General features: G+C 42.6%; 1 protein-coding gene and 1 long non-coding RNA gene across 3 annotated transcripts in view; one reads left to right on the top strand and one right to left on the bottom strand.

Moving 5' to 3' along the window:
- Positions 1–1627: 1627 nt before the first annotated feature.
- On the bottom strand, positions 1628–61961 carry LOC135509529 (uncharacterized). Its single transcript, XR_010450943.1, has 7 exons — positions 61563–61961; positions 53350–53405; positions 52909–53095; positions 33255–33275; positions 23644–23746; positions 8941–9030; positions 1628–2922 (listed from the first exon to the last, which is right to left on the bottom strand). It is a non-coding gene; the product is annotated as an uncharacterized LOC135509529 (long non-coding RNA).
- Positions 61962–114411: 52450 nt separating this feature from the next.
- LOC135509530 (protein Wnt-7b-like) overlaps positions 114412–144179 on the top strand; it is a 34734-nt gene continuing 4966 nt past the window's right edge. The window contains exons 1-3 of one of the 2 annotated variants that reach the window (XM_064930266.1): positions 114412–115049; positions 123376–123602; positions 140469–140740. In XM_064930266.1, coding sequence (XP_064786338.1) covers positions 114976–115049; positions 123376–123602; positions 140469–140740 — 573 coding nt within the window. In that variant the 5' untranslated portion in view covers positions 114412–114975. Of the gene's footprint in view, positions 115050–117120; positions 117470–123375; positions 123603–140468; positions 140741–144179 lie in introns of those variants that run through there. The other variant, XM_064930265.1, reaches the window with a different exon arrangement.

Genomic DNA, 144179 nt, shown 5'->3' on the forward strand with positions numbered 1-144179 from the left:
TTTTTTTAAGGCTCTGCAGAGTGAAATGGCCCTCTACCCCCACCTGCTGCTGAAATGCACACAGTGCATCAACATTCAATCAACTGAAATGTGTCAAACGTGTCGTATTTAACTGCAAAATAGAGTTCTGAGAACATCGCTTCTTAGCAGCTAGGGACAGCAGCAGCAGTGTAGATATGTTATTGCTTGATTGTTAAGTGGCTCTGGTCTTGTGCACAAGCAGGCACTAGATGGCGATCTAATCACCTTTATGAATTCGAAGTAGTCATATCACTAAAGTGGAGTAGATCTTCATACCAGTAAATTGTGTTTCAAGTATTAAAGTGGAATACAACTCATCCAAATCATGCACATTATGTGACTACCTAATAGTATGTTCATTATAGGGGATGGTAATATTTCAGATGGAGGTGTCTAGAGGACACTCATTTAAGTGAATGCCTTGAAAAGGACGCAAATGAAGACACAGTCACTGTAGGATTGATATGACCTCACCCCACAGGCAGTCACCACTTGAAATAAAAAATGTAGTCTAGATGCTAGGTAGAACAGGCTGGTGAGTGTCTCCCTGAGACAGAGTGAACAGAGCCATTGTGTCATGTGTCTTAGTATTCAGCTCACTCTCCTTTGTCACCAGGGCCAAGACTCACATCAATTCAATATGGTGGCCGGTCAGAGGACTGGTAAGAGGCGCAGGATCCATACTAACATAAGCTGCACTGAGGGTCTGAGAAACTACACACGCATACCAGTTGAAGACGGAGTACTGTATACACGGGTATTTATAATCAATATAAATGGAAAATGTGGCTGATGTACATGTACCCAGGGCCAAATTCTTGGCGTGAGAGATTTTAAAAATCTGTATTGAGTGCAGTTGCATTGTCCTATGTGTTGAGGTAAATTATACTTAACTCGTATGCTTTTTTTCAGACACTGTATCAAGGAGCTGTGATGAGCTTTGCTGAAGCGGGCACCCAGTTCCAAACTTTTTACTGCACTGGGCAAAATCAGGGTCACAGTGACTCTTAGTAGTCTTAAACAAATCTACTTTGAAACACCAGACACACGTGGTTATGAGCTTAGTAAAAGAAGGCACCTATACCATGTCAGACATAGACTTGATATTTATTTAATTTTGAGTTCGCATCCCTATATATATATATATCACACAAGACTGAAATGGAACAAAACTGTTTGACATAGAAACACCAGATTTTTAGATGTTTAAAAAAGGTATAATCTTTATTAATAATGAAATAGATGAATAACATTCCACCCATCAGACCAAAGAAAGAGTTACAGCTATCTGCCTGTGAGCTGCTCAAGGCCAGGCACTAAGGTAAAGGTCCCAGTGTGAACCTGAACCAGGCCTGGACCAGCCAGGGCAATAAATCTATCTGTCCTTGCTATGAGATACAGTAGACAGACTGCAGTCCTAGACAGTAAGGCACGTCTGAAACCCATATTGGCCCGATACTGACTGGCAAACACACTCCATCTTCTCTCTATCTCTCTGCGTTGTTGGCTAGGACTAGGGAGCTAGAGTACTGTCTATCATCTGCTGAAGAGTTTCATATGATTCTTAAATCCAAACAGAGCAAAATGAAAGACGAAGTACAGACAGTTGACATTTATAAAATAATAATTTTTTATTGCTTATTTGAATAAATACTATTTCAAAGTGATCAAATAACATGGTAGCTACATCGTAATACTAGATTGTCAGTAGACTTTACCTGAAACGCTGCAGTCACCTCTGTAGCTGATCAAAAGCTAGATGACCTCGTACCAATGCTAGATTATCACGTGGTGCCAACAGCGCCCTCTGGAGTTTTCTGGTGTAGTGTTGCTGCCCTTCAGGGAAGGCAGTAAGTTGTATAGTTATCTCCTGATGGGGCAAAATCACTACCCTGAAACCACACAACCTACTACCTCACCCCGTGCGAACATCAGAGAGGCAGATCACTTTCATGGCAAAATAATAAATACATCATACAAACAAAAGTATTGAAATGAACAAAGAGCCATACCAAAACAGAACCAAATGATGCATAGATGCCATATGAATGACATTACAAGCATGTTATCATCTTGAATTGGTTCATAGTACATATTCCCATCGAGGTCCAGGTGGCGGGCGCGCTGCAGAGATGATGGATGATATTACAGCCACTTCAGGAAAGACAGTAAGTTGTATAGTTATCTGACAGGAAGGGTATGACCCTAAAACTATACAACCTACTACCTCACCCCAAAGGACCATCACAGACCCGGTGGCCTACACTGGTACTCCAGTACCTTAGTCCCAGTCAACCAGGTCAGGAAGACAACTTTTTTTCATTTTTTTGAAAAGGAGATGAGAGTTTGGATCCACTATTGTAATTTCTCGATTTATTTTCATACCTCAGCTGATATCTCAAAGTGCTGCACAGAAACCCAGCCTAAAACCCCAAACAGCAAGCAATGCAGGTGTAGAAGCACGGTGGCTAGGAAAAACTCCCTAGAAAGGCCAGAACCTAGGAAGAAACCTAGAGATGAACCAGGCTATGAGGGGTGGCCAGTCCTCTTCTGGCTGTGCCGGGTGGAGATTATAACAGAACATGGCCAAGATGTTCAAATGTTCATAAATGACCAGCATGGTCAAATAATAATCATCACAGGCAGAACAGTTAACTGGAGCAACAGCACGGCCAGGTGGACTGGGGACAGCAAGGAGTCATCATGCCAGGTAGTCCTGAGGCATGGTCCTAGGTCTCAGGTCCTCCGAGAGAGAGAGAGAAAGAGAGAATTAGAGAGAGCATACTTAAATTCACACAGGACACCGGATAAGACAGGAGAAATACTCCAGATATAACAAACTCACACATAAACTACTGCAGCATAAATACTGGAGGCGAAGACAGGAGGGGCCAGGAGACACTGTGGAGAGACAGACAGAGATGGTTACTGAAAGTAGTTTGGGGCAAAGGCAGTCGGTCACCAAGGGGGCATGTGTGGTCCTGTACCAGAAGCAGACAGCTTCAACACACCTCAGAAGACACAGAACAATCGTTAGGATTGAAGCATAAACACACAATCACAGAGAGAGAGAGAGAGAGAGAGAGCGAGAGAGAGACAGACAGAGACAGAGAGTAGGAGAGAGAGAGAGAGAGAGAGAGAGAGAGACAGAGACAGAAAGAGAGACAGAGACAGAGTAGGAGTGAGAGAGAGAGAGAGAGAGAGAGAGAGAGAGAGAGAGAGAAAGAGAAAGAGACAGAGACACAGAGAGAGAGACAGAGACAGAGAGTAGGAGTGAGAGAGAGAGAGAGAGAGAGAGAGAGAGAGAGATTGAGAGAGCCAGAGCGAGAGAGCGAGAGAGAGAGAGAGAGAGGGGGGGACATTGGCCTTATCGCCCCCTCCCTCCCTTCTCCTCTCTCCGTCAGGCTCTAAGCAGCTTGTCAGGTAGCAGCATCTGAAAGGACCTAAGAGGAAAAATCTATTACTTGTAGAAAGGGGAAAACTTAAACTTGATATTTGGCTTCTTGCAACCAAATGTAAGAACAAGGTAATTGTAAATGAGTTTTTCCCTCAATCAAGTGCCCGGTGAAATGAAAATAAAATGAAATTGATGTGTTGATGCAGAAGCATGCACCCAAGTACGCACATACATTCTCTCATTCACTTCACAGGGCCTGCTGTCAAGTCATTCAATCACATTGGATAGTCCTCCTCTGCTACTATATCCCCTAGGAGCAGGAGAGGACAGTACAGAGAGTCTTGAGTGGCCCATTGTGTCGACTCAGTAATAAGGAGGATTCCGTTGCCTTCATTATTAAACATAGCTTTGCTTACTGTTCTGGTAAGTGGATCACTGGAGGCTTGGCTTCTAGGTACAAACACACACATGGACACACATGGACACAAAGACACATGGACACACAGACTTTAATACATGTTTACTGGAAAGGAGCGGTTTGGGTTCACAAGGTGAAAACACTTGACCTTAGCTTGCTGATTGGACACTATCTTCCAATATGGCAGACGGCTGTAGAGTTATGATCCATAGTTGACACTATGCTGGCAAAGGAATTCCTTTGAACATGGACCAGCTGACAACATCCAGTGAGACGCAAACACACACATACCCACACACACGCATGCCCGCACTAGGGTTCAGATTTTCATACCATCATACCGTTTCTGTACCATACTGGTACAGAATATATATACCATATATACAGTATATATATACTATATATATAAGCTATTACCTAATGTGCAAACAAGGGGCGCTTTTTTGTTAAAAAAAAAAATAAAACTGCACAAAACTATTAAGGCAACAGGGATCTTGATCCAGGAGAGGATTGAATGTCTCTGCTGTAACCAAGAAGCTTGATCCGGACATCTAACCACTTAGCAAGTTAGCAAACCAAATGCATAGCTCGAGGCCTGAGCTGGATATCATTTATTTGACACATCTTAGATTTCTTATAGTTATACTTAACCAAAGCAGTGGCTGTCTACAGACAGAGGCTCACAGACCTTCCTGCCCTCCATACTGTACACAGTACCTCCCTACACGCCTGCACACATGGACATCTATTCATACAGGTTTAGAGAGGAGATGCACACCCTCTTACACTGGGGGTTCACAACTATGACCTCCCTATAACCTCTGGTACTGATATGAGCCTCTGTCCTGGTGTGTATGACTGCATTCCCCTATGGAGTGATATTCAGCTGTCAGATGCTTCTGTGAGACCGGTGTGTGTGTGCATGTGACTATGGAGTGATATTCAGCCAGCTGTGCATGTTGACTGTCTATGCCTGGTGCAGACAGGAGGAATCCATATTCAGCTGACAGACAGCGTCAGATGCTGTTTAAAATATTCAGCTGATGTTGAGCATGGCTGTGATATTCAGCTGTAGCCCCTGTGCATGGACTGTTAATATTCGGAGTTGACTGATGGAGTGATATTCAGGCATGTGACATCTATTCATACCAGGTTTAGCTGTGCATGTTGATTCAGCTGTGCATGTTGACTGTCTATGGAGTGATATTCAGCTGTGAGCTGGAGTTGACATGGTTATTCAGCTGTGATGTTGATTCAGCTGCTGCATGTTGACCTATGGTGATATTCAGCAGTGATATTCACATGTTGACTGTCTATGGAGTTCAGCTGCATGTTGACTGTCTATGGAGTGATATTCAGCTGTGATATTCAGCTGTGCATGTTGACTGTCTATGGAGTGATATTCAGCTGTGATATGGAGTGATATTCAGCTGTGCATGTTGACTGTCTATGGAGTGATATTCAGCTGTGCATGTTGACTGTCTATGGAGTGATATTCAGCTGTGCATGTTGACTGTCTATGGAGTGATATTCAGCTGTGATATTCAGCTGTGCATGTTGACTGTCTATGGAGTGATATTCAGCTGTGATATTCATGTGCATGTTGACTGTCTATGGAGTGATATTCAGCTGATATTCAGCTGTGATATTCTATGGAGTGATATTCAGCTGTGATATTCAGCTGTGCATGTTGACTGTCTATGGAGTGATATTCAGCTGTGATATTCAGCTGTGCATGTTGACTGTCTATGGAGTGATATTCAGCTGTGATATTCAGCTGTGCATGTTGACTGTCTATGGAGTGATATTCACCTGTGCATGTGTGTCTGTCTGATTAGAAAATATATTGTGATAATCTAGCACATAGCAAATCCTCATTAACATGGCCTGTATGGAAGCAGCATTAACCAACATTAGCTGACCTAGCACCAACCTCATCTTTAGAGAAGAAAAATGGCCTCAGTCATCGCAGTGACAAGGCATGCAGCATGGATCACCCGGAGCAGGGAGCTTTACCCACCAGCTGTTTCTCATCACACAGACAGACACGCACGCACACACACACACACACACACACACACACACACACACACACACACACACACACACACACACACACACACACACACACACACACACACACAACCCTAACCCTTATCCCAACCCTAAACCTAATGACAAACCCTAAACCTAACCCCTAAAATAGCTTTTTTTTTTGCAAGTGAGGACAGGCTAAATGTCCCCACTTCTCTGAATTTTATAGTAAACCACACACACACACACACACACACACACACACACACACACACACACACACACACACACACACACACACACACACACACACACACACACACACACACACACACAAACAAACACTAACGTGATAGAAATGTGATTTTCCCAATTCTACACAGAGAAACATGGCATTTTGTCTCAAAAAGAATCCAGAAAGGCCAGCCATAACTGTAGCCTCCAGGCTCACTATTGTACAGGACTGTGTGATCAGCAATATGACCCAAAATACTCTTCTGCCCACCTGCTTTATGGCACCTGTTCTAATCACTCCTCGGGTCTTATCGCCCCTTTGTCCTTCGCCTCAGTAATGGCCATAGTCCCACTAATAACCACGAGCCACCATGCTAACAGAAGCACTGATGGAGCCATGTACCTTCCTGGTGACCCGGAGGGCCCCCCGTCCATTAAGACAAATCAACAGTTCTGACACGTCCAACCCTCCACTCTGGCTCCCCCCTGCACCCCTCGATCTGACGGTACCCCAGCGCCTGGCCATCTGACGAGACTTGCGCCTGCCGCGGAGCACCCTGCCTACACAGAGCTCCATCTGTCCTAGGGTCTATTAATAGAGGGTGGGACACATACCTCTCCTCTCCTCGCTCTCCCTGCCTCTGAACTGGCTGAGAGAGTAGGAGGACAGGGGGCTAATGTATATACAGCAACTTTGATGAACAGGTTAGCAGCTAGGATGGTTAGCTACTGTACATTTAGCTATGATACAGCTAGCTACTACTGTACAGTTATCTATTGTACTGTTAGCTACAAATAGCTAATGTTAACTATAGCCGACATACAGTTAGCTTACATACAGTTAGCTACAGTTAGCTGCTGTATTTTACCATTTGAGCCCTTGGCAGGATCAGGTCTGCCATGTAAACCACTGTTGTCAATGCTGGCTAGCTACTCAGGTAAAGTATCCTCATGAGTAACATGGGACAATCATAAAACCCATTGATAACGGGAGAATAGAAAGAGAGATCAGAGATCAAATAAATAGCTCACGAGTCCAACTCGATTGTTCCTCTTGCATGTGAGTGTGCGAGAGTGTGAGTGTGTGCGTGGGTGAGTGTGTGTGTGCTTGTGGCAGTGTCAGTGAGTGTTAGTGTGAGATATGCGCCCATGTTGCGCGGCCATCTGCTTTGTGTGTAACCATAAACAAACGCAGGCCCACCAGAGGCCAGGCAACTTCACAGTATCATTTCCACAAGGTCCGGTCTAGACTGCAAGCACGGGGAAATGTATCCATGCTTGCATGTCTCTGGGTAGATGATTCACAGATAAGGTTATAACGGGAACGGTTATGCAATATCATTTATAATTCATCACCACAAATACAATATGTAGGCTGCTCTGTGCCATACTGGAGCACATGGCAGATTAGAGGAAGGATATTAAAGAGAGAGAGAGAGAGAGAGAGAGAGAGAGAGAAAAAGGACGAAAGAACTGAGCTATGGGGGTGTTGACTGTCAGAACAGTGTTCTACAGCCTAACGTAGGCTTCTGTTGAGTCTATGTGGGTCTACTGGTAGCCTATAGGCTATAGGCTAAAAGGGGGCAATATTTGAGTTTGCTAACATTGCTAATAAAGGAATGATGCACAGTTAGCTTAGCATAGCTAAACACCATGGGTCTTTGAAGCCTTGTCCCTTGTCCATATAGCTGTGATAGTATGGCCAGGCAGCATGGGATCTATACACTATTATGTCTGTCTAATCGAATGCCCGGCATGCGCAGAATTCCAGAGCCGCGGGCAGTACTGGCTAAGGATTGGAGGTTTGGGGCTTAGCGTGGGTCTGAGGTTGGGGTCAGGGTTGGAGCTGGGGCTGGGGGCTTGGCTGAGAATGGGGCATGGGGCTGGAACTGGGGCTGAGGTTGGAGCTAGGGTTGGGGAAACGGTAGGGCTATTGGATACAGCTCGGGCGGCCCCGGCTCTTCTGCACCATAAGCAGGCCAGGCAGGTTGTGTTACGGGTCAGGCCAGGCACAGACTTGCTGGGGGAGTCGAGCCAGGGTGGGGCACGGAGGGGGCTGGGGTGGGGGGACGGGGTTTGTGCAGCTGCAGGCCTTGCCAGCATCACATTTTGGGCCAATGGAAAAACACAGTTTATGGCGTCTGCCCAATGTCAGCTCTTTGAGAAGAGGAGCTGGGAAGGGTCCAGCGGTGCTGTCCTCAAGGCTGTTTCTGTATGCAGTCAGTCAGTCAGTCAGTCAGTCAGTCAGTCAGTCAGTCAGTCGGCAACAATTAAACCTCTAAATAAGAAAAGAGCAGATTCTGTATTCCTTCCTATCACTGTACATTAACATACCTCTCTCCCCCCAATATCCTCTGGACTAGTGCCCTCTTCTCTCCTCTTGCCCCATCTAGCCTACCCCATCCCTTCACTTTTACTCTCTCTCTCTCTCTCTCTCTCTCTCTCTCTCTCTCTCTCTCTCTCTCTCCTCTCATCCTGCTACCTGACTACTTTGGCAGAGACACACAACATGGATGGGAGAGCTGCAGGGGGCTGGGGGGAGCTGAAGGCAGAGAGCGGACACCATTTTGTAATGGTTTCAGGCACAGCAGAGAGATAGCGGTGGTTGGCTAGACATAGAACTTTTTTTGCCCCAATGGATTCTGCAGATTAGGTACGGTGTGGTGTGTGTGTGTGTGTGTGTGTGGGTGTGTGTGTGTGTGTTTTAGCCACCTGCACTTGATAATTGCTATTTCAAATTAAGATGAGGCAGTCATAAATACTAAACAAATCCAAATCTATACAATGTGATATATTACAAATTGTACTATAAAATAGCTTACAATAAGTTACTTACTGCTAGGGCTGTCCGTCTGTCTGACCATGGGGTTCTCTGATTGGCCAAAAGTCCCGTGCCATCGGCCAAGGTCTGAGTCAGTCATGCAGCCTAGAGGGAGAGAGAGAGAGAGAGAGAGAGAGAGAGAGAGAGAGAGCAAGAGCAAGAGGGAGAGAAACAGCGAGAGTGAGGAAGAAGAGAGAGATAGATAGATCCAGTCTCTGTAGTCTGCTGACTAATGAGCTCACCCCATATTCTCCCCATAGTCTGACTTGGGCAAGGAAACTCATTAGTGTAGGATGTACCACACCACAATCTCTCTGCTCCCTCTGCTGAACACTGAACACACACACCAAAACATTCATCGGCACCAACAAAAATCCTAGCAACCACAACACCAACAACACAACAACATTTTGCTCAACAAATGACCTATATCAAATGCCTTATAAGGCCTGGTGAAATAGCTCAGAGTGTAAGGTGGCTGCAAGGGTTGGAATCACAGATGATATATATTTTTTTGTTTGAAATGTAGAAGTTATACTGATTGTGGTAGTGTGTTAAGATGGGAAGGGCAGCCAACATCGTTTAAATAAAGATTCAATAATAAGTAAGTGCTTCTTTCTTTACCTAGACACACCGCTAATAATATTCCATATTACATAGACATGTACATTTAAATGCACAATGTTTTATATACTTTATTTATTATCATCTACTTCATCACATATTCGTTATTTGACTCAAAGACTAGCAGTAGGATTTTTAACAATTTAGTGGGACTCGGACCCACACGGTATACAAAGGTTTCCAGGCTTGCCGGCGTAATGGAGACAGTTCTAACCATGAAGGTAAATTACCTGACAAAATCATGGACCTCTTTTATTTTGCAGAGCGAAAGAAGAATTTAAACGTATGTACATTTTGTATTATTGTGCTACATCTTTTCCCGTAAAAGTACAAGGATGTGTGTGATAGGCAAAAACGCTGAACGTTGTCAAGAATGCAAAAAACGTGCCATTTGAATTTTGTCAAGTCAAGGACGCATGAAAATATATTGTCCTTTGGTCTAAGACCTTGTGGAACAGCTAGACTTTGAACAAGGAGGATTTGCTATCTCTCTCTGTAGCACAAGTTGACCTATGTTAAAGGGAGTTTATGGAATGTTATGGAAAAACTGTTGACTTGTCTTAATGGAAGGGGGGGCCCTTTTGTGTGTGTGTGTGTGTGTGTGTGTGTGTGTGTGTGTGTGTGTGTGTGTGTGTGTGTGTGTGTGTGTGTGTGTGTGTGTGTGTGTGTGTGTGTGTGCGTGCGTGCGTGTGTGTGCCTACAGATCTCCCATGTGACGGCGAGTGTGTGGAGGTGAAAAGGACGGAGGACGGCGGTAGTTAGTTATCATCATTAGTCAACGCTCAACAAAGCACAGAGAGAAGGAGAGAAGTAAAGGGCTGTTCCTATTGGACTGGAGGAGAGGACCACCAATTACCAGCCTCCACTTAGCCGTGCTACTGAAGGGTGATAATTCTGCACAAGGACATTAATTGCAGCTGCAGTATGTAGCCTTGCAGAGGCAGCCAGGGGTCTTTTATATATTGTTTCTAATGTTTGTAATTACAGTAGGGCAAGATGGCCCTATGCCCGTGCATGTTGATTGGCCCTGCTGTGAGTAACCCGACCCCTGTGACCAAGGAGCAGAGGCAGTGGAACTGTACTGTGTTGACAAGTCAAAAGGCTTGAAGAAGAAGGTGCAGACTGCAGAGGGCAGGGGACATACAGTATCTGTGATGTGTGGCTGAACCAAGACACACTGTAGGATGGCATAGTAAAACGCAACCATTTGAGCTATAAAAGCTTTACAAAGATGCCCAACGGTTAACAGCAAGCAACACTTTAATTGTATTCTCCAAGCTCCATGTAAGAGCATACTGTAGGTCCAAATATTCATTTTCTTCGCCTTGACATTGTGAGGGTATTCACTTGTTCTACGACTACATGCATTTCCTTCACTTCACTTTTCATGTTTTGTTGTTGTTGCAATTCATGACGTAAATGTAACAATATCACCATCCAACAAATTACAAGACCTAGAAATGGTTACAACCATGTAATCAAGATATAACATTTTCAGATACATTCACTGACTAACGGTACTAAATCTAACACACCACATGTTCAGATACATTCACTGACTAATGGTACTAAATCTAACACACCACATGTTCAGATACATTCACTGACTAACGGTACTAAATCTAACACACCACATGTTCAGATACATTCACTGACTAACAGTACTAAATCTAACACACCACATGTTCAGATACATTCACTGACTAACGGTACTAAATCTAACACACCACATGTTCAGATACATTCACTGACTAACGGTACTAAATCTAACACACCACATGTTCAGATACATTCACTGACTAACGGTACTAAATCTAACGCACCACATGTTCAGATACATTCACTGACTAACGGTACTAAATCTAACACACCACATGTTCAGATACATTCACTGACTAACGGTACTAAATCTAACGCACCACATGTTCAGATACATTCACTGACTAACGGTACTAAATCTAACACACCACATGTTCAGATACATTCACTGACTAACGGTACTAAATCTAACACACCACATGTTCAGATACATTCACTGACTAACGGTACTAAATCTAACACACCACATGTTCAGATACATTCACTGACTAACGGTACTAAATCTAACACACCACATGTTCAGATGCATTCACTGACTAACGGTACTAAATCTAACACACCACATGTTCAGATACATTCACTGACTAACGGTACTAAATCTAACACACCACATGTTCAGATACATTCACTGACTAACAGTACTAAATCTAACACACCACATGTTCAGATGCATTCACTGACTAACGGTACTAAATCTAACACACCACATGTTCAGATACATTCACTGACTAACGGTACTAAATCTAACACACCACATGTTCAGATACATTCACTGACTAACGGTACTAAATCTAACACCACATGTTCAGATGTTCACTGACTAACGACTAAATCTAACGCACCACATGTTCAGATACATTCACTGACTAACGGTACTAAATCTAAACCACATGTTCAGATACATTCACTGACTAACGGTACTAAATCTAACGCACCACATGTTCAGATACATTCACTGACTAACGGTACTAAATCTAACACACCACATGTTCAGATACATTCACTGACTAACGGTACTAAATCTAACACACCACATGTTCAGATACATTCACTGACTAACGGTACTAAATCTAACACACCACATGTTCAGATACATTCACTGACTAACGGTACTAAATCTAACACACCACATGTTCAGATACATTCACTGACTAACGGTACTAAATCTAACACACCACATGTTCAGATACATTCACTGACTAACGGTACTAAATCTAACGCACCACATGTTCAGATACATTCACTGACTAACAGTACTAAATCTAACACACAACTAAAAGCTTAACACTCTCCTCCTACTGGCAGTCTTTAGTTTGAGAAAATGTTGGCGAGGAGAGGAGGGATTGGAGTGGATAAAATAGCAAGTGGGAGATTTCTGGATAAACCCTCTGACACTCTGCTCCAGTAGCCTACCTCTAACTTTACACTTCTGCAGTCTGCAATTTTTCTAGGACAAAATCGCCATGGCGACGACTGAGGCCAAAAAAGGGAGGGAATATATGAGTGCTGGAAGAAAAACTAGTAGAGGCTCTCAGCCCAAATGCTATCTGGAATATCACTCTGCCTGGCAGGTACATAAAACAAGTATCCTTCCAAATGATGCATACTCTACTAAGGGGCCCTTTGGACGTGGTACACTACCCATTACAAACTATCTCAAACTTGACTAACTAGTGCCTGGAACTAGCCCAAATGCAAGTTTATTTTGCTGGTGATTTGAGTCGCTCATTTGGTCTGCTGAGGTAAACTGATTGAGTGCAGGTCAAAGTTGAGACAAAAGGGCCTACATTGGGGACTTCTAGCGTTAGAGGAGGAAAATCATCATCATCCCCCAAACTCTCCCCCAGTCCAATATTATGTCATTATTACTATGCTCAGCGTCTCGGCGGAGCTCGTGTGGTTTCATGGATAAATCTCATGTGACGTGCCTGATGACATCCTGATAAACGCAGAGAGAATAAAATGGCCCCCAATCCTCAGTGGTCAGCGGCGTAATGGGCTAATGGCTTCCATGTGTGAGGAGAGGAGAGGAGAGGACAGGAGAGGAGAGGACAGGAGAGGAGAGGAGAGGACAGGACAGGAGAGGAGAGGAGAGGAGAGGAGAGGAGAGGAGAGGAGAGAGGACAGGAGAGGAGAGGAGAGGAGGAGAAGAGAGGAGAGGAGAGGAGAGGAGAGGAGGGAGAGGACAGGAGAGGAGAGGACAGGAGAGGAGGGACAGGACAGGAGAGGAGAGGAGAGGAGAGGAGAGGAGAGGAGAGGAGAGGAGAGGAGAGGAGAGGAGAGGAGAGGAGAGGAGAGGAGAGGACAGGAGAGGAGAGGAGAGGAGAGGAGAGGAGAGGAGAGGAGAGGACAGGACAGGAGAGGACAGGAGAGGACAGGAGAGGAGAGGACAGGAGAGGAGACGAGAGGAGAGGAGAGGAGAGGACAGGACAGGAGAGGACAGGAGAGGACAGGAGAGGAGAGGACAGGAGAGGAGAGGAGAGGAGAGGACAGGAGAGGAGAGGACAGGAGAGGAGAGGACAGGACAGGAGAGGACAGGAGAGGACAGGAGAGGAGAGGACAGGAGAGGAGAGGAGAGGAGAGGACAGGAGAGGAGAGGACAGGACAGGAGAGGACAGGAGAGGACAGGAGAGGAGAGGACAGGAGAGGAGAGGAGAGGGAGAGGACAGGAGAGGAGAGGAGAGGAGAGGAGAGGAGAGGAGAGGAGAGGAGAGGAGAGGAGAGGAGAGGAGAGGGAGGAGAAGAGAAGAGAGAGAGGAGAGGAGAGGACAGGAGAGGGGGGGAGAGGACAGGAGAGGACAGGACAGGAGAGGACAGGAGAGGAGACGAGAGGAGAGGAGAGGAGAGGAGAGGAGAGGAGAGGAGAGGAGAAGAGAAGAGAAGAGAAGAGAGGAGAGGAGAGGAGAGGAGAGGAGAGGAGAAGAGAGGAGAGGAAGGCATGACTAGGGGGTCTGAGGGGAAACCTACACAGTATTTCTGCTTCTGCCCTCTCTGGCCCCATTGTATTGCATATAATCCTGCTTTACACAGAGACTAGAGGACCTGTAGTGTCCACTGTTACCCACTCTAGTCTTCTTTAGCCTCAGTGCTGTGAACCTGGAAAGCTAGACAACACAATCTATTACTGAGGCCAGCCTTAAACATGCCAAATTTAAGTTTATTTAATTAATTTACAAGGGAGAGTATAATTGAACTCTAGAATTGTATGACAAATAAAATATAAAGGGTTCTGTAAACAAACAAACAAACAAACAGCATTAGTTGTTTTTACATCTACACATACATTTCTGAGCTCTATCCCTGAAAAAAATAATATTGGTCGACCGAATGTCGTCTGTTTTTTAACATGTATTTCTCCATATATAGACACACCCTATGTGTTTTAATAAAATCAACTAATTCCAATTTGTCTGATGCTTTAAGCTTACGGTTTGATGCCTGAAGAGGGCACCAGAGATCTAGATAACCTGAAGGAAAAAAAAACACTTAACCTGACCCAACTTTTCTCCTCCCATTCCTGCTGACTTTCCCATATTCTGCCATTACTCTCCTGAAGTTGCCAGTTATAGGCTACAGTAGGAGTCAGCAACCTTTCTCATGTGGAATTCCAATTTATCTGACTATTTCTACTGATCTGTGTGCCAGTTATGGTTTTCATATGCAAATTTTCATTTTAAAACATGTTTTATAATAAAGTCTTCATATCTCAAAATCAACATCATGTGGTTAATCATAATTCTATCTAAATGAAAATGATACAAACCTAAAAAGTAACTTCTATTACCATTGCCAATATGTAAAAAAAATAGCCTAAATAAAGCCAACAAATAAAAACATTGCAGCCTGCAGATAGAAAATATCCCGATAAAAATAAATATCCTATGAATCACATTGGCTACACATGGCCAGTCTGCAAGGAACTTGAAACATTGTGTCAACTATTAACTAAATGGGTCCGTCTGAAGCTTGCGCTAGCGAACTTGCAACATTGTATAAAATATTCTGGGCCCTCAGAGTTTCCCGCATCGGGACATTCACAGTTGTAGGCTACTTGCGCTTGGATAACAAGCAGTGGTTGACTTGGGCAGGAGCTCACCGGAGCTGAGTAAAGGCACCTCAACTGATCTACTGCTCGAGCTCCTGTTCCCCTTATAGAATATTAGCTCAGAAGTATTGTGGAGCTCCTGCACCTAAATATAAACAGTACCAGCACCCAAAATGAGTACCGGAACCTCTTTCAGTTCAAGTCAAGCACTGATAAGAAGCCTATTTTACGACATTTCAGAGCATGACATTTTACCCTTTCACTCTGAGTAGTTATCGAAAAGATGTTTTAAATACACTGAGAAACTATTGTAATTCTCAATGCATGTGAAAACAGACTTTGTTTGCTTGCTGTTTGAGGTGAAGAAAACGTTACTTTGAGAAGCTCCACAGGTCATTAGTGGTGGTGCGTTAAGCCAACCAGAAGTTCTACTAGATCCCCAAATGGGCACGTTTCTATCCCTACATTTGCTCGTAGCCCAGGTAGTCTATAGGAATACTTCTATGCGTGCGTGTCCTTACTCAACATTGACAGGAGCGCTCCAAACAAAAGACTCAATTGTCAAAACTTGTAAATTCAATTAAATAATCCAAAACTTGTTTCTCACAAGTGTAGCATAGCTTGTGGGCTCTGAAAACAATGTGTCCACACCGACAAGGAGAACAGGAATAAGAGAACATGAATAATAATATTGAATGCATTAACAGAAATGGCTGTAACCAAAATAACAAACATTGTAGATAATAAATGATAGGAATTAACAGTAAATGTACTACTGGTGATATATGTAATGGGGAATTGATATACAATAACAATCAAACGCAAACAGTTCACACAATTAAGTTATGAAACAATGAATGTGCATATATTGGGAAAGAGCACATTCTGGAGAGAGAAGTGCATTGTGCATCTGGGCGCATGGTCAATCAGACTCCTGCATTGGACATGCAGCATTTAAGGTGATACTGCCTCTGCAGAAGTCAGGTCATTCATACTTCTTGCTCTTTGCTGAGCAGTGCAGAGCAGTTGTCAAGGAAGTGAGTTTGTGTTGATACAGGATGTACTACCCCCCACCTACCGTTTTTTTATCCATCTACACACAATACCCAATAATGAAAACACACCTGAGTCAATACTTTGTAGAAGCACCTTTGGCAGCGATTACAGCTATGAGTCTTTCTAGGCAAGTCTCTATGAGTTTTCCACACCTGGATTGTGCAACATTTCACAATGATTATTTTCAAAATTCTTCAAGCTCTGTCAAATTGGATGTTGATCATTGCTAAAAAATATATTTTCAGATCTTGCCATAGATTTCCAAGTAGATATAAGTCAAAACTGTAACTTGGCCACTCAGGAACATTCAATGTCTTCTTGGTAAGCAACTTCAGTGTAGATTTGGCCTTGTGTTTTAGGTCATTGTCCTGCTGAAAGGTGGATTCCCAGGTTCTGGTGGAAAGCAGACTGAACCAGGTTTTCCTCTAGGATTTGGCCTGTGCTTCGCTCCATTCTGTATCTTTTTATCCTTAATGGTGACAAGCATACGCATAACATGATGCAGCCACCACTATGCTTGAAAATATGGAGAGTAGTTCTCAGTGATGTGTTGTATTGGATTTGCCCCAAAACGTAACACTTTGAATTCAGGACATAAAGTTAATTTCTTTGCCACATCTTTAGCAGTATTACTTTAGTGCCTTGTGGCAAACAGGATACATGTTTTGGAATATTTTCATTCTGTACAGGCTTCCTTCTTTCACTCTGTCAATTTGGTTAGTATTGTGGAGTAACTACAACTGTTTTAAAATCACCATTGGCCTCATGGTGAAATCCCTAAGCGGTTTCCTTCCTCTCCGGCAACTGAGTTAGGAAGGACGCCTGTATCTTTGTAGTGACTGGGTGTATTGATACACCATCCAAAGTGTAACTAATAACTTCAAAGGGATATTCAATGTCTGTTAAAAAATTATTATTATTATTTTTTTTTACCCATATCCCAATAGGTGCCCTTCTTTGTGAGGCATTGGAAAACAATTCCTGGTCTTTGTGGTTGAATCTGTGTTTGAAATTCACTGCATCGACTACCTTACAGATAATTGTATGTGTGGAGTACAGCGATGAGGTAGTCTTTCAAAAATAATTTGAAACCCTATTATTGCACACAGTCCACGCAACTAATTATGTGACTTGTTAAGATCATATTTACTCCTGAACTTATTTAGGCTTGCCATAACAAAGGGGCTGAACACTTATTGACTCAGGACATTTCAGCTTTCCATTTGTAATTAATTCGTTTAAAAAAAAAAAGGTGTTAATATATTTAGACTTTGACATTATGGGGTATTGTCTTTAGGCCAGTGACAAAACAATATCTCAATTGAATATATTTTAAATTCAGGCTGTAAAACAACACAATGTGGAAAAAAGTCAGTGGGTGTGAATACCTTCTGAAGGCCCTGTACATATAGCTAAATACTGTCGTTCCCTTGTGACTTACGGGTCAGTACATGCAGGTCTAAGTACCAAGGTTGGTGCTCCTACCAACTAACTGTCATAATAGTAAGAGTTGAAAATTGGAATCCATTTAGCTAGTTGGGGCTTGTTGGAGCTGATCATGAACGAACAACAGTGTTGACTTATGCAATCTGTCAGCAATATAGAATCTGGCTAGCTGAAACTACAAGCTCAACATATTCCTATGCAGATGGGCATATAGGCTTGTATGTACAGTATAGGACTATCTCTTCTCAAGATAAATACAGTCTTAATACCTAGGCCTAACTATCGTCACAAAACCTGCAAAGTAAAATACTGTAAACCTGCATCTCAAATTCAGTTGAGCAACTAGTCACATGGATGCAAAGGACTTTGCCAATGTTTTAAAATGTTTACAACAGCCAAAACCTAAATAGGGCTCTATCCAGCTCAGCATGTCTAACGTTTTATTTTATTTTACTAGCTCTGACTTTGTTGATAGGAAGAATGTACATTGAGGGAGAATGTACTTTCTATGACTGTGATATGTGGTTGTCCCCCTTAGCTATCTTAAGATAAATAAGATTAGAGCGTCTGCTAAATGACTGAAAGAAATTAAATGTAATGGTCAATGTAATACATTGTTTCATATACTTAACTCAGAATGGAGGGGGGCTAACCTAATAGATACAGTGGATTACATAAGATAATATCACAGAAATAATTCAAGGCAATATTGAAAATGACACAACCTGACCTGTATTTAGGCCTACCGATCCGCTGATCAACCAGATGCAGGAAAACATGATTTAAAAAAACACACCGTGCACTAAATGTCATTAGGAATAACGGCTGGCCGAACCAGTTAAATCATTTCTAGCTTCCTAACTGGAGAAATTGAATTTCCGGTGGGCATTTTGGTTGTGATGATATGCCACCATCCTCAGATCTGTGAGATCAGAGCAGAAAAATATTGGACGCAAATCACAACAATACTACATCTCTAATGAATATAAATCTAATTATTCTACATGACAATTTCTCCATTTAACACATGAAACAAAGCACCGGTTGTTCATGGTTATGTGGTGCTGGTGGGTGATTCATTTTCAGTATGAGTGGTGGTAAGAGGACATAGAACATTGTGCCACATGAATCAAACCACACAGAGCCTCAAAAGACCATTTGGGTAAAAAATACACATCATATGCTGAAACCTAGTTACTGTAGAGAAAATGTAGGCCTATTGTAAGAACAGGGTTAAATCTATTTTCACTTTTTTTTTCTCCCGTCAACCATGGATCATCAATCCAATTTGTTCACGACAAACCTACTTTTCCGATAATACATATTTCTCAATCATCAAAAAGTGATGTGCTGAAATGAATTATGTTTCCCTTCGTCGTATGACATATGGATCACAATTGTACAGTAGGCCTATTCATTACATGAAGTATCGATGTACACATTGCACTACGCTTGCAATGCCAAACAAGATGCTAATCTCATTCCTCCACTAAAATCTATTGAATGAACTGAGAATGAATGGTTTTATGCTGACAACTAAATTGAGTATGAATTACAGACTATAGGCAACAAGGAACTGGCTGAAATGTGCGAGCCAATATGCAGTAGGCTCTCTTCCAAGCCCTGAGTTACTGCTAGAAATCTTTCTTAAACAGAGACATATACACATTTGATGATAGACCAGATGAATTGTGATGACTATTAAGTATGAACATTATATTTGTCTAGAATTTACCGTGCGATGTGAATTGTGATGTGAATTGCGATTTGAATTGCGCTGATCATACTCCTTCTAACTATTCAGAAGAGAAACTCTGTCCAGATTAGTTTCATTCCAGTCCAAACTCATGAGATGATCTAATATAGTAAAACTAAGTCTCTAAACTGCTAACACACTGTAATTATCAAAGATATTTATTACTGTAATAACCATGAATAAAGTAATATCACGCGCGCGCGTACACACGCACACACACACACACACACACACACAAACGCACGCACGCACGCACACACACACACACACACACACACACACACACACACACACACACACACACACACACACACACACACACACACACACACACACACACACACACACACACACACACACACACACACAATGACTCTATGGAACCTAGGACTCCCTGGAAAACAGTGGCAAGTGTTACTGAGTGAACTATCCTGGTTAAATAAATAAAATTAAATGAATGACACACACACACACACACACACACAGACACAGACACAGACACACACACACCTAATTTATATCTCAAAATTCTGCGAAACAGCATTGACCTATTTAATTCCCCCAAATGTATAAAAATTATACACACAATATATTAACAAAAGGGGATAAGAATATACTGTACGTTTTACGGGATCAAATAGTCTTTGATGGTCATTGCACTCAGTACAGTCATTCATAAAAAATATATATATATGTGTGTGCATTGTGTCATTATTAAGGTCGTTAACCACATTTAAAAAAAAAACAAGTTAATGCAGGATTTGGTGCAATTATTTCCAAATTCAGAATTTCTTCAGAAATCATTACACGAATATTGACATCTTGATTTTGTCCAAAGTAACGGTAAGCAAAATCAGTTGAATTGATAAACACACGTTAACCTGAGAGTCAACTTGTTTGGACATCGCATTGTTGCTTTTCGCTGTATAGATCATGTATTTTGGATGTGTTCAGTGTATTCTGAACGCTTACAGACAATGCAATTAACCGCGATAAAGAAAATAGTGCACTGAAATGGCAAAAAGTCATTTAAAAAAAAAAACTTGAGTTAACCGATTTTACTCTGACAAGCCCTTGTAATTACGCAATTACATACACACATTGACAAAATGTCGCATTTCCAACGAGGATCACCTCTACCGCCATTGTCTGTATAAAAGTCAATTAGTTATTACATTTAAGCACCGCCCGTGTACAGAGGTGCTCTCACTTTGCATTCGAGCAGCATACGTTTCTGCTGCATTGGACGTGCCTATTTACCTTGGACGGGCCAATGTGTTTGAATGACGGTAGACGACATGTTGCAGCATCAAATTGAACTTTACAGGACAGTGTATAAGTGTATATACAACTCTTCTTTCAGAAGAGAAGAAGGAAATGGCTGCAAAGCACCTTGCAACCAACCGTCAATCAGTAATCCCATTTATATACAAGTTTGGAGAAAACAACTGTTTGCAAAGAAAATAGAACAGAGCGAGACCTATTACCTGTGTGATAATAATCGAAACCAACTATCGAAGTTGGGGCCTTTGAAAAGAATTGGTCATATAGAATCCTATTACCTGATTTTCCAGACTGTTTTACAACCCACAAAAAAACCCCGCAAACTACATCTACGCTTGGTTTCACTGCCAATACAGATATTATGTTGAAATGCTATGTCATCTATAGGACCAACCTCAATGGACAGGAAATGTCAGTCACAAAGGGAACCCAGAGTAAATGCAAGGTCAAGTTCAAGTACAAATTGACTTTTGAGTTCAAACGCTCAAGTTCAAATTCACAGGCTTGCAGACTTGCCTATTTTAAACCTGCAGTTTCCTATTTGCAACACAATGAGTGGTGTGCTTACACACAGTTCACAGCTTACACACACAGTAATAAAATAAGGAACGATACAGTAATTTAACAACATTTATTGAATGACTAATTATTAGAAATGGACAGAAAATAATCATTTTGACATTTTCACTCATAGGATTGCGGCTTTCCACATTTTAAAGATGTGTGTGTGTATATGTGTGTGCATGAGCGTTTGTGTGTGTGTGTGTGTGTGTTTGTTGTGTACAAGGGCACATTCGTATGCTGAGTCCACCGAAATAATTGTCTGTATTCGTGTGTACCTACTGTACAGTATAATGGACTTCAATCCACAGTATGTGAAGGGCTGTCCAGGAGCTATGCTTGGGCAGGTATAATGTTACAGAGAGAGAGAGAGAGAGAGAGAGAGAGAGAGAGAGAGAGAGAGAGAGAGAGAGAGAGAGAGAGAGAGAGAGAGAGAGAGAAAATACTGCAATTGCTTATGACCCTGTCATCTGCCCCTCCACATGCAACGGAGCTAACTACCCCTGGTAGACAGCCACCCCCTCCAAAAAGGCCTTAGGGGTGAGGTGGCAGGCGAACTCATGTACTTTTGAAGATAAGCAAGTGGGCACATACAGTATATCCATGGCTAAATTAGGCCTACCTTTGTGACCATGAATTCCCCATGTATGTAATGGACTGAATGTAAACTACTAACATGCAGCCTCTCAGTAAAGGCCTCCTCGCCCATCCTTTGTAAAAGCGTGAAGTCGGTAATAATTAGGCCTATGCTTTTTAGAATGCAGAGTCTTAAGCAGGCATGTGTTAAACTGGCATTTGCGAGATGAGTTTATATCAATCGACACACAAAATGACAGAGCAAGTTCAACATCCGATGTAACCCAACTCCCCGTGTTCATGAAAAGCGTGACAAATTGCTCGGGAACCTCACAGATAGGCATTTCACGTAATTGAGTGAAAAGCTTGTATACTCAGGCTGATTGTCCATGAGACAATTAAGTGAAATATTCAATAGCATTATAGTGATACAATTTAAGGGTATTGAGGAAAAGATGGTGATTGAGTGGTGATCTGCTGAAATAACATTTTGTGCCAGCAACACATAATATCTAGTCTGAATTATTATTATTAGATAATTAGATTCTAATTTATTTTGTAGCAGCCAAATGAATAACAAAATCATAGCAGCCATATTATAATGAGAAGACACACTGAATATATTTCTATAAGTGTGAGTGTGTAAATTAGAAGTCTGATTTACTTATTTGCTTCAATATGAGTTTTTGTTGAGAAAAAGGAGCAGAGTATAATTTATCAGACAGAAATATCTGTGCATTGCAGGGACTTGACTTCTACTAATTGTATTAAATTTGCAATCATATACTGAAAATGTAGGTACGTATTAAAAAATGCTGTACTATGCTGCCGTATATATAAGGGGTATAATAGAGGAACAGGAGCCACACACACACACACACACACACACACACACACACACACACACACACACACACACACACACACACACACACACACACACACACACACACACACACACACACACACACACACACACGCGCCTTCTCCTGTTGTTCCAAATAACCCGTGCAAAAGGTTAAAGAATTGTTTCAATATAAATCAAGACTTTGACGAACAACAAATACACCTGTAAATAAATCATAATTCCAACCCAGATGAGTCATTGGGAAAGATATCACTCCACACACATTGTCACCTAACCCAAAACCGCATCACTCACATGAAATATCTCTTCAAACGTGACCCCGCGATTACCACGAAATCTGATTAACTTGGCAGTAATCAATGGACTAAAACACCTCTGGTATTAAGAAAAACACATTTGCAATATTATTAAATAACGGTGTTGTGTAGAGGTCAAAGTATAATACTTTTTGAGTTTGAGTACTAATACATGGTAATTTGCCATGAAAAAAAAAAACGCTTTCATAACCGACATAAAGTAGTACCTTTGTGCAATGCACGACTATATGCAATGGATTCCGATTGCGGTTTTTGGTTCAGCACTTGCATCAAAATAAAAAATGTACTAAAGTGTATGAAGTCCATTATTTTGTACAATGAGTTTTATAAACAAAGATGATACTAGACACAATTTAACACATGTACGCAATGAATACACTCACTCACTCGCTCGCTCGCTCGCATGCAGGCACGCACGCACACACACACACACACACACACACACACACACACACACACACACACACACACACACACACACACACACACACACACACACACACACACACACACACACACACACACACACACACACACACACACACACACACACACACACACACATAAAGAAACAGGTATTACTTACAAATATTCTGCAGTAGAGGCGATTCCGAAACGTTCCGAATCCAGGGGTGAAATTCTGAGCAGCTTCTCTCTTCCTCTCTTTTTCCCCCGCTGGATCGACATCTCTGTTGAGGAGAACAGAAATCCATCAGCCTCTGTGTCCCATGCAGCTCTGGCAGAGCAGCAAGCTAGCCTGGCAGGCAGAGAGGCACGCAGGCCCCCATGACTCCCCAGGCAGTCCCCCTCGTAGCCCAGCCCAGCCTCCGCCCAGAGCCCCAGGCTGGGCTGCTGCTACCTCGCCTGGTTGCCGTAGGCTGGGCCCAGGCTTGGCGGGCCCTTCAACAAAAGGAGGCCATGAGGCTGTCTGGAAGGCTCCAGCTAAAACCCTCTGCTAGTTAACAAGTCTTTGAATGAGGAATGTTAGCAAACAGACAAACAGCATGTCCGATGCATGCAAATAGCACAACCAGTCCAGTCACAGCCTTGGCTGCCTACATGAATAATTCATCAGTCTGGAAAAAAGGAACACCCCCCTCCTCTCCTCTCTTCCCTCTCTCCGTATTCCCAACTCGAATGCCTTCGCTACCCGACAAAGTGTATTCAGACCTCCGTTTCCCCAAGCTTTCTCAGCCCCTGAAATCAGTTTGAACACTTAACACAAGCATGCATCGGCGGCACGAAACGACATGAACGGTCACTTCTTATGTGTTCGCTGCAACATTTTTCCAAATTCAATCGCTGCATTTTTCTGTCATTGCCTTTTCCTGTCTTTTGTTTGGAATTGGCTCCTGTCCCAGAAAGAGCTCCAGCCCAGCACAGCACTCACTCCCCTGTTAGGAAAAAGAGCCAGCGAGAGAGAGAGAGAGAGAGAGAGAGAGAGAACGAGAGAACGAGAGAACGAGGGAGGGAGGGAGAGAGAGGGAGCAAGAGGGAGAGAAACAGCGAGAGTGAGGAAGAAGAGGGAGGTGCAGTATTTCCAGGCGAGAGAACTGATGGCGCTCACGAAGGGCACGTCTGTGAACAGGCAGACGTACCACACGCTCAGAGACCGGACACGTTCTCCTGCTTGTCATCCACAGACAGTCACTAGAAGGAAGAGCGTGAAAAAGAGAGAGGGCCTTACCCAGTAGGAATGACGCCCGTACGGACACAGCTACAGGAGGAAGAAGGCTCATCACGTGGCGAGATTACAAACACGACCAAACGGCGACAAAAAAAAGAAGACATCGAAAATAAACACCGCCAAAACTCTTTCGAATACAAATATAAAACTCGGGGTATCAATGCAGATGAAAAAAATAACACCCCAAAAGAAGAAATAACACCAAGGTCCAAAGTGATGCAAAAATTGCCGCACAAAACTACGGAAAGGCCCCCCAAAAAGCTACTTGTTGCCAGTTTTTGCAGAGCCGTTGTGTAGATATTTGGAGGCAGAGGGTTAAAATCCAGCAAGTAGTAAAAAAAATAAAAAAATCTCCTCTATGGAAGGGCGGGCTGTGGGGAGGCCCTGACTGTAGAAATAGCAGCAAACCTTTGTTCTTTTTTTCTCCCCACAGAGCTCGAGTCTCCCCCCCCCCCTGCGTGCGGCTGGAGCTGAGAACAGGGGAGCGAGCGATAGAAGAGACGAGGCAGCAAGCGCAGAGTGAAGGAGAGAAAAGCTCGACTGATGATGAAATAGGAGGTGCGGCGGAGAACGAGAGCCAGCCACTTTTTCATCACACGTCCAACACGGCAAGGAACTGTATATGCACTTGAGAGAGGGAGGGTGGGAGACGGAGACCAAGAGGGAAAGAGAGAGAGAGAGAGAGAGAGAGAGAGAGAGAGAGAGAGAGAGAGAGAGAGAGAGAAGAGAGAGAGAGACGGGGGAGAGAGAGACGGGAGAGAGAGAGAAGGGGGAGAGTGGGAGGGCGGAAAGCAGTCGAGGGTGGGAGGGGGTAGAGGAGGAAGAATGACACAGAAATGCACTCCTCTGGCAGTGCGCAGACGCAGTGTACACAGTCACGCCATACTAGCACTCTCTGCACCCCGGCAATCAGCTACAGAAAAGAGCATTAAAAATAAGGAAACGAAAAAAAGAGAACGTACTAACACTCAGAGTGGACTGCCCTGCATAAGGACATTTGAAATATGCAACAGTTCTGAGAGCAGGTTAAATGATTAACCTTATCTGGTACAGTACAGTACAGTACTGCAGCTCTCCCTCTTGTCAAGCTGCAACAGTCTGTCTGGATCACATGCTACAGCCAGCCACGGCTCACGGACAGAAAGTATGAACTCTAGCATGCCACAGCAGCTAGCGTGAAAGCAGCATTGAGAAGACAAAGAGCAGATATGGAAAAATGGGAGCTACTTGAGTATAATACTGTAGTGTAGCACGTGGCAGGGTAGAGAGCGGGGTTAGTAGAGTTACAGCACAGTAAGACGGTCCTCTTCCTGCCCAGGCTCTGCTTCTCCGAGGGGCTAAACATCGCACGACCCTTACAGCGATGTTGGCAAGGAGTCAAACGCCTGATAAGCGTTTTGGGTGAGACCTCACTGCTTTTCTGGAAGAAAAACAGCTGCTGTGATTACAACGTGATTGAGAATTCACAGAAAACACGAGGGGTTCTGATTTGTCCTGGCTAAAAAGGCACAGGATAGCTTGTCCAAATAGGAAAAGATTGTTGAGTATATTTGCTTCTAAACTATCCCTTACCCTGGAATCATCTAGAATCCTTCATTGTGGGGCGCTCCACCCACCCTACACCCTGCCGTTTACGCGTGCGCACACACACACACACACACACACACACACACACACACACACACACACACACACACACACACACACACACACACTACAAAACAGCACGGCGGACCAGTCCTCCACCATCTTAGTACATACCGATTATCATTTTGATTTTCGTTTTTTTTTTTCTATCTCTGTCTTTTTCATACTTCCTCTTTCCCTCCCTCTCTCTGTCCCACCACCTTCTCCACCGTGCGACCAGCGTTGGGCTTTTCCCATTTGTGGCAGATTACTATAACACTATTGTAAAACAACTTCCTGCCTCTTTTGGCTCTGGTTCCAAATAACGGCAAAGGCTGGGCTCACACGCTTGAACTTTTTCCCCCCTCTCTGTCCCGAAGTATCAGGAGCTCGAAATAGGAAAGACAGAAAAGGGAAAAACGGTCAAATCTCTGCAAGTCTCCTGTTCTGGACTTATTTTGATGCCTTGTGTCTTTAACGCCAGATGAAAAGTATAGCAGGGGATTGCATGCCTAGCAGAGAAAAAGGTGGGGGAAACGATTCTTCTGCTTCGTTTACTGTGTGTAGCTTTCTGTTGGTTTGTGGATGACATTGTGCTGTTCGGTTAGCTCAGACGGGACGAGCCAATATGGCTGCTCCTGTTTTGGGCTCTCATCTCATCTGCAGAGTGGGTCTTTGAGGAGCACTTTCCTAACGCCACCACCCGTTCGTTCCTCGCTGGCTCCCTCACTAGAACGGCACGGCAACAGACGACCGGTTCCTCCGCTCGCTTACTCCGAGGACTCTCCCCTCTCCTCTCCTGCCTCTCTTCACAACAAGGTTCAATAAGACACAGGTGGCTACATTCAATGGACCTGCCGCTAGCAGGGACAAAACAAAAATAACACTCTTTGTGTTTACTTACTGAAGAAATGGTCCAGCTGAGTTAGGGCGTTATTAGCAGTCTTTATAGTCTTCTTTTTAAAAACGAGATACACCGGGTTGGATGTGTCTGCCTGAGCTACAGTAGATCCCTAGAACCCCATCCAAAGCAGTGTAGCCTCACGTCACATCTCGCCATGTGTTTTAGCCAATTGAAAAATCCACGTCTTTGGTTTTAAGCTTATGCATTGACACATACAGTCTGTGGCTACGGTAGATGTATGTTGAGATTGTGTATTTGATTGTATGCCCTGTTCAGGTTCTGTAGAGGATGTAGGAGAGAAATGGACATGTAACTATGAATCTGTTTGAGATGTGGTTGGTTTGGAACTGTCTGCAGTTATCATTTAGCTTAGCGTGCACTTAAAGTGTTTGCAACGAGTTCACTTGAGGATAAGGTTTTGGTTTTGGGTGGCCTGCCAATTTTCTACCACTGTGTGCCTCTACCTCACTCCCCTCTTCTCTACTTGGGTTGCATTTGTCTGTAATTAATCACATGCCGTTTTATTTCATCTATACCTTGTGTTTTACATTTGTAAATGACCCCAACCATGCTTTCTTTAAACACTTTTCAAATAATAAATGAAGCAATGTTAACATGGCAGGTTTTCATGAAGTTATTTTTCAACTAAGATATTATTTAAGGAACGCAATCGTACACAGGTGTGTATAAGAACTTTGGCAAACAACATGGCTATTAAAGAAATGATGTTCTAGTACAACAGAAAAAAAGCTTGGAGGAAGAACAGGGAGGTAAAATGTAACTATTCCGTCTGTAGTATTTGAAGGGATTGTTGAACCGTATTGTTAATAAATATGATATGCTATAATAATGATATGCTATGCATCTTACTCAGTATTAACTTTAGATAATATCAACTTGGATTAAAATGGTTGATGAAGTGAATATCAAACCTGTAAGTTGAAGCTATGTTCCTGGTTATGCTTTGCAATGCTACAAATCCACACAGTGAGAGGAGGGTGAAGGAGAACATGATCAGAGTAGAACACTAACTAACATGTCTGTTATTGTGGCTTGGCAATCAACGCGAGAATACAGATTCAGTCCCTCAGTCCCATCCAAGGAAATGTTCAACAAAATGGCGGAGCCGCCATGTCATTTGCAGGCTTCATACAGAATTGTAAAGCATTGTGATACATTCAAAACGTAACTTTGCTTGATAAAATGTATCCAAAATACTACACATTTGCAAAAAGCTAACCATAGCAACTCCAGGAAAAATCATCAAACATTTTGTCTCTGTCTAGTCTTTTAACTCTTAGTTGACAAGCTGGTTATATACATTTGGAATGAAGTATTTGGAATACAAACTCATAATTCAACATAAAATATTAAAGGTCCAATGCAGTAATTTTTATCTTAATATCAAATTATTTCTGGGTAACAATTAAGTACCTTACTGTGATTGTTTTCAATTAAAATAGTCAAAAAAGAAATAAACATAGCAAAGGTAAATCTCTCAAGCAAGAATTTTGCTAGGACCTTCTGGGAGTGGTCTGAGAAGGCGAGCTTTTTGGAAATGTCTTTCTTATTGGTCTATTAACTAATTTACCACATGGTGATGTCACCATGGAGGGCCAAAACACCATCCCACCAAAACAAGATTACATTTCAAGCGGTCTTTTCAAACAGCTTTTACACTAAAGGGCATTATCATAATTTTCACAATTTCACAGTATTATTCCAACCTCATTTTGACTGCACTGGGCCTTTAAGCACAATCAATATGAGAACTGCTTTGTGGTCTTTGGTAATTTCAATCTATCACAAAACAATGAAAATAATATCCAATAACCGTATATGAAGATCCTGTACAGATAACTGCATTCGACAGATTTTAACCCAGTAGTATTTCACTAGTATATATGGTAAAAAGCTCTTGCAATATTTTTTCTAACTGGCCCTACAGAAGTATAACTTTAGATAGTACACGTGTTTGATCTTATCATTACAAACTAACGTGTAAGAAATCACATGTTATTTTGCCGTAAAATTAATTCCCGATTGTGCCAAATCTAGAGATTCCATAATCGAGATCTCACTTCGAACCTTTCTCTTGAGTATGGGTAATTGTCAAATGCACACTGCTGAACACACAGGAAAGAACATCTCAAATGAAAGTGTTGGCCAAGGGAAGTTCAAACTAAATGCAATAAAGAATCTATGCAAAAGTTATAATCATGGCATTCTCTGATTTATCTCATTGAAATGTTTTTTTTTTCTCTCTCACTCGTAAACTTTTTATGCTCCATCATTTTATACATAAGAGGAGTCACAGAGTAACAGTCACTGTACACCCATTTTTTCAAAACTGTCACACTTAACACTTGATATTCCATGTAGGTCAGATGAGGGGAGTCAAGAAATAATTAGGAGCCCGTTTGTTTTTCTTTAGTGTCTAGAAACACAGGAAATGGAAAGGAAAGGAAGTCTGATGAATATGAAATTGCAGTGGGCAGTAGCTCCCCATAGACAGACATGATCTACACTCCTTTACCCATCAGTCACCAACAGGAGTAAAAACCCAGATTTCTGACTGTGCAGGATCAGGAACCCCCAATGCCTCAGGATACCAGACGCACACAGTGACACATAACACAGAAACAATTGATATTTTAAAGGAAGCCATTTAGGAGGATAACACCAAACCACAATGCCGGCTGGCCCTACGTACGCAGGGATGAAAGACTTGGTCTCCCTCTCTAGGAACAGGGGCCCGAGTGAGTCTATGAGGTGGTCTTGCTCCAGCCTCGCACGTGTCTAAACAACTTCTCTATTACACCAGAGACCTCTGAGGGCACTCCCCATAGAGCAGGGAACAAAGGCCATGACCCTGGGGTCAAAAGCGTTACACGGGAGGCCAGGCAGACCCATTGAGGGCCTAGTGCTGTTTGCTTTAAGAAGGTAAAGATTACTAACACATTAACTAATGCCGATTAGGGGGTTATCCCCTGAGGGACGTCACTCACAGGGTCTACACATCACGTGTTATTAACACCCCATGACCTCTGACCTCTGGCCTGTCACTTCAGGCAGCAGAGTGTGACCGCCACTCTCCCTTTCTGTCTATGTGTTTGGATAACACACAAAACGGACACACTAGAAGAGAGTGGAAGGGGTGGGTGCAACATTGCCTGGAAAAAATGAGCAATACGTGTTCTTATCTATACAAACTTGAAAAAACAATCACTGCAATTACTGAGTATTCATTCTGAATTACAAATAGTTGTAATCATTTTTTTGTAGTATTGCCATGAGAATTAAAATATGGGAAACTTTTGAACTTGAAATCGGGCATGTCCTTTCAAAAGTATTTATGATTATCTAATGTGTGTCTGTGTGTGACGTGTCATTTCACAATGTTCATGAATCATTATACCCTATACAACAATAGATTCAATAGAAGTGGTCCCTCAAAATGACCGGCCATATTACTGCGCTGCAAGTGTGACACAGCACATAAAATGGGGGCATTTAGATAAAGTTCTGATCACAAAATGGTGGACAGAAGACTTCCAGTGTTGATACCCTGGATAAAACTACCACGATATGATACACTCCTTCAACAGCCCATGCTTTTTTTTCACACATTCTGTCTTCAATTAACACGTATGTATTGAGTGGGTGACAAATGAATTGTGTCTATGTGCACAAGTGAAAGTTGACTTAACCCTACATGTCCTGACAGAGTAAACCGACATATTCATTACAGATGTACAAGATACTAGACCGGGTCTCAGGGATGGCTAATTCTAAAGATCCCTTCCATCTTCACTGAATTAACTAAATCTAATTGTAGTTTTTTATTTTTTTTGCAATTTGATTGTAGGAATATCATCTCCAAGGCCTCTCAAAAGGCTGATTTGAGGATCTTTTTTACTGAATAATGTTTGTTTTCTATGATTTTGTTTTGCTTTCATGTATTGATATGAATATTGATGTGTATACAGGGCTCATCTGTAAAATATACTTTGGTCTCAGCATTACTATATGTCAAAATGAAGGCTTAAATAAAAATGATTGAAACTAAACATTGTTTCATTTCATTGGATGTCCTTACTATGCAATCACTCATAATGTCATGATAACATTTTCTGCTGAAAAACAAATACAACATGTGAATATTATGGGACTGAGAAAAATATGGTGATGGTGATGTTTAAAAATTAGACGGGTATGTGCTTTACATGTTTACACTTGAATATTATACAACGTTAAAGAAAAGTGCAACTGTGAAATATTTCCCTTCACCGACACCCCTCAAGTGTAACTTTAAAAAATATATATTTTCACAACTAATTCAATGACTTCTGGATTATTATTATTTTTTACAAACGAGGCATGAAGAACACTGTTACTAAATCATTTGATTTTGTATCACTAACAAGAATGTGGTATTATCATTTCGGGTTAACTTTTAGTCACATATATTTTTGTATATTTTAAATGGGTTCACAGTTCACAATAACATTATAAAAGTATAGTATCCATATATTTGAATTGACAATTAGTGATAATGTCTTTCTAATGACAATACAATTTCGAATACATTTATAATGAAGGGCCAGAGGTAATTGGAAAAAATATCAATACAGTAATAATAAAATATGTTGTACTGACTCAAAATCAAAATGCGTCACTTTTTACCACAAATAGCTTAGATTTACTATATGATTAATACGGAATGAATACATAATTGTACATATATTGATTAGATAGTAATTGATATCACAAAATAGGAGTGCATATCAATCGGGTAAGAAGAAATTACTCCTAACTTAAATTGGGCTATACAAAATAAACTGTTTCAATTTGCCAAGCACATGAACAATTCAAATCCGCTTCATCATTGTGTAATAATAACACATTGTGGTTTATATATATATTTTTTAAAGCTAAATTGTAAGTCATTATTTATTTGCCTGCCAACAAAAAGGCTGAGAATATTCCCATGATTGGAATTGCAAAAAGAATGAGAACAAATTATTTACACTTATTATATTGAACAGGGATTTTGAAAAACACATTTTCAAAATAGCATATTTTCCAATAAAACATTTATTCAAAGGAAAGAAGCTCCTTGCGCACCCTTCAGGCAAAGTAGGACTCTATTTTCATGCCAACCTGTTTCACATTTCCAATGCGCCTGAAAAGCAATGAGTAATAATCCTTTTTATTGAAATACAATATTTACAAGTACAAATAATCATTGGATTTATGAAACTGAACTGCACAGTATCATCACTGCAAATTATACCTATTCACTTACTACTGCAAAATGTATTAACATTTTATCAAAAACATTTAACACTTTCACATCTACATCTTTATATCTGAATGTATTGATCTGTGAAATTCCAGCAAACCAATATGCTGGCAGTCATTAAGTAATGAGCTATGTGATAATCAAACCATGTATTGATGCTTTCTTTAGACAGAGATGCTTTTCATAAACTTGAAGTTTCCAATGAAAGGTCAAGGTCAAGGTATTTTGGATTAAAGTACAAGATTCAAGATTCATGATTCAATATGAGCTTATAAATTGCTTTCATGCATAGAGTACTTCAGAGTTCAGTCATTCAAATACTTTAAACTATTTTACCATTGGTTTGCAGGGGAATATTCAAGATAAGTCATTTTTTGTTACATCTATAGCATATGTAAGTACTTACACTATTACACAAATAAATTATTGTCCTTTTATCATCCAACTTCTGTTGCATTTGGCTGGTTCTCGCTGTGTTTAGTCACCTCTGTACGCAAAAACTTTCATCAAAAGCTAATAGGGAGGGACTCTAATACATAACTTCACAACTTACATACATATTATGTGAAATGAAACATAATAAACACAAATAAACAGTGACCCGAATGTACAGTATATGGCCTTCAACAAGAGCAAAGACAAATAGATATGATATTCCATCAGAGCTAAACTCACCTTGCTGTGCCTCACCGGATTCTGAGAAGACAATGAAAGAGAAAGGGAGAAAGAGGGAGAGAGGGAGGGAGGGAGGGAGAGAGAGAGAGAGAGAGAGAGAGAGAGAGAGAGAGAGAGAGAAAGATTCTGCTTGAGAGCTTGCAAAACAAAATGGATCCCATCCGATATCAGATCTCAAAATGGACAACCTTCAGAAGCGGGAAACACCCAGATTGTAGGGATGACTCCTTATGCGTTTTGTCCAGAAGAGATAAAGCTTTTGTCAAAATGGATTTTTCGTAGCAGGTTAGGAGAACTTACGCAGCAGGTCGGGAGAATTAAGGTAGCAGGTTAGGAGAATTAGGTTAAGGTTAGGAAAGGGGTTAGCTAAAATGACAAAAGTTGTATACCATCTAGACATGACCCTCCTCATGGCCCTTCGGGAAGCCGATATTGTGTGGACAGTACAGTCTAAGTATAGCAACAACACCACTATAGCAAAGGTCAGAGCTCCTCAACATAAAAAAGGCTATAACATATCAGGGGGTAGGTTCAAAGTGAATTTATCTTGACCTTGAGCAGAAAGGTTGACAGGAAATTCAAATTGAAAAATTACCTATGCAGCCTTTTCTAAATTAAGTTGCATGTTAAATTCTACATTATTACACTGAAATGGATGAGTAAGGTTTTCACAATGAAGATTACATTGTTATTTTATCTGATTAAACACGAATGATTTAAGCTCATATGATTTGAAATATGCCTTTTGAATAACATCAAGGGACCATTATATTGGGCCTTGTTGCCCATTCTCAGCTAAATCTAAACATTTATCAGTGATCATCGTTGACATGACGCAACAACACATATAAAAATGCATTATTCAAAAGACAATGCACACTCTTACAAAGAAAAATCAACTAACCTTAACTTACGGTAAAATACATAGATTCGAAGAACAAACACCAACAGAAAAGCAAAAAGAGAAATTCTCCTGATCTGTTGAAGCATAACAATAAAAAGTAAATTCTCCTTTCCCTCCATGCTTGACCACCACTACAACCAGCCGGTATGTGTCTGGAACCATGGTCTCCTTTCCCTCCATGCTTGACCACCACTACAACCAGCCGGTATGTGTCTGGAACCATGGTCTCCTTTCCCTCCATGCTTGACCACCACTACAACCAGCCGGTATGTGTCTGGAACCATGGTCTCCTTTCCCTCCATGCTTGACCACCACTACAACCAGCTGGTATGTGTCTGGAACCATGGTCTCCTTTCCCTCCATGTTTGACCACCACTACAACCAGCTGGTATGTGTCTGGAACCATGGTCTCCTTTCCCTCCATGCTTGACCACCACTACAACCAGCCGGTATGTGTCTGGAACCATGGTCTCCTTTCCCTCCATGTTTGACCACCACTACAACCAGCCGGTATGTGTCTGGAACCATGGTCTCCTTTCCCTCCATGCTTGACTACAACCAGCCGGTATGTGTCTGGAACCATGGTCTCCTTTCCCTCCATGTTTGACCACCACTACAACCAGCTGGTATGTGTCTGGAACCATGGTCTCCTTTCCCTCCATGCTTGACCACCACTACAACCAGCCGGTATGTGTCTGGAACCATGGTCTCCTTTCCTCCATGCTTGACCACCACTACAACCAGCCGGTATGTGTCTGGAACCATGGTCTCCTTTCCCTTTCCACCACTCCATGCTTGATGCCACCACTACAACCAGCCGGTATGTGTCTGGAACCATGGTCTCCTTTCCCTCCATGCTTGACCACCACTACAACCAGCCGGTATGTGTCTGGAACCATGGTCTCCTTTCCCTCCATGTTGACCACCACTACAACCAGCTGGTATGTGTCTGGAACCATGGTCTCCTTTCCCTCCATGCTTGAACCATGGTCTCCTTTCCCTCCATGCTTGACCACCACTACAACCAGCCGGTATGTGTCTGGAACCATGGTCTCCTTTCCCTCCATGCTTGACCACCACTACAACCAGCCGATATGTGTCTGGAACCATGGTCTCCTTTCCCTCCATGCCTGACCACCACTACAACCAGCTGGTATGTGTCTGGAACCATGGTCTCCTTTCCCTCCATGCTTGACCACCACTACATCCAGCCGGTATGTGTCTGGAACCATGGTCTCCTTTCCCTCCATGCTTGACCACCACTACAACCAGCCGGTATGTGTCTGGAACCATGGTCTCCTTTCCCTCCATGCTTGACCACCACTACAACCAGCCGGTATGTGTCTGGAACCATGGTCTCCTTTCCCTCCATGCTTGACCACCACTACATCCAGCCGATATGTGTCTGGAACCATGGTCTCCTTTCCCTCCATGCTTGACCACCACTACAACCAGCCGATATGTGTCTGGAACCATGGTCTCCTACATCCCTGAGCTCCCCCTCTGAGGAGAGGTCTGCTAGCTGCTAGTACACCCTTCACACAGGCTACAGCCTGGGCCAGTCGCTTTCATTATTCCCCTGTGCCAAGCTAAGAGCGGGCGAGCCTGGCATTAGAATGGTGCTGTGGGGGAAATTCTGCCCGCCACTACCGAGAACGAGGACCACTCTTTGCCATGTCACAGCACCTTTGTCGGGCATGTGGACAGGGCCGAGAGGACTCCGAGAGGATTTCCCGGCAACCAGCCGAACCTTAGGCGCCCAATGGCTGCTACTAGCACTCTCCTCCCACTTCTTTACACACTCTCCATGTGCTTTTTCTCGATTTCAGTCACACACACACTCCCTGTTTGCTGTCTCTGCTTCACAACACACACCTCTTAACACACATACACTCTGCATGCTCTTTCTCCATATCTTAACACACAGACTGTGCTTCCTGTCTACTTAGAACACTAACCAAACCTAAATCGCTCACTGTCTGGCAGATACATTGCCACTGTCTAAATCTGACGTGGCTTTATTACATGGGGGGGGTGGAACTATGACTGTGGAACTAACACAGTGGAACTAACACAGCATATGAAACTGTGTTGCAGCAGCAGGTCCAGTTAAGAGGTGCCGTTGCTGTTTCTGTCAGCTGCTGGTCTAACAGTAGTGGCGACTGTGGCAGTGGGATGAATTACAGCAGTAACACTCCTCCAGTGTTAACAGCACCTCCCGAATGAGCTCATTTCATTGAGGAGAAAATCACAGTTGAAATGGATCAGAATGAATTTGACATTTCATTTCTGTACCAGGCAAACACAGTAGATCCCGAAATGACTGTTGCAGGGCGGGTGCACAGACTTTTTGGGGGAGGCATGTGCTCAAACAAGAGGGCACACCCAAAAACGTTCCCGCAACCACTGTCACAGACTTGTTGAGCAATTGTTACTTTGAATATTTCATTGCATAAAATCAATAGGTTAAATACACTGAGTGTACAAAACATTAGGAACAATCTTCCTAATATTGAGCCTCAATTCGTCAGGGCATGGACCCTACAAGGTGTCGAAAGCATTCCACATGTTGACTCCAATGCTTGCCACAGTTGTGTCAAGTTGGTTGGATGTCCTTTGAGTGGTGGACCATTCTTGATACACACGGGACACTGTTGACGGTGAAAAACCCAGCAGTGTTGCAGTTCTTGGCCTGGCACCTATTACCATACCCTGTTCAAATTCACTTCAATGTTTTGTCTTGCACATTCAACCAGTGAATGTAGCCTACCATTCCTATTTCCAACTTAACTCCATTTGTTGCCACTATCATGTATTCTACCTGGGTGGTTTGAGCCCTGAATTCTGATTGGCTGAAAGCCATGGTATATCAGACCGTATACCATGGTATGACAAAACATTTATTTTTACTGCTCTAATTACATTTGTAACCAGTTTATAATAGCAATAATGCTCCTCTGGGGTTTGTGGTATATGGCCAATATACCACGGCTAAGGGCTGCATCCAGGCACTCCGTGTTGCGTCGTGCATAAGAACAGTCCTTAGTTGTGCTTAAATAAGCCACTAATGAGAGAAAATTGTGAGAAATGCTCGAGCCAAACAGACATCACCTGAGCGCGAAGTCTGTTTGTTGTTGACCGCTGTCAAACGAGAGACCTTGTTTGGTTTTTTTGTACCTTTATTTAACGAGGCAAGTCAGTTAAGAACATATTCTTATTTTCAATGACAGCCCAGGAACAGTGGGTTAACTGCCTGTTCAGGGGCAGAACTACAGATTTGTAACTTGTCAGCTCAGGGATATGAACTTACAACCTTTTGGTTACTAGTCCAACAATCTAACCACTAGGCTACCCTGCCGCCCTAAAAGCTGGCAGTGTTTTGATATACTTTTGTTTTATGTTGGATCCTGCTGCTCTGTTGGGCATAGTTGCTGTGAGCGCTGCTTTCTGTCCTGGGATCCCTCCAGATTCTGCAGAGAGGGAGAAACACGGAAGCCCAGCTAGCCTAGCTGGCTCGGCGGTCTCAAACGGAGGTCGCTATTTTCAACCTTTACTAACGACATGCCACTGGCTTTGAGTAAGGCCAGTGTGTCTGTGTATGCGGATGACTCAACACTATATACGTCAGCTACCACAGGGACTGAAATGACTGCAACACTTAACAAAGAACTGCAGTTAGTTTCGGAATGGGCAACAAGGCATAAGTTAGTCCTAAATATTTCCAAAACTAAAAGCATTGTATTTGGGACAAATCATTCACTAAACCATAAACCTCAACTACATCTCGTAATGAATAATGTGGAAATTGAGCAGGTTGAGGTGACTAAACTGCTTGGAGTAACCCTGGATTGTAAACTGTCGCCGTCAAAACATATTGATACAACAGTAGCTAAGATGGGGAGAAGTCTGTCTATAATAAAGCGCTACCCTGCCTTCTTAACAACACTATCAACAAGGCAGGTCCTACAGGCCCTAGTTTTGTCGCACCTAGACTACTGTTCAGTCGTGTGGTCAGGTGGCACGAAGAGGAACTTGGGAAAGTTGCAGTTGGCTCAGGACAGGGCAGCCCGGCTGGCCCTTAAAAGTACACTGTGAGCTAACATTAATGACATGCATGTCAATCTCTCATGGCTCAAAGTGGAAGAGAGATTGACTTCCTCATTACTTGTTTTTGTAAGAGGTGTTGACAAGCTGAAGGTACCGAGCTGTCTGTTTAAACTACTAGCACATAGCTCAGACACCCATGCATACCCCACAAGACAAGCCACCAGAGGTCTCTTCACAGTCCCCAAGTCCAGCACAGACTATGGGAGGCGCACAGTATTACATAGAGCCAGTACTACATTAAACTCTATTCCACATCAGGTAAATGATGCACGCAGTAGAATCAGATTTTATAAACAGATGAAAAAAACACTTTATGGAACAGCGGGGACTGTGAAGAGACACAAACATAGACACAGACACATGCATACACACACATGATAACACACGCACTATACACACACGTACACATTGATTTTGTGTTGTAGATAAGTGGTAGTGGAGTATGGGCCTGAGGGCACACACTTAGTGTGTTGTGGATTCTGTAATGAATGTATTGTAATGTTTTTAAAATTGCCAGTCCAGGTGCGACTGGCTTAAAAAAAAAAAATGTGTGTGTGTGTGTGTGTGTGTGTGGGGGTGGGGGGGCGGTTGGATGAGTGAGGAAACTTGACAACGTGGCAATGTTTTGGTGAGCAATTCAACGAACGGAGTGTTTGTTATTAACTACTTGCGTGACATCAAAGTACGTTTTTTAATTTTTTTCTTGTGAAATAATATAATGGTCAATTAAAAAAAGAGCATAACATTCAGCATTACGGTTCAGCGGTGTACAATTTCTGTGCGGCAATCTGCATGGGTGTCAGTTACCAACATAAAAAAAACTAAAACATCAAATTAAACTAAACAGCAAAAAAACATTTTAAGTCCCCATACCATATTTTACAGTATTGTCCCAAAAACTCTTAAGATAAACACGTCTGTAATTTTCAATCCCTGTAATTTGTCTCACACTATAAATTAACCCACTAGATATACACCCAGTGTGAACTAAACCACTCATACCCCGGCAGACCTGTCTGTCTGTATGTCTGCCATCTGTCTGTCTGCCATCTGTCTGTCTGTCTGTCTGTCTGTCTGTCTGTCTGTCTGTCTGTCTGTCTGTCTGTCTGTCTGTCTGTCTGTCTGTCTGCCTGCCTGCCTGTCTGTCTGTCTGCCTGCCTGCCTGTCTGTCTGTCTGCCTGTCTGCCTGCCTGTCTGTCTGTCTGTCTGTCTGTCTGTCTGTCTGTCTGTCTGCCTGCCTGCCTGCCTGCCTGCCCCTCTGACTGTCTGTGACGGAAAGGAGATGACTCCTTGGCCCTCCCATCAGGGTGTGGTAGAGGTGTGGACAGGCTATCCCAGTCGGCTACATGGCAGCCCCTGACCTCTCACACCACACAGGGGTCAGGGAGGGGGCATGGCACTGTTTGTACGGAAAACAGTTCCACTCCTGCATGGCACAGCTCCGGCACCAGCTGTGCAGTGACAGCAAGATGGGCTGGAGGAGCGTTCCAAAATCCACACTTATTTGGACAGAAAGCGAAGGCATCAGTGCAGTGTTTCGGGGGAACTGCTGAGGAAAGCATTTTTATGGCCCGTGCACTTAACAGTGTGCGTGTGTCCCCACGGTCTCCTTACTTACACTCTCTACCCCTCCCCAACTGACTCTGACTCTTCCCCAACGGAATATCTATCTGTCATCATTCACTGCCAAAATGGCAGATATCCATTGGATTCAATTCTTGAGAAATTCAGCTCATTGGACTCAGGAAACTGCAGGAAAGCACCTTTGCTGAATGGCCATGTTTACATCAAGTATAGGACCATATGAAATATGCAGTATTACATACATTCAATGTTTTTAAAACAGGTGCCGGAGATCATTACATATATGCTCAGTAAAATGTAGAGACTCCAATGCTCCGATGTACTTTGACGATTTGAATCCTTAGGTCTTTATCAGGTCAGATCCGCATCGAGACCTGTTCAATAAAGCACACCGGAGCATAGAGTGCAGACGGCAGAGGCTCATAGTGGCACTAACTCTCTTCCTTTCTGACAGGCTCATACCAATTTGCTGTTTCTTCAGCTCTCACAACTACAGGACAGGAGGGTGAAAAGACAGACGGCTCCACAATTGGCAGTGTGAAAACCAGCAGCTCTCAGACAGTCTGCAATCCCAAGTGTGCCTTTTGCCACAGTAATGGGGGTGATAACTGGGCATGGTACCAAACACTAATGCCCATTCAGTTCACTTAAATGTCAGAGACGGGAGAGGAGGAGAGACAAAAACTAGAGCGCATTCATATTTCAGGACAGCAGATGCTGTAGTTCACTGTGACTTACTGTGAGTGCTGCACACAACAAGGGCCAAGGAGAGAGCGAGAGAGTGTGAGATATAGAGAGATAAACTGAGAGATAGGGAGAGTGAGAGAGCAAGAGAGAAAGGGGGGGGGGCGAGAGAGCAAAACTCGAAATGTACATAGCGAGAAATTGAGACTTGACGAGCATCTCGAAAAATAAAAACTTGAAAATCACTTAACAGTAATAAGGGAGGTATAGCTCACTTATGCATCTCTTTATTTTTTTAAAGTGAGTGTTTAATCATTTCTGCTGCAGACGTAACTCTGGCAGGGAGGGAGTGGGGTTGGGGGGCTGGGGACGATTGGGGGTGGAGTTGGTTGACTGAGAGAGAGATTGGTATTTTTTTCCAGGGGGTGAAAGGCGGACGGTCATGTGTGCAGAGCCCATGACAAAAGGCTCTTTTATGTGCAGCGTATGCAGATAGAGGAGGCTCCTTTGTGTACAGATGGAGATCCCATGCCTGAGTCTGCCCGCGGCGAAGGGAGGGAGGAGGAGAACGAGAGTGAGAGAGGGAGGGGTGGGTCTGGCATCGAGTGCCATCATGTGCCGGCCAGGGGTAGGAAGGGAACGAGGTGGTGTAGTAAAGATGACCTGGGTTACCCTGTCCTCATGCCCCAGCCAAGTTCAGATAATGAGGAAGAACTGGGGTAAATACCTAAAGGCAGTGTTATATTCGAGACCACCTAAAGCCAGACCGATTCAAGACCAAGACCAGAGTGAATTGCATTATTCAGACATTTGGAATCACACAAATACATCATCATAACATTTAAAACTATATAAATATATATACACAAATAAGACTCATAAATATCAAAAAGAAGTAACTAAGACAAATATAAACAAATTGTAGTATATAAATACAAATAAAAGATATAATCAAATTATTACACTATTACCCTATTGCTAACAACAAACACACAAGTAAAACTAAATTGCACAAATCCCACTTCACACAAATACACAAATAGAATAACACAGTTATAAAGAAGAGAACCTGATTATTACTTCAAACAAGAAACACACAAACACTAATTGCATTAGTTCTGTACAAAGTTAGAGGTGCACTAGTTGATAGATTCCCCCACTCCCCCTACCTCGGGGTTCCAGTGGGGAGATCTGAGGTCAACCTACCTCCGCCCCCTCCCCATATTGTACTTCTGAGTGGGAAACCTTCCCAGGCAGTAGCCTGCCTAGCTCACAAACAAGAATCAGGGCGCCCACTCTGACAAGGCTAATTGACCCACAGTCCTACAAGGTGAAATTATATGACTGATGTGACGTGAAAATGAGCAATAGAAAACCGATCGCACAAATGTCACCATTTCGAATATACAGTGGGGCAAAAAAGTATTTAGTCAGCCACCAATTGTGCAAGTTCTCCCACTTAAAAATATGAGAGAGGCCTGTATGACAGACAAAATGAGAAAAATTCCAGAAAATCACATTGTAGGATTTTTAATGAATTTATTTGTAAATTATGGTGGAAAATAAGTATTTGGTCAATAACAAAAGTTTATCTCAATACTTTGTTATATACCCTTTGTTGGCAATGACAGAGGTCAAACGTTTTCTGTAAGTCTTCACAAGGTTTTCACACACTGTTGCTGGTATTTTGGCCCATTCCTCCATGCAGATCTCCTCTGGAGCAGTGATGTTTTGGGGCTGTTGCCGGGCAACACGGACTTTCAACTCCCTCCAAAGATTTTCTATGGGGTTGAGATCTGGAGACTGGCTAGGCCACTCCAGGACCTTGAAATGCTTCTTACGAAGCCACTCCTTTGTTGCCCGGGCAGTGTGTTTGGGATCATTGTCATGCTGAAAGACCCAGCCATGTTTCATCTTCAATGCCCTTGCTGATGGAAGGAGGTTTTCACTCAAAATCTCACGATACATGGCCCCATTAATTCTTTCCTTTACACGGATCAGTCGTCCTGGTCCCTTTGCAGAAAAACTACCCCAAAGCATGATGTTTCCACCCCCATGCTTCACAGTAGGTATGGTGTTCTTTGGATGCAACTCAGCATTCTTTGTCCTCCAAACACGACGGGTTGAGTTTTTACCAAAAAGTTATATTTTGGTTTCATCTGACCATATGACATTCTCCCAATATTCTTCTGGATCATCCAAATGCTCTCTAGCAAACTTCAGACGGGCCTGGACATGTACTGGCTTAAGCAGGGGGACACGTCTGGCACTGCAGGATTTGAGTCACTGGGGGCATAGTGTGTTATTGATGGTAGGCTTTGTTACTTTGGTCCCAGCTCCCTGCAGGTCATTCACTAGGTCCCCCGTGTGGTTCTGGGATTTTTGCTCACCGTTCTTGTGATCATTTTGACCCCACAGGGTGAGATCTTGCGTGGAGCCCCAGATCGAGGGAGATTATTTGTGGTCTTGTATGTCTTCCATTTCCTAATAATTGCTCCCACAGTTGATTTCTTCAAACCAAGCTGCTTACCTATTACAGATTCAGTCTTCCCAGCCTGGTGCAGGTCTACAATTCTGTTTCTGGTGTCCTTTGACAGCTCTTTGGTCTTGGCCAAAGTGGAGTTTGGAGTGTGACTGTTTGAGGTTGTGGACAGGTGTCTTTTATACTGATAACAAGTTCATACAGGTGCCATTAATACAGGTAACGAGTGGAGGACAGAGTAGCCTCTTAAAGAATAAGTTACAGGTCTGTGAGAGCCAGAAATCTTGCTTGTTTGTAGGTGACCAAATACTTATTTTCCACCATAATTTGCAAATAAATTCATTAAAAATCCTACAATGTGATTTTCTGGATTTTTTCTCTCTCATTTTGTCTGTCATAGTTGAAGTGTAGCTATGATGAAAATTACAGGCCTCTCTCATCTTTTTAAGTGGGAGAACTTGCGCAATTGGTGGCTGACTAAATACTTTTTTTTGCCCCACTGTAAGTGCTGACAACAAACTGGCTCCCTATTTAAAAAGAACATGGAGAACAAGCTATGAAGGAAAAATACCTATGATGAAAATTACAGGCCTCTCTCATCTTTTTAAGTGGGAGAACTTACACAATTGGTGGCTGACTAAATACCCTTTTGCCCCACTGTATATTTCCATGACTGATCAAAACACGTTTTCTCATGACTCTCTCTTGTTCGTCTGCAGCAGACATATGGTGAGTAATATGTTTGGAACATCAAATCGCAATAAAATCACAGTATTGTATCGCAATACCTATAATCGTGAGAATCGAGAGGACCCTGGTAATTCCCAGCCCTAGCTCCCACTGTCACACTGTCTGCTGAGAAGACGTCACATCGTCCTTGTCAGCATCATCCACCAACTGACGAACACACACACACACTGACGACGAACACGCTGCACAGCACAGTACAGCACAGTACAGCACAGTGCAGCGTACAGCACAGTGCTGGAGACAGACACACCCCTATCCTGTCAACACACCATGTGAAATAGAGCACACTGCTTCTTCACTATATGGGTTCTATCGGGCTGCACTGCAGCAGACAGAAGAAGTACAACACACCAGCACACCCAAACAAACATATCAACCCTTGTGTATGAGGTCCCGGCCACGCTCAAAAAAGTTCTCCGAGACTGGCATCCCCATGCGCACATGCGACACACACTTGCACGCACGCACACACACATGCATGCACATGCACTCACACACTAGCAACACACAATAGGGAGCCCATAGAGCTTGGCAAATTAAAGGGATTAGTTGTGTTTGTCTGAGTGCTGTCTTGGTTTGCTGGCCTGGCACCAGCCTCCCTCACCCACCATGTCCAGCCTGTCTGTGGTCTGTCTGTCTGTCTGTCTGTCAGCCAACAGGGCAGGAATGGAAGGCTGGCACACCGCACACCTCTCTCTCCACTAACTGATCCCCAGCTGGCACCCTGGATGCCAACAAAAGTATTTCAGACCCGTAGCTCTATATAATCAACAGAGCGAGAGAGAGACAGAGAGATGGAAGGTGGAGAGAGAGAGAGATGGAGGGAGAGAGATAGTGAGGGAGGGAGAGAGAGAGAGACAGAGAGAGGGAAGGAGGGAGAGAGATACAGAGAGAGAAGGAAGGTGGGAGAGAGAGAGAAATGGAGAGAAATATGGAGGGAGAAAAAGTGAGGGAGGGAGAGAGAGACAGAGAGAGAGGGAAGGAGGGAGAGAGAGACAGACTGAGAGAGAGGGAAGGAGGGAGAGAGAGAGATGGAGAGAAATATGGAGGGAGAAAGAGAGTGAGGGAGGGAGGCAGAGAGAGAGAGACAGAGAGAGAGGGAAGGAGGGAGAGAGAGAGAGAGAGAGGGAAGGAGGGAGAGAGAGAGAGATGGAGAGAAAGATGGAGGGAGAGAGAGAGAGGGAAGGAGGGAAAGAGAGATGGAGAGAAAGATGGAGGGAGAGAGAGTGAGGGAGGGAGAGAGAGAGAGAGAGGGAAGGAGGGAGAGAGAGAGATGGAGAGAAAGATGGAGGGAGAGAGAGTGAGGGAGGGAGAGAGAGACAGAGAGAGAGAGAGAGAGCGAAAGAGGGAGAGAAAGATGGAGGGAGAGAGAGGAGAAAAACACTCTCCTTGGCATGTGTGATTTTTCTAGCCTGCCTCAATTGACCTGTAAACCTTTGTGACAAATGCAAATAGCCCTGACTTGCTCACACAAAATACTGAAGGCTATTCAAATGAGCTTGCGCACACAATAGCAGTCTGCCTAGTCTCAGAACAGGGTGAATATACGGTCTCGGGCTGAATGGCACAATGTGTGAGAGCCAAACGAGGGGACGCTGAAGAGACTCAGAGAGAGAGAGAGCCTTACCAGGCTGCCACAGAGGTGCCAGTCTCTATATTCAGCCTCCTCTCTCTTCTGCTCCCATCATTACACACACAGCCTTTTAATGGACCAGCCACACCTCTATGACAGACAGATGAAGGTCCTTAAGAATGGCGAGACAGAACTATATAGCTACTGGGTAGCAAAACCTGTTGTGGGACTCTTTTAAAGATTTTAAAATACAAAACTGATTTAAAAATATAATACTGTGTAGTGAATTGTATGTGGAATCTGAAGATCTGTAGATTGTGTTTAAAATAACTTGTGTTTCATCACAACCTGTGTTGGAAGTTCCAACTTCCAGTGTTGATAGGATAAATTATTCAATTGAATTAGGACTATTATTACATTATTAATCTTTATTGTGCACATTTGAATAACGTGTGTAACAATTGAATACAATTATGTTACATAGTTTGCTGTTTGTGTATTTTTATACAAACATTAGATTTAAGAACAAATTCAAAACGAATTGTGATTTAAACCTTCCTCCTAGCTACATGCTACATCACTGCACAATGTAAATTACTCGTGCAAATCTTTCAACTTGTGCATCTTCAGGTATAAAAGTTGTCAGTCCTATGTAACAACATGCTACATTGCACCTTCCTCTGTCATTTTGATGGTGGGAAAGAATGTGTCAAATGTATTTAATTCAATTCGGGCTGTGGTAAAGGCAGAATAGTAAAAATGTCCCCATCAATAATATTCTCCATCAACAGAAGTAAACCACAGTTCTACATGTTGTTTCTTCTGGTGAGTACTGTACAGTCCCATGTCTCTCTCCATGCTTCAGCAATGCTTTTAGCCATCTTTCTCTCTCTTTCTCATTTGTTGCTCCTCTCATTTCCACTCTCACTTTCAGCCTTAAGCAAGAGTTTCGGCTGAAACTTTGCAAAGCAATTTGTCTGGCAGCCAAACTTCCCAGCATGCATTGCGCAGGCCTGGCTTTGTCCCTGTGTTAACTGTTAAACTGCTCGACTCGACTCAGCACGTGACGGAACCTTTGTTTTTACTCTCCAATACAGTTCTACAGTACCTACTAGACAGACACGCAATAATCACACAAAATAAATGTATTTGCTGGCACACATACTGTATCATCACTGTCTGATGAAAACCTGAATTTCTGCCATTTTTCTAATATTTTACATTTATTGAAAGCAGTAACTCATCTCAATGTACTTTCATGACTCTATCTATAAAAAGAAATCAAAATAGCTTCTGAAATATCATAATTGTATGTTAATTAATGGGAAAATACAGTATTTTTCTCAATTTCTGTATATAATAAATAATACAAATAGTCTACTGAGCCACAGCATATGGTATACTAACAAAATTAGGAAATAGTATGATTTATACTAATACATATGCTCAGAGAAAGAGATTTTGTTTAACAAGTAATAAAATAAAATCTCAAGATAAAGGTTCACACTTATTGGCACCCTTGTTTTCAATACTCTAGCACCCTCCCCCTGCGAGGATAACAACACTGAGCCTTTTCCTGAAATGTTTTCTGAGATTGGAGAACACATTGGGAGGGATCTTAGACCGTTCCTCCACATAGAATCGTTCCATATCTTTTGTCTGACCTTATGGACTGCCCTCTTCAATTCAAACCACGGTACTTCAATGGGGTTCAAGTCCAGAGACCGAGATGGCTATTGCAAAATGTTGATTTTGATGTAAATTAACAATTTATTTGTGGGCATAGCACAGGTTCCAATCCAAGTGCCAACTCTGTTTATCAAAACCTTGGCGGTGCTGTGGTCGGAATAAATGAAAATAGAGCTCTGTGAAAACCCAGGTGTGGAATGTAATTCACAATATTTTACTTTGAAAAGCATAATTGACCTTAATTCAATTAAAACAGTCATGGTCCCCTGGATGTTTTTGTCTAGTTGCGGTGACAAAACTGTACATCTACAAGTAGTTACTGTATTTTTATAGCTAGATTCAGTTGTTAAGGGACAGACGATAATTAGTTGGGACTGAACCTCCCTTGGGATTTGAACTCATAACCTCTGCACTTGACATAATGGAGATAGGCAAGAATACATTTCTGGACTTTGCCGTAAAGAATAAATAAATATAATGAACAAAAATATAAACACAACATGTAAAGTGTTGGTCCCATGTTCAATGTTTCATGAGCTGAAATAAAAGATCTCAGATATCATCCATCATCCACAAAAAAAACATATTTATCTCAAATTTTGTGCACAAATTCGTTTACATCCGTTAGTGAGCTTATCTCTTTGCCAAGATAATTCATCCACCTGATCAGTGTGGCATATCAAGAAGCTGTTTAAAAGGCATGATCATTACACAGGTGTGCTGGGGACAATAAAAGGCCACTCTGGAATTTGTTTTTTGTCACACAACACAATGCCAAAGATGTCTCACGTTTTGAGGAGGTGTGCCAATACCATGCTGGAGGGTGTTGAGGAGTATTTATGTCTGTAATAAAGCCCTTTTGTGGGGAAAATCTCATTCTGATTGGATGTACCAGGCCAATGGTTCTCGAACTCATAACCTCTTGGTCGCTAGCAAACTCAAATGTCTAGGTACTGTACAGTGCAGCTACACCACCAGATATGTGAGTGTGAAAAAGATATGGCCACAGACATATAGGCAATAATGCATTTCTGCATTTTGCTAAAAGCTGCCCAGAATCAAGTAGATAATTGTCATGAAGCTGGTTGAAAGAATGCCAAGAGTATGCAAAGCTGTCATCAAGGCAAAGGGTGGCTACTTTGAAGAAAATATATTTTGATTTGTTTAACACGTTTTGGTTTAAAAGTTTTTCCATATGTGTTATTTCATAGTTTTGATGTCTTTACTATTATTCTACAATGTAGAAAATAGTCAAACTTGAATGAGTACGTGTCTCCAAACTTTTGACTGGTACTGTACATGTTGTTTCTTTTGCTCAAGAACCCGATGGTCACTCTGACAGAGCTCCAGAGTTCCTCTGTGGAGATGGGAGAACCTTCCAGAAGCATAACCATCTGCAAAACTCCACCATTCAGGCCTTTATGGTAGAGTGGCCAGATGGAAGTCACTCCTCAGTAAAAAGCACATGACAGCCCACTTGGAGTTTGCCAAAAGGCACCTAAAGGACTCTGAGACCATGAGAAACAAGATTCTATGGTCTGATGAAACCAAGATTGAACTCTTCGACCTGAATGCCAAGTGTCGCCTCTAGAGGAAACCTTGCACCATCCCTACGAGGAAGCATGGTGGTGGCAGCATCATGCTTTGGGGTGTTTTCAGCGGCAGAGACTGGGAGACTAGTCAGGTTTGAGGGAAAGATGAACGGAGAAAAGTACAAGAGATCCTTGATGAAAACCTGCTCCAGAGCGCTCAGGACCTCAGACTGGGCGAAGGTTCACCTTCCAACCTGACAACAACCCTAAGCACACAGCCAAGACAACGCAGGAGTGGCTTTGGGACAAGTCTGAATGTCCTTGAGTGGCCCAGCCAGAGCCTGGACTGGAACCAGATCAAACATCTCTGGAGAGACCTGAAAATAGCTGTGCTCCCCATGCTCCCCATCCAACCTGGCATAGCTTGAGGGGATCTGCAGAGAAGAATGGGATAAACTCTGCCAAGCTTGTGGCGTCACACCCAAGAAGACTCAAGGCTGTAATCGCTGCCAAAGGTGCTTCAACAAAGTACAGAGGAAAGGGCCTGAGTACTTATTTAAATGTGATATTTACATTTTTTTTTTATTATAGATTTGCTAACTTTTTTAAAACCTGTTTTTGCTTTGTCAGTATGGGGTATTGTGTGTAGATTGATGAGGGGGAAAACCATTTTAGAATAAGGTTCTAATGTAACAAAATGTGGAAAAGGTCAAGGGGTTTGAATACTTTCCGAATGCACTGTATCTCCTAGATATAGGACATACACTTCAGAACCAACTTTCTTAAGATTATTTTCTGGGACTATCTGTTGTTCGACTGAGAGGGCTGTCTCGCTTCTAGTCCTTAGGAAAACTTTGCAGATCGATGTCAACTTACCAGCACTACGACCAGGAATACGACTTTCCCGAAGCGGATTCTTTGTCCGAATCACCCAGGGCATTTGAACTGATTCCAGAGGTTGACCCAAAACAACACACCACCAACCACAGTGGCTTGCACACCACCCACCACTTCCGAGTATATTACTCGCTAACGTCCAGTCTCTAGATAACAAGATAGATGAAATTAGGGCAAGGGTTGCTTTCCAGAGAGACATCAGGGATTGTAACATACATTGTTTATGGAAACATGGTTTTCTCGGGATATGCTGTCGGAGTCAGTACAGCCATCTGGATTCTTTGTGCGTCGCGCCGACAGGAATAAACATCTCTCCAGGAAGAAGAAGGGCGGGGTGTATGTTTCATGATTAACGTCTCATGGTGTAATTGTAACAACATACAGGAACTCAAGTCCTTTTGTTCACCTGACCTAGAATTCCTAACAATCAAACGCCGACCGAATTATCTCCCAAGGGAATGCTCCTCGGTTATTGTCACAGCCGTGTATATCCTCCCTCAAGCCGACACCACGACGGCCCTCAAGGAACTTCACTGGACTTTATGCAAACTGGAAACCATATATCCTGAGGCTGCATTTGTTGTAGCTGGGGATTTTAACAAAGCAAATTTGAGAACAAGGCTACCTAAATTCTATCAGCATATTGACTGCCGCACTCGCGCTGATTAAACACTGGACCAATGATACTCTAACTTCCGCAATGCATACAAGGCCCTCCCCTGGCATCCTTTCGGCAAATCTGACCACAGCTCCAATTTGCTCCTCCCTTCCTATAGGTAGAAACTCAAACAGGATGTACCAGTGCTAAGGGCTATTCAACGCTGGTCTGACCAATCAGAATCCACGCTTCAAGATTGTTCACATGGACTGGGAAATGTTCTGCGTAGGCTCAGAGAATAATATCGAAGCATACGCTGATTCGGTGACTTGAGTTTATAAGGAAGTGTATTGGAGATGTTGTACCTACTGTGACTATTAAAACCTACCCTAAACAGAAACTGTGGATAGATGGCAGCATTTGTACAAAACTGAAAGCGTGAACCACCGCATTTAACCATGAAAAGGTGACTGAGAATGTGGCCGAACACAAACAGTGTAGTAATTCCCGCCGCAAGACAATCAAACAAGCAAAATGTGGAGTGGAGTCGCAATTCTACAGCTCAGACACGAGACGTATGTGGCAGGGTCTACATACAATCACGGACTACAAAAGGAAAACCAGCCACGTCACGGACACCGACGTCTTGCTTCCAGACAAACTAAACACCTTCTTTGCCTGCTTTGAGGATAATACAGTGCCACCGAAGCGGCCCGCTACCAAGGACTGTGGGCTCTCCTTCTCTGTGGCCGACGTGAATAAGACATTTAAACGTGTTAACCCTCGCAAGGCTGCCGGCCCAGATGGCATCCCTAGCCACGTCCTCAGAGCATGTGCAGACCATCTCTCCCTATCCCAGTCTCGTGTCCCAATATGCTTCAAGATCAAATTAAATCAAATCAAATCAAAGTTTATTTGTCACATGCGCAGAATACTACAGGTGTAGACCTTACAGTGAAATGCTTACCTACAGGCTCTAACCAACAGTGGCATTGAAAAAAAAGAAGGTATTTGGTGAACAATAGGTAAGTAAAGAAATAAAGACAACAGTACAATGACTGTGAAAAATAACAGTAGTGAGGCTACATACAGGCACCAGTTTGTCGGGCTGATTGAGGCGGTATTTACATGAATGTATAGTTAAAGTAAGTGACTATGCATATATGATAAACAGAGACTAGCAGTACCGTAAAAGAGGGGTTGGCGGGTGGTGGGACACAATGCAGATAGTCCGGGGAGTCAATGTGTGGGGGCACCAGTTGGTCGGGCTAATTCAGGTAGTATGCACATTAACCTATAGTTAAAGTGACTATGCATATATGATAAACTGAGATGACCACCATTGTTCCTGTACCCAAGAAGGCAAAGGTAACTGAACTAATTGACAATCGCCCGGTTGCTCTCACTTCTGTCATCATGAAGTGCTTTGAGAGACTAGTCAAGGATCATATCACCTCCACCTTATATGTCACCCTAAAGCAGGGCTGGGCAATTCCAGTCCTCGAGGGCCTGATTGGTATCACAGTTTTTCCCCAGCCCCAGCTAACACACCTGACTCCAATAATCACCTAATCATGATCTTCAGTTTAGAATGCAATTTCATTAATCAGCTGTGTTTTCTAGGGATGGAGAAAAAGTGTGACACCAATCTGTCCCCTGAGGACTGGAGTTGTCCACCCCTGCCCTAGACCCACTTCAATTTGCTTATCGCTCCAATAGGTCCACAGACAATGCAACCGCCATCACACTAAACACTGCCTTATCCCATTTGGACAAGATGAATACCTTTGTAAGAATGCTGTTCATTGACTATAGCTCAGCATTCAACACCATAGTACCCTCCAAGCTCATCATTAAGCTTGAGGCTCTGGGTCTCAACCCCACCCTGTTCTATTGGGTCCTGGACTTCCTGACGGGCCGCCTACAGGCGGTGAATGTAGGAAACAACACCTCCATTTCGCTGATCCTCAACACTGGGGCCCCACAAGAGTGCATGCTCTGCCCCCTCCTGTACTCCCTGTTCACCCATAACTGCGTGGCCATGCATGACTCCAACTCAATCATCAAAATTGCAAAAAAACACAACAGTAGTGGGCTTTATTACCAACAACAGTGAGACAGCCTAGAGGGAGGAGGTGAAGGCACTTGGATTGCGGTGTCAGGAAAACAACCTCTCACTTAAAGTCAACAAAACAAAGGAGATTATTGTGGACTTCAGGAAACAGCAGAGGGATCCCCCCCCACCCTATCCACATTGACGGGACAGCAGTGGAGAAGGTGTTAAATGTGTTTGTCCAACTTGCCTGTTGTTTTTCTGTTTGCATTTGTATGGTCATTTATTTGACTTAATGGGATACTTTGGGATTTTGGAAATCTACTTCCCCAGAGTCAGATGAACTTGTGTATATTATTTGTATGTCTCTATGTCCAATATGAAGGAAGTTAGAGGTAGTTCTGATTGCGAGTCTATGGGTATCTGCTAGCATGCTAGTTAACAAGGTCCTTCAAACTGAACGCAGAGACATAAAAATGGTATCCACAAGTTCATCTGACTCAATTGCCAAAATTCCAAAGTATCTCTTTCAGGTTCATAGGTCAAATCAGTGGTCATGGTTGTAATGCAAAAAAAAAATACAGGTGAAATCAGTTACTGACACAGACATTGTGGCATTGCAGCAAGATCAGAATGCTGTGAACCAAGAGGTTGTGAGTTCAAATCTTAGGAAAGGTCATGGTTGAATAAAAATGACTGTATAAATAAACATATACAATGTATGTAAATTGAAAACTTTGTATATTAAAAGCACTGTGTGTGTGTATCATAATAATACATATATGTTTGCAGGGCATTTACCTGTGAAAATCCACATGTGAAATATCATCACGTCATGTGTTCCAAAAACACATGATTTCTCATGTGCAAAACATGTGGAAATGTCACGTGAAATCAGATGATTTTCCACATGTGAAATCATGTGGTTTTTCTGCAAAGGCTCTGTCTGCTTGCAGCATCTGGTGGACACCTGCAACAGTGCAAGTCACTGGAGAAAGAAAGAAAGAAAGAAAGAAAGAAAGAAAGAAAGAAAGAGAGGCTAATGTGTTTGGATATGGCTGGTTTTGATATGTGCATAGGAGGCAAGTTCAGTACTTCATTCAGAGGGAGCTGGTTTGGCCAGCTCAGTACTTCGTTCAGAGAGAGAGAAAAATGGTTCTAGAGCCATCTGATGTTTAATATGAGGGCACATTATGAGACAGCACTGAGAATCTGTGAACATTCTTCTTATTAATCTTTTACCTGTATTGCTTCATTCAAGTCCATTTCATCTGGACTTCTTGCCACCCTATGTAACACTGAAAAACAAAAACACACATCGTGAAATACAGTATCTAACCACAGCACAAAAGTCTTTGAACACAACAGTCAACGCTAACAATCTGCTGGACGTAATAGAACGGCACAAAGAGACAAGATATTTTCCCTTCACAACAAAGCACAATGCTCCATACTGCGGGTCAGTTCATTATGCAGTAGCAAACCAAAGAAGCGCTTTCAAATGGTATCAGATACTCACGCGCTCTTTCATTTAACAAGGCTAACAGCTCCAAGTGAACCCGATCACAAAGGGAGAGACGCTCACTGACACCACAGCAATTAGGCCGTACAGCTAATCTTACAGGGCACTTAGGACATCTTTAACGGCCGTCAGGGCACCAGGGTTGATGTGTCCTGGTCTCTCCTGGCCCGTGGGGCAGCAGGGTGGCTGTTTTATGGCCGTGAGGGTTCAGGGTTGATTGTTAACACAGGGAAAGTGATCCCTGGAGTCAGGCCACTAAATCTGCTCCGTCCCTGTAACCATGGCAGCAGACAGGTAGTGTCTGGGTCACAGGGCAAACATTGCCAGCCTGGAGCGGTCTGCCGTCAGTTAATAAAACTCTAGCTCAGTGTGAACGAGGGCGCAGAAGCATACACACGCACACACACACACACACACACACACACACACACACACACACACACACACACACACACACACACACACACACACACACACACACACACACAACAGGCACAGCATGTGCACACACACACACACACACACACACACACACACACACACACAAACCCACACACACACACACACACACACACACACACACACACACACACACACACACACACACACAAACAGACACAGCATGTGCACACACACACACACACACACACACACAAACAGACACAGCATGTGCACACACATGCACACACGCACACACGCACACCCGTCTCGGGTGACTGGTGCCAGCTGACCTGAGGACAAACATTAATATACAGGGGAACAGGCTTCCATTAATCAACGACAGCTGATTCATAAGGTTAGATGCCCATTTGAGGTCATAGACTCTATGTATTACTACGTGTATATTCCATGTTTTACAACATGTACATATCCAGCATGTGTTTGTCCCTGGTTCATTTGGGAAGATCATGACAAGAAATAAGTGAAACAGTGTAATGGAACGTTGGTGTACAACATGAGAGCTGTGATGCCAGACAATGACACAGCTACAGTTTTTTTTTTTTTTAAATGAAAGTGTTATCTGGAAGTAATAGATCACATTATACAAAGCAAATAGGTTTTCCTCCTCTTTGCATGCTAAGTATTCTTCAGTGTGCTGGACTGAGCCCTGGTCTGTCTGTCTGCCCCACGAGAGACAGACATACGCCCGTGATTGTCTCTGCCCTGCTCTCGCCTCGCCTCGCCACTCTGTCTTCAGTTGCTATGAGACAGGCCGGCTCAAGCCAAGGCCTCCGCAATTCATTATTAAAAGGAACAAAAGCCAAAGCAGTGGACAAAGCCGTCCCGACCAACCCAAACCAGCTCCCACTTAACACACACATCACACTTCACTGTGCTCTCTGACTGACTGACTGACTGACATATAAATGGACAGTTCAAGGCCTTTACTTGTCTCCTTTTGAAAATAAATATATGCCCAGTAATATACAGAGACACATCTCATAAATGACCACTACGAGAAGTCAATAGAGGGAGAATTCTGCACTTATTTCAATAACCTCTAACAGGCCTCCTATGGATATCACTTTGTCTCTTGCTGCTTAGAAGCCAGCACCTTTTCACCTCAGCTGGTTTTACTTCCTTATTACTTCTTTATAACACAGTAGAAATGACATGGCTGTTTTAGGAAAAAGTACACCATGCAAAACATCACCCAATTTCATTCATAATCCAGAGTCTGTTCCCTACGTGTTATTACTTTAAGAAAACTAACAAATGTAATATATTTTAGCTCTAACACAGCACAGTATGACTGAACAGCAAATCAACTATTTTTTTTTACAAAATCACCTGTATTTCTGGCTTCTAGCCTCCTCACACCAGTACTGTCTTGTGCCAAATGTCATTAAAAAAAAACACACACATCTGAATCTGCATCTGTTTCTGTCCAAAGAAAGTGAGGCAAGCTAATGAAAAGCCTCCCTCCTACTCCTCCAGGTCTCCAGACCTGCTCACTCACATGACAATCACTGTCTATGAAATGCCAGCAGAGAGGCAATCAGTCATTGTAATTAGTCTGCTTGCCATCCCTGTTGTGTCATAATTCAGACTGGGCTGGAAGGCTGCGGCTGGAGGCTGGGGCTGGGGCTAGAGGCTGGGGCTAGAGGCTGGGGCTGGAGGCTGGGGCTGGAGGCTGGGGCTAGAGGCTGGAGGCTGGGGCTGGAGGCTGGGGCTGGAGGCTGGGGCTAGAGGCTGGCTGGGAGACATAGTGAGACACTAAAGACCCAGCTGTTGCTGACTGGGTCCACCACTGCCTCATCTAAACCCCAACACAGGCCACTCCCTCTCTCCCCCTTTTCTCTCTCTCCTTTCTTCAGTCTTCTCCCTGGTCTCTTCTCCTCTCTCAGGGGGGGAGACAGCAAAATGATTTGTGTGGTGGGAGAGGGGACTGACTCCCCCTCCCTCCCTCCCTCCCCCTCCCTCCCTCCCATACCCTTCTTACACTTTCTTTTTCTTCTTCACTGCACTGCAGACATTTGTTTTCCAAACTGCTTGAGTGATAAGTGCATGAGCAGCCGATAAACTCGAGGTTCTTTCTGAAATCAACAGGCAACATCTTTAGTGTGGAAATTCACTTTCCAAAAATAAAGATCTGAACCAAAACCCACACCACGTATTAAACATGTAATGTCCATTTTACCAACATTTAAATCCTTTAAAAAAAGGGGTGTTCTTCAAACTGCCTCTTAAACGCCAACTGACTAATTCTCCCTGGGCGCTGGATGGATGCTGACTCGGAGAACCAGCTCAGTTCCCCTTGGAATTCAGAGATAAACAGGAAGCTATAGCAGCATTCTACTGAGATTTATTTTATTTGCTTAAAGGACGTGGTTTGCCTGCTGTATCTTTAAAGGACCTGAAGTTTTCTTGGCAGTAAAACGAAGATCTGTGAGTTCAGCCAAAATAGACAATAAAGTAGAATGGAGAAACATGCCAAATTGCTGGGGCAATTCAGTCCAGAGACTCATTTTTCCAAAATGATTCACACTGGAAAGAAAAGCATTTCCTTGTCCTCAGATGAACTTAGTGTGCTCTCACTACCCCCTCTCTCCCTTTCTCTCCCTCCCTCTCTCTCCCTCTCCCTCTCTCTGCCGGCTCATACAAGGAAACGTTGAGGGCGGGAGGGAGAGAAGGAGGGAGAGTGTATGCACACACACACACACACACACACACACACACACACACACACACACACACACACACACACAGACACAGAGGAAAGCCTTCACTGCAGATTATTTGCTCGCTGCAGAATTAGGTCATGCACATAAAGGCCTGAAACACAGACACACAGATAAACATGCACTACTTTGAAAGGCCATTTTCAAAGTCATCGGAAAATCACATGGAAACCCAGCAAGAAAAGCACACACAGTAAAAACCATGCCAACGTAACGCGAACGGCCATTTCTAAGCACCCAGTACTGTCAGTAAAGTAACTAGTCATACTGTATGTGCTGAGCTTTGACTTTTCACATGTATTTGACTTGGACATTACACAACACAGAGACAGATGACTTTAGGAGAGGAGAGTGGGCTACACAGAGGATGTGCCCCACCAGTCAGCTATGGTCAATAGTCTGAGTCTGGTCTACGGGTTAGTCTGGCAACGCACATCATTCACCAGCCCTGTCTGTCTGTCTGTCTGTCTGTCTGTCTGTCTGTCTGTCTGTCTGTCTGTCTGTCTGCTGCCTGCCTGTCTGTCTGTCTGTCTGTCTGTCTGTCTGTCTGTCTGTCTGTCCCTGTTCTCCACTGAAGGATGACAGTCAATAGTCAATTGTAGCAGGGTCAACGACCCCGAAAGCCGCATCACACTTGTCATTTCCTAGGTGAGCCAGGGCAGCAACAAGCAATGAAAATAGTTTGAATGTGACTTACTGGAAATGATGTGACAGTCATAGGAAGCAACCAAGCAATCTCAGCTCTGCACTGTTACATTTGGCAGTACATATTAGTCAGCTTTTGTGCTGACACACATTATCTAGGTGTGGCAGGCTCTCAGGCCACTGACATACTGCTAGTAAAAGTCATGTCAAATCTCAAGAACTATCAATTGAAAATAAGAATCTGCCAGAGCTTTTCCCAAAGCTAAATGAGGATCCTGAGAAGAGTGCATGTGTGTATGTGTATGTGTAAAATGTATGTGTATGTGTAAAATGTATGTGTAAAATGTATGTGTATGTGTAAGATGTATGTGTATGTGTAAAATGTATGTGTATGTGTAAGATGTATGTGTATGTGTAAAATGTATGTGTATGTGTAAGATGTATGTGTATGTGTAAAATGTATGTGTATGTGTAAGATGTATGTGTATGTGTAAAATGTATGTGTATGTGTAAAATGTATGTGTATGTGTAAAATGTATGTGTAAAATGTATGTGTATGTGTAAGATGTATGTGTATGTGTAAAATGTATGTGTATGTGTAAGATGTATGTGTGTGTGTAAAATGTATGTGTATGTGTAAGATGTATGTGTATGTGTAAAATGTATGTGTATGTGTAAGATGTATGTGTATGTGTAAAATGTATGTGTATGTGTAAGATGTATGTGTATGTGTAAAATGTATGTGTATGTGTAAGATGTATGTGTATGTGTAAAATGTATGTGTATGTGTAAGATGTATGTGTGTGTAAAATGTATGTGTATGTGTAAGATGTATGTGTATGTGTAAAATGTATGTGTAAAATGTATGTGTATGTGTAAGATGTATGTGTATGTGTAAAATGTATGTGTATGTGTAAGATGTATGTGTGTGTGTAAAATGTATGTGTATGTGTAAGATGTATGTGTATGTGTAAAATGTATGTGTATGTGTAAGATGTATGTGTATGTGTAAAATGTATGTGTATGTGTAAGATGTATGTGTATGTGTAAAATGTATGTGTATGTGTAAGATGTATGTGTATGTGTAAAATGTATGTGTATGTGTAAGATGTATGTGTGTGTGTAAAATGTATGTGTATGTGTAAGATGTATGTGTATGTGTAAAATGTATGTGTAAAATGTATGTGTATGTGTAAGATGTATGTGTATGTGTAAAATGTATGTGTATGTGTAAGATGTATGTGTGTGTGTAAAATGTATGTGTATGTGTAAGATGTATGTGTATGTGTAAAATGTATGTGTATGTGTAAGATGTATGTGTATGTGTAAAATGTATGTGTATGTGTAAGATGTATGTGTATGTGTAAAATGTATGTGTATGTGTAAGATGTATGTGTATGTGTAAAATGTATGTGTATGTGTAAGATGTATGTGTGTGTGTAAAATGTATGTGTATGTGTAAGATGTATGTGTATGTGTAAAATGTATGTGTAAAATGTATGTGTATGTGTAAGATGTATGTGTATGTGTAAAATGTATGTGTATGTGTAAGATGTATGTGTGTGTGTAAAATGTATGTGTATGTGTAAGATGTATGTGTATGTGTAAAATGTATGTGTATGTGTAAGATGTATGTGTATGTGTAAAATGTATGTGTATGTGTAAGATGTATGTGTAAAAATTGACAGTTTAGATTAGATTGTTTCCCTTTGCGATGTGTGTGTGTGTGTGTTTGTTAATATTGCTATTATTATGTCTTGGCGGCCAGCAATATTCTCTGGACAGAAAACCCAATGCAGCTTAAGTCCCCTTCCCAACCTCGCCACGGCCTTGCTGGAAGGAGGTAACAGGGGAGAACAAGTCATTCGTACACAGACCAGAAGTTTACTGTTACACTCCCCTATGTATTTCTTTGGACAGCGAAGCTACAACTCTGTACTCCAGCATTTTGGATTTGAGATCAAATGTTTTATATGAGGCGACAGTACAGAATGTTACCTTTTTTTTAAGGGTGTAGTGTTTTCGTACGTATGTGTTTTACCATTTATAACTAAATGCACTTTATATTTCTAGGCCCTCCATTTGAAGGTGTCATAAGTATTTGGACAAATTCACTAATAGTGTACACTTCTACAGTATTATGGATAATCATGAATGAATCGTGAATAATTATGAGTGAGAAAGTTGCAGAGGCATAAAAGTCCCCAAAACATGCTAATCTCTCACCATTCCCAAATAACACGGGAGGCTAGCATTTTGGGGGGGGATGTGACATTTATGTCTTCCTTCATTACTCTTGATTCATTCATGATTATCCGCAGTAATAGTAGCATCCACATTAATGTAGAAGTGTTACGAAACATATTCTATTCTTATTTAGTTTAAAAGTGACTCCAAAAAGACAATACATTATTTACCATTCATTTTTATTGGGCACAAAATAATCTGAAACACAACTGAAACAAATTTCAAATGCATCCAAAAGGTTTGTAGTCACAAGCTTGATGTGGTCATTGCGTGCTAGGAATATGGGACCAAATAGGTTCTATCGCGAGTGGCGCAACGATCTAAGGCACTGCATCTCAAAGCTAGAGGCATCACTACAGACCCTGGTTCGATTACAGCCTGTATCACAACCGGCCGTGATTGGGAGTCCCATAGGGCGGCGCACAATTGACCCAGCGTCATCCGGGTTTGGCCAGGGTAGGTCATCATGGTAAATAAGAATTTGTGCTTAACTGACTTGCCTAGTAAAATAAAGGTTAAATAAAAAAATACTAACCTTGTGACTAAATTTAATACACTATAAGTGAATTTGTCCCAATACTTATGACACCTTCAAATGGTAAATGGTAAAACAGATATTTGTGAAAATACCCTCAAATAAAAGGTGATCTTCTGTATTGTTGCCTCATATAAAACATCCAAAATGCTGGAGTATAGAGCCAAATGAAAGGTTTTAGCTTCACTGTTAGCTAAATAAATACATAGGGGAGTGTATGTGTTAAGGCTTTCTTAGAAAGAGGTCTGGCTGTGTGATTGTAGGAAACATGCCCTATATTTTAAGATTATTCCACATCTACCAATGCACACCTGGCCATATGTGACACTGTTATATGACACGTTTCTATCCCATCTTGAAGGCCCTCTCAAGTTTGACAAAGGTACACCATGTATACCTGTACTGTATATAAAACCTGTATACTGTACTTCAGTCAGAGGAATGGTCAAGGCCAAGTTGCAGGCTCTTCTGGCGTTCTAGTTTGTCATATGAGCTTCATTCAATGAACTACTAAGTACATGTAATAAACGCATAACTACAGTAGCCTTGGACATTCTAAATGCACGCCTCAGACTTTTGAGCACACAGCATACAGCTTCCTCAGGATATTGTGTTTGGTTACACAACATACACTATACTACTGACTGTTTACACCATGAACTACCAGAGAAAGAAGGAGCAGCATGAAGATTCCCAATGTTGCCATATTCTTTTCCTCTAGGCCTAATATACTAAGGAAATTAGTCAGGGAAACACAAAAATGTAAATGTAAACAATTATAAGCTACATTAACTGCATATTTTTATACAAATTATACAAATACAAATGGCTAAAATTGTAAACAGTCAGAATCGTGGACAGTCAGAATCATGGACACTAATAATTAAGCAAGGCATCAACAACTAAAGAATCACAGTCCAATGTATAATTTTTAAGTATAGGCTATTTTGAACAAGAGGCTATTCTCATAGTGCAATACATTATAATAGGCTGGCCTACATTACAATGTAACTGACTTGCCTAGTTAAATAAAGGTTAAATAAAAAATAAAAACATGATTTTAAATAAGGAGAGAAGGCAATTCCACCTCAATCATATTTAAACCTTTGGATTCAGCACCAAAGATCTAGGCCTATGTATTGCAACACTGTATTTCCTACATATTGCAACACTGTATATATATATATACACTGTATATATATATACATATATATATATATATATAAACATATACATAAAACAATGTATAAACCTTAGGCTATGTCAATAGCAAACATGCAAAAAGTATATCAGTGTCCAATGGCAAGGGAAACACAAAACTTACAATTTGTCCGTTGTTGTTTTCAGGTCTCCCATCTGACTTCCACGTGTAAAAAGACCTGAATTAAAACCCAATAAAACATTTCAAGCACACCATTTTACGTGTAGTTGTGCTTTGTGTGATTTTTCGCTGTAGAGAGCACTGTACAGAAAGGAAACCGACGCCGACTAACGACGACCGACGATATAGAACCTTTCAAGAGGACGGGGTTTTAATCCCGGGGAAAGCTTCTCATCTGTGTTTTTTCCCCCCCCATCCCGATTCGTGTTCACTAGCGTGATAGCCACGAGCTGTGCATCATGCACCGGCTGGCGAAACGGAACCTTAGGCTGAAACTGCGGTAGTCACTGCACACAGTCACACATAATAATACAAAAGTAACGTTTGAACATCACTAGGCGACCAATGGAGAGGTGTGATAGCCTATCTGAGCATGATCATGTCCGGCTCTCGGAATGATAAAGGACAGTTATGCATTACATATTTTGAGCCATAGAAATAGAGTAGGCTGACAGAAACCCCCAGCTGACAAACGTTGACGTCAGGTGCATTGTGTGTGCTGAATGAAAGGTGAAAAATGTTTTCTGTATGTCGAAAATACATGTCTATACGTCTTTTACGGAAGTCGAAAAGACATTGAGGACATAGAAATAAGGTGCATTTAAGGTGATGAGTGAAAGGTGAAAATACGTGTTTCCCCGGATGTTGAAAATACGTAATTTACAGACGTTGAAAATATGTATTTTTCAGGCATTGATTGTATGGCCAAATTTCAACCGCTATACATTCTTAATGACGTAAGCATTGTATCACACTCGTTGTTCCATCCTCTTAATATAGGAAAGAAGAGCTGTAGGTCACAGCGTACTATATAATTTATAACATGCACAGCCATCTTTATCAAAAGCTTAAAACTAGCAGCAATTATGTTTAAAGGAGGCCAACCAACCGCTTTAACCAACAGACCACATTAATCACAATAAAATTCTCAGAAATAGTTACAGATTTTTTTGCTTGCTATGACTGTGATAAATTGTTGTTTATCTACCTAAGCTGAATGCACTGACTCGGCATAGAGCGTCTGTTGAATGACCAAAATGTAAACGTTAAAACAAACACTTGTAAAGCATGCTGGGTATTAGTTTAATGAGCTCCACCCCCAAACAAGTACACATTTGGTGGTGAGGACTAGATCCAAAGCTCACAAGTTTGAACATCACAGCACGGCACGGTTTAATTCATTAGAGCACGATAGAGCACTCTATAGTAAAAGACAGTAGCGTTTTATTCATAAGAGTTCAGTAGAGTAAAGTACAGTATAGTTTATTTCAGTAGAGTACAGTACAGTTTAGTATAGTACAGTATAGTACATTTGAGTAAGGTAGGGGACAATACAGTACACTATACTTTATTTTCTTTACTTTACTATACTCTACTGTGCTCTACTATACTCTGCTCTACTGAATAAAATGCTACTGTCCTATATCATACCATACTGTACAGTATTCTACTGTACTCTACTCAGTGGTGTAAAGTACTTAAGTAAAAATACTTTAAAGTACTACTTAAGTCGTTTTTGGGGGGTATTTGTACTTTACTTTACTATTTATACTTTTGACTACTTTTACTTCACTACATTCCTGAAGAAAATAATGTACTCTTTACTCCACATATTTTCCCGAGCACCCAAAAGTACTTGTTACATTTTGAATGCTTAGCAGGACAGGAAAATTATCCAAATCACACACTAATCAAGAGAACATCCCAGTCATCCCTACTGCCTCTGATCTGGGGGACTCACTAAACACATGTTTAATTAGTAAATGATGTCTGAGTGTTGGAGCATACCCCTAGCTATCCGTAAATAAATCAAAACAAGAAAAAGGATGCTGTCTGGTTTGCATAATATAAGGAATTTTTTTATGATTTTATACAGGTATGAAAAATGTTGTGATATTATATATTCTGAATTTGAAAAAAAATGGGTATTAAGAATTACCCTCCAAGTCCAGGAAAAATTACAAGCTGAACAAGCATTATTGGAATGATGAATTAAGGGATCTATGGTCAGTAATCCACAAGGCTGAGTATTTATTTTTACAGTGTAAAGATAGGAATACAAGAGTGTAGTAAGGAACTTAAGAAAAAACAGCATGTTTGATAAAAGACTGTGCCTATTGAAATGGAGATATCAGAGAGGGCAGTTATTACACCTTGAGGAGATACAGACAAGAAATCCGCAACAGTTTTGGAGCCAAATAAACAAGTTAGGACCAAAATGACATTCCAATGGAAGTCAGGGAAGAGCATGAGGGGCTGAACTCTGATACTACACAGGTACTTAAGGAGTGGGAGAAGGGGTTTGCTAGTTTGTTCTCAGGTAATGAAAATGTGACATATTTTGAGGAAGAATTTTATATAGACAAACAAGTTCCCTAAGAACTCAAATGGAAAATACAATGTTAGAACCCTCTTATATATGTAACCCGTACTTAAATGAGGAGCTGTCTGTGGCAGAAGTTAACAAGGTGATTGATGCTGCACAAAATGGGAAATCATTTGATATTGATGAACTGCCTAATGAGGTTTAAAAATCCCCTAAATTAATTGATGTCCTATATGATTTGCTCCAAATATGTTTTGAGTACTGTATACAGCCATTCACTTGATATAAGTCTATAGTGAATCCCATTCCCAAATCTTCAAAAAATTACCCAAGAGTGCCATTGAACTATAAAGGCATAAGTTTATTAAGTACGGTATATAAATTATATTCATCCATCCTCAACAATAGGCTAATTACAATTTCATTACACCAAAACATTCTGGTGGAAGAACAAAATGTTTTTCATAAATCCAGGGCCTGTATAGATCATATCTTCTCGGTCTGTACAATAATCAGAAATAGATTACACGAAGAGAAGCCTACTTTTGCATGTTTCATTGATTTCCAGAAAGTTTTTCATTTTGCAAATAGGGATCTTTTCGCCTATATTTTGTTGACAGGGTTTGATGGGAAATTTTATCAAGCAATCCAGTCTTTACAAAGTACCAATTGCTTGTGTGTGTGTTAATGAATATCGTACAGATTGGTTTCCCACACCCTCGGGTGTAAAACAAGGAGACATCCTATCACAGACTTTGTTGGCTTTGTTTATAAATTATTTGGCATAATAAATTAAACAGTTAAATATTGGAGTAAGATATGATGATGAAATGCTAAGTATCCTTTTACATGCTGATGATATTATTTTGAATGCAAAAACTGAACAAGACCTGCAGAACATGTTATGATGTGCAGTCAATTGGTGTAAAATATGGAGACTCATGATCAACCAGACAAAAACACGGATAATGACTTTTAGAAAACCAGCTACTAAGATAAGTGTTTATTCCGTTTTGTTTTGGTGAATACATTCTTGAGTTTACTAGCATTTATAAATATTTGGGTCTTTTTATTGATGAACATATTACCTCTATATGCAACATCTGCCCTGGCTGCCCTGGCTGATTCAGCAAGTAGAGTTCTTGGGGGAGTTATAGGACAAACTAAAACACTCAAAGATACTGGTTATGCTACATATTCCAAACTGTATCAGACATGTGTGTGTCCTGTTCTGGACGACTCTGCAGGAGTGTGGGGTGCTAAGAGGTGTTTTAAAAACGAACATGTTCATAACATATCAGTATGTTACTTTTAGGTGTCCACAAGTTTGCACCTATACTTGCAATAAATGGGGACGTGGGCTGGGATCCCTGTGAGGTGAGATGGAAGGTGTGTATGGTGAAACTGTGGAATAAACTGTTGGATTTGCCGACTGCCAGAATAGCTAGTAAAGTTTTCCAAAGGGATCTATCCATACGGGGAAGCCTGGGCAACTGAAATGTCTGACCTTTTACAATAGTCTGACTATGAACATCTGTATGAAAACCAAATTAAGGGATACGTAGATATGATTAAAAAAACAACTGCTGATGCAATCTGAAGAATACAAATGGATGGAGGAGATGAATCATAAACCACAATTGAGAACCTTTTGTTTGATTAAGGGTTTTAATTTGTGTGTGAGATGTATATTAGGTATAACCTACCTAAAAATAAGAGATCGCTATGTGCTCATGTAAGATCTGGGATATTGCCTCTGCGTATTGAAACAGGTAAGATCAGGGATATTGTCTCTGCGTATTGAAACAGGTAAGATCAGGGATATTGCCTCTGCATATTGAAACAGGTCAGATCAGGGATATTGCCTCTGCGTATTGAAACAGGTCAGATCAGGGATATTTCCTCTGCATATTGAAACAGGTCAGATCAGGGATATTGCCTCTGCGTATTGAAACAGGTCAGATCAGGGATATTGTCTCTGCGTATTGAAACAGGTCAGATCAGGGATATTGTCTCTGTGTATTGAAACAGGTCAGATCAGGGATATTGTCTCTGCGTATTGAAATAGGTCAGATCAGGGATATTGTCTCTGCGTATTGAAACAGGTCAGATCAGGGATATTGTCTCTGCGTATTGAAACAGGTCAGATCAGGGATATTGTTACTGCGTATTGAAACAGGTCGGTATTGTGGTAAAATAGAAGAGGAAAGACTATGTAACTATTGTGACCTCTAAGAAATGGAGAATGAAACTAATGTTATCCTCTATTGCCCTTTCTACCTCAATATACACTTGCTCTTATTCCAGAAAGCACACCAGATATACCCTGGCATTATGTAGCTGAGTAACGAGGAGAAATATACATGTTTTTTTTGTCCATTGTGTATTTCCGTTTGCGGAATATTTACATAAAGCATGGAATAAAAGAAAAAGGGTTACCTATAATGAAATTGTACAAATATTTAGCTTCTATGTGGTTGATGGTGTGTGTATATATATTGCGTAACCATTTCTGTTATAGGCTGATCAGTAAACAGTAAAACTGTTGGTTCTCTCAAGGTCTAGACTATTTGCTTTGTCCTTGCTCTCTTCTTTTTAAAATAGGCTATTGCATATGAAACTATACACATATGAAATATTGTATGTGCATATAGCTTTTCCCATTCATTTTGTTTTGTTTAGGCTATTCCCGTAGGCCTAAATCCTGTCTCTCAAAACGTGGTTAATTACAATGACTATACGATTATTTAATAAATATAAATTAATTATTAGACAAATTGAAACATTTATAAACTAACCCATTACAATTAAGGCCTATGCATGATTCTTTTTATATCACTGACCCCTTTCCCTTTCAACACAGACCTGTTTTAGGGACAATGTTGTCATACCATTCGTATGTTAAATTAAAGCACAATTTTAATTTACATGTGCCCAGAAACTCTTAAGTAAATAATGTGACGTGGTTTGTTATTTTCATTTTATTTTCACCTCGAAATGCATCTCCTGTAAGAAATATGCTCTATAAATAAAGTTTGATTTATTGATTGTTGAGTGGGAAGGCTTTAAAACATATTTGTGAAGGTATGAATCTAAAAGTGTTGCAGTTGCTGATACATTTTCCTGGAAGAACTATGTTGACCAGGACTACTGACAAGAGACCTGAGATTTGATGAGATTTTCTAGATAATTAATTGTTAGTTTTTGAATGAGCAACTTCTTGTTTGGGCGGCAGGTAGCTTAGCGGTTAGAGCGTTGGGCCAGTAACCGGAACGTCATTGTTTCAAATACCAAAGCCAACAATGTGGAAAATCAGTTGATGTGCCCCCGAGCAAGGATATTAACCATCATTTGCTCCAGGAGTGCCATACTACTATGGCTGACCCTTTGAAACAAAATACTTCACTGCACCTATCCACTGTATGTGACAATAAAACGTTGTTATTAATATTATTGTGCAAATTTGTGTCTTTAGTTGTAGTTTTATGGATACTATCTATACTTATACAGTACCATTCAAAATTTTGGACACACCTACTCATTCCAGGGTCTTTCTTTATTTTTTACTCTTTTCTACATTGTAGAATAATAGTGAAGACATATAACGGACGAAATAACACATATGGAATAATGTAGTAACCAAAAAAGTGTTAAACAAATCAAAATATATTTTATATTTGAGATTTTTCAAAGTAGCCAACCTTTTCCTTGATGACAGCTTTGCACACGCTTGGCATTCTCTCAACCTGCTTCATGAGATAGTCACCTGGAATGCATTTCAATTAACAGGTGTGCCTTCTTAATGCGTTTGAGCCATTCAGTTGTGTTGTAACAAGGTAGGAGTGGTATACTATTTGGTTCATTTTATGAAAAGAACTGTTTAAATGATCAAAGAGAAACGACAGTCCATCATTACTTTAAGACATGAAGGTCAGTCAATGTGGAAAATTTCAAGAACTTTTAAAGTTTCTTCAAGTGCAGGCGCAAAAACCATCAAGCGCTTTGATGAAATCATGAGGACCACCACAAGAAAGGATGACCCAGAGTTACCTCTGCTGCAGAGGATAAGCTCATTAGAATTAACTGCACCTCAGATTGTGGTTAAATTAAATGCTTCACAGAGTTCAAGTAACAGACACATCTCAACATCAACTGTTCAGAGGACACAGCGTGAATCAGACCTTGGTCGAATTGCTGCAAAGAAACTACTATTAAAGGACACCAATAAGAATAATAGACTTGCTTCGGCCAAAAAACAAGAGCACTGAACATTAGACCGGTGGAAATCTGTCCTTTTGTCTGATGAGTCCAAATTTGAGACTTTTGGTTCCAAACACCGTGTCTTTGTGAGACGTCGAGTAGGTGAACGGATGATCTCCGCATGTGTGGTTCCCACAGTGAAGCATGGAGGAGGTGTGTTGGTGTGGGGGTGCTTTTCTGGTTGACACTGTCAGTGATACATTGGAATTCAAGGCACACTTAACCTGCATGGCTACTACAGCATTCTGCAGCTATACACCATCCCATCTGGTTTGTGCTTAGTGGGACTAACATTTTTTTTCAAAAGGACAATGACCCAACACAGTGCTGCATCAGATGACCTGGCCTCTACAATCACCCGACCTCAACACAATTGAGATGTTTTGGGATGAGTTGCCAAGAGTGTGCAAAGCTGTCATCAAGGCAACGGGTGGATACTTCAAAGAATCTCAAATATAAAATATATTTTTTATTTGTTTAACACTTTTTTGGCTACTACGTGATTCCATATGTGTTATTTCACACTTTTGATGTCTTCACTATTGTTTTACAATGAAGAAAATAGTAAAAAAAAAAAACCCTGGAATGAGTAGGTTTGTCCAAACTTTTGACTCTTGTATATTGTATATGTAGGTAGATTGTAAAGTATTTTTGTCTGTAATGTCTTTTTCGTTATGTATCGGACCCCAGGAATACAGGCTGTCACCATTGTCGTCGGCTAATGGGGATCCTAATAAAATAAAATGAAGCAATTCGATTTACTAAATGTTAAACTTAACCAATTATTACGTTAACTGACAGGCCAAGCTGATGCAAATGTATTACAGAGATGTTTATAGAGGCTCAAATAGAGTACATTCATTACAAGTACACCTGAAGTCTACATACAACCGTTGGAAATGCTGCAAATCTTTCATGAAATGTGGAATGAAATGTTTTCTACAGACATTTTACAATATCTTGATCCATGACTACACAATAAGCCACAGCAGTATTTCAGTGACTATAGTTATGATTGTTGGTGTGTACTTATTTAAAGAAGAAGAAGAAGAAGTATTTAATCTATCATGCTTATAAGTTTGTCAATATCCACTCAGACGTTTTAGGACATGCACCCTAAATTAATTTATATGAACTATCATGAACTATTATACTATTATTGAACTATTATACTCCTTGTTTTAAAAGGTTTCTACTATTGACAAGATACCTATTTGTTGTTTGTTTCAATATTCTATTTTCAGTAGCCATATTGATTTACTTAAAATAATTTTGTCAAGGTGCAATTCAAACATTGTACAATCAATGACAAATGGGGGGGGGGGGTCTCTTCAGTGGCCACGGGGAGCTCAGAGGAAGGAATGACGAGTCACACAGATATTTCTCAGCTTGCCTACAATAACCTACACCTGTAGTACTGCATGAGCAGCCACATTTAAACCAACCAGGGGCCTGAAAAACAGGAAATGCAGGCCCTAGCAGACTTTTCCTGCAGGAGGATAAGTTCAAGGCTTGTTCTGAAATGGTACTACTTTAGTGAACAATATAGGACATAGGAGGTCATTTCGTGCAACTTCCCCCGTTGTTTACCACCAAAAATGTCCCCCCCCTTGTACAACACCAGACATGTTTTCCTCCCATGCAGAGTGAATGTAAGTCCACTCAAGCTGCTTCATCATTCTGGCAGTAGTACTAACATGCCCAGCCACTTTAAACTGACCGACTCATGTTTTGCACTTAAATACATTATAATTTTGATCCTATCGTAGGACAAGACACACAACAACCCCGTTGACCGTAGCAGTGACATCAAGAGACAAGATTTAATGAGATTACCAAGGCAGAGTGTGACAGTCTGTTGGTGACGTCTTTTATCAGAATCCGCATTCAAGCAGCCATTCAGCCCCCTGGTCATGTGACGAGATCACTGAGGTTAGGAGAGGGGGATTACTTGGCGGGCCAGGGTGATCGGGTTCGCCCAGCCTGGGACTCAGGGCAGAGTTACGTGCTCTGTATAAAGAAAGATTGTAAGGACTTACAGAGCTAGAGGTTCTGAAAGGAACACACTGTCTCTCTGTGTTTGTCATGAAATACTAATACATGGGAATCAACCGTTCACATCGCTTTTGGATCATTCCAATGTCGCAACTCCTGACGCTCTTGTAAAATCCTTTGTTGATAGCTATGCTTTTTCTTAGAACTGCATGAATGTGTCTTAATGTGTCTTATGTTAGTCAGGTTGTTGTTGATGTGCTCAGGGTGGGTGCAACAGCCCTGTGGTGGTGTGACCGAGAAGAAACACTGGGGCGTCTCGTCATCACTGGTCAGGATTAAGAGGGTCTCCCAGACCTAAAGCCCTATAGCCGTAGTCTTAGCCGATGCTGCATGTTATCCAGGAACAGATGTGGTGGGAGAAAGCATGGATTTACGGAGTGCTGACACAGGCGCCACAGGGAAAGTCTACTTTGGAAGCTCCACAAGGCTTTGCCCCACCATGCGCCCGCCCACCCCACAGCCACTCCGGCTCCCTGCTTCCAATACAGCCATGGAACCATCCGGAAGAATGAAGACAACTGTGGAGCGTCTTGTCAAACCAAGGCACTGCTGTCAACAGGACATGCTGTTACATATTCAGGAGATTCCAGCTGTCCATCAATACGTCTGCCTGCATGTCAGTTTATTTCCGTGTTAAGCCTTGTAGTCAATGTTGCAGCAGCGAATGAACGCCAAGTACAGAACAAAATGAAAGGGGATGAAATAGAAATAAACGTGAATTTAGACCTAATACATATTTATTATGGTTGAATACAAAGCCAGTTTTTCTAATGCATGGACACATGCTTCCCCGAGCCCCATGTGCTGTGCAGCTCTAACTATAGACAATGAGCTTCTTATACTGCCTAATCAACAGGTCAGACAACACGCTTACATACCAAAATGCAAAACCACTAGATATTTAGTTTAAGGATTACAACTTGCTGGCTCAGAGTTCTTACCTGCTATTCATGTCACTCACGTGAACACCAACTCTGGGAAGTGGTGAGGTCTATTTTTAACTGTGGTGAGATGTTTGCCTTAATTACCACTTGGCCCCAGACTGTCTGGAGGCTCTATACACAAGTCACATTAAGCCATACTTATTTGTAAAGTTCTCCATGGCTTCCCCTTGTTGAGGAGATTATTGACAGGGCCACAAGTACAAAGTTACCGCTCTCTATTGAGTTTGGGCTCTCTGTCTGCTGCTTACTACTAACCAGTATAAGTGATGAAGGCTGAAATTGTGTTTCCTTAGTAACTCTGACATTCACGTGAATTGCACGTTGATGGGAATGGTTTCTGCAAACAACAGGTTGAATAACAAGCATCCCCATTTGGGGTTTCACCTGAAGAATCTATCCGCAATAACTGTCCCACCCACAGACCACAGGGGAGCTTTCTACCACCAGATTGCATGAAGATGAACAGGACTGTAAACCAAAAAACTGGCACCAGATCCAAGTTCTGAATTCAAATGAAAATCCAATCAACATTCATTTGTCATAAGCTTTGTAAACAACAGGTGAAGACTAACAGTGAAATTCTTACAGTGAAGTTATTGGCATTTAACTTTCTCACATAAACCAATAAACACATCATATGCTAGTCTGTTAACTGGGAGATAGCATCTTATGGAAAACACGCTCATTACACTCCCAGCAGGGTCCCCTACATGGGGCTTCACCCCTGTCAATGAGAGATGCATGAATGACTCAATATGTGTCTGAATTTGTCAACCTGCAAAGGCTTAAGCAAGAACCAGGGAGACAATAGGCAACTTGAGGGGAAAGCTGCGTAGCCATGCAGTCTAAACAAAATCTTATTGTTCCTGTTTTCCATAGCTGGGGGAGTGGGGGCAGACATTCCCTCCCCGAACCCTCCCTAATACACTCCTTCTCTGTCCCAGTGTCCCCACTGCCTCCCCAGTCTCCACAATATGCTCCCCCAGCTCAAAGACTCCCTCTCCGCCCTCTCCCTCCCTAGTCCTCTGTGTCCACGCTATGCTCCCCACAGCCTTCTCTTCCCTTTCCCTCCTTCCCCAGTTTCTCTCCGCGCTACGGTCTGCCAGCTCTGAGGCAGTTACCAGACTGGTAATTAAACAGTGCCTCCTCTCAGTGTCTGTGTCTGTGTCTCCGTGGGGGGAGTCCCTCTCTGTAATGCACCCTATTATCTGCTGGTGGAGGTACTACCCTGCCATAATCTTCAATTAGTTAAATTCACGGCAGGCACGTTGGGTGGACCTGCCACTATCTTTCCCACGGCTCCTCATTTTCAATGCTTTATTGAATCCACCAATCACATTTCATCACAAAGGGCTCAACAATTTCAAGGGTCATTGAGACAAGGACACTCAAGGGAACAAAAAAAGCACCATTCTCCAGACAGCTAGGCTGCCCATAACCGCCGAAACAGAGCAGTACCCCCATGGAAAAATACTATCGTATACTATTATGGTATAAATACGATATTCACTGTTGTGTTTTTGCAGACTTTACTGAAATATTCAGTACAGTGTTCATGTTTTATTATAATTTTATTGAAAAGTGGTGTCAGAGTTTTGATTGACGCTACTCCCCTTTTGTTTCATGCTGGCTGAAGACCAAGCTAGCCAGTAACTAGCTAACACCAGACACAGATGAAGACCTAGCTAGCCAGTAACTAGCTAACACCAGACACAGATGAAGACCTAGCTAGCCAGTAACTAGCTAAAACCAGACACAGATGAAGACCTAGCTAGCCAGTGACTAGCTAACACCAGACACAGATGAAGAGCTAGCTAGCCAGTAACTAGCTAACACCAGACACAGATGAAGACCTAGCTAGCCAGCAACTAGCTAACACCAGACACAGATGAAGACCTAGCTAGCCAGTAACTAGCTAACACCAGACACAGATGAAGACCTAGCTAGCCAGTAACTAGCTAACACCAGACACAGATGAAGACCTAGTTAGCCAGTAACTAGCTGACACCAGACACAGATGAAGACCTAGCTAGACAGCAACTAGCTAACACCAGACATGGATGAAGACCTAGCTAGCCAGTAACTAGCTAACATCAGACACATATGAAAGGGGAAACATATAAGTGTCTTTGTCAAAGATGAATAGTGTAAACTTTTAATTAATTCTAGTCACATTAGCGCACGTTAGCAACAACCGTCCCGATTTAGGGACACCCATCCCGTAGAGGATGTCCCGTTAAAAAAGTCTAGTGTTTTTGTGGACTGAAGTGTTTTTGCAGACATTGCTATAGTATTTACTACAATATTTCTTTGGTGGATAATAATGCAGTATTAACTATATTATTCTACATCATACTACAACATTCTATAGGAAGTACTGCACATGATCGAGGGATGCTACAGTGTGTAGTATAGTATTCTACTGTATACTACAGTTTACAATCAAATTATATAGTAAGTACTGTAGTATTCTATAGTAAACTGTAGTATTTTTTCTTGTGGGTGCCTAGCCAGCTGCCTTGCTCTGGTCTTAGGCAGGCCTGCAATCTGGAGGCCTTGTACAGTAAGCTTACGTACGTGACCGAGACTGCCAAATAGCAGTGCCACCTACCTTCCTCTGTATCCCAGGCTGTCTAGGCATGATCTGAGGGGCTGGTTTTGAGGAGCTTGTCTGCAAAAGCAAACAGTCGAGTGAGAAGCCCACTTCCAAAATCACCACCTCCTTCTGGCCTCCCCCCAAAACGACAATATCTTGCTTATTCGGCAATACAAGAAAATCATCTACACATCATCTACATCAAACCAGGCTCCTCTGACAAGAGACTGTACGTGTATGTGCGCTGTTGGTGAGACAACCTGACTCACCTCAGTAGCTACCAGGTCGGCAAGGTGGTCATACCTTGCAATGCACAGGTCTTTGTATGAACGGCAACCATTAACAACATGTGCAACAGACTCCATTACATTTAACTCAGGGTGTAAAAATACCGAACGGATCATGGTTCGCAGGGTACTACAGTGCTAGGTTGTATCTTGTTGGTAGAACCAGCAGCCTTGCCATTCAATACACACAAACACACTCTCTTCATCAGCGGAGTACTTTTTCTGGTGCCAGATACTCCCCTGGATTTGGCCAACAGGCCTCTAGGCTTAACTAGACTCCATCACTTACTGAATTGATCAGTCTCAGAGTTTCACGTTTCAAGTTTTAATGTCACATGCACAAGGTACAGTGAAATGCCTTTAGGCTGTACTCTATTAGGCTATATAATACAGCATGAAGCTCAGTATGGATGAAATTCATAGAGTTTTGCTGATGAAGATGTCATACTTTAGGCCGTATGCCCCTTCATACATCAGTTGATTATTATATGGTTTTCATCTTATTACTGTAAATTGTATGGTAACATTGGCTTGCAGGCATGCACTCCACTATGATTTTGCCGGCCTCGGAATGCCCAGAAATCCTTTAACTTGGTGATATTAATAATCAGTCTTTCAACAGGGCTCTCGTGTTCTAGGAGTTTGAATGTTAAAAGGAAGTTGGTTCTGGATTGAATAAGTGGCAGTGTTTGGAAAGGAACTCAATCTTTCGCTGCACCTCTTCACACAGCTATAAACCTGGCCTGGGTTAATACGGGAGAGCTCTGGGTTTGATGTGTCACTCAGAACGATCTAATGCCGACAGATTGTTTCCCAATGAGGGAATACAGTGTTTCTGTCACTGCTGGACAAACACATGACCTGGATCTCCAAATCCTTCATATCAAAGGCTGTGTCCCAAATGGCACCATATTCCGTATATAGTACACTACTTTTGACAAGGGCACCCGTTTTTTTTATCCTTCTGAAATTGTAGGACTTTGTCAAATCTGCATTTAGCATGATTTCTGTGTTGATACGGAGGTTAGAAAAATGATCTAAACGTTGTATATGTGAACACAATAGTAAACTTTGCAATAAAATTTGGCACAGAGGTAGATGTATGGACGCTGAAAAGGTATGGAGCCACCTCAGATTTGGCCTCTGGGGGTTGTGGCAGCAACCATAACAAAAAAATGATAAATACATATTTAGCTTACAGTCAACATATCTACACCAAGTCAAGAGTCTCATCTTTTAGATGCAATTAGATCGGAGTTGATAGCCCCTAGCGTTCCAAAGTTAGAACTAAAGGTCTGACGGCACCAGCTCCCATGCCAGCGGCCATCTTAGGTCTTACTGGTATGTCAGATTAGCTCAAAAAGCCAATTTCTCAGCCTCTGAGTATCACAAAAACGCAACGAAAGTGGGACAACAGCTTGGACTGTGTCCTCATATAAGTTCACTGGTTCATATACTCTAATTAAATCACTTGATGTGATTTTGGATCCTCGAAAAGGAGCTATCTTAGAAGATCTATGTCCTTATTAAAGGTCACTGTTACAGATGCATGAGACTGAAGGATGGACAGGCAGAGAGCAGCTTAGGAAGATTATCATATTGCAGGTTAAAGTACAGATGCATAGAAGACTGAGACAAAACAACAGCTTGGACTGTGACCTCACATAGATTCTCATTCAATTATAGTAATGTGCCAGCTGGTGACTTGGCCACTTATGTCACAAGCCTGGTGACTGTGCCCTCGTAAAAAGTCATGTTTAGTTTATGTGTAAGACAGACCAAAGGAAACAGACAGCAGCCTTGGCACTGTCATAACTTTGTTGGCACAACCAGTGCACCGGGTCCTCACACAGGTTCATCAAGTTTAATAATTACATCACAACCTGCCTATATAGCTGCTATAGGGTAAGCTGCTATTGTGCCAACAACGTTATGACACAGTGTAAGCTAGTGGTTGAGCCCTAAGGTGTACAGTGGCTCAGATTACATTATCATAATTATCATAGATAAAATATGTCACATAAGCTACAGGCAGAGTTTCGCATAGATGAGTCATCCATTCTTCTCTGGTGGGGTTATCTCAGGTGAAGAAGAGATAATGCAGGCACACAGGGAGGGACCTTATCCAATGATGTGGCAGTGGCAGAACCTGGCCCTGTATGCCGTGGGTGGCTACATTATCGCTCAGGCTGACAACATGGGTTGATACACAGCCAAAAGCCAGGACATTCAGACAAGTCAGAGGACTGTCCACTATATCAGTGGTTCCCAACTAGGGGTACTGACCCCTGGGGGTGCTTGGACTATCCAAAGGGGGTACTTGAGAAGACTCATGGGACCATAGGCCTACTGTTAAAATGCACAGAGCAAGATTCAGTTTGTGGTCCAGTAACCAAAAAATGTTGGGAATCACTGCTCTACATCAGGTTTAAAAAAATAATAAATTAAATTCAGTGTTTTCCTGGGACCCAAGCACATCAAAACATGCCTGCTTTTGGGGGCCCTAAGTGAGATTCGGTTTCTAGACTAAGTTAACAATCAAAAGATTGTTAGCTGACACAACTAATTGAGTAAGTCAGTAAGAGAAGAGGAAAAACTGCTGATATACAACCACATTTTGAAATTGCACCTTGTGTTCTACTATTCTAAATCAATGAGAATGACAGATCTTTAACTCACATTTCTATGTGAGTTTTGTTGGGTTGCCCAAACAGTTACATATTGGACTCAGCCTTAAAGGTGGACTATGAAAGCGAAGTCTTGTATCTCGGTCCTCTGCGGTGCTGCTTGTGGCAACTTAATTTCACTGAGTCTACCTTTAAAGCTACGACATGTAACTGTTTGGCCGACCGAACAGATCCATCATTCATATGTTCTATGTGTGCTATTTCTATGCTTCCCGTTCTTCAGTTCAGTTTTGTGTCTTTTACTTTCATTTTTGTACACCAGCTTCAAACAGTTGAAAATACAATAGTTTTGGTTCTGGAAAACATATTCCACAATGGTTTAGATGGTACAATGATTCTCTACACCACGCATGCTTGTTTTCTCAGATCAACTGAAATTAGGCAATCTATTAGAATTTTAGCAAAGAGGAAATGGCAGAGCGGTTTCTGCACAGTGCATCTTTAAGAAAGGCTGCTCTATATCCGTATTCTCTGCTTCCTGTGACCTATTTTAAGGATAACTCCATAGGCTCGCACACATCAGACCGAATGTGGACCTAGCGTTTGTTTGCTGAGGGATCATCCGCTGTAGATGTCTGACTGCAGAGATTTTTCACATGGTTCTACAAGTAAAATCGTTGGGCACTCGGTTTGCAAATTACTTTCTGCGGCGCTAAGTACTCTCAGCCAGCAAACACTACTGGTGTGTCTGAGCCCTAACAGTGAGCTCCCATAGGCTGCTACCAACTGTCTCTCCTAGATGTCTCTGCTCTCTCTTGTTTGTTACCCCTAACTACACAACACAACGACAGGCTTAGGCTGGTTGGCAGATGTGTCTTCACAAGATATCAAGCCCCAGTAATACAGTCAAATGAGCTCACAGACACTCTGGGTCATCACGGGACTCCACGAACTCGCTCACCCCTGGAAGTAGCAGCTCAGGGAAATAAGACGATTTGCAAGTTCTCTGCAGGTAAACAAATCATCCAAATAAACTGGGACCTCAGTTTTACTAGGCCTTCACCATAGCTATAACTCTGTTGTTTCAACACTTGAAAACTCACAGTGGTAGAAAAGAGTATTGAAGAGAATCATAAACCAGACCCCAATAAAAGTTAGACAGAAAGCAAATATGTATCACTTCATTCTAGACTTGGCTTGCACGTGCTTGAGGGAACTCTGTCTGTAATGTGTGCATACACGTGTATAAATGTGCGCGTGCGCCTGCGTGCGTGTGCACGTGTGTGTGGTATGGCGTTGTTTATCCGAAAGAACCTTGATCTGTTGTTTCCAGTGTCATTTCCGCCCTCGTCCCCTGTGTGAGACTCAGTCCTAGGCTAGCTCAGATCTGCTCCACTCCAGGGTATCCACCAAGCATCAGACCCGAGATCTGCAGAGCCTTAGGCTCGCTGACTGGCCAGGTCCCAGCCTGGCTGCATTCGTTTCACAACACTTTGTGTGTCATTTGTCATACCGCTGTCATGAGCTGTCAAAGACGCCTGTTACAAATGTCTAGCATTCTGTTGGCTTGGTGGTTTGACTGAGTTATCGTATTTAATTTGAGTTGAATTGATTGTTCGTGTTAACTCCCTATTGAGGATACACTGTGTTATAAGTCAAAGGCAGGAGGACATTTCAATGTCTAAGTTGAAGTGATATAAGAGATCGATGTCGTTTTATCCTTGCCTGTACTTACAATAAAAACCCTGCTTATGAAACTCACAGGCAAGACAATGGTGTAATGAATGGTTATGCTAAGCCTGCTGTGGATTTGTAACTGGGCTGAACAACACACTCCCTCCCTACAGTAAATGACCTCTCTGAACTTACAGTATTGAGCCAGACACACCCATGGGTACACAATAGCATTACTGTATGTCCCATACACTCCCTCTTTGCACCCAGTGATGACAAACGTGCATTGTACAAGTGCAGAACCAGAACACTCACTTCCTTTGTGCTGCAGACATTCACGGGTCCAGCAAGGTCAGAGAACTTTTGAGAGCTTCAAAACATTTAATCGTGTCAACAGAATCATAGCCATCCACTGTGTGTTTATGAAGAAAATTTGTTTTTCCCAAAAAGATGGCTGTGACTATTACTGGTTTATGATTCTGTAGGTATGCTAAAACAATAACGTAAAACTCTTATTTCCATATTACTTCTAACATTTGGCTAATAATACTATTTATATTCGATCATCAAGATACAGCTATGAATCTTTCTCTAACATTCTCAATACCCAAAGAAATACACAGAGCACCCATCTCACGCTTTAATTGTTGCATTTCCACACAAGTAGACTGTTGTAGACTGCTGAGTAAACTGCTCATTGGCCAGCTCATCCTCCTCATGAGGATGACATAATCCTTTATGAGGAAATAGCAGGCATTTTTGAAACGGTGTGTTTGAAATAAAAGTTTGAGGTGGGTTTTTTTGAAGTGTTTTTTTTTTCTCTCAAAATGTATGCTTTGGTCACAAATATGAGCATAGGATAAGTCAACAACACTATTTGGGTATGAGTTAATATAATATTAACTTTTAAAAGTTAGATTTTCACTGGACAGTTGCTTTAAGAGAGCATTCCCTCCCTCCCTCCCTCCCTCCCTCCCTCCCTCCCTCCCTCCCTCCCTCCCCCTCCCTCCCTCCCTCCCTCCCTCCCTCCCTCCCTCCCTCCCTCCCTCCCTCCCTCCCTCCCTCCCTCCCTCCCTCCCTCCCTCCCTCCCTCCCTCTGTAGATCACACATCTGCCCTGCTGAGCTGGGCCCTTGCATCAGCGACAGAACTCAGTCTCCCCCAATGACAGAGACAGGAAGGACAAAGGGGTGGAGTAAGATGGTGTGCTATATCAGCAGAGCAGGCTCTGAGAGAAGGGGCACTGACCGAAAAAAAGTTTTCACACAGCAAAAACTTGAGGGGAAGTAGACAATAAAAAAAATGTATACCAGGCACAGACGGCACATCGAGATGCAGAAACGGTATACCTGCTGTGTTTTTGTAATGCTGTTTTCCCTATGGGTCTCTGAACAATTCAAAGGTTATATCCAGATCACCCAAGCTTTCATCTCAGAAGTACTCCATTCAAGACAACTAAATGGGTTATGACTGAATACATGTTGAAAAGGTTTGATCTCACACTGCATGTTGGAATGCTAGATCTGAACAAAGGATGGAACACATCATTCAAACCTGCCAAATGTACAGTTGTTTTGAGCTGAGCTTCCAGCTGGCCCATATGATTAAAAGTAAGATCAAGTGGCTGGGCTAACACATTTGCTGAAAGTGATGTGGTTGACTAGGTTATGGCTCTGCTGAAAGGTGCCAAAACTAGATTGCGAGCGAGAGGAATTTGATTATGCCGGGGTAGTGGAGTGTGCACATGTAGTATAGTTTTTGGGGTCATCAAAATTCTGCTTGCATGTTGAGAGAAAGCGCAGTCAGACCTCATTTATTGCAATCATTCAAAACGTTACGTCAAGACACCCTCTGTACACTCAGAAAAAAGGGTTCCAAAACGGTTCTCATATGGGGACAGCCTAAAAACCCTCTTAGGTTCTAGATAGCACCTTTTTGTCTAAGTGTACTACCAGTATTGTTTCATGTCTGGCTGACAATTCATTTAAGCTATTAAGGGGCGGCAGGGTAGCCTAGTGGTTAGAGCGTTGGACTAGTAACTGAAAGGTTGCAAGTTCAAATCCCTGAGCTGTCTTTCTGCCCCTGAACACACACACTCTTCCTAGGCGTCATTGAAAATAAGAATTTGTTCTTAACTGACTTACCTAGTTAAATAAAAATATTTCTTCCCCCTAGTGACTCCCCATCCCGCATGCGGGAGTGTAATCATCGCCTGACACTAATTAGCATAGCGGACATAAATATCCCTAGAAAATATTCCTATTCATGAAAATCACAAATTAAATATATTGAGACACAGCTTAGCCTTTTGTTAATCACCCTGTCATCTCAGATGTTCAAAATATGCTTTACAACCAAAGCTAGACAAGCATTTGTGTAAGTTTATCGATAGCCTAGCATAGCATTTTGTCCAGCTAGCAGCAGGTAACTTGGTCACGGAAATCAGAAAAGCAATCAAATTAAATCGTTTACCTTTGATGAGCTTTGGATGTTTTCACTCACGAGACTCCCAGTTAGATAGCAGGTGTTCCTTTTTTCCAAAATTTTTATTTTTGTAGGCGAAATAGCTCCGTTTGTTCTTCACGTTTGGCTGAGAAATGAAGGTAAAATAAATTTAAAAGTACTTCTTCTTAACAGTGGGGCCTCATTTCCTTCCAACTGATTGTGCTAGAAATTCCCTCATAGAGCAGAGAAGGAAAGGATAATGAATTATACAGTGTACGTGTATTGCATGATTTCAATCAAAGATATAAGGGGGGACAGCCTAGCCTTTTCATTCCGGTACAGAATAATCTAAGATAGTTGATTTCCTCAAAACAGACCATTTGGTCCAGTCTAGCAATAATAACATGTGATAGCCAACACATTAGCATACTTCACCTTATAATGGATTCTGTCTTCATGCAGTGTGTGCAGCGTCAATCTTTGATCATTTTAAAGTCTTTGAACCCTTATCGAGGTTAGGAACCCAATCTGCATAGTGGGAATGGTGAGTGGTGTTGGTGTCCCAAGCACGCATTGTTCTCATCACAGTGGAAGGATGCAATTGGAGGAGATGTGTTTTCTGAGCCCCAAGGGGTGGATGCAATCAAGAGCACCCCTCTCTTGCTCACACACATGCGCAGACGCACACATACATGTAGGCATGGATCACACAAACACATGCCTACACACACACACACACACACACACACACACACACACACACACACACACACACACACACACACACACACACACACACACACACACACACACACACACACACACACACACACACACACACACACACACACACATACTCCTTAGCTAGCAATCCAAACCATGGCCTTGGCTGTAGTCAGGAAGCACTAATGAAGTTATTAATGATATGCATGTGTGCTGCGGTGCCGTGCAAGCCCTGGCTCCATGCCGTGCAAGCCCCAGGCAGATGGTAGCTCCTACTCAGCTTTGGTTAGTGGTGATTAAAGAGCGACTGAATAAAAAAAAGTATCTGGCTGTAGTCATAGTAGGGAGCAATGTTCCCTCTAAACGCGCTCGCCCCAAGACTGCCGCATAGAAACATCAGCCCACAGAGAGAAGCACGAGATTGAACTTCACTCATCTTTCTAGAGCAGTGATCACGAACCGGTCGATCGCCAAACATTTCTGTAAAGAACCGAAAGATAAAGCCTCGGGTTCGTATTTTTTAAAATTAATCTTGGGCTGTTGTCAGTACGTGCACCCGATTCAGCTGCACTGCATGCCGGGTAGGCGAACTGTTGCCATTTTGAAACATTTCATGTGTCTGAAGGTACAAACTCAGCCTTCCCGGCGGGCCCAAAGAGCAAATCAAGTGCACTAAAGGTCTACCGCTGACCAAGCGGATGGCTCAGATGAACGTGTCTGCAGTAACGTAGCACACATAAAATAAAACTACAGCAGTTTATACGGTGAGATTTAAAAACTTTTAAAACCATGGCTAGATAGAAACTGTCATGAATGTACATGTACTTACCTGGAGTGCCTGAGGGTGGCGCTATTACTAATTACTACGTGTGATCATCTGTACTTGCACTTGACATCTGATAAACATTGCTCTTCCACCCGCATCCCTGCCTCAGGGTGCTAATATATTACATGGTGTCAGAAGTTTAAAAGTTATACAAGGAAATTGCAATAATCGCAACATCTGCTTGTGCAAGTGAAGCGAGCCAGAGCTTGCTGAAAATGTTTCACGATGAAGTCGAGGTACCCGTTCACAAGGTGCATAAGCAAAAGAAAACACAGCAATGGCAAAGAGACATATACACTGTACAGCTAATAAAAGAGAGGTCGCAGGGAGAATGCTCACATTGTGAGTACAAACATGAACCAAAAAAAGTGTCCAGATACGGTCAGATATGCAAAGCATGTCACAGAAAAGAATCATGACGCCAAAACGTGCTCCACATGCACGCAGAGAGGAAATCTTAGGATTCGGACATTGATGGGGAGATGACAGCAGGAAATGAGGACATTGGGACAATTGAAGTGAAACAGAACAAAGTACAATGTGTAGATCAGCTCGTGGATGTCAATGAGAAAAATACAGAGGAAGAGCAGTGGACAGAAACACTGAAAATAATCGACCACAAATGTACTATTGAACTGGATACAGGAGTCTGTGAGAGACTTGAAAACGCGGGAAGTGAATGTGACGGGCGATTCCATGCAAAAATCCAACTGCAAGCTAGTGACATATTCTGGCCACCAGATGGAGCCAAAGGGCAAGACGGCGCTTGAATGTCAATTTAAAGAGAAATTGTTTGAACTGGAATGTCAAGGGATAGAACAAGATGCACCTGCAATACTTGGAAAACTGAACTGGGAAAGGAACTGAACTGCGTGGAAAAGATGGAAGTTGTCGTCAGGCTAACCGAGCCTACTGAATGGGTAAACAGCTGGGTGACAATCGTGAAGCCAAAGAAAATATGGGTACGCATGGACCCACAGGATCTAAACAAAACCTTCAAGAGAGAACATTATCCTTCGTGTACCATTGAAGAGGTAGTTGCTGAAATGCCTAACGCAAAGGTATCTCCAGTAGCTGATGCAAACCAAGGATTCTGGCAAATCCGACTGGATGAAAAGGGACTGCCGTTCGGAATCTCGTCTGCTCCAGAGGCGTTCCAGTGGAGCCTTGCCCAGCCTTTGGAAGGTCTGGAAGGTGTCGTTAACATCATGGATGATGGTGATGACACAGAGCAGCATGACCGGGGACTGAGACAGCTACTGGAGAGACTGAGAAGCATCAACTTGAAACTGAATAAGGACAAGTGCAAAATCAGAATGACAGCAATTCGCTACATTGGACATGTTTTATGCAAAAAAGGCCTGAAACCAGATTCCAGAAAAGGTCAGATCGATACAAGAAATGCCAGAGCTAGAGGACGAAGCAGCGCTTCAGAGGTCCATGGGAATGTTGCAGTATCTCACGAAAGTTCATCCCAAATCTCTAAGATGTCAGCGCACCACTGAGACAACTGCTGGAACGAGAAGTTCAGTGGCACTGGGAGTCAGAGCTTCAAAAGCTTGAAAACACTTGTCAGGAATGCACCAGTGTTAAAGTACTACGATGTAAAAAAAAAACTACATTTAAAAAAATAACAGGGACTATCTGTGTGTGCAAGCTCAGAAGGCTTGGGAGCTGTGATGCTGCAAGATGGTCAGCCAATCACATATGCGTTAAGATTCCTCACAGACCATCAAAAGAGATTGAAAAAGATCTACTGGCGATTAGTGTAATGACTGCAAGAAGTTTCATCAATGCCTGTATGGAAAACCGATCCTGGTGGAGTCAGAACACAAGCCCTTGGAAACAATCTTCAAGAAGTCGCTCCAGAAAGCACCAGCCAGACTGTAGAGCATGCTGATGAGACTACAGAGATACAGTTCACATGTGACATACAAACCAGGAAAGGTGAAGCACATCGCTGATCCACTGAGCCGAACGTGCCTGAAGGAACAGAGAGAGAAATTGCTGGATGGTGAGATGGATGTAAACTACATCGCTCATCATCGTCCTAGTTTCCGAAGAGAAACTGCAGCAATTCAAAACAGCAACAGCAGAAGATGAAGAGTTAAGACTGGTCACAGAAACAGTTAAGAAATGATGGCCATAAACGAGAGGGAAAGTTGCAAAGCAAATACAGCACTACTGGACCTTCAGAAAGGACTTGACATACTCAGATGGACTGCTGTTCAAAAGTTAAAAACGTGTCATTCCTCAGAACATGAGAGATGAAATTATGGGGAAAAAATCAATAAAGCACGCAAATGTAAGGAACGAACAAGTGATGTTCTGTTCTGGCCAGGCATGCCTAAACAGATTGAATATGTTGTAACAAAATGTGCAGTCTGCAACACACACAAAAATAACAGCCGCTCATGTCTCACCCAGTCCCAGAGAGAGCTTGGACCAAAATTGGAGTGGACCTCTTCCATTACAGCAACACAGAATATCTTCTATGCGTGGATTACTTCTCAAAATACCCAGAAATCTCCAAGCTCAGTAGGACAACAAGTAAACACATCATTACAGCACTAAGGCATATTCGCACGGCATGGGGTGCCCGTCGTTTTGTGCTCCGACAATGTAAGACCGTTGGTGAGTCAATGTCACGACTTCCGCCGAAGTTGGCTCCCCTGCCTGTTCGGGTGGTGCTCGGCGGTCGTCGTCACCGTCCTACTTGCCGCTACCGATCCCTTTTTCGTTTGTCTGTTGGTTTTGTCTTATTAGTTTCATCTGTGTGTATTTTGGTTTAATTAGCTTCCCTATATGTAGTAGTTTGACCCGCCCTTGTTTTGTGCTGGATTGTCTTTTGTTACGTATGTACATATTAGGTCATGGTGTATTTTGTTTTCTATACTGGACACCCTGTGGTTTTGGGTTGTCTGGTATAGTGTCCTGCGTCCTGTATTTTATTGGGCTTATCAGTTTTACCAGCTGGGAATTCAAACATTTGATTTCACCAACTGTCACAGCCAAACGGCCAAGCTGAGAGAGCAGTTCAGACTGTGAAGAACCAGTTGAAAAAAAGCACAAGACAGCAAAGGAGATCCTTACATACCTCTCCTTCAGTACAGAAACACACCCCTGAATGAAGTAGGTCTCTCACCTGCACAACTACTAATGGCAAGAAGGCTGAAGACAACGATTATGACATCAAAGAGATTGTTCGGAGGGCCTGTTTTCGGACCTCTGGCAGTCTCTATGGGAGTGCCACAGGGTTCAATTCTCGGGCCGATTCTCTTATCTGTATACATCAATGATGTCGCTCTTTCTGCTGGTGATTCTCTGATCCACCTCTACGCAGATGACACCATTCTGTATACCTCTGGCCCTTCCTTGGACACTGTGTTAACTAACCTCCAGACTAGCTTAAATGCCATACAACTCTCCTTCCGTGGCCTCCAACTGCTCTTAAATGCAATTAAAACTAAATGCATGCTATTCAACCGATTGCTGCCCGCACCGGCCCGCCCGTCCAGCATCACTACTTTGGACAGTTCTGACTTAGAATATGTGGACAACTACAAATACCTAGGTGTCTGGTTAGACTGTAAACTCTCCTTCCAGACTCACATTAAGCATCTCCAATCCAAATTAAATCTAGAATCGGCTTCCTATTTCACAACAAAGCATCCTTCACTCATGCTGCCATACATACCCTCGTAAAGCTGACCATCCTACCAATCGTCGACTTTGTCAATGTAATTTACAAATAGCCTCCAACATTCTACTCAACAAATTGGATGCAGTCTATCACAGTGCCATCCGTTGTGTCACCAAAGCCCCTTATACTACCCACCACTGCGAGCTGTACACACTCGTTGGCTGGCTCTCGCTTCATACTCACCAGAAAACCCACTGGCTCCAGGTCATCTACAAGTCTCTGCCAGGTAAAGCCCCGCCTTATCACAGCTCGCTGGTCACCATAGCAGCACCCACCCTTAGCATGCGCTCCAGCAGGTATATCTCACTGGTCACCCCCAAAGCCAATTCTTCCTTTCGCCGCCTTTCCTTCCAGTTCTCTGCTGCCAATGACTGGAGTAAACTGCAAAAACCTCCCTCACTAGCTTTAAGCACCAGCTGTCAGAGCAGCTCTCAGATCACTGCACCTGTACATAGCCCATCTGTAAATTGCCCATCCAACTCCGTCATCCCCATACTGTATTTATTTATTCATCTTGCTCATTTGCACCCCAGTATCTCTACTTGCACATTCATCTTCTGCACATCTATCACTCCAGTGTTTAATTGCTATATTGTAATTACTTCGCCACAGACAACAGAGACAGAAAACTAATTTGACCAAGGCACACGTAAGCTTTTGGTCATGAAGGAAGGAGAACGAGTCAGGATCATATAAGACAGCAAATGGCAACCAGCAATTGTACCTGAAAAACATGACCAGCCAAGGTCATACGTAGTACAAACACCAAACAAGAGAGAATCTACAGAAGGAACCGGAGACTCCTGTTTAAAACACATGAAACAACACACCCAGAGAGACACCATAATGGACTTACCTTATCCTGTGGAAAGAGAACCTGAAACAAGTGTTAGCCTGGAAGAAAACTACTCACTAGTGTGTTTTCAGCACCAACAACACGAAAACAAAACAGTGGAAAGCAACCATGTAAACACTGACACACCAGTGAAATCAACTCGCTATGATTTCGCTATCAGAATGCCAAAATGCTACTAGTACTGAAAACACAAAAATAATAATAATAATAATAAATTAAACATTGAAAATACATTAACAATAACAATGTGATGACAATTTTGATGTCTTAGGTTATGTTGAAAAAATATGATTGTTTTGCATATTGTTTGCACTATAAAACACTGAGTTGAAAGAAAGAACATTAAATAGTAAAAAAAAAAGAAGGGAAATGTCATGTATGTACATGTACTTCCCTGGAGTGCATGAGGGTGGCGCTGTTACTAATTACTACACGTGATCATCTGTACTTCCACTTGACCCATGACATCTGATGTTGCAACCACATCCCTGCCTCAGTGTGCTAATATATTACAGAAACCGTCAACGAATACAGCAAAGAGATGATGTTCTTATGAGCGAGTTCAAGTTTAAGTTCTCGCTCAGCGCTGTCAACACTTTTATAAGCCCTAAAACGTGCGTCCTTCTCATTTCCACTCAGCGCTACAACAAGCAGTGCGGCAGTCATGAATGTGTAGGGAAGTGTATCTACTCGACAGGCTTGCTTTGTTATTATTATTAGCCACTTGAGTCTTTTTTAATATCGAGGAATATTTCACTTTCTCTGTTCATAGGAGTAATAACATGCATTTGTGCATGAGGCAGATGCTTCTTGAGTTTTGCCATCAGCTGGAGGATAGGGATACTTTCTGGTCAGTGTCAGTGGAGGAATGGAAGAGCGGAGGGATGTTGAGAGGCGAAAACCCTCAGTCTGCTGCTCTTTCCCTCCACTGAGACTGACCATCAGATGCAGGCATATAAAAATAAAAAGCAAATTATTTAAGTGCATGCTCACTCAGCTGTGTGTCACAAGTAATACAACAACATATCTACTACCTGTGTAATCATATAGCCTACCTCATTAAAAAAAATATAATTGACAAAAATAGCCCGAACAACATTGCTTTGACAGGGCAATTCAATGAATATGAGGTGATAATGTATTGGACCTATAGCTTACTGCACAAACCTCATTGCTACAGTACTGTTTTTCATTGGTTAATATCGCATAGGCCTACGCTTTTTAAGTCACGTTAATAAAAAATCTGAGCAGTAGATCTCGGCTTGCATTTTGACTATTGACTCAGAAAAGGTTGGTGACCACTGTTCTAAAGTTTTCCCTGTTAACACCATGAATGTTTCCCTTTACTGTGGCAATTGTGATCGAATCAACACAATATTATGTGCACATTTTGTTAAAACACATTGCTATTTAGTGAGTTATTAGCCCAGTTATAGATCACTTGTAATCAGCAATAGCGGAGTGATTGCTTCTTACAAGAGCTCAAAATGTGTACATTTAGATTTCTTTTGTCTTGTGTTGTATTTTGAGACAGGCTGGACTAAGCTAAGTAGCCAATAGGAAGAGAGTAGCATAATTTGTGATTCTCTGTAATAATTTATTTTGTAAAGTGGTTTCTTGCAACAACATTTTCAGTCACCTCCTCATCTGAAGGACAAGTGGATGAACAAGTTAATGTTTTTTATTGTTTTTGATGGTAGGACACTCTGGTAGGCCTACAATACGACCAAATAGCCACAGTAGCCTACATGGTCACTGTTGAAACTATAACTTAAAGCAGGTACAGCCTCAATGTTCACAGCCAACGCACGCTGGAAGTTGCACATCATTTTCACAATGTTCAAGTTTGCGTTCAGCAGACCTTCAGAGGGAAAATTAGAGGTAATATTGGTCGTGAGTTTTATCTCCTGGTTGTGCTTTTACATGATTAATTTGTCTTAAACATGAGTTGGTTAAAAAAAAACTGGTTATTTAAAAGAAGAGGAGGACAATCATTCACTGTTCACTGGTACAAGTTGAGAAACGCTGTACTATAGTGTACTGCCTATGTTATGTGTCAGTAGCATGCATGTAAGTAGCTAGTTAGGAACTGCCCCTGTTGACGGTTCCTAACTAGCCCCATAGATCTATCCAAAGTCAGCTCCAACTCTGCCACGGTTGCACACCGGCCGGGCTGAAGGTAATTGGAGAAAGACGTTGGCTACTTCCAGACACAAACTGTAGTTAGGCTGTTTCAGGTTACCTAGAAGGGTGAATGACTGTAACTGTATACTGTTTTGGCAGAGTGAATATACAAACACTTCCCACATGCAAGCACACACACAGACATAGGAGACATCCACATCAAAACATGCCTTCGTGACCCAAATCTCATTCTCAGTTGCATTTCCTAGTGAGGGAATGATTGAAACCGAGGCTAAATCTGTAAGTTTAGACCCACTTTAACAGTGAGACAGAAAGAGATGGAAGGGGGAATCAAAGTACCCAGTCAGGGGGAGAGAGGAGTTGAGGGTGGGGGGAGATGAGGCTTTCACCAGTCTTTGTGTTATGCAACACCAGGTCTGCATCCCAAATGGCACCCATTCTCTTAATAGTGAACTACTTTTGTCCAGGGCCCATAACACTATAGGGAATAGTCTGCCATTTGGTGCACACAACAGCAGTCTCAGAGAAATGTCTCAACGACCAACTGAGAAAATACTGGGGTTGATATACAGTTTTAAATAGCAAAAAAAATAAATCCAGATACTCTGTGAGCCTGAGGACAAGGGAAGGTAGTGCTTACTATACATTAGTGATAAATGATCACATGCAGACAGTGAGTTCAACCCAGCCTCCACATGTTGCCTGACTGTAGCAAATAATATAAGAATATGGAACATATGTGCTCTTAACCAGAGTGTCTTTAGTGTACAGTAAGCATATGCTATGATAATAATTGACACAGACGATGTCAAAAGTCAACAGAACCACCACCCACCCCACCCACCTATTTACACTTCATAGAAATTAAGCCCCAGTTATAATGCCGAGTCAGCCGTCGATGTGGCGTGAAAACGCCTCGATAATGGCGCGAGGCGTTCCTACTAAGACCGCAGCAATTAAGATGGCGGAGTGACTGGAGGACGGTTGTGACTCCAGCTCAGATCCACTCCACTGTTGGGGGCGTTTGAATCAGGACCTCCTGCTCAACTTACTGTGACTACTTAGGGTATAGCACCCTCAGGTGGGCATTGTTAATAAAACTTCATATGAATTCAAGGCGTTAAATCAAATCTTGTGCTGAAAATAAGTTGCATTGTAAAATCTAATTGATCTTGTCTTCCATTGCGTGTGTGTGTGTGTGTGTGTGTGTGTGTGTGTGTGTGAGCAGGCGTGCTTGTGTGTGTGTGTGTGTGTGTGTGTGTGTGTGTGTGTGTGTGTGTGTGTGTGTGTGTGTGTGTGTGTGTGTGTGTGTGTGAATCCTGTATGATCTGCCGTTTGAATTTCCTGCAAAGGTTCATCCACTTGGCTTCGCAAACTAGAACACATGCAAAATCATCCCACCTATAGCACATAATACACATCACCTTTCTTCGTCTGTGGTGATATTACTGGCTAGGCATACAGCGTTCTCCCTGAATAAATGTTGGACCATTTTAGTTCATTTCAGATCTGTTCTCCGTCTTCATCTACGGGGGTAGGAGCTTCTTCTTTACTTCCGTTTCTCTCTGACGACCTGGTTTTGTCTTTCGAGCCATTACTCAACAAGCAGACTGACTGATCTCTCAATGCAAGGTGGAGGACATTCCATGGGTGATGAAGACAGCTCGAATGGAGAATATTTGACTATGGCAGTGGGTGCGTGTGTTACTATGGCGTTACATACAGTAATGGCCAGCTACTCAAACATTTGAACAGAAAAATGGCAACAAAATACAGAGGTTAAATATCGAAACATATAGTGTACAACATATTGCTTTAAGACTTCGCTGTATTGAACCACACAGACATATTTTAACATGCATAGAATGACAACGTGCATGAAAGGCAGGTCTGAATATCATGTAAGACTGCCAGGGTTAGACCGACCACCCGCTAGCTTCAATATATCCCTCAAATTATTAAATCACTTGGTTATGAAATTATTCATCTGTCCAACAACACTCGGCGCCAGATCTGTGAATGTTTGGGAGCCATTACAGCCATGTCTTCAGTAAAACATTATGATAAAATAAATACAAGTTTATTGCCCTGTTCTGTTCTGTTCAATACTATATAAAAGAGACCCTCATTGTCCACAGACAGTCCTATTTGCAACTTCCTGTGAGCTTTGTGTCCATGTACATCACTGCCAACGACTCAGCGCTAGCTACAAATTCCATTGGATTCCAGTAAGTAACATTTGACAGCTTTCCTGGGCTTAACGGGAAATCACTCAATGGGACCCAAGATTATAACCTCTGTAAACCGCTGGTCAATGGAAAAGTCTTAATCCACTCATAGCCAACCACTCCCTGGTGTAACATTGACTTCGCCAGATACGGAGGTGGCCGATTTGACCATAAAGCAAATAAATTCAGTGAAGAAGAAATAAATTCCCAGGGACACAGTGTTTGGAGCCACTGCATGCTATTTCTAGCCTCTCTTCACAACAGTCACTTCAGCATTTATATGTGCATCTGTATTTATTTATTCACAGCAACAGAGGCTAAATGAGGTATTATCTAAACTAACCGTTTCTTAGACAGTGTGTCACAAGGTAAGCTGTGTTTTGTATATCGCCGTCTTGTTTTAATCGGTTACTGTGGGCCTCAGTATACGAACCATACTAACTATCGGGCTATAGGGCTTGTAAGTAAGCATTTCACTGTAACCTGTTGTATTCGGCGTGTGTGACAAATCAAATTTGATTTGATGTGCTGCCTAGTTATGCTTGCTATACTAATTACTGATCCCAGCTTGTTTTACAGTGTAAAAAGAAGGCCCCTGGATTCGGAATAAAGGCTTGACTTGTTACATTTAACTCCTGGCGGAGCAACGGGCCTCAAGAGGGCCTCTGGAATAAAGTCATTGCAACGTATTCCACATAAACATATCACACTGTAGAACAACATGGCTCCCCAGTGAGTCTCTCGAGACGGGCCTCATGCATGCAGGACCTGGCGGTGGTCTGTTTTACACTTGAGTGTGGCCTCTGAGTAATTGTTTCACTACAGACCAAACTGTCTTCTTTATTGTCAAAGAAAACACATGTATTGAACTCATGCACCACAGCAACATAAAACGAAATGGATGCCTTTCATGTCAAACAGCTCCAGTTTATAGCTGAGTTACGCAGTGACTGAAAATGTCATTGTCATCTCTGTGGCAGCTGAGGTAATGGCTTCAGTGTAGACTTGAAAATGGCTCCCTCTCCGAGTCCGTCTCCATCTGTTGTCACCTCGGCCACACACTGGAGAGAAACAAGATGGAGACAGCAGACTGAGAGACACAGATGAAAATAAGAAACAAAATAGCCAAGGAGGAGGGGAGAGGAGAAAATAATCGTCACCGCAACCACAGACAAACTCCAACAACAGAACCCAAATGTGTCCTTTGACCTTCAGTCACCAAAACCCCCAGCATGCTTTCTGCTTGCAGTCCCACTAGACTTCAGCCTGTCGGTGGGGAATCTGGGTCGCCCATAGTGACTGTCACTCTTCTGTCACTGCGGAAACTGAGGATGGAAAATCCTCAGTCTCACATGGCTGAGGAAAAGCCAGGGGGCAAATAGACAGACAGACAGGAGGACAGACAGACAAACCACAAGCACTAAACTGTCTTGAGTTGAAATAACAGTCATTTCTGTGAGGAAAGCTCAATGTGACGCTCCATTACTGAAACACAACAAAGCAGCCTTTTCATCAACTCACAAACACTGGGAGAGGAACTTGGGGTTCACCACGGGCCATCTACAAGACAGGGGTTGAAATAGGGTGTGTGTTGAGTACAAATGGTAGCTAGAAGACATTGAGAACTTTTTGTGTCTTTTTTAAAGTCATGTCCTCACATTTAACATCAAATCCCGTGAAAGAGGTTCAACATTCATTCTACTGTAGAGGTTGAAATCCTTCCCTGACTTGACTGGGATATCGTCAGGTTGCTATTGCGAGGTCCCAGACAAACAAGCAGTCAGTGTGTAATATATCCCTCTAAACATTCCTTTGTGTGTGAAGCCCTGTGGAGGCAGAAGCACTCCCCTGGACTGCAGACAGACACAACAAAGGCACCTGTGTTTGACATACAGCACCATACCAAACCTGAGGCCAGAGAGAACACACACACTAGGTCACACTGGAACTAAAAAAGGCTAGGACATCCACCTCACGTATAATACTGTAGGTCAGAAGCACAAAAGCACAACTCAGATACCGCAGTGTAAAATATTTAATATCAATATTTTTACAGTCAATTACTGGCAGCACAGAAGACTTTATTGAAACACAAATTTACAGCACCTGACAACAGCAACATGTTGTATTTCAAGAATTTACAGTGCATTACTGGAAACACAGTAGATTGGAAACCGTTGCAGATTTACAGTGCAGGCAGCTAGTGCCAACGATGGGCAGTATTCCTGTGACATGCGTTTGATAAAGGTATTTCAATAGTTTATATATTTATTATGACATTTGTACTTCATTGGTCTTAATTGCAACTTAAGTATGGTAAAACAGTTTAATTTGAATACAGTAATTCAAATACATGTATTTTATAATATAGCAGTAAATTTACAACTACAAAAACATTCTCGGTAACAGAAATCATATTTTTGCTGGCTATGAGTGAAATGTTCTTGTTTATCTGCTATAGTTGAATTCACTGAGTGTAAGTCGCTCTGGATAAAAGTGTCTGCTAAATGACCAAAACGTAAATGTAAACATGAACACTTGCAAAGCACACTGCCGGGTATAAATCATTACCACCCCCAAAGAAGCCAAATGTGATCAAAATACAAATAGTTTGAGATCGGAGCTCATAAGAATTATACCCAGCAGTGTGCTTTGTAAGTGTTCATTTTTACATTGACATTTTGGTCATTTAGCAGACGCTCTTGTCCAGAGCTGAGGTTGATTAACATAACGCATATCACAGTCATAGCAAGTAAAATGTTCCTGTAACCGTTCTTCAAGGTGTTTTGTATTTGAGTCAGAGTCTTTACCCGACAAGGTCGTGTAAGTTATCCTGTTAGAGCATTTGTGGCGAATCAGGTGCAACGTTTATGGTCATAGAAGTGTGTAGGAGGGAGATTTCAAGATGTGGGAACTGCGCAGGAGGGCATGGGATAGAGGATTTTGTCATTTCGGTGAATAAAGTTATGTGTGTCAACTGTAGGGGGTGCACATTTTGCTGGGGATGGGAAGTGTCCGGTGCGAGAGAGGCAGGTTCAGGTGGCCAGTCAGAGTAGTGTAGAAGGTGTCGTATACTGAGGCAGTGAAGAAAGTAGAGGATGAGTCAAGGGTGAAGGATTCTGAATAGTAGAAATGTGCCAGCATAAGGGGTATAGGCCAATGAATGGTATATGCTTCAGTAAGATTGGCTTCTTAGCGTTCATAGGAATGGCTATCAACAGTAACACAGAAATGGAATATAAATCAAAGAAAATAGATGTTGTGGTGGCAGCTGCAGAGAAGTATTTGGGGGTACGATATTTGACATCAGAAGAGTTACAGAGTGTGTTGAATGGTAGTGTCCTGTCCTCTCAGGCCATTGGCGATGGGTTTTAATGAGTATTGGTAGGGAACTTAAAATCTATGTATATTTGAACTGAATTATATTTTTGCATTCCAAAGTGTACTAGATCTATACTATGGTTCAGTTGGGGTCGATAATGCAACATATTGAAAACTCACCGAAGAAGATGCCCAACCCTGGCAAGTGCCAAGTAAATTACTGTAATATTCACAGTAACTTGTCACCATCTTCCTGTAATTTACTGTAATATCAGAAAAACGATACAGTACAATACGGTAAAATTATCCAACTATACTGTTAGAAAGTAAATGTCCTTGATGTTACGTTTGAGGCATGTGTCAAAATCACTAGGCAGTTTACTTCGAAGCAGTGCACCGATGCCTGTGTCACTTTATCAGAAGCACATGATGAATGACGTCTGAAGGTTACGCTGCACACATGCTTGGGAGTGTGGGATGTCATCTATAATAAATGGCTGCTCTAAATTATTTTGACCAGCAGGTGCCACTAGTGTACACAGTGTTGATCAAAGCCTTGCGTAATGAACCTATTTTCGACACAATTGGCTGTAAAGCGCCAATGCTTCAGGACGCTTCGTTTCCCACTAGGAAATGCTACTGTAATCATATTTTTATTTTACTGTAATTACATGGGATTGGTGCATGCAGGTTGGCTGTTGGTTATCTGTATTTTAGAGCATATGTATGAATACTTTTGTTTTAACCACTTGCACTTCTAGAGGACTGAACAAAGGCTTTCAAACTGGCTCTAATTACAGGGTAAAACACTCAACCAGTAACAGTTTAAGACTTGCTGCCACTAATCTGATCCCTATACACATTGAATTGTTAGGGCACGACTGCCACATACAGTTTAAGTCGGAAGGTTACATACACCTTAGCCAAATACATTTAAACTCAGTTCCTCACAATTCCCTGTCTTAGGTGAGTTAGGATCACAACTTTATTTTAAGAATGTGAAATGTCAGAATAATAGTAGAGAGAATGATTTATTTCAGCTTGTATTTCTTTCATCACATTCCCAGTGGGTCAGAAGTTTACATACACTCAATTAGAATGTGGTAGCAGTGCCTTTAAATTGTTTAACTTGGGTCAAACGTTTTTGATTGCCTTCCACAAGCTTCCCACATTTAGTTGGGTGAATTTTGATCCATTCCTCCTGACAGAGCTGGTGTAAATGAGTCAGGTTTGTGGGCCTCCTTGCCCGCACACGCTTTTTCAGTTCTGCCCACAAATTTTCTACAGGATTGAGGTCAGGGCTTTGTGATGGCCACTACAATACCTTGACTTTGTTGTCCTTAAGCCATTTTGCCACAACTTGGGGTCATTGTCCATTTGGATGACCCATTGTGACCAAGCTTTAACATCCTGACTCATGTCTTGAGATGTTGCTTCAATATATCCACACAATTTTCCATCCTCATGATGCCATCCATTTTGTGAAGAGCACCAGTCCCTCCTACAGCAATGCACCCCCACAACATGATGCTGCTACCCCCATGCTTCACGGTTGGGATGGTGTTCTTCGGCTTGCAAGCCTCCCCCTTTTCCTCCAAAACGTAACGATGGTCATTATGGCCAAACAGTTCTATTTCTGTTTCATCAGACCAGAGGACATTTCTCCAAAAAGTACAGTCTTTGTCCCCGTGTGCAGTTGCAAACTGTAGTCTGGCATTTTTTATGGCGGTTTTGGAGCAGTGGCTTCTTCCTTGCTGAGCGGACCTTCAGGTTATGTCGATATAGTACGCATTTTACTGTGGACATAGATACTTTTGTGCCTGTTTCTTCCAGCATCTTCACAAGGTTCTTTGCTGTTCTGGGATTGATTTGCACTTTTCGCACCAAAGTATGTTCATCTCTAGGAGACAGAACACGTATCCTTCCCTGAGCGGTATGATGGCTACATGGTCCCATGTTGTGTATATTGTCTGTACAGATGAACGTGGTACCTTCAGGCATTTGGAAATTTCTCCCAAGGATGAATCAGACTTGTGGAGGTCTACAATTATTTTTCTGAGGTCTTGGTTGATTTCTTTTGAGTTTCCCATGATGTCAAGCAAAGAGGCACTGAGTTTGAAGGTAGGCCTTGAAATACATCCACAGGTACACCTCCAATTGACTCAAATTAGCCTATCAGAAGCATCTAAAGCCATGACATAATTTTCTGGAATTTTCCAAGCTGTTTGAAGGCACAGTCAACTTAGTGTATGTAAACTTCTGACCCATTGGAATTGTGATACGGTGAAATAATCTGTCTGTAAACAAATGTTGGAAAAATTACTTGTGTCATGCACAAAGTAGATGTCCTAAACAACTTGCCAAAACTATAGTTTGTTAATAATAAATTTGTGAAGTGGTTGAAAAATGAGTTTTAATGAGTCCAACCTAAGTGTATGTAAACTCCCGACTTCAACTGTTTCTGTTCAATTGGTACAGCATTCCCACGAACATATGCAACAAAAATATAGCCACTTAAAAGGCGAAACACACTGTATGACCAAAAGTATGTGGACACCTGCTCGACGAACATCTCATTCCAAAATCATGGGCATTAATATGGAGTTGTTCTCCCCTATGCTGCTATAACAGCCTCCACTCTTCTGGGATGTCTTTCCACTAGATGTTGGAACATCGCTGTGGGGACTTGCTTCCATTCAGCCTCAAGAGCATTAGTGAGGTCGGGCATTGATGTTGGGCGATTAGGCATGGCTCGCAGTCGGTGTTCCAATTAATCTCAAAGGTGTTCAATGGGGTTGAAGTCTGGGCTCTGTGCAGGCCAGTCAAGTTCTTCCACACTGATCTCAACAAACTATTTCTGTATGGGCCTCGCTTTGTGCACCGGGGAATGCTGAAACAGTCAAGGGCCTTCCCCAAACTGTTGCCACAAAGTTGGGAGCACAGAATCGTCTGGAATGTAATTGTATGCTGTAGCATTAAGATTCCCTTCCATTCACTAGATCTAAGGGACCTCGCCAAACATGAAAAACAACCCCAGACCATTATTCATCCTCCAAACTTTACAGTTGGCACAATACATTCAGGCAGGTAGTGTTGTCCTGGCATGCGCCAAATCCAGATTCATCCATCGGACTGCCAGATGGTGAAGTGTGATTCATCACTCTAGAGAACGTGTTTCCACTGCTCCAGAGTCCAATGGTGGTGAGCTTAACACCACTCCAGCTGACACTTGGCATTGTGCATGGTGTTCTTAGGCTTGTGTGCGGTTGCTCGGCCATGGAAACCCAATTCATGAAGCTCCCGATGAACAGTCCTTGTGCTTCCAGAGGCAGTTTGGAACTCAGTAATGAGTGTTACAACCGAGAACAGACCATCTTTACGCTGTTCTGTGAGCTTGTGTGGCCTACCACTTTGTGGCTGAGCCTTTGTTACTCCTAGACGTTTCCACTTCCCAATAGCAGCACTTACAGTAGACCGGAGCCGCTCCAGCAGGGCAGACATTTCATGAACCGACTTGTTGGAAAGGTGGCGTCCTATGACGGTGCCACGTTGAAAGTAACCGAGCTCTTCAATAAGGCCATTCTACTGTCAATGTTTGTCTATGGAGATTGCATGGCTGTGTGCTCGATTTTATACACCTGTCAGCAACAGGTGTGGCTGAAATAGCCAAATCCACTAATTTGAAGGGGTTCCACATAGTTTTGTATATATAGTGTATGTTAATGAGCCAGGGAATCCTCCCACAATTGTTTTCCACATTGCACCATCATTTACAGAATGGTGCAGTACATATACAGCAAAACAGCAATACAGTACTGTATTGTAATGCAATTACAGTATTTACTAGAAGTGAATTTGTAATTATATATTACAGCATACGAATGAATATTTGGTATTTTATATCACTTGTACTTGTAGAGGCCTAAACAAAGGCTTCCAAACTGGCAGTGACTAAAGGGCAAAACAGAACAGAACAACAAGGCTAAACACTCAACCATTAAAGTTTAAGACTTGCTACCACTCTGATCAGTCCACAATAAATTGCTAGGGAATTATCATCACATTTCAGTTAACTTGGTACAGCGCTCTCACTAACAGGTGCAACAAATATACCCTCTTGGTACAGCGCTCTCACTAACAGGTGCAACAAATATATCCTCTTGGTACAGCGCTCTCACTAACAGGTGCAACAAATATATCCTCTTGGTACAGCGCTCTCACTAACAGGTGCAACAAATATATCCTCTTGCGAGGCCTCATAATATGTTCCTGAGATGGAAATTACAAAACCATGCACCCACTAGCGTTCAAAAGGTTTTTGGCACTGCCAAAATATGGTACGGCACTGTATTCTGTGGGGTGGTAGTGAATTACAGTGAATTACTGGCAAGTCAGTAGCCAGTAAATTATTGTATAGTTACAAGAAAAGATTTTCAAAAAAATAAAAATACAGTACTGTGTTCTGTGGGGTACAGCATTCTCACTAACAGCCTCTTACAAGGCACTTCTCCAAATTTTTTAATGAGCCAGAGTTCCCCCCCCCCGCCCACAGCAGTGTAGTGGAATGCCATTGAGCCCCCATAATGCATTGCTCTTTACAGTACTGTACTGTAATATTGAATTACAGTAGATAACTGTAAATGTGTTACTGTAAATTAACAGCAATTTGTTAGAGTGTGTTGTGTAGACTGCTGTGATGCACAGCACAGTATATTCAAACTATGTGTTTAAGTATAGGAATAGCAGTTTTGTCTGCCCATGTGACCTGACCATGAAAACTTTTGTTGGCTCTGTGTTGGCTATAACCTTTGCCCTGTAGCAATAGTATACTGTAGCATAAAAGCTGGCAAATGGTTTTGAAGTAAACTTGTTAAACAAATTGTCGACTATGTATGTAGTGTACTGCGCATGACCCTTGAGCTTTAAGAATGGCATGGGCTTAGAAGTCAGAAAAAACTGGCTGTACTTTCTCATTCCTGCAGTAATACATTAGTCCAATAGAAGGCTCCCTCTCTTGCTGCGTTGCCAAGCCATCACTGGACGTGAGGCAATAACAGAGGACCTGCCGGCCCCGATATCAATGTTATGATTATATAAATGAAAGTACCGTGTCGCAATGCCAAGAAAGAAAACCACAATCTTATTGCTAAACATATCAGCCCATACCATATTGGAATAAGATCCTTAACAACACCCAAGTACAATGTTAAAGATAAACAGTGAGAATCAATTAAGGAGAGGGTAGATGTTACAGTAAGAGAGTGAGACGGAGGGGAAAGAGAGCAAACCGTATGCTGAAACAAGCTGAAAAGTAATATCATTTATTTGACCTAGCGCTGTACATATCTCTCTTCTGCAGAGCACCCAAGACATACTCAGCATGCTCATATGGTGTGAGAAAGTGCTTGGAATACCAACACATTGTCAATAGATGACACAGAACATATTCGGTACATTACTAGGATTCCGATTGATTTCTCAATGAACTGAGGCTCTTGTTTTTCAAGTAACTCTGCTCTTAGGCTTTCTCTCTCTCGCCGCAGTGCGTGTTAGCAACAAAAGCCAGGCTTTGAGTATGGTTGAATGAGCTGGGGATGGACTGGGGATGGAAACATTGTCTGTTTGAACTGGAACGCGGAGCAAACACAGACGGTACACGGGGCTATGGTGTGAGAGAGAGTGGAGAGGAGGTGACCCACTCACACAGCAAACACCCCCAGCTGTTCAGAGGGAGTGGAGCGTGGGGGTGGGGGGGGGTGCGGCTGTGTGTGTGCGGGTGTGTGTGTGTGTCGAGAGGTCCATCCGTAACTGCGGCCAGGTACGATTGCAGGGCCGCACCAGAGTCAATGAAGTCTGTTAGTCTTTTTCAGGTATGTAAAACTCATGCGGACTCCCATTCATTTGATATATGCGTAACTATTGCCCAGGGAATGACAGAGTTCAAAGTTAGTACTGTGGATTTTTTTGCCTCCCTGGCAAAATCCGCTGAAATAAATCAATACCAACACAGCAACACATTAATATTACTTGGATGACAGTCGGTTTGTTTCCTTGACATTACTTTACTGGATAGCCTTAAGACTTGCAACGGTGCCACAACTATGGAAATCAGCACAATCTATTAAATGTAGGTTATTATTGTCTATCTCTGTCATTCCGTCTACAGGTATTTGAAAATAAGTCTAAAGTGAATTATATAAGGCTGGGGGAGGGTAGGATTGGGGGGGGGGGGGGGTTAAGCAGGTTTTAAATGCTAATTTGTAGTGTATTTCCAGAAAAGGATAGAGACAAGTTGTTAACTTACAAATGGGCAAATGAACAAGGATAAGGGGGGGGGGCTTGCAGAGGGGCACTTACTCTGATAGTCCATCAGTCTGAGGGCTCTTCATACTGTACCGAATGCCAGTGTGACTTAATGTGGATATATTCAATTAAACAACCATTTTGAACTCTTTCTCTGCTACTGTATGATTCATTTCCTAGTATTTTTATACCGCTGCTCTACATACTTTTTGGTTTGAAACTTAACGTGATATTTTCAACTTAAAATACAGTTATTATACTGTAATAATAACCTGCAACATACACCGTTAACTTTGAAAAAAAACAACATGTTAAGTAGGTATTAAAGTTCAAACTGAAAGGAATCAATCTCTGCTCGACCCAATTATCAAAAATGTAACATCATCATGGCTGCCTCTCTCCTGCATGAAGTTGACACATGCAATACATACCTTCATGACTTAAGATGCTATCATTTCATCAGAGATCATATATGATAACTCAGATGTATTCAAGCTATGCCAGAACTAGCCAGCCTTAGCTTGTTAGATATATCCTGACACAGCTAAAAATGACTCAACTGTAAATGTAAAGCTAACAAGCTACTAGGAGAAAGCGTATGGTTGCTCATGTTCGTTCTATATCAAAGTTTATTCACATCCATAAACTTTTTAACTTAAACTGACTTTGATGTTGCAAAAACAATTACTTTACCCGGTGCGGTGTGTAATGAAGGTGGTGCTGCACAGGGCTTTTTCTCTCATTCACACACTGCCGCACTGCTTGTAGAGTGAGAACAAAGCAGTCCGTGGGGACTGAGGAAGTGACACAAGTTCCAGCAACAGAGGCTTTTTCAAAATAAAAGTCCCTCGAAAAAAATCTGGCGAATCATTTTTCTAAATTAAACTCTTGCCTATTATTATTATTATTAATTTTGGATAATTATTAATTTGACCTGCTTCTAACATTGGGGGGGGGGACATGTGTCTCCCCCCTGTCTTCCTAGGGCTCCTACGCCCTTGCCTCTGGACATAAATAAAAGATGTATAATGCTCGTAAAATGTCATTGCATGTCATTTTACTTCACTAAATTACATCTGTTCTAAAACTTTATCTCATATACAGTGAGTTATTAACATAGAACAGAGATGCATTGGTCATATTTTCTCAACTGCACATAATACCCTGGCCCTTAAAGACATAAGCCATATGTCTGTCAGATTTTTTTGTGAATGTAAATTCTTCAGTTCCATTTGCAGACCAGCAAATGAATGCGGTTTCAGTTTTTGGGTAAGTGCAATCTTTTTTTGTTTTGTTTTTTGAATGATGAACTCACATATGACTACAGTTAGTGATTTCTGCCCGTGCCCGCTATTAGACGAACTGGACCCTGTCCATAGGCAGCATATGAAAACAAGAGTAACTAAAGCTGAATGCAGTCATTTGTCTACCGCACATCCCAAAAACACAACACACATGCTCCTTTATGGACATCCTCATTCCATCAGACAATCCCTGTCCACAAATGTGGCGATGGCCTCTTGTCCATCTGATCTCAATTGAAACATCTGCATACAAATTGTTTCTCTAACTATTGCAGAGGCCCTGCGAGCAGATATAGGAGACTTCTCTCCCTCGAATGAATTGGAGTATTGATACATAATGACGGGATCTAAGGGGCTTAAGAGAGGCACATTATATCCGGATGCGGCGGGCGCTCACATATTCAACATGGCCGGGAGACGATGATTAAGTGGAGGTCTGGTATGCTGCAGGGAGTGGGACTCATGCAGTACTTAATAGGGCCAAAGTGTTTGTTGAGTCTATTATCTCAGAGCTTTGGGGACGTCACACGTCACACAATGGACTCCCAGATGGGATCATAAGTCATCAACTGACTGATTTCCCCTGTAATCACTATGACTAGTCGGGGTAATGTGGGATGTGACCAGGCCATCACTAGAGAGTAGGGTGTCCAATCAAAACGCATCTTTTACCAAAATTCAGGGCTGCAAGTAGCCTAGTGGATAGAGTGTTGGCCTAGTAACCAAAAGGTTGCAAGGTCAAATCCCTAAGCTGACAAGGTAAAAAACTTTTGGTAACTTGCCTAGTAAAATTTTTTAAAATTGACCAATGGCTAAAATAATGTATTAATTGTGTAGATAAACCTCTACGAAAACCAATGGTCCAAACCTTATGTCTCTATCATAATTAGTTCAAAATGTATTGGAGATTTACCCTTGTAGGACTACCAGAATTAAGGTAACTATGTCAATGGGGGCCAGAGAAAAAAGTGGTCAAAAATTAAGAAAATTGCATAGCGTCAGCTGGGCTGAAACTTCTTAGGGATTGGCGTCTCGTCAACGGGACTGTTGTAAATCATGCAGTGCCGTGTGTCATGATCGCAGATTTTAGAGAAACAACAAATGTTGGTACATATAAGTGTCTTATATTGGCTGAAAGCTTAAATTCTTGTTCATATAACTGCACTGTCCAATTTACAATAGCTATTACTGCGAAAAAATGGCATGCTATTGTTTGAGGAGAGATCCTAACAACAAAACACTTCTTTCTCCGCGATAGGTTTGATGAATTCACCTGAAGGTGAAATGTGAATTTACATTCTGAAATATTGCTCTGATTTATCATCCAAAGGGTCCCAGAGATAACATGAAGTGTCATTTTGTTAGATAAAGTCCTTTTTCATATCCTAAAAAGGTCCATATAGCATGCATGATCGATTTTGTATTTCCACTTGTTCAATTTGCAAAGAAAGGAATCTGTGAAAATCTAACCCTAAACGTTGTTTCAACCAATCAAATCACGTTCGTATTTATTCCTCAGAGATCCTAGACAGTAACCAGACTTCACTATATTATTAGGAGTGTAGTATGTATTATAGGACACCAAATTTTGGTAAGTCAAAGTCCAAGTATACAGATTTGATGATATTCTTGCAGAAAAATACAATATAAATGTAAATGTCTCCTTCACAATTTTCCCAAATGTACCTGGGTGACTTCACACTAAATGTCATGGAGTTTGCTCATACTTCAAGTTATCTTTCTGAAACTTTGCAAATATACTTCTGCCATTTTGTGGACACCATCGGAATTACAACCAGAGTGATGGCTAGATTTGGGATCTTTCTGTTGCATTTCAAATATGGTGGTAAAAATATTGTATTTTCTTCTACCAGATCTATTGTGTTATATTCTCCTACATTCAACTCACATTTCCACTAACTTCAAAGTGTTTCCGTTCAAATGGTACCAAGAATATGCATATCCTTGCTTCAGGGCCTGAGCTACAGGCAGTTAGATTTGGGTATGTCATTTTTGGCAAAAATTGAAAAAAATCCATACTGGCTATAGGCTACAGACTACAGGCTACAGGCTCACGTTCGCGTTGAAATCGCAATCTTTCTTATCAAAACTGCAGGACATAAAACAATAAAGAGGTAAGATGGATTCTGAGACATGACATAGTTTACTATATGCTTGTCACACCCTGACCTTAGAGATCCTTTAAATTCTCTATTTGGTAGGTCAGGCTGTGACTAGGGTGAGAAATCTATGTTTATATTTCTTTGTTGGCCGAGTATGGTTCCCAATCAGAGGCAGCTGTCTATCGTTGTCTCTGATTGGGGATCATACTTAGGTAGCCCTTTTTCCCACCTTCTGTTGTGGGATCTTGTCTTTGGTTGTTGCATGTGTTTGCACTCCTAGCTTTATGTTCGTTGAGTTGTTGATTGTTTTTGGTGGAACATTTATAATTAAAAGGAAAATGCACGCCTACCACGCTGCACCTTGGTCTTCATTTAACAACGAGCGTTACAATGCTTTTCATATGAATTCTAAATTCCTGTTCTTTTTCAAAGATTTAGAACAAAAAAGAAGCGTATCTCTGTAAAGAATGTACGGTGCACTGATTGCATACCAAGCTTTTATTTCAAAGTCTTTTACATTTCATTCAGCTTCCGTCATGCTATTTTCGGTCACAACTTGCAGACTTGTTTACGTGTTGATGTGCGCTTTGTTGCCAACCTTACTTTGCTACCTGACAACTTTACGGTTTTTACTTTTTAATTACCATTTATATATTTTTTTTTTCCCCTCACTCAACTTTTTTTCATTCAACTTTTTCACTCCGGATGCTTTACCTGGACATGGTTCGTCAGGACCTCCAACAGCCGAAGCTAAGTAGTAACATTAACATGATGCCTTCTAATTGCAGTCGCTGTACTCATAATATACAGGAGAATGATCGCCTTACGGCGAGGATAGCTGTGCTACAAGCCCAGCTTCAGACGCAATCGTTAGGCAAGGGTCATTTCAGTGTAGGAAAGGGTGAAACAGCGTCTGTGCCACCAGTAAGTACAGATAGTAAAGTTAGTATAAATCCACGCAGCCGGACAACTTTCTCACAGTTTCTGTAGGAATGCTCAACCGGTGTCGCTCATTCAGCCGACAAAAACTTTCAACCGTTTTTCCCCACTAAGCAATGAGTCGGAGTCAGAGGCCGAGCCTTCTCTTGTCTCTACTCCTCCCGTTACGGGGTCTGAGACGTCAAAGCTTCCCACCATTAGCTCTGACAAATTGAAAACTCTAGTCATTGGCGACTCCATTACCCGCAGTATTAGCCTTAAAACGAATCATCCAGCGATCATACACTGTTTACCAGGGGGCAGGGCTACCGACGGTAAGGCTAATCTGAAGATGGTGCTGGCTAAAGCTCAAACTGGCGAGTGTAGAGAGTATAGAGATATTGTTATCCACGTCGGCACCAATGATGTTAGGATGAAACAGTTAGAGGTCACCAAGCGCAACATAGCTTCAGCGTATAAATCAACTAGAAAGATGTGTCAGCATCGAGTAACTGTCTCTGGCCCCCTCCCAGTTAGGGGGAGTGATGAGCTCTACAGCAGAGTCTCACAACTCAATCGCTGGTTGAAAACTGTTTTCTGCCCCTCCCAAAAGATAGAATTTGTAGATAATTGGCCCTCTTTCTGGGACTCACCCACAAACCGGACCAAGCCTGACCTGCTGAGGAGTGACGGACTCCATCCTAGCTGGAGGGGTGCTCTCATCTTATCTACCAACATAGACAGGGCTCTAACTCCTCTAGCTCCACAATGAAATAGGGTGCAGGCCAGGCAGCAGGCTGTTAGCCAGCCTGCCAGCTTAGTGGAGTCTGCCACTAGCACAGTCAGTGTAGTCAGCTCAGCTATCCCCATTGAGACCGTGTCTGTGCCTCGGCCTAGGTTGGGCAAAACTAAACATGGCGGTGTTCGCCTTAGCAATCTCACTAGGATAAAGACCTCCTCCATTCCTGTCATTATTGAAAGAGATCGTGATACCTCACATCTCAAAATAGAGCTACTTAATGTTAGATCCCTTACTTCAAGGGCAATTATAGTCAATGAACTAATCACTGATCATAATCTTGATGTGATTGGCCTGACTGAAACCTGGCTTAAGCCTGATGAATTTACTGTGTTAAATGAGGCCTCACCTTCTGGCTACACTAGTGACCATATCCCCGTGCATCCCGCAAAGGCGGAGGTGTTGCTAACATTTACGATAGCCAATTTCAATTTACAAAATAAAAATGATGTTTTCGTCTTTTGAGCTTCTAGTCATGAAATCTATGCAGCCTACTCAATCACTTTTTATAGCTACTGTTTACAGGCCTCCTGGGCCATATACAGCGTTCCTCAGAAAATATAAAACACTATCGGCCTATATCAAATCTTCCATTCCGCTCAAAAATTGTAGAAAAAGCTGTTGCGCAACAACTCACTGCCTTCCTGAAGACAAACAACGTATACGAAATGCTTCAGTCTGGTTTTAGACCCCATCATAGCACTGAGACTGCACTTATGAAGGTGGTAAATGACCTTTTAATGGCATCAGACCGAGGCTTTGCATCTGTCCTCGTGCTCCTAGACCTTAGTGTTGCTTTTGATACCATCGATCACCACATTCTTTTGGAGAGATTGGAAACCCAACACGGACAAGTTCTGGCCTGGTTTAGATCTTATCTGTCGGAAAGATATCAGTTTGTCTCTGTGAATGGTTTGTCCTCTGACAAATCAACTGTAAATTTCAGTGTTCCTCAAGGTTCCGTTTTAGGATCACTATTGTTTTCACTATATATTTTACCTCTAGGGAATGTCATTCGAAAACATAATGTTAACTTTCACTGCTATGCGGATGACACACAGCTGTACATTTCAATGAAACATGGTGAAGCCCCAAAATTGCCCTCACTAGAAATCTGTGTTTCAGACTTAAGGAAGTGGATGGCTGCAAACGTTCTACTTTTAAACTCGGACAAAACAGAGATGCTTGTTCTAGGTCCCAAGAAACAAATAGATCTTCTGTTGAATCTGACAATTAATCTTGATGGTTGTACAGTCGTCTCAAATAAAACTGTGAAGGACCTCGGCGTTACTCTGGACCCTGATCTCTCTTTTGACGAACATATCAAGACTGTTTCAAGGACAGCTTTTTTTCCGTCTACGTAACATTGCAAAAATCAGAAACTTTCTGTCCAAAAATTATGCAGAAAAAGTAATCCCTGCTTTTTTTACTTCTAGTTTAGACTACTGCAATGCTCTACTTTCCGGCTACCCGGATAAAGCACTAAATAAACTTCAGTTAGTGCTAAATACGGCTGATAGAATCCTGACTAGAACCAAAAAAATGTGATCATATTATTCCAGTGCCTCCCTACACTGGCTTCCTGTCAAAGCAAGGGCTGATTGTCCCTAGAATTTCTAAGCAAACAGCTGGAGGCAGGGCTTTCCTCTATAGAGCTCCATTTTTATGGAATGGTCTGCCTACCCATGTGAGAGATGCAGACTCGGTCTCACCCTTTACGTCTTTACTGAAGACTCATCTCTCCAGTGGGTCATATGATTGAGTGTAGTCTGGCCCAGGAGTGTGAAGATGAACGGAAAGGCTCTGGAGCAACGAACCGCCCTTGCTGTCTCTGCCTGGCAGGTTCCCCTCTTTTCACTGGGATTCTCTGCCTCTAACCCTATTACAGGGGCTGAGTCACTGGCTTACTGGTGCTCCTTCATGCCGTCCCTAGGAGGGGTGCGTTCACTTGAGTGGGTTGAGTCACTGATGTGATCTTCCTGTCTGGGTTGGCGCCCCCCCGGGTTGTGCCGTGGCGGAGATCTTTGTGGGCTATTCTTGGCCTTGTCTCAGGATTGTAAGTTGGTGGTTGAAGATATCCCTCTAGTGGTGTGGGGGCTGTGCTTTGGCAAAGTGGGTGGGGTTATATCCTTCCTGTTTGGCCCTGTCCGGGGGTATCATCGGATGGGGCCACAGTGTCTCCTGACCTCTCCTGTCTCAGCCTCCAGTATTTATGTTGCAGAAGCTTATGTGTCGGGGGGCTAGGGTCAGTTTGTTATATCTGGAGTACTTCTCCTGTCTTATCCAGTGTCCTGTGTGAATTTAAGTATGCTCTCTCTAATTCTCTCTTTCTTTCTTTCTCTCTCTCTCTCTCTCTCTCTCTCTCTCTCTCTCTCTCTCTCTCTCTCTCTCTCTCTCTCTCTCTCTCTCTCTCTCTCTCTCTCTCTCTCTCTCGAGGGACCTGAGCACTAGGACCATGCCTCAGGATTACCTGGCATGATGACTCCTTGCTGTCCCCAGTCCACCTGGCTGTGCTGCTGCTCCAGTTTCAACTGTTCTGCCTGTGATTATTATTATTTGACCATGCTGGTCATTTATGAACATTTGAACATCTTGGCCATGTTCTGTTATAATCTCCACCCGGCACAGCCAGAAGAGGACTGGACACCCCTCATAGCCTGGTTCCTCTCTAGGTTTCTTCCTAGGTTTTGGCCTTTCTAGGGAGTTTTTCCTAGTCACTGTGCTTCTACACCTGCATTGCTTGCTGTTTGGGGTTTTAGGCTGGGTTTCTGTACAGCACTTTGAGATATCAGCTGATGTACGACGGACTATATAAATAAATTTGATTTGATTTGATTTGAATTTTGCTTTTTGCGACCCACAGACTACAAAATGTTAAGAAATATATATACAGTACCAGTCAAAAGTTTGGACACACCTACTCATTCAAGGGTTTTTCATCAGTTTTACCATTTTCTACATTGTAGAATAATAGTGAAGACATCAAAACTATGAAATAACACATATGGAATAATTTAGGAACCAAAAAAGTGTTAAACAAATCAACATCTATTTTATATTTGAGATTCTTCAAAGTAGCCACCGATTGCCTTGATGACAGCTTTGCACACTCTTGGCATTCTCTCAACCAGCTTCAACTTAAATGCTTTTCCAACAATCTTGAAAGAGTTGTGATGAGCACTTTTTGGCTGCTTTTCCTTCACTCTGCGGTCCGACTCATCCCAAACCTTCTCAATTGGGTTGAGGTCGGGTTTTGTGGAGGCCAGGTCATCTGATGCAGCACTCCATCACTCCCCTTCTTGGTAAAATAGCCCTTGCACAGCCTGGAGGTGTGTTGGGTCATTGTACTGTTGAAAAACAAATGATAGTGCCACTAAGTGAAAACCAGATGGGATGGTGTAGCACTGCAGAATGCTGTGTTAGCCATGCCGGTTAAGTGTGCATTGAATTCTAAATAAATTGCAGACAGTGTCACCAGCAAATGACCCCCACACCATCACACCTCCTCCTCAATGCTTCACGGTGGGAGCCACACATGGAGCGATCATCCGTTCAACTACTCTGCATCTCAGAAAGACATGGCTGTTGGAAGCAAAAATATCAAAACTTGGTCTCATCAAACCAAAGGACAGATTTCCACTGGTCTGATGTCCATTGCTTGTGTTTCTCGACCCAAGCAAGTCTCTTCTTCTTATTGTTGTCCTTTAGTAGTGGTTTCTTTGCAGCAATTCGACCATGAAGGCCTGATTCACGCAGACTTCCCTGAACAGTTGATGTTGAGATGTGTCTGTTACTGGAACTCTGTGAGCTGCAATCTGAGGTGCAGTTAATTGCTGATTTCTGAGGCTGGAAACTCTGATGAACTTATCCTCTGCAGCAGAGGTCACTCTGGGTCTTCCTTTGCAGGTGGCGGCCCTCATGAGAGCCACTTCTATCCTAGTACTTGATGGCTTTTGCGACAGCACAAACTATCCAAGTTCTTGAAATGTTCCGTATTGAGTGACCTTCACATCTTAAAATAGTTATCTTTGCTTATTTGAGCTGTTTTTGCCATAAAGTGGACTTGCACTTTACCAAATATGTCTATCTTCTGTATACCACCCTTTCCTTGTCAACTGATTGATTCAAACGCATTAAGAAGGAACTGTATATTATGAGACACCTGCACCGCTATGTCAACAGAGAGTGGTGCTTATTTTCGGATGTATTAGGTTATGTTCATGACAGGGGCGCAACTTTGGTTTTCAAAGTGGTGGGGACATTATATTTTTTTTTTATCCAGTCAGATAAACACTCCAAACAGCCTACCCGACTGCTCGGAGGCATCCGCATGGTCCTAAAGCACACCATTGCCGCATTTTTTATCACATTCCGATGATAAAACTAGGGAAGACAAAAATGCAATGTCCCCCCCCCCCGTCCCCGTCCCCAGTGAAAGTTGCACCCCTTGTTAATGGATATGTTATAGATAGACCCCACTGAATGAAGTGAAATGTCATAACCAAAGCGCAGAGTGGGTGGACACCAGTGGAGACTGCTGAGGGGAGGATGGCTCATAATAATGGCTGGAATGGAGTCAATGGAATGGTATCAACCACATTTATACCACGTGTTTGATGCATTTGAAATAATTCCTTTGACTCCATTCCAGCCATTACTGTGAACCGTCCTCCCCTCATCAGCCTCCACTGGTGGACATCCTATACAGAGTCACCACTCTACATACGAGGCCTTCAGTTAAATATTGGGACCATTCTGTTATACTGAGTTGAGAAATCTCTGGTCACTCACCTCAGAAGAGAAACTCTTGATGTGACCAGACCAGGAAGAACAAGCGTTTTCTTCTAATCAGGTCATTTGTTCTCAAAAAACTTCTGAGCCTACTCAACACACAGCGCACCATGACCAGGACAGAGTAGTAGTAACCCATCCTAATATCATCTCAGACAGAGAGAGCTCCTCTCCAGCTTGAAACCGAACACTTTTTTCCTCTAAGCCACCAGACCATTTCTTGTGAATGTGCTCTTGAAAAAAGGGCTTTGGCTTTAAGTCCCAGACTGTCAGTTCTGGGTAAATCGATCCGGGTCTCTCTGCACTGTCTCTGAGATCGGCTGATCAGAAAAACACACTTGAAAGGTTGGCAAGGGGCTCCGGTGAGAAGTGAGCCATATTTAAAATAGCAACATCGCAGATTAGCGTTTGAAGGTTTAACATGAGCAAAAACACCACTGACTTTAGATTTTTTTTTATTAATCTTTATCCAAGCGCTCAATGTGGCATTCGGCTCTGGCAAGCCACGGTGAACCTCAGAAAACCTGCTTTCCATCGAGAGGGCATGATTGAGCATTTCAGCTTGCACTAATCAGCCAGTGGAGCTAGCCGGGCCGCATGTGGACACAGTCTGGCATATCTACACACGCCCAGTCAGGCCCCTTCCTCTCAGGACCCAAAATATAAGTGGGCATGTTGGGGAATTAATCAGGCCGCACTCCACTCCACACCCCCATACGGGCATCCACAGCTGTGCCCGACCAGAAAAGGAGGAGTTCAATCACATCTGTCTGGTTAGGAGGAGTAGAGGACCTGTTGGGGCAGTTTTTGACATTTGACCTTTGAATTGTGAAAATTCCTTACTGTGTGATGTACGAGGTGATGTTGTCTGCCAAGGTCATCCAGGTCACGCACTCTCTCGCCCATTCTGTCTCTGTCCCTTTCTATCCCTGTCTCCCTCTTTCCCTCTCTCTCCCATTCTCTCTGTCCCTTTCTATCTATCCCTGTCTCCCTCTTTCCCTCTCTCTCCTCTCTCTGATGTGATCCATGTCCTGGTCTCAGTCTCTTCTCTCTCAGGGATAGGAAGCACCCTTTTCATCCAGACCTTCTCCGTGTCAAGAGAAATCTTCCCTGGGCTAATTGAGGGAAGTGTTAAAATCTGGAGGCAGACAGAGTGTGGAGCTGATGGAGCCCGGGCCATCAGGGAGCAGCATAATAGCCGGTTGGTTCCCCCTCCTGCCTGTGTCTGCCTGGGGCCTTGTGTAGATGTGGCGGACCCAGCCCCAGACGCCGCTCCATGGTTTGGCATGCTGCTGCATTCATCCATTTCAGTGCATTGCTGCAGCCGCTTTCCAGCTGACAGGGCTCCCACACAAACATATGGATGCCTGGTGGGTTTTCTTATTTAGTTGTCGGTCAAGAGTACTTAATAATATTCAAGAAGACAGTACGACATATCGTCTGACATCTGCCAAAATACAGACCAATATTTTTTTTTCACTTTCCTTCTACCCTCCTGCAGTTTTAAAAGATCGTAAATTTAAAGAAGCAGATACAATTGTGCAATCTTCAAACTTGTTTTTCTTCGCATTGGAAAGCAATGCTGGATAGAGGAGAAAACTGAAGAGATAGCAGAAGCTTTCACGGGACAGCCTTTGGAATTTAGTAACGCAAAATAAATGGGCCAAAACAGTCCATACAATTTAGTGTATTATATGTGCAACACAATGTTTGTGATTGGGTCAAATAGTGACTCTATCTACAAGTAAGAGGAAGTGGTCAAAAAGAATCATCAAAACCAAATAGGTCCAGGAGTTTTCCTGATTACATAGTTGGGACCCAAGATTTTGTGGTCAGGAAAAACTCCTGGCCCTACATATGATATGCACTGTAAATATGTAACTAATTTGAACATCATCAATATCTAAATGTTCTTGACTGTCTGCAACTGTCATGACTGTCTTAATTAACTTTCACATGAACTACAGTCACACGAATATCACCACAGTTTTCCCTTTTAAACCACTGGGTGCGTTGTGTTATGTGGCATATGACGTGGCTAGATTGATGAGTCCTCCCTGTCCCAAATGCTCTCTGTGTGTGTGTGTGTGTGTGTGTGTGTGTGTGTGTGTGTGTGTGTGTGTGTGTGTGTGTGTGTGTGTGTGTGTGTGTGTGTGTGCGTGCGTGCGTGCGTGCGTGCGTGCGTGCGTGCGCGCGCGTGTGTGACATGTCTGCAATGACAGTCGCGGGTGACAAATTGTGTCCCTGCTGGTCTTTGATGATCGGGCTTAATAAAAATCGCTCCTTTGAACATTTTAATGAAACTAAACAGGAACATCCCCACCCAGCCTTTACCAAGAGTTACATTTGAAGAGAGAGAAATAATTCTATATTTTACAGGAATACATCAAATACATGTCTTTTTTATGTCACCCTGGGTCTTTATGTTGACATTCATTATTTCAGAAATCCATCTGGAATTTGGATGGGCATGTTTTGAAGAAAACATGGAAACCACAAAGCAGGGATGTCTTGAAACAAAGGATTCCGTAGTTTGTCTGTCTCTTGTGGTCAACAACAACTCTCAGAACCAAAGAGAAGGGTCTGATGTCTGTCATTTTAGTTTATGCTGTAATTATTATTCCAGTTTAGACGTTTTCATTGCGTATAGTTTTGTTCTAATATGGTATATGACTTACGGTTTATGTGTTGTTTTAACAAAGTGCGTTATATAATCAAAAATCGTATATAGAATCTTGAATAAGGAATTACATTTATTTGCAAGACCATTCAAATGCAGCAATAAAACACATAAATTAACAGGACCATATTTAAATAAATTTGCATATAGCACATTTATGGTGATTTACACTTTCTAAAGATCACACAAGTGCACATCATGTTAAAATATAAGTGCAGGAACTTAGCCAAACTGTCTGCATACAAAAGCTCACTCACTCACATCATACAGGCCTTTATCGTCACAGAGACACCTCCCCCTACCAGTTCGACAAGCAGTTGTCTCCTGTAACCACCAGGGGGAGTATTATACACCAAAAGGGCACCACAGGGCACAGACACTCAAGAAGCATCAAGATTGTGCGCATCCTGAAATAATGGTCCGTTCCCCTGTGCAAAGTCAACTGGCGATTTTTACATGTTGTTTTAAAACGCATTTGTCATAGTAGGCGATTCTGTCGTCTGTGTTTGTTGAAAATGAGCCCCATGATTTGATGTAATAAATAATAAGAAATGCATTTCCTTAGTGATCTTTAAATATTGTCTATAGATTCATTCATAACAGGTGGCAAACAAGTATAATTTATGATCGGTTAAGCTATACATATGAAATGCCACAGAATACTCTAGAATTCTACTCAAGGTTCATATTGTAAACTGGTGCATGGACTAATCGCTAGAATTACTTGTCTACTTGATGAGAGTAGTCTAGTATCTCCTGTTGTGCAATACCCAAGGTTGCAACCTCAAATAGCCTATATAAGGAAGTTTCGGTGAGTTTCGCTGTATGTTACTGTAGCTGTACAACAACTGCACGTGTTCAGCTCAACCCAGAAGCCCGTCCCAATCCTTGCATATCCATACCAGCTCAAAGGAGGAGGCGTGGATAGGGCTTTTGTTACCTGCATTAGAATACCTGCAGCTACATGGAAAGAATTTAAGATGTCGTCAAAGGAGAGGAACTGCAACCGATGTGTTACGGCCTCAATACAGACGAGGGGAGGAAAAGGAGGACATTGCACCGGGTGTAAATGTACCTGGCGCACGCAAGAACAAGTGAGAATACATAACTTGTCCTACTTTGATACAAAGGACGAAATATAAGAATGGTTCACCCGAGAACTCATCTTACTCCTCGACCCATCGCTCTCTCATAAGTGTTTTGTTGTCGAACCACATTTTGGATCACCATCACTCTCTGTCTCACCTGATACCCGTTGACTATGGATTTTAAACGGATAAAGATTTCAAAGGAGTTTAGATTTGATATTTTGGAAAAGAGAAGTTATATCAGCATCTGGAAAGGTTAGGATACTGTAGTGTTGCCGATGTGAACGCAAGAATGACCACTTCATTCTAGTGAATGGCCCGTCCCAGAAGCGGTTATGATCATGCACAGACCCATCCGAAGGTGGAATTTGTGCTTCTTGTGCTTTGGCATCATCTACTTAAGGCTTGGGTAAGTGTAAATGTAATACTTATATCAACTGCTTATACGTTTATGTTACTTTCTTGACAGTATGATTATTGTTGTTTTAAATAGAACCTGTAACATGCTGAGCCTCATGGGTATTCTGAATGCCCATATAAATGCAGTGTTCTTCTGCGGTCGGCAGACGGAACTGCCCTTTTGACCTCACTAACTTTTACAAACAATTTCTGACTTTTACAAACGATCTCAAAACCTCAGTGTGATGGCAGCCTAATCCATCCATGTCAGTGTTGAAATGAACCTGACACCCATAGCCATCAAGGGACAACGGCTGGATGTGCGTAAAAGCTGTGCCCATGTTGTTGTTGTTGTTGTTGCGCTTGGCCAAATATTAGATGAATTCATATTCAGTCTCGGTTGTGGTCCATCTGATCAGAGTCTTGTTGGTTTTTGTCGCTCTATAGATCGTTTGACCCCCTCGGCCGGGCTCTGGCTCACTGCGGCATACCTTCATTAATAGAGGCAGCCTGGCTGAGTTGTATTTCCACATTCCACAGCCCAGATGGAGTTTTTACTTGTTTTGCAATAGCTCATCTTGATGTATAAAAAAACCCAGAGGAATTATATATGCTGTGTGTGTGCAAAAAGAAAAACGGGTATTGCTGTTGCATATATAGAAATGATATTACACAAACGTTTAGATCATTTTGTTTACCTGTCTCTGTTGTAGGTCTGTGTTGTCTGCAAGGTAGCCTAGCCTGATGGTTTGGAGTGAATTGATAAGAGTAAAAATATATACGACCAGTAAAAAAAAACGTTTTATACACAAAGTATGTAACGTTAGGATATTTCAACAAGAGTCAACCCTTGGACAGCTCAAGGTTCTGTTTTCTTCCCCCATACATTTTTCAGGCTCGTGTTCCTCATCATCCATAGCCAGTCGTGGTTATCTAAACAAAAACAACAGGTGTCATCTCCCAGCGCCTTCCATTGGTGGGAGCTTACCTTTCCTTCTCCTACACAAGCCTTAAGTGAAATAGGCCTAACGGGTAACCTCCACAGGTATTCATATCTTAACAGTTCAAATAGGGAGAAAAAAAATCACACCAAGTGAAGCGTGACGAGATATCTCAGGGTTTTATCAAGCCAAACCAGTTAGCTCATTCCCGCCGCGCCCCCCCCCCCCCCTTCTTTAGCCTGGGAAAATCTTTCACGATACCCTCTTCACACACAATGACTGGAGTCTACAGGTGACGAGTGACATCACTTTGTGCTGACGCGTTGGTGCAGACAGAGCCTTTCACTCACCGGGTCCAACACCGAGATCGCCCTGTAGATCCTGTGTTAAAACCGCAGGTTGATGTTTATTGTCATGAATCTTGTCCCAGAAGCAAAACTGAGCGATTTCTCCTTATATAGGCCAGCTGGAAAGTCAAAATTGTCGATATTGTAACTTAAATGAACCTTTTGGTCTTAATTTAATTATAGGTTTAGACATTAGGTTTAGCAGTGTGGTTAAGGTTAGGGTTAGGTTTAAAAACGGATTGTATGACTTTGTGGCTGTGCCAGCTAGTGACCACCCTGCAGTGCTGCCTCCAGAACAAGATGAAAAACGCGAACCTGCTTTAAAACCTGCAGTAGCCTGCTCATTTATCGACGGGTTAAAGTCATTAATAACACAACATACCAGGTGTTCATTTCCGTGTGGTTACGTATTAGGCTATCCACAACGTTTTTATTTTTTAAGCATTGAATAAAATGTGTGCAAGACCAATTGCTTTATGCACATTACGCACATACGTTGTTGTGTTTTTGCCTGATGATGTGTTAGTGATGAAGCAATAGGCCTGAAGATGAAACAGTCAGTGAGTGCGCCGGTGTTTGTTTACTTTTGGGCCTGATTTGATGAATGAAAGGCAGCCCTGTCCAGGGGAGCAGCGGATCACTGTCACCCTATTGTCCTGCTGTGGCGCAGAAGTGGGCGGATAGCAGTGTCTCTCTCTGCCCAATGGCAGCCACGACACTCATGAGTGTGGAGAAAAGCACTTTTCTGCCATCCAAAATCCCTAAAACCATCATCATTCCGTCTCGGGAACCACACTCTGTAACAGCCTCTACCGCTGAGAGATGACAGAGCCAATCTCCGCGCCCGCTGCACACTCACGGCCCTGGGACTGGGAGCTAGGAGCTGCATAGCACCGCCACTCAAGCGAGCACCGCAGACGCATCGCACCAACCCGGGTGTCAGCTCTTTGATTTTTGAGCAAAGGGGAACTAAAACGCGCGACATCAAGGATTTAAAGAGGACTCTATCCCACCATTTTTCTCACTCCACCAGAAAGCGGCCATTTGTTCAATGTCATCATGATCATCTTCTCCTCGCGCAGTGTACTACTGTCAGTCTACTATCCACAGATCTTCCTCATACTTACAAGTGGGAGCTACCTGTAAGTTGACTCAGTCACCCGAACCCTTAGTTGCCTCACTGGTGTGATTTTGTGTTTGGAGACATACAAAGAATGGATTTCATTTTCGATTACATATACTCTGCTTTAGAATTGTTATTGTTGAATCTTTCTCCGAAATATTACCGCAGGTTGTTGGTTACGGTAGCCCATGTTTATGATTGATTTTTGCTTCACAGTGCACATGCTTGTCTAATCCAAACTGTTTTAATATAACATGTAGCCCACAACATGCTTGACTAGAACTAGTCATTTAAGACAACTAGGCTTTAGCAAAATGGAGATATTAAACGATTTCGATCATTTATTTTTGTGCACTTGGGTGTGTATTTTACGCACCGACTTTGATGTATTATTCTGTATTTCCCCACATTCGATGATGTTCTAGACGTTACCGTTTAAAATGACTGAAGGATACTCGAAATACATTCATTATCAATGCGTATGCTTCAGGTAGGTAGGGCATCCCTCCGGTCCACGTGGGAAACAACGGATGAAGTCGATGTTAATTACCTGGCGTCTTATTTTATAGGCCTGTAGTTCGATGTGACACACTACAGTATTTTAAAAAAATTTTAAATTAGGACCAAAATCCTCTTTTACAACATTGTGATGACGGTTGGACACGGTTTCATTTGGCCACAGAGTGGCAGAGATGTTCAAGACAATTGAATGAAGAGTCAAAGTTATTTCATTATTTCCCCTTTATGGATAGCTTTTACGCATGCGGCGATTACCTGTCACAATTTGTGAATAGGGATTATGCTTTATGCATTACATCACCATAATATTACGCAGATTTACCATGTTACAATTTAAAGCCACATCTGGAAAAGTAGCTGTAAAACACCGGTCTATGACACGCACACGATTGACAGTGGTCATAATTGTATCATTGAATTAAAATAAGGAGTTGCTCACGCATTAGAACGTTTTATTTTTTCCTTAAAAATAATTACCGAACCATACGTTGTATCCATCCCCGTGCTGGAGACCCCAAACTTAATGTTAAAATAGATGTGGTTTATGGTTGCAGTTAAACGTGGCTATGATCTATGTTTAGTAGCCTATTCGTTTGCACATTATAAACTACATATATCATTTTGTTTTCATAATTGAAACATGCTTTATTACATTACAGTACCGCAAATGAAATAGTTTTTTAGGGATGAGGATGATTTTAAAGTGGAATAAGAAACACGGAGGAATGTGATCCCCATCCTCCACAGTGTTCCTTCCTCTCTCATTACATGTGCAGCTAAATGCGTGTTAATCCAACATTGAAATTCGGTTAACTACATGGGTGGCAAATGACTCATCCTCAGACATAGGTATTAGTCAGAACACGCTGTCATTCCATGAAGAAATATGCAAATTTTAGGTGAATCGTGCCTTTAAAGTTGTGTTTATTGCACCACCTCACCAAATATGATCAGTATAAGGTTTTTAAAATGGGGAACTTTGGAAATACGTTTTCGATTTCCATATTAAATCCTCGTAACATCAAAGTGGAATAAGACATTTCATATGAAAACAAGCTGCACTGTTAATTTGTTTAACTTGCCCACAGATTTGCTATAACCTACATATATAACACAAATACATACAAGGGTGTTAGACTGGACAGTCAAGATTTAAAATCTTTTCACTACAGAAAGATTTGTTTTGACTAAAGTAAATATTATGAACTGATATCATATCTTTAGTTTAGACAAATCTTGAAGATTTGATTCGTTTTCACAATTGCTATTTTGGAAAATTTGCCCAAGAAGCAATTCTGACAAATCTCACCAGATAAATCCACTTGAATTACCTGCATCGTGAGACAATTGTGGCTGAGATATTTCTCAGTGAAACATACATGTGAGCTTAATTCTGTGTCACATCAAAGGCATTCGACTGATGGAATAGGTGTGTGTGTGTGTGTGTTTGTGTGTCGGTGGGTAGAACCATGCATCCCTCCCCCTTTACAACACCCTGTCATCGAACCCACCACCTTATAATGTAAGGTTTGGGGGAAGGTTATTTTGCTTTGGTGGCCCGCGTGCACTATAAAATACTGTGGGAATCCCTGGATTTGCTATTGTTAACATCGCTACATACTATAGCATATAGCATATGGAGAAGAATTGTTTGTAGCTATCATAGATGATATAGCTGTATTATATATATATATGTGTGTATATAATGTGCATTATACTTGTATTAATATACAGCATGGATACCAATTTACATATTTAGCTTGTTTTCTCCCTTTGTATCTGTCTATTGGAGTACTAGCTGTTCCTGGACTGACACTGTGCACACAGAGTCGCCACTAAGCAAACATAATCGCATTTGTGCACTTTGATGCTGCAGGGATTTAACAGCTTAACTGAGGAATGCTCTGTTTTTGCATTGTCTCATGCTTTTGCCAGCCCATGTTAGACAGTGATGCTGGGAATTGGCAGGTGAAAATGGCCAGGCTATGATGATACAAGAGAGTAGTAGCAGCATCATCATGTCCTCATGACCATTTTAACAGACAGTGAGCTGCACAGTGACTTGTTGCTGACCGAGGAGATACCCGAGAGCCATTACGGTTGTTGCTGTTGTTGTAGGATATTTAGGATCTATGCACATGATGTGATCCAGAGCATCTGTGTACATTCCTAGAGCATCAGTTGCAGTGCACCTGACCTCGTGAATAGTAGCATCACACAGTATATGAACCATGGGGGTTGTTTTACGATAGAGGAAGGTTGGTGGAGCATTTTGATTGTTTCGTTCGGCAGACATCAAGGAACCAGAAGGTTTAAAGAGTCACGTTTAGAGCTTTGTGCTTCACTAATTCTTTGCTTTATATCTCAATTTCAGTTTTGAACGGATATACATGGAAAATATACTGTATTTTTAATTACATTTGAGAGCGTTCTAATGGCATTTACCAGACATTTCACCTCATTTTCACCTAATTCTCAATGCCTGGTAATGGTGATTATGTTATCTTTGCAAAGGTCAAAGCATTGGTGAGCTTAATTTATCACATCATTTTGGATATGGAAAGGGGAGAGGTCTATGCTGCGTATGGTGTGGCTGATTTGAAGCAAGAAGGGATGTCTGAATCGTCTCCCTTGAACCATTGAAATCCTTTGCCGTTCCTTTTGAATTCACTGGACTCAAATGTTTGCATTTTTAAGCATCTTCACAACTTTTGCAAGGATGGAAAGAACTGACACTTACTCACATGACATCCATAGTACATTCTCCTCTAGTGCAGATGAAGTAGCAAATAGTGTGAATAAGAAAAAGCTCTGTTTTTGCCAAAGATACATGTCACGTTGCAGTTATAAGTTAATTTGAACATGTCATGTCGTTTTGCATTCAAGGTTCATTTTTTGGTCTGGAGACAGCTAATGGAGTAAGAGGCATAAGCTTTAACCAGCACGAAAAAGAAAAACGCATAGAAAATGTCTGCACTCACTACTGTAAGTGGCTCTGATTAAGAGTGTCTGCTAAATGACTCAAATGTCAATGTCAGCTGACGCACAACCCAAATTGTTTTAAGGAGGTGTTGACTAACGGAGAGTAAACTATTAAAAGAAAGATAGAAAGAAAGAAAATAAGACAGCTAATCAACAGAAGAGGAACATGTTAGGTCAACATTCACTCTTTTTGTTCTTCGAGTCATAAGGGCAGTATGGTTTTGTTCCATAATCCTTTTGAAGGGTAATCCACAAATGCAGTCAACCTCTTTCTCTCTCTCTCCTTCTCTTCCCTCTCTCTTTCCCTCTCCCCTCTCTCCTTCTCTTCTGTCTCTCTCTCCCCTCTCTTTCCCTCTCCCCTCTCTCCTTCTCTTCTCTTCTGTCTCTCTTTCCCTCTCCCCTCTCTCCCTCTCTTCTCTCTCTCTCTCCCTCTCTTTCCCTCTCCCCTCTCTCCTTCTCTTCCCTCTCTCTCTCTTCTCTCCCCCTCTCTTTCCCTCTCCCCTCTCTCCTTCTCTTCCCTTTCTCTCTCCCTCTCTTTCCCTCTCCCTCTCTCCCTTCTCTTCTCTCTCTCTCTCCCTCTCTCTTCCCTCTCCCCTCTCTCCTCTCTTCTCTCCCCTCTCTCTCTCTCTCCCTCCCCCTCTCCTTTCCCTCTCCCCCTCTCCCCTTCTCCTTCCCTTTCTCTCTCCCTCTCTTTCCCTCTCCCCTCTCTCCTTCTCTTCTCTCTCTCTCTCCCTCTCTTTCCCTCTCCCCTCTCTCCTTCTCTTCCCTCTCTCTCTCTTCTCTCCCCCTCTCTTTCCCTCTCCCCTCTCTCCTTCTCTTCCCTTTCTCTCTCCCTCTCTTTCCCTCTCCCCTCTCTCCTTCTCTTCCCTCTCTCGCCCTCTCTTTCCCTCTCTCCTCTCTCCTTCTCTTTCCCTCTCCTCTCTCCTTCTCTTCCCTCTCTCTATCCCTCTCTTCTCTCCCCCTCTCTTTCCCTCTCCCCTCTCTCCTTCTCTTCCCTCTCTCTCTCCCTCTCTTCTCTCCCCCTCTCTCTGACCCCCTCCTTCTCCGCCCCCTCCTCTCGCTCCCTCTCTTCTCTCCCCCTCTCTCTGACCCCCCCTTCTCCGCCCTCTCTCTCCCTCTCTTCTCTCCCCCTCTCTCTGACCCCCCTTCTCTGCCCTCTCTCTCCCTCTCTTCTCTCCCCCTCTCTCTGACCCCCCTTCTCTGCCCTCTCTCTCCCTCTCTTCTCTCCCCTCTCTCTGAATCCCCCCTTCTCCGCCCCTCTCTCTCCCTCTCTTTCCCTCTCCCCTCTCTCCTTCTCTTCCCTCTCTCTCTCCCTCTCTTCTCTCCCCCTCTCTCTGACCCCCCCTTCTCCGCCCTCTCTCTCCCTCTCTGTCATTTTTTTGCTGACACACAACTTGCCTGCATCAGCCTGCCCTGCTTGTGGTAAAGCCCTCGGAGGCCCTACGTCATACATCAAAGCTGGCATTTGCCTTTATGCTCTTTTTACTGCTCCTTGTCTACTGACATGTTTGAAAGGCATGTATCTGCAGGGTTTGGATGGCTATAAACACACTGATGGATAAATAACCCCATTTGTTAAGCCGTCTGTTTTCAGCTTCGTGACTCTTCCAAACCCATCCAACATGTGTCACTCCCAAAGTGCCGATCAGTAGTAGAAGCTCCATGGTGTCTTGTCATGGGTTAAATGACTGCTTCATCTTTACGCTTGGAGGAACAAAACTACGTCGGGCGTGCAGGAGGGCTGGTGTCGGAAATCTTGCGTACTTGCCAGGCATACCGTGGCATTGCTCTATGTGGATAAATGAAAGAAGTCTCGCACGGGAAACATATTTATAGGCGGTGTGTTATGCCGCATGTGAGCTTTGAATTCATACATATCAAATGAAATAAGGATAGCATAGTTGTGTGACGCCTTGGTTGAGAAGTGAACCATGCCTAAATTTGAGAGGCCCAGTTACAAATGGAAGGCACGGTTGTGCCGGCGCGCGGCTTGCCCATGCCCGGAAACAATTCTAACCACGTTACCTAACAATGAACGCAAAACCCCAACTCATTTCTCTACGATCACGAGCCAAACCAATGCGGAGAGGCACATAGTCAGCAAGCAAATAAACACAATGTCACTTTCTGCTTTGGATCTGTTTTACCATACGGTGTAGTTTTATTATTCAGCTTCACATTGGATAATATGGTTTCAGATGCTCTCTTTGTTTCACCTCTGATCCATGAAATTGTAATATTTTTAGCAAGACAGCACTGAGTGCCTAAGGAATGCTCAGCAAGGCTTTGGTTGAATTTAATCCTGGTCTGGAGATGCCTAAAGTCGATGTAATGTGACTCAAGTCTATGTGTCCTCCAATGCCACTAACTGACTATGTTTGTGTGTGTGTGTGTCTGTGTGTGTGTTTACCTCTCCATCCATAGGGCCCTGTCTTCCGTGGTGGCGTTGGGTGCCAACATCATCTGCAACAAGATCCCTGGGCTGGCCCCTCGCCAACGGGCCATCTGCCAGAGCCGCCCGGACGCCATCATCGTGGTGGGGGAAGGCGCTCAGCTGGGCATCAATGAGTGTCAGTACCAGTTTCGCTACGGCCGGTGGAATTGCTCCGCCCTGGGGGAAAGGACTGTCTTCGGACAGGAGCTGCGAGTAGGTTAGTCTGGGCACCTTGGGAGAATTCGTTGTCTTCTGTACCGTGGACTGACGCTGTAATGTCCACAACTCTGAAAGGCATGTTTGCGGACATAGACCTACTGTAAAGGTGTGGCGTAATACGTTTGCTACAGTTGTGGGGAGGCATAAGGCTGACGTTTGAAGAGTTACTTCAAATCTTATTTGCAGGGAGGACTGGATTGCAATGGTAGTCATTGATCATTGCTTTCGGGCAAAGTATTGAAGTTGTGATGTAAAACAGGTTACATTTTGGATTGAGGATGTCACCATCTCCTCCAAATGGTAGCCTGAGAGGAGAACTCAATCCACTACCAAGCCCCGACCACCCAAGCCTCTTCACAAGCCAAACCCAAGCTGCACACATCACAGAGTCAAACATTAACCAACTGCACACAAGAGTCTTTGATTCTCTATTGTATAACAATACACGTTGGCAAACTCAAACTCAAGATGACTTCATATGTTACCATTACAACAGATTGCAGTCCGATGTGTCCTCATTTCAATTCACACCGTTACATTTCTGCAGCGTGGCTTGATTTCTTTTGACTTATGATTTGCGTTGAACTTCTGGTTAAAAGCATGCCATACATTGCTGGCTGCAGCAAAGTTATGGAAAGGTTACCAGAAGCACCAAAGTCTAATGGGGAAAAAGTATGGTTGAAAAATGATATAGCAAATGAGGAGACAACTAATGGTATTATTGTAGAGAACTTTGTTGAACAGAAATAGATGGACACATCTGTTGTTAATCTTAGGAAATTGGTTGTGTCCATTGCTTGGTTCACGTGTGTGTGTGTGTGTGTGTGTGTGTGTGTGTGTGTGTGTGTGTGTGTGTGTGTGTGTGTGTGTGTGTGTGTGTGTGTGTGTGTGTGTGTGTGTGTGTGTGTGTGCGCGCCCGCGTGTACAGACAGTCAGAACAAGCTACAAGCAGACAAACATTTACGGGGCTTTTGTTTGAAACTGAATTCCGCAGACCTCTTTTGTATGGCTTTTTTTTACAGGGACTTTTATACATTTGTTTCATTTAGAAATGTTTGTCGCTGTTAAAGTGCGGTTCGACTATGCATTTAATCCAATAGCTCTGTTAACAATCACTGCTATTTAGGAGCGGCTCACTTCGCTCCAACCCCTCTAAAAGCGTTTCTCTTTGTTGTAAATCTGGCACTTTTGTAATGGATCTCGTCTCATTTTCTTCTGCGTTCAGCATCTTTTATGCACCCCTTTTTTCCACATTTTCTTTTTTGCTTAGTTTCAGGGAGACGTGAACTGAACAGTACCACATGTCACGCCTTGTTTTATCACTGAGAAATCGATCAGCTCACTGATACTGCATGTGAACTACGCTTATGTTTTTAGAACATTTGTATGAACTATTCAAACTACTTGACTCATGAACCAGCCACATCTCTGGTCAAAGCCTTTAGTTAGTCGTGCGATTTAACTTTAGGCGGATGTTTTCCTCCATCCTACACCCCCGGAGAGAGAGAGAGAGGGAACCTCTTCTCTTAGAGGAGGCAGAGATGAGGCAGATTTATTTTTTCTCTCGTACTGTGCTACCATACTTTCCTCCATGATACTCTCTGACAGCGAAGCCAGGGATGTTTCACTACACTCTCTCAGAGCTACAGCCAGAGAGTGGGTACTGGTACTGTAGAGATGGACTCATACTGGTTAGTGATTGGCTGCTGCCATGGCCAATTACCCGTGAGATCAACCGCTCCAGTACTGTAAGCAGAAAGGTCAGTGGATGGATGTGACCATTTATTGAGTATTTATCTCAGGGTTTTATTGTCAATACGCCATAGATTGTTTTTGATACTAATTTGATTTGTGCACGATGAGAGTAGCCGTGTTCTTTAATTATGTTGTATGTATGACAGTAGTGTTGTTCAGTGTGGCATGTGAAGTCATGGAATACACCTCCTCAATAGACAAATGTTACAGTCCGTCTCCTCCCGAATCTGCAAAATCTCACATGATCATAATCAACTGCAAGGAGAAAAATGCATATTCCACTCCCACTGAAGTTTTTCATTCAAATCCCCCAAATTATGAACACTAAACCTTTCCTATTCTCAATGATCCAGTCTTAGTTTTGGATCGGGGGAGATGCCGTTGTTTTCTGAAGAGTTAAAGATCAGGGAACCACAAGCCTAATGCTTTCTCTCTGCGCTGCTTGCACTTGGATGGAGTCGGTCAGTTTGGCCGGGTTCCGTGGTATTACATTCGGTTTCCAAGAAAGTACACATTAATAGCTGGGTTATTGAGTAGGACAGAACCCCAAATATCTTGATTCAAGGAAAGATTCTGTTGAGAAAAGGCCATTCATTTGATATTTATTTCTGTGTTATTATACTGTAAATATAGATATATACTGCATATATATATATCCTTTATCTGTAGATGCTACCGCAGCCTTCCTTGACACTGGCACCTCTGTTAGTTCGATGGGACTTTAAAGGATAGATGGAAACATGGATCGAACCATACTCATTACGGTCACGTCCTTCAACAGTTCCTCTGTTGTGCAAAGAGTCATTGGCTCTCCTGTTATTCTCTAACTGACACATTGGAGAACAAGGCCATAAACACTGGATGCTGGGTATTAAAATATGTTTGTGTTTCCTCCTCTGGACACAGAAGCTAGAGCAATCTCACTTACTCACGTTGTCATGTGCCTTAGCAGAATGATATTGGCACTGCTCTGTACCTTGAGCCCATAAAATGTGGAGTGAATTATCCCGTGCTAACAGAAGTGGGTGTTATTGAGTGGTATATTACCCTCTATTAACAGTAAATAATACAACTGAAGTCAGATCCATCATCAAGGCAGGGAGGGGCTATGGATAGGCAAAGCAGATTGTTGCACCAGGGCTGGTCGGAGACGTGGAAAAGGCCAGGATAACTGGCAAGAGAGTGATACTCAGAAGTAAGGTTTTAATACAGCGCTGAATAAAAGTGATGTATGGTGGGGTTGACTACAACCATAATTCCAACCCTAGTTTCTCATAACCTGTGGGAAGTCAGTTTTAACACTGCTGTCTACTTTGGCCTGTTGCTCCCTGGTCAGTTAGGATGAAAAATGCCATCTTCAATTGGAAATAGTTGTTGTAATCTCATGTGATATACAGTAGATTGTGGAGAGCATCTACACCAGAGATATCCTGAGCCCTCGAGCCTAAGCACCTTCAGCTTTAACAGCTTTCACAGCCTGAACAGAAGAGCAGAGCACTGGAGGTTAGCGATTATAGTATGAAAATAGACACCTTTCAACGGCTACACTCAGCATCAAAGGCAGACGTAGGCCCCGTCGTATAACTGCCCTGCTCTGGTTACTTTCTGTTTAACTTTCCAACCAGTTTGTCACCATAGTGATTCATGCTTTTCATCTCAAAGAGGTTCTTGTTGTGCTCAGCGGTGAGATATTGCAAAAGTTCAATTACTCTGGCCCCTGGCTCATTGCACAAGAATGGAGAATGGATGCAGGACAGGGGCAGGTGAACCTCTCAGTGCACGACATAGGAATGCTGCTTTAATTTCATACCAACACTAAAAGCCCGGGCTGGGCTGGAGGATCCACTTGTTAGAATCTATTAGAGACTGGAGAACTCAATCTACATCCTACATTTAATGACAACGCAATGCAGTAGTAGTCCCTTCGTTTCTTTTGACCAGATTGCTTTTCACACAAAAACATCTATTCAATCATCAGAGAGGAGAAGCTGTCAGACTAGCAGGCCGTTCTGCTCTATGGGCCACATTGCATTTCCTCCTGTTCTCGCTGCACCTTTTCTTAGAAGCAGCAGCCTGAAGGCAGCCGACAGACAGACAGGCAGGCAGTGAGTTGAGTTATAGCGCTGAGCCTGACTCCATGAGTACAACTCTGGAGAGAGGCACTCCAAGGCACGACCAGCTAGGAGGCAAACGGACGGCATGAAAAATGCCTAGCAGCTCCAACCGGCTGGTTAGCAAGTGAACGAGAGGTCTGGGGGCTTTTAAAAGAGGAAAAAACTTAACTGGGGTGGAATGTGAGAGCTGGTGGGGGGTATCAGGGAGGGGAGGGGGGTGGTTCCGTCTCTATTTCCCACTCGCCTGGGTGCATACAATACAGTATCGTCTCCACAATGAAGCGCTCTCTCACTCCCCCACATCCCCCAGGGGGTGGGGTGAGGGTTGTAGAGGGGGAGTGCTACTGCTGCCCAGCGGCCGGGCGGCTGGGGTAGGGCCGAGCCAAACAGACGTCTATACAGATAAAATATGTGGAAGTCAGCAGGTTCATTGGAAGCCACTTGAGAGGAAAGGGTTAGGACAGGCACATACTTGATCAGGAGCTGAAGATGCAAACTACTACTCCCATAAACAGACCAGCTCCCCCGGATCAGACATCAGACAGGGAGGGGGAAGGGTCACAGTCAACAGATCGCCTCGCTCCATAAGTCAGACTGATTAGAGTGTATTTTTTTATCTCTGTTTAGAAGTGGGCTGAACAGAGGAAAGGTGAATAATGTTCAAGTTTAGACTTAAACAGGTGACTCACAAGCAAAATGGTGTACATTTTTGCCACTGGTCAGATGCAGAAGATACTTCTCAATTTTCTTTGTGTTTATTTAAAGGAATGCTGTGGCTGTGCACAGAGCATGCATTTTCTGCAGTATTTTTGGCAAATGTTATGCTAATATCAGTACGCAGCATAAATGTGTCAAATCAGTGATGAGTTGGTTGGGTTTGTCTCTCGTTCCACAATGGAGGTTGTTTTCATGAAAATCATGATTTTCTACAAGTTGCTCATGCATCTGTACATTGACAACTCTTGGAAGGAGTGCTATCAGCTATCATCAGTTTAAAGGATTCCACTGTTAAACCGTGATGTACTATATGAGATTGAGCTGTCATAGGCTAGCTAAGCTCAAAATAAATAATGTCTTTGTTGGCGATTCAGTCCAAATGAATTCATTGCCATGTAATATCTCCCAATTATGTCACATTAATTTCCCGTGGTCCTTTTAATGAGATAAGATGCTATCATTGAAGTAGCAATACATTCCAGGTGTAGATGTGTTATTCTTGGTCATTTGCGGGTTTTTAGCGCCAACAAAGAAAGTATAGCTTTGTCTCATGTACTGTAATATAGCTGAAGGTCACAATTGCAGGGCAACTAAATACTCCAATTATAAATGAATTGGTAAGATTTCCTTCCTTTTCTCAGAATCACTTCATAATTTGTGGTGAAACTGTATCTTAAAAGAAGGCAAACACAGACAGTGTCTCCATAGAAGCTGATCCTAATTATGAGTGACTATCCTCCCAAACCTAACAATGTATTTAAATGCACTGCTATGATCAAAACATACACATATGGTTTAATTTATGCATGTGTTGCATGATTTCATCCAATTTTACGAAATTAAAGGAAAGGCATTTTGGGATATTCATTATGACCAGCTGAAGTTTTCTACAACCACTCATTTTTTCATTGAAATGGAAAAGTCAAATTCAAATCTGAAAAGAAACATATTCCCTTCAAATATAAACTTGTGGGAACCCCCGGTCAGAAAATGTCAGCCTTTGCAAAGTAAACACTATAAATTAGTCATTGAATCCCAGGAAGGAGTGACTATACATTATCATATGATAGTGGTCATCTATTTTTTTTTTCTACGTTTATTGGCTTGTCTTCTCGCCCCATATTTTACATCCAACATGACTGGTGGGGAGTGAAATGTAGTAATTAAATTCTTGCTAGAATAATGATTTGATGCCCCATCTGATTGCAAAAGTCTCTGCTGACACACAGCTCGTAACCTAACACATTCCATTCCACAGCCAAGTGTTTAACCAACCCATCCTTGTTTAATGTAGAGAGGAAAAACACATTTCTTAAGACTGTAAGAGCAACGTAAGTGGATGCTTTGACACCGATGAACTTCTCCCAAATGATCATTCATCACTTTAGTAGTACACAACTACAGAGCCCATTCCTTTTAACTTCAATATTTATAATAGTATAGGCCATTTTGCAGACACTTTTATCCAAAGCAACTTACAGCAATGTGTGCATGCATTTTACCTATTTGTGGCCCCGGGAATCGAACCCACAACCCTGTCAGTGAAAGCACTATGCTGCACTAACTGAGCAATACTGGACCACTCTCCGCTTCCTGTTGGCTATATTACTCTCAAGCAAATGATTGTAATCAAAGCTGATATGCTATCAGACTTTCTACAGTGTTATCATGGAAAGATGAGAACGCTGTAGAACTTGATTTAATGTGCAACGTAAAGCCCGCTCGGCGCTCAGTAAAAGAAGACAACCATAGCCAAGTAACTCATATCATGTGGATAACCCTGTGCAGATGATGCGTGCATTGTGCTATGCGAGACTGGTGGCGAATAAAATACCTATGTTTGGAGCCATCATCATGTGGGTCGGCCTAATCCGCTGGCCGCTCCTCCCCATCGAGCCACGGAGGCCAGGGGAAACAGAATGGGGCGAGGAACTTCTGATGGAAACGTGTAGAATGTGTATCACCATCTGTAGGCTTTATCAGGGTCATTGGAGTTGATCATTGGAGTTGATCATTAGAGTTTATCACATTGATCACATTAGAGTTGACCATTAGAGTTGGTCACATTAGAGTTGATCATTGGAGCTGATCATTGGAGTTGATCATTAGACTTGATCATTGGAGTTGATCATTGGAGTTGATCATTAGAATTTATCACATTAGAGTTGGTCATTGGAGTTGGTCATTGGAGTTGATCATTATAGTTTTTCACTTTAGAGTTGATCATTGGAGTTGATCATTGGAGTTGATCATTGGATTTGATCATTAGAGTTGATCATTTGAGTTGATCATTGGAGTTTGTCATTAATAGTTGATCATTGGAGTTGATCATTGGATTTCATTATTAGAGTTGATCATTAGAGTTGATCAGGTACTGTGCTGTTATGTGGTGAGTCTGGCTGTGTTCCACTACAGTGTGGGCTGTATCTGTAGCCTTTATCAGGTACAGTCGTCTGGCTGTGGGTTGACCTTCAGAGAGTGGGTTGTTAGTCCCCAAGGCATGGCAAAGGTTGATATGTGTATCACCATCTGTAGGCTTTATCAGGGTCATCAGGGTCTCTTCCGCCTCAGACACTGAGCAGTGTTTTCCATAATGCGTTTGTTGCCTAGGCAGGCCTCACCTCCTACGTCGGGGAACCAGTTGTGTCTGGTCCCCACGGCTGCTCTCTCTCTCCACCTACCCCTCTCCCCCTCTCTCTCAGACAGCATGGGGGTCCCCTCTCACCTACAGAGTATACTGTTTGCTGACAGGAGCTGCGTGTCCTGGCCTGCCCTACCCCTCGGCCCCCCGGGGGCCTGATGCCGTGGGCCGGAGTCAGTGGATAACCCGCGTTGTGTTATCGTCCGCTGGGAACTGTGTCCGTCTGTGTCCGTCTGTGTCTGTCTGTGTCCGCCTGTGTCCGCCTGTGTCCGCCTGTGTCCGTCTGGCCGCCAGACGCGGGGGAACAGGATGTGAGAGGATCAACTGTAATCTCAAAGCGCGCTTTGTTCCACACAATCCCAGCACGGACTGTATCCACTACACGCAAGTCGGCAGAGCACATTTACATGTGCCAACAATCACAGCACTATTGAACATTAAAGAGAGTTGATTGAGAGACAGATACGAAGAGGTTTTGGAGGTGGAAAATGTTCAAGAGGCTTTAAGCCCTTATTGAGGTGACAGTATGAAAATGGGAGACTTTGCATGTTGTTAATGTCAGGACGATCAGATATCCTCTGAGACTCCAGTGAGTGGTTGAGTTACAGTTTAACCAGTACATTGGACATCTAGGCAGTGTACTACTTGCCAGTTGACACACAAACAAGATGCCAATCATTCAAATTGACTAGAACCTCTAACAATGACATCAAATGAATTACTTTCTGAGTTGCTCAATTAGATGAGGTCTTGAACTGTCCCGACTCATTACGGGATTTTCCGTTCAAGTTAGTTTAATGGATTTTGGCACGTTTTTTTTTTGGGCAGAGTCATCATTGTGTCAGAATCTTTATCTTCACCTCGGGGAAGATAAATGGGAGAAGTGCGGGCACATGAACAGTGTTCCAACTGTAGGTCTTAGAGAGGGAGATTGGTTGGCATCCCAGTATTTAAAACCATTACGCCCCGAATGCACTCACATTGTTTTTCAGTTCTAACTAACACTTAACTCGTTCTCTCTTCGTCATCGTCCTATGGACCAGAACTTAAGACTTATTCCGCCTGCCTGAGTGTGTGACTCCCACAGCATTACAGTATATATACGAGCTTTGCAATGTGAGTGTATTCAGTATGTACTTCTGGTAAAACAATATTACTTTATTGTACAGGAACATGGCTGCACTAATTCCTCTAGCTGCAAACCTCACGGACCACAACTTTGTCTATAATTTGCTCAGAGCATATGTTCATAGCAACGGTACATAAAGCGGAACGAAAAACAGTAGTACAGAGTGCATTAGTCAGCTCGGGGAGAGAGAGATAGAGAAAGAGAGAGCAAAAGTGAGAGAGAAGGAAAGAAAGAAAGAAAGAAAGAAAGAGAGAGAGAGAGAAATTGGTTGGTATACAAAGCGAGGGTTTTCCTCTACTGGGGCCCTGGAGAGAGAGGGGAAGTAACGGCACCAGGGCACTGCAATCTCACTGGGTGCGGACTTCACTGTGTGTGTTGTTGTTTTGGGATGTACAGTGTGGAGTACATACATGTATGGCATAAACTTATTGGGTTATCATTGGAAACACTGATTTAGTATTAGTATTTAGTTGCCTTTCCTTTAATGCTCAACCCTTTTCCTAGTGGCACTCTGACTCTCTGAAACCGCAATGCCTTTTCATGCCTGTGTGGTTGCAGTTGAATTGCAAACACAAGCAAACACAAACCACAATGCCTAACTGCAGCACCTTGTGGCTACCAGCAGGTGCCACCTTTTTTCTTTGTTCCAAGTCAATGATTACATGTGTGCTGTACATTATGGGCTCTCAGTCTGTGCTTTAACAGATTACTTCAAACTAGAACTATATAGAACTGTCCTCCTCAACTGTAATGCTTCCATGCTGTAAGCAAGACACTCTTCATCTCTCCTCCTCCAACTCCTCCTCCTCTCTGAGTGCATTTAGAGACAGGGGCCTTCCTCTCCGGCAGCCAAGCCCCCTCTTTTACAGGCTTGTGTGTAGAGGCCACTGGTCTGCACTGCTGAGCTTAGTGTGTGTGTGTGTGTGTGTGTGTGTGTGTGTGTGTGTGTGTGTGTGTGTGTGTGTGTGTGTGTGTGTGTGTGTGTGTGTGTGTGTGTGTGTGTGTGTGCGTGTGCGTGCACGTGTGTGTGTGCAAGGGTATATCGATGTATCTGTATCTGTCTGTGTGTATCTGTGTGCGTGAGTGTGTGTGTGTTCTGCCTCTGCTTTGCTTGGGTTCCCACCCTGATTCCGTCCGGGGCCCACTCCCCTCTCCCCAGCTCCTCCTCCTCTCTCTTTATCCCTGTGCCCCGCCCCAGAGATGTGATTAAGTCATTCGTGTGCTCTGTGACTCACTGGGACAGCTCTCTGTCTGACCCACTGAGGTATAAAGAACTGGAGACCGCGTCCAAGATGTCCGACCGTTGTTGTCAACGTAATCTACTCACGTTCACATATGCCGATTCATGGACCGTCTATGTCCAGGTTGCATCCGGTTTACGCAGCCCAACTTTACATGTGCATACAGGGGCTGCGGCGCAGACGTGAATTAGACAGCCCTCGGACCTCAACCCTCAGCCCTTGAATGACGTTTGCCATCGTCACGACCGAGAGTACCTTAATTGTCCCTTGCCCAAGCGAGGGAGAGTGATGATCGGTGGGAATCTTGTTGAGCCTAAAAACAACCAACCTGTAGATATTGATGTACCTAGCAAGCTAACATAGCTAGCTAGCACTCCTGTCAGGTAGCTGGCTAGCTAGTTTTATGGTCTTTTATTCCAGTAAATTTCAGAATTCCAAAAATATGTTTATGAAGGCACTTTGAGCATCATATCCCCATTTGCCACCGCTAAAATCAATGTCATCTATATATTTTTGTCTCACGTGCCGAAAATGCAGCGTGTTGATTCAATTTGACACTTTGCAGCCACTGGATGTGACTACAGTTTGCTTTGAATTGTTGGTCTCATCAACCCCAGAAGTGATTAAAGTTGTTCACTCTCGCCCTCAAGCTAATTTGAGGGCCGATTGAGAAACTTTTTGAATTGGACCGCCACATAAGATGTCAATCAAACTGCATCCAGTTTCGACCAGGATTCTCCTGAGGGAAAGTGGTTAGCGCGAGGGCTGAGGGGGTAAAAATAACACGATTGGACCACAACCAGGGAGGGGAGCGACGATGTCATCACGTCATCCAAAAACATGGCAGACATTGGATGAATATAAAATGTTAATGATGGGGGGGGGGAAAAATCATCCTCAGCGACAATTATTTGAATAATTAAATGGATGTTTTGTGCACATAGGTAATGACTAAAGTGTCTTATTAGGAATTTTCCGGTCTGACTTCTCTAGGTGGCCACCTATAGAAATTCTTTCTGAACCCGGGACTCAGTTAAACTGCAGTACAAGACTGAAGGAGCAGTCGAAACCATGCTTCTATAGACCAGAACCCCGGCCCCTTGGTCTGATCCCCTGTCCCCCATCACATACATAGCTCCAAACAAACACAGGCTCTAAAGAGGAAGCACATTGACAATCCATAGCACAGCGATGGTTAGTTGTAGTGTTTCCAGGCAGCACAGTGTCCAGACCAGAAGCTCACCAGAGGGCCAGGGGCTGGCAGTAACCTCCGTACTTGTGAATCAAACGTGGTTTCTAGGGCGACTGTCCCCAATGTGTCATTTCTGTGTCCCTTTGTGTCCTATTTTCCTCCCTTGTCAACAAAATCAACAAAGGCCAAATGCTTACTTACGAGCCCTTAACCAACAATGCAGTTTAAAAAAATACTGATAAGAATAAGAAATACAAGTAACAAGTAATTAAAGAGCAGCAGTAAAATAACAGTAGCGGGACATTATACAGGGGGTACCGGTACAGAGTCAATGTGTGGGGGCACCGGTTAGTTGAGGTAATATGTACATGTAGGTAGAGTTATTAAAGTGACTATGCATAGATGATAACAACAGAGAGTAGCAGCGGTGTAAAAGGGTGAGGGGGGGGGGCGACACGGCAATTTAGGTGTTCAGGAGTCTTATGGCTTGGAGGTAGAAGCTGTTTAGAAGCCTCCTGGACCTAGACTTGGTGCTTCGATACCGCTTGCCGTGCGGTAGCAGAGAGAACAGTCTATGACCAGGGTGGCAGGAGTCTTTGACAATTTTCAGGGCCTTCCTCTGACACCGCCTGGTATAGAGGTCCTGGATGGCAGGAAGCTTGACCCCAGTGATGTACTGGGCCGTTCGCACTACCATCTGTAGTGCCTTGCGGGTTGAGGCCGAGCAGTTGCCATACCAGGCAGTGATGCAACCAGTCAGGATGCTCTCGATGGCTCAGCTGTGGAACCTTTTGAGGATCTAAGGACCCATGACTCAGTCTCCTCAGGAGGAATGGGTTTTGTCGTGCCCTCTTCACAACTGTCAAGGAACTTGAAGCTCTCAACCTGCTCCGCTGCAGCCCCGTCGATGAGAATGGAAGCGTGCTCAGTCCTCGTTTTACCTGTAGTCCACAATCATCTCCTTTGTCACCAGGAGAACTTTGCTAGCGTAGCCTAGCACTGTCTGCAGTGTCTGTACTCTCTCCGGCTGTATAACTCCATTGCTGTGTCATGTGAAATGTTTGTGGTGCACTCGCCTCCGGTTTAAACACAGATTGATGTAAAAGCGTCCTGCTACCACATACAGAAATGTTTGGGTTCATTTGATACGGCAAGACATGACAAACAAGCAGAGGCCAGGCAGTGGTCCGCTTATACGAAGGCCACACTCTCACACCCACTCAATACAAGGTGTATTCCTCCATACAGGGTGTAGCGAGCCATCCTGTATCGCCCTGGGATGTTGACTGGTACCTGCTCTCAGGGAAGAGCTTGTGCCTTCCTTCTCTTTATGACCCCGGGATGTTGACTGGTACCTGCTCTTAGGGAAAAGCTTGTGCCTTCCTTCTCTTTATGACCCCGGGATGTTGACTGGTACCTGCTCTCAGGGAAAAGCTTGTGCCTTCCTTCTCTTTATGACCCCGGGATGTTGACTGGTACCTGCTCTCAGGGAAAAGCTTGTGCCTTCCTTCTCTTTATGACCCCGGGATGTTGACTGGTACCTGCTCTTAGGGAAAAGCTTGTGCCTTCCTTCTCTTTATGGCCCTGGGATGTTGACTGGTACCTGCTCTCAGGGAAGAGCTTGTGCCTTCCTTCCCTTCCTTAGTTTCCATCTTGGACACTGTCACAGACACTTGCCACTAAACTCCATTAAACATCTGGTTTAATATTCCCCTATTCTTCTCCCCAGACTGTTCCAAGTTCATTGAGGTTTTTCTGGTCAGTCCAATTTTCCACTGGCAGCAGAGAAGGCTATCCCAGGGTGGTTCTTCCTGGAATCCTGTCAGGACTCTGGGGCCTGCTGCCTCTTTAGCCTTTTTCTCTTTCATAAACCACATTCCTATTCATCAAGCGGGGTCTCCGTGTACACAACTCCCATTCATACTGTACATCTATTTGAGCATCGCGCCCACAGCACACCAACACAGCGTTGAACGTCTGGCTTATCAATTACAAAATAAATCACCTCACGGATCAATGATGAAACTTCATCATGCTCCCGAATGTGCGTAGGATTACTGCAGCAGAACAAAGTGGGTGCTGCTTTCCTACCATTTTCCCTCGTTACTAGACTAAGCCCTCTTAGCGTTGGCTGGCAGTTCCGCGCAGGGCCATAACTACATATGAGGACACCGAGGTCTGGACCTCAGTAAAAAAAAAAAGAGAGAAAAGAGATTTTTTTTTTTACACATCTAAATATTGCTCCCAGCATCGATCAAAGCTCAGAACACTTCTACTCATGATCTACTGACTTCTGATTGCCTCTTTGCGAATGAGTGAGACACGAAACAAACTACCCCAACTACCTCAAAAGTCTCCGGGCTCAAGTTGGCAACTAGAGACGCTGCTGACAGTGTGTTTGCGAGATGCTGGACAAAAGGCCATTTTAAAACCGACCCACGACTTCTGTGTACAGACATCCACCAAACAAACAAAAACTGCCTCTCGGAGAATGAGTCCACAACTGGTAAATAGTCATTTATATGTCAGTCAGTCAGGTGGCTAGCTGCCGTAGAGACTTCTATGGGAGTAACATTTAAGAGCTCTGGCTAGTATTAGTTAGCCAGCGAGAAGGAAGAACTAAGCAGCTAACATTAACCAGAGCCTACCTCAACAGGAGCAAAAAAAAATGGCTACTAAGTTCTCATAATAACTTTGCTTTACAGAGAGTAGATTACTGAGACAGACAGTGATGTGGCGCTCATCGGTGAGGCTGAGGCAGACTGCAATGCATGCAGGAGGATGCAGAGGAAACAGAGAGAGAGAGGAAGCAAGCAGATAGAGAGGTTTGTATAGTGGTTCCTAAACTGAGGGTCAGTCCCCATGTGGGGTCCCCTGAGAAAATCTGTACTAATCTTATCAAACAGGTTAGTAACTTTAAAAAAATCAATATATATATATATGTGTGTTTCAATATGAACATCTCGACATGCAATCAAAATGCAAACAATACAGTTCAAAAGTTGTGATGACCTTTTCGTTTATATCGGTGGTTGTTCATCTTATCTCGATCACCCACTGCAGTTCAGTTCATAGTTTATCCACCTTTTGTTTTTACCACTACATCACTGATATTAATACAGAATCTTAAGTAATATTGTAATCATTCGCGTTAAAGTGATAAAACGATCATCTGTGTGCTCCGTTGACGTCTGTTTGTGCGGAGCTTGATCAGTGTTGCCTACGAATAGACACACGTGAACACCATGCAATTTGAGAAAAGAGATATCTATGCAAAGATTTGATGATTTTATGCAATTCATCCTTACAACTGACTGAACAGTTGCTGATGCTACGTGTCAGTGTGAATCATTTATCATATTTCCCCTCTTTCATGGGTATAGCATTACAATTGTATAGGTAATAGGTTATGTGTTTGTAGATCGACTGAGGTGAATGAACCAAGGTGATAATGCCGGGGGTAAATTTAGCTTGTTTTTCCTGTTTTCCAAATAGCATTTTAAAGTTGTTTCATTGTATAGAAATGCAGTAAATGAGCTTCAACATTCCCCCAAAAATCCTGGGACCTCACTAAAACTCAAAACCGTGGTTCCGGCCCTGGTTCCAGAGCCAACAGGGGTGTCAACCAGTACCAGCCCACCTAATCATCATCATTTTCCCCATGAGCAGTTTTAGTGCAGGCAGAATGGCCCCAGAAACAGGCCTGCATCTATGGCAAAGGGAACCACCCTTCCTACGCTGGAAACTCCAGTATCCATTCTGTTTTTACCATTACACTGCCCCGCCGTGTGTGTGTGTTCGGTGTGTGTGTGTCTGTGTACATGTGACGTTGTGTGTGCGATTCTGTGTGTGTTTCGATGTGTGTGACTGAGTTGGGGATAGCTCAGCAACAAGATCTCATGGTTTTACCAGTTTTAATTTACATTCTGATGTTTACACATGTTTCTCCAAACGTCAAATTTCGAAGTGATTTAAACATCCCAGATTGCTCCTCCTACTCCACATCATTCCAAATAGTTAGGTTAAGGGTTAAAGTTTTTGGATTAAAACATTAAGTTGAGGCATTCATTCCCGAATGGTTAAGTAAAGTGTTAAGGTTTGCGATATGGTTAATACCCCAAAATACAAAACCAGTCTACCACTCTGATTGAACACACATATTCACAAATTGGGGGTGGGAACATTGTGGTGATTTTCAGGTGGACATGTAGCAACACCCTGAGTGCATCGGACACAAACAAAAACATCAATACAAATGTAACAGCACAACAAATTAGACAAACAAGTTTGTGGAATCTATTTCCCCACAGGTTCATCTGGCTCTGGGGAAATAGATAAAAGGTCCGCATTGCCAAAATCCCAAAGTATCCCTTTAAACCCAAACCTACTTGATGGTAATAGTGCTCACGGTTATCCCTAGTGGCCAGTTTTGAAGGCAATTCCCAACGTCCTCAGGACATGCACAGACATCCAATTTCAAAGTCAATCTGAGCTGTAAGTAACCACAAGCTGGCAGGTCACATCTCTGTTGATAACCAGGAAGGCTGGTGGTTGTGAGTCATTCCTCAAACAACAAGCAGTGGGCAGGCAGTCCAGGTCATTAGCAATAGCAGCAGTCATGGCCGGGGCTAGCTCCAGCACGGACTAGCAGTCTCCACTGGCTGTGACCACAGTGTTTGGGGCTGTAAAATAAGTACAATAAAGCAGTGATTTTACATCTAGTAAGTTTCTAAACTGTAAAATATGTATTTGCTGAGGCAAATAACGTATCACTTTTCACGTTTGAGGTATGTCGTGTTTTTTTTCTGTAATTTGACTAAATACATTGCAATATGGAGTGGCCACACGTTGCTGAACGTCAAGACATCTTCCCCTTCCCTCATGCTGGTAGCCTGGTACAGTAGGCCATGTGGACCAGACAGCGGAAAGCATACCGGACCGATCATAAAATCTCCTTGATATCTGAAATACTTGACTAATAGTATTCACATGAAACAGAAGAAACGTTAGAGTAAGATGGAAACACAACCATGAGTTCTACAGTGTGCTTGCTGTGACGTTACAGGCAAAATATGTTACGTAAAAGAAACAGGAGCAGCCAAGTTAGTTTTTTTTTTAAAGAAGAAAAGATCCCCCCCCACTCCCCCTCATAAATGCTTAGAGGCCCACTAAAACACACCGGTTAGTCACCAGTAGCGTTTGTTCTCCTTCCGCCCTCTCTCTTTGAAGCGCAGATCCTCTCTACTCTCGCTCACATTAAGGACGGCTCAGGGGACACCTGGGTCACTGGCAGTGACAGCACAGTGCCCACGGACCCTTTTAGAGCAGCAGTCTTTTAGAACAGCAGTCTTTTAAAGGCACTGCCTACTGACCATGGGACAGCACTAAGGGATGCATACTTGAAAAGGGATGGTAGAACACAACATCTGTGTTGACGGCCCTGAACAATAACTCATTGGAGGAAAGACTACATGTGTCACTTTTGCCTGTTGATTGTCCTCTGACCTCATGCGTACATGGCCTTAGCCTTTACCAGCAATACTGAAATCCTAACCACTGCAAACTGTACTGTCGAACAGAGAGAATGCCAGAGAGGGAAACCTTTGCTGCCAGGCTACTACAGACAGAGAGAGAGAGAGATAGCCAAGAAAAGGAAAGTAAGTGCACTAAGCAGCCAGGCAGACCTGCAGACCACAGCTGTAGTAATGTGGGCAGCAGTACAAGGTGCTCGAGGAGAGGAATTCAGCACTTTGGACAGCACCTAGCTACAGTACTCTCCTCTCTCCACTCTGCCTGGAATCACAGCACCGCATACTTGGAGGCTGTGCTTAAGGACTTTGTGGTCTGCACTGTGACCAAGTTACTAAGGTGCAGGAGGGGAAGGAGGGAGGGACGCAGGGGAGGTCTTGCCTGGAGGGTTATGCCGGATTTCCGTGTCTAGATCAAGTGGGAATAGAATAAAAACGGGAGCAACGAGGTCACAGTTCACACCAGCTTCTATAGTGTTCAGTTGTCATCGTTGTAGTTCTACAACTATTTAACGACCTTACTCTCTCTCCCGTCTCCTCTTCTCAGGTAGCCGGGAGGCTGCATTCACGTACGCTATCACGGCCGCCGGCGTAGCCCACGCCATCACGGCGGCATGTAGCCAGGGCAACCTGAGCCAGTGTGGCTGCGACCGGGAGAAGCAGGGTTACTATAATCAGGAGGAGGGCTGGAAGTGGGGAGGCTGCTCGGCGGACATCAAGTACGGCGTGGAGTTCTCCAGGAGGTTCGTAGACGCCCGCGAGATCAAGAAGACCACGCGCCGGCTGATGAACCTCCACAACAATGAGGCAGGGAGAAAGGTAAACACTCGCATAGAAGAAATGCATCTTTGTCTTTTTAGTTTGGTGTCTGTGCGCATGCATCCATGTGTAAACACCCTAGGCCTGAGAAAGAGTGGAAACCTACAGACTGGTGGCGGGAACCCCTGATTGGGTGACGTGCTGATTGACAAGTCCCAGTTAGCCTCTCAGCAGCTTGTTTTGCTTTAGCTCAATTACTGTTTTTTTCCCTACCATAATGGGGTATATTTTTCTTAGGAGTGATCTGGCACACTTGGGCCATGTTTGTTTGCTATTAGTCATCTCAGAACACAGAACAACATGAACCATAACAGAGGGAGGGAGGGAGGGAGGGAGGGAGGGAGGGAGGGAGGGAGGGAGGGAGGGAGGGAGGGAGGGAGGGAGGGAGGGATAGTGAACAACAGAGAAAAATGAAGTGAGAGAGAGATGTAGAAAGGAGTGAGAGAGCGCAAAAATGACATAAAAGATGACAGAGGGAGAGAGCGAGAGAGAGAGAGAGCAAAAGAAAGAAAGAAAGAAAGAAAGAAAGAGCGAGAGAGCCTGACTGCCTGCCTGTGCTTCTCTGGCATTCTGGTGACAAATGGATCTAATTAATAAGTTCAGGGTTTTATCGTGTGCTCGCTGCTTGCTAGGGAAGCGGAGTGCGGCCGACCGCCAGCTGCCAGATGGAGTCCTGCCATGGCCCTCCATCCAGCCCTTTCATGGAATTATGAAGTGTAAAGTCAGGAACAGGATATTATTGCAGTTCTCTCAGCCGTACCAAAAACACAGCACTGCTATTTCACTGCACCCATTCTGTTTCTGAAAGCACAGCGACAATGGTGGAGTTAACGCAGGCAGACTGATGTGAGGGGATCGCGGTCAGGTGACCTGTCTGAGTCTGAGTTAGGCCTGGCAGAGGTTTGGTATGGATGATGGGATTCAATCAAACACACGCTGTGGAAACTGGAGTTGTGGGGGGAAAATGACTTTTTCTAGTGCAGTCTGTTGATTAACGAGACAAGAGGGAAACTCAACTAAACATATTTCCAGTTTGAATGGCTGCATTTTCACAGCACAGGAATAATGTCCTTTTCTTTAAGTGTTTGGGGTTTGATTGAAGCTGGCCCTAGACCATTTAACGAAATACTCTGGTGTCTAACAAGTTTGAGAGTCTACTACTCTACCACTACAAAGATCGCTTTGCATCTAGAACATTCCGACACAAACACTGTCGGCTCCAGTTCTGTAAATCCCAAATAAATACAGACAAACCCATGGAATTATTTAGTCTCTCTGGAAGTTTGACCAGATTCTTTTCGAGGAAATCTGGTCATATCTGACTAATTGGTAGCAGACAAGAGGTTTGACGGACACACTGTAAAGTAAATGTTTCCAACCATTCAGTCAGTCTGTTTCACATAGACAATCATTGTGGTTTGTGCCGCCAGTATGTTTTTGGAAATCCTCATACTGAATCACCATGTGTGATGAGATTCTTGGTTGACCCTCAAATCTTGTACCTTCTCCCCTCTCTTTCAATCAAATATCTACTAATGAGGGATTTCAAATCAAACACCGTATCAAGAGTAAGAGTCTAACGGCATGTATTAATCGATAACTCAGCGTACAACGTGTCTGATAGAAGTGTCTGTGAGTGTCTGATAGAAACGATGACTACTGCTGGCAAGGCATCGTGCCTGGAAAAAAAAAACTGCTCTGGAAAAATGCCCTGCCAACAAAACGGAACATCTTATACAACAAATACATGCTTGGTTCTTACAAGTAGAAGCGCCAAATTAGGTTGAAAGAGTCATGTTAAGACTACTACAGAAGTGTTTATGTATTCCATGTCTCATACAAGAGCCACTGTCTCTTATTTCTCCATGACTTTACCCTCTCTATTCTCTACAAAATACAGTTTGTACTGTAGTGGTGGAACGCAGTACTACAGTAGGTTACTGGAAGCCTGTTGTAGAACAAGGATTGTCTCATTCCTGACACTAAACTGCTGTGGACACCACACAATATTTCCCAGATGCCCTAGGATTAGGCATTTTAGTAGGAGTTCTCTACTACACTGTGTGCCACATGTTGGAGCTGAAGATGAGCGTGGTGAGGGCGTGGGGTAGGGGAAATTAACCAGCACTAGTGCATTTCGAAAAGGATTCAGTTTCTAAGAGATATGTCTGCTATTTGAACATTTAAGAGTGTTTTGATTCAAGATAAGAGACTTTGAAGTGTTGGTTTGGAGGATCTGTTTAATTGCGACATCCAGTACTTCATGCATCGAGCTTGTTCATTTAAACACCATGCTTCTTTACATAATAAACCAAACCATGCTCCCAGTGTACAGCGTGATCCAGATGCAAACAGTTAATGGTCATCTGTCGAGGATGTCTGCAACAAATAAAATAGCCGAATGATCCACATTTAACTCAAGTGTAATGGTGTATGGTTATATGAGATTTAGATTTATTTTCCTCTGCTTTTGATGTGGTGTTCAGGAAGGTAGGGATAATTACATGGTAGAATATTACCAGAAATCACATTTTTCCTCGCTCTACGGCCCGTGAGGGGGTCTTATCTAGCCAGGGGGTGGTTTAAGTTAATGAAATATATTGAAAAAATACATATTGTTTTGAAAAAAAAATTGGTGGTGGAAAACAAACTCAATATATTTTAAAATAACTAAAACCAACTCAAATTTGTGTAGTAATGATAATGGACCTACATTCATACAGTTTCTGGACTGTGTCCAGTTCACTAATAATCACCTAAATGAAAGCAAGACAGTCAGGGACAATAGAACATTTTTAAAAACTATAGATATAGAACAATTTCTTCAGATTTTGATGGCGAGGGAATATAACATATTTTCAGTGCGGCCCTCCAGACCTCGTTGAAGACCGAATACGGCCCCTCGGGGCCAAATTGTTTTGACACCCCTGTTCTACGCTTAGCCAGGATGCAAATGTTTGACCCACATCTTCTCACTCTATCATAAAATAATCGGTCTAACCCAGTCACCATTTGTTGCACATGTTCTTGACTGTATGCCTGCTGTAGTCAATATATCACAATTTGATATGAGATACTATTAAATCAAAATCAAATCAAATGTTATTGGTCACATACACATATTTAGCAGATGTTATGGCGGGTGTAGCGAAATGCCTATAATTGATAGTGTTAGGGTAGCTACTCTAAAAATGTAGTTTACCAATCTACCAATTACTTCACACTGGAAGAAGCTACCCTTAAAGAAACATATAGTTTACTTAACTAAAGTTACTTTGAAAAAGTAGTTCACGACATCCAAACGGCTTTGTGAGAAATTATCATAACTAAATCTTGGAAGTGTCATAGAATACAAATTGTAAGAACGGTTCTCTCTGCCGTCAGATGTTAACAGTGTAATTTAAACTATTAAACACTAACTATTTGTTTCACGGGAGAA

This window comes from Oncorhynchus masou, chromosome 22, assembly GCF_036934945.1.
Source record: "Oncorhynchus masou masou isolate Uvic2021 chromosome 22, UVic_Omas_1.1, whole genome shotgun sequence".
Classification (NCBI taxonomy): Eukaryota; Metazoa; Chordata; class Actinopteri; order Salmoniformes; family Salmonidae; genus Oncorhynchus; species Oncorhynchus masou.